General features: G+C 37.8%; 1 protein-coding gene and 2 long non-coding RNA genes across 17 annotated transcripts; 1 reads left to right on the plus strand and 2 right to left on the minus strand.

Moving 5' to 3' along the window:
- Positions 1–13,987: 13,987 nt before the first annotated feature.
- Positions 13,988–27,482, minus strand: LOC135788802 (uncharacterized). The gene is made up of 5 exons (XR_010547457.1): positions 27,468–27,482; positions 25,807–25,856; positions 23,118–23,390; positions 18,093–18,293; positions 13,988–15,469 (listed from the first exon to the last, which is right to left on the minus strand). It is a non-coding gene; the product is annotated as an uncharacterized lncRNA (long non-coding RNA).
- Positions 27,483–38,725: 11,243 nt separating this feature from the next.
- LOC135788801 (uncharacterized) lies at positions 38,726–41,182 on the minus strand. Its single transcript, XR_010547456.2, has 3 exons — positions 41,133–41,182; positions 39,699–39,863; positions 38,726–39,222 (listed from the first exon to the last, which is right to left on the minus strand). It is a non-coding gene; the product is annotated as an uncharacterized lncRNA (long non-coding RNA).
- A 594-nt stretch (positions 41,183–41,776) lies between these two features.
- Positions 41,777–102,921, plus strand: mef2d (myocyte enhancer factor 2d). Of its 15 annotated transcripts, none has more exons than XM_065245448.2 (14): positions 41,778–42,016; positions 71,424–71,834; positions 74,831–75,034; positions 81,145–81,279; positions 85,388–85,595; positions 86,307–86,363; positions 88,700–88,878; positions 89,597–89,626; positions 89,796–89,822; positions 91,201–91,315; positions 91,417–91,627; positions 93,755–93,823; positions 97,889–97,939; positions 98,714–102,921. In XM_065245448.2, exons 2-14 carry the CDS (start codon positions 71,781–71,783, stop codon positions 99,093–99,095), a joined length of 1,722 nt encoding a protein of 573 aa, XP_065101520.1. In that variant the 5' UTR covers positions 41,778–42,016; positions 71,424–71,780; the 3' UTR covers positions 99,096–102,921. The 15 variants fall into 15 exon arrangements, with proteins under 15 accessions (XP_065101529.1, XP_065101520.1, XP_065101518.1 ...); XM_065245446.2 differs by lacking the exon at positions 81,145–81,279 and adding an exon at positions 81,373–81,510; XM_065245449.2 differs by lacking the exon at positions 81,145–81,279 and adding an exon at positions 81,373–81,510 and having other exon boundaries at positions 89,597–89,617.
- The last annotated feature ends 6,456 nt before the right edge of the window (positions 102,922–109,377 follow it).

Here is a 109,377-nt window from a genome sequence, read left to right on the forward strand (position 1 = left end):
ACTGCACTTTGTGATATATATATAAAAAATATGCTGTGAGACGAGAACAAAATTATTTTAACAATATGTCAATAGTCTTTTGGTAAGAACACGCATGCGTGAATTCTGCATCGCGCACGAAGATAAACACCAACATCAAATCTCTCTGATTCCCATGCGTTTAATGCGTGAACACTTAATGGCGTCTACTATCACGACGGAAAGGGTTAACGAAATCTCCAGATGGTCTCCGTCGCGTAATTAGCACAGTTTCACTTTCGAGGATCAAACGGTGAAAAAAAAGTGGGGGTCTTATTTTGATAGCACGTTATTAGGAGCGCCTGGAGCTCGCAGGCATTCTTTGGCTCAGTGCGTGTTTTACAGAGACGTGAACCAGCGCCAAGGTCTTTTCCCAGGCCTCAGACAGGTGGACAGCTGCCGCGTGAATAGGCGCTAACACTGAAGTGCTTAATTGCGCTTTATAATCACCAAAATGAAGAATACTAACTGCACGTGATCGGCCATTTACATACTTGATTTGTTTGTTTTATTTGTAATGAATCTTTAACATTAGTTGCGCACTCGATATTAAAATCCACGTGGTTTATTCGCAGACTTAATTATTTGTGCAGTATGTTTTAATGGTGATTCTATACAGAATATTTGCGCGAGTTTTAAATATAAAACATTGCAATTAAGCCCCTGTTGTTTGCGAGTATTCCTGTAGCTCAACTGTGAGAGCATTCTTAGCAGCGTAATGGTTGTGTGATCGATTCCCATTGTTCGATTCCACACTTATTAAAAACATTAAAACATATAAATGAATACACCGTAAATAGTCTTTAATAAAATCATCTGCCAACTATGTAAAAAAAACAACAACAATTATGCATCTTCATGTCAGTAAACTCTATGTCCTGTCTCTCTCAGTGGGTCAGTGGGAGTGTGTGTTAAGTGGAAAGTGCTGTGTGAGCATTTAAAGCCTGTCTGTTTGGGGAGAGTGCTTGTTTTTAGCTCACATTAACAGGATTACAGGCAGGTGCTCAGGGGCAACGGTCCCTTTCAACTGTAGTCCTCCTTCCAAACAGCACAACGGGAAAAATTTGAGAGAGAGGTAATGGATTACAAATTCAATGACACTATTACGTTTATTTAACATTTCTTTCAAGAAAAGGGCATCTATTTAAGATGCAACAATAAGCATTTTATTTTATTGCACTAGGTAATGCATTGTGTTAACAGTACAAATGTCATTGGTTTGATCCAAAGGGATACACACAAGCACAGCAATGCTAAAATGTAAATATTGCATTGTTTTGAATACAAGGATCAGCCAAATGCATAAAATGTGAAAGCTGTATTTGACGTACACTTTTCAGAAGAATAGCTTAAATTCTACAATATTGGCTTTAATAAAGATGAATGGAAGCTGTTCTGGTGCGGAAGTCTCCTGTCAGCAAAGATTGGTGCTTATGTGAGATTTAGATATTCTCTGCTTTGGCAAGTGAAGGTGTTTTAATCTGAATGAAACTAGACTAGACTACAACAGAATCTGTCCCACACTGGAGCTTACACCTGCTTCCGCCACTGGCAGCAAAGTTCAAGAGGTTCATTAATTAAAAAGCAGAGCAAGAACGAAATGAACAACCAGTCAATCAGAACAACAAATTGTAAAAAGCAAAACACCGAGAAATAGTAATAATATCTACTTAGAAAATATCAAATATCGTTAAGCTTGCACAACTGAATTTAAATGTCATATTCCTGTGGTGATTAAGGGATTTTCGGTCTTACAAGCCCTCCCTCAGGGACCATTATATTCATAGAGACCAACAAAGGGACTGACAAAGTACTTTAGGGAAAGAGGATTGCCGGACACAGAGGGGAAAAAAGCCCTTTACCGACCCCCCTTGGCCAACCGCATCCACACTCATGCTTGACGTTGTAGGAGGCGTGAACCTGGTCAAAGGTCAGTCCAGGTCAAGTGGGGTGAGGCCATCATAGAGTCTTAATTGAGTTGGTGTCGTTGAATGAGGATGTGACAGTGAAGGGGTCATATCTGCTGATTGAGAGGGTCACTCAGGAGAAGTGTGCGTGCGTGTGTGGATTTGTCTTAGGCCACATAGACCATGATCAAGACAATGCCATAAAACACTGGTCAGAAATCCCGGACAAAATCCATTTCCTAAAAAAGTCAAACTTTGATATAGTCTGACCAGTTTATTAGTGTACCTGTAGTTGAACTAGTACAGCATTACAATAGCATATTAAAGTGTACTGAATTTGTCCCATTTCCAAATAAACTCCAAATGTTAATTTTTTTCACACTGGTTTGTAAAGACATTGTAAGATATTGAATTCACTTAGAAGATTCATTATCCATTTCAGGTTCAATATCAGGCAACAAAGATAGAGCGACTTCAAAATCGAGAAAGATGTTCAATTATTCAGCTTGGGAAGATTCACGTGGGTTTGGACGGTGCTGTGCGTTTTGCAATAAGGATTAATTCTTTCCTATTTACTTCTCTCCCCTACATCCCTTAAGCAAATTCACTCAATGCTGTTTTATCAGATGCCAATTTGCATGAGGGGAACAAGCAACACTTGCAGCTGCACCACACATATAGGCATATTCATAAAACCTTATGTTTAAACCCCCAGGGACAAACACACAAAAATTAAATATACCCCTTTAACATATAATACTTTCAAATCATGGACAAAGAGTGACACACACCAGCAAATCACGGATATATAAATCAATTCATTCGCTGTCTCTTTCTCACACACATGCCATGGTACGCACCCCCCCTGCATCTTCTCATCGTAATTAAAACAGGAGGTGTCTCCACAATGCCCTTTTGTCTTAGTGTAGTGTGCTGAAAGAAAGGAGTCCAGTAGCTGCATATTAATAAGGCTGGGTGTCCCCGGATGGGCTTCACGAGAAGAGGAAATGAAAAACACTGGCACTATTTTTCCTCCTCCTACGCTCGTGGAAGGATACATCATGTGCCAAATCACCTCCGGCCACATGGGCTGCCAGTGGGGAAATGAGCACCATACATTGAGGGAATGAGTAAGATGTATTACTGGGCTGCTAGTGTGTGTGTTTGGGTTGCAGTGACTGGATGAGTGATTTACGGGCATCTTTTAGACACTAGGTGGCGTCACAGAGCTTGTATTTGTCGACAGTAGCTTCACTGCTTTGTTTGCTATATACAGTACACCACACATCTGAAGATTGCTTGAGATTGTATAGTCCTAGGTGCTGCGTCTGTTAAATAAAAATATACAAAGATTAAAAAAAGTAACTTTATAATGGATATTGTTCTGGAATACATTAAAAGGCAAATCAAATGATAAATTGGATTTTATAAGTGAATTTTTTTTTTTTTAGAAAGATCTTTAATATTGACAGAGTAAGGTCATGTCAAAGACTGAAATCAATGTGAAATCAATGAATACAATTATCATTAATGCTCATTAATTCGATTATGAGACTTAAGTCTGGATTTCACAAACAGGGTCACATATATGTATTTCTGGATAGGCATGTGATTTGTTTTCATAGACTAATAAAAATGACCTTGCTTTCTGCACCGATAACACACACAAACTTCCAGAAATGCTGTATAATAAGCAACAAGAACTGCATGTATTCAGTACAGCACACACATACAGTACACAAACATCCAACAATGCTGTGAAATTGTTTCTTTTCAGCTTGTAGACACATAAAGAGAACACAAACACTTGCAAGCATACCTCCAATGTTACCATGCACCTCACACACTCTCTCTCACACGCACGCACACATACACACTCTCTCACAAAGCTACTTCCTGAGGAGGCATTTTTAAGGCTGAGAGGTTGGATGTCTATGTTTGGCTCTCAGTTCTAAGCTCCCTGTGTGAGTGTGTGAGGGGCCTGTATATGAGCAAACTGCCGCCTACTCCGGCCATGACCCACAATCCCTCACAATGCCCCCATTCTCTGGACTGAAAGGCTCCATCAGCCGTAGAGGCCAGCGCTCTATAAGACGCCTCCCAGGATGGCATACAGAGAGGGGCATCGCTGCCAGGAAACCATGGGTCTGCCAGAAAGAGCCAGCAAAGGTGATGGCTAGAGAAAGAGAGAGCGGAGAGATGCTTGCCAAGAGATGCCAAGTGTTTTGTATATGCCAATGCTACTCAAAGCTCATTAGCCTGAGTCTTTGTGCCACACCGCTCTCTGCTGTGAAGGGTTGTCCAACTCGCTTTAGCCCAGACGGCAGCATCACATACCGGATTTCGGTAGATCAGTCTGGATGTGAAAGTTGGATCTGAAAGTCTTGTAGTTTCTCCAAAACACATTTTAAAATTCAAAGAATATATTCTTATGCTTATTTATGTGTAGACCTATCTAATAAAATTCTTTGTATCTAACTCTGATTGTGACTAATAAACTTTAACTGCAAATCATGTAATTAGAAACTAATACAAAATTTTAAAAACAATGAAAAATATCAAAATTTAATGTTTAGTACTTTTACTGTTTTAGTCTCATGGCTCCAAGGGGTCAAGACCGTTTTCTCTACCAGGCTCTAATAAAAAGTGTCCTGGTGAAATCTCTCTGTGAAAAGGCACAGGTCAGGGACCGTTACGGACATTGAAGGGGCAGGACAACCTGACAGGGGGTCATAGGGGGTCCAGGTGGGGCATTAATCTTGTAAAGGATTAATCTAATAATCTAGTGATCCAATGATGAATCAAACTGCAGAGCTGGGTCTGAATTGCTGCAGCTCCAATTAACTCCAAGGGAGGGAAAGGCTGATGGACAAGTCTATTATTGGCATCTGAGAGACACTGTGAAAACTGAAAGAAATCAAAGGAAAAGTGTTCTGGAGAATAACGCCCATGCGGTGTGAATACACAGAACATGCATGACTGCCTCAATTGTCCCCTTTAACGTTTTTCTCCCAATACCGCTAAGATATATCACAAACAATCTAATGGAAGGGTGGTCAGCCGTTTGCGTGTACTGTTTGTTCAATTTCAGGATAAAAGTGATGTTGAACAAAAGCTCTGAGATTCATATAAAATTATATTAAAATATTTATATGCATTTACATCACACAGTTCTTTTGTAAAAAAAATGTGCCAATTGAATACTGCTATTAAAAATGCTTTCTTTAACACCAAGCTAGGCATTGATGACAAAATCTAGTTGTTCATGACTTTTGCTTGCTCAGCTCAGAGACTAAAATTGGGGGAAATCCAGCTGGGTCTTTATTTGAATTTAATGAACCAATAATTGCTAAGCAGAGTTACTGGAGCTGGCTTAGCAATATAAAAACCCTTTGGTTTATATTTTACATTTTCATTAAAATTAATAATAGATTTTAAAATGACACACTTATTAGTAAAAATAATAAGAAATTATTTCTTAAGATTAATTCAATAGACCAATAGAACATAATCAGTTTTCTTTTGTGAATAAGAGTTCCTACAATTGTAAAACTGACCGTATAGCATTGTATTGCTGACATTGACCTGTTGTTAAGACTTGAGAGCAGGCCATCAGCCCATAGACCCATATTTTAGAGGAGAGGACCCTGAACTCTGACCCTCAGCTAATTGGAGGCTTGACCCTGTTAGGCTAGGACAAGCAGGTCACAAGGATAGTGGGGCGTGTTAAGGGAGGGATATGCCCCAGGGGCATACCCTAGGGACGCCTGCTTATGTTTAACATCTACCTTATGACTGATTAAGGATATATCCATCCCACTGTGAGGTTAAACCAACATTCATATATCAGTTTATTCATTGCTTCCCCAAAGTCGCTCACGAATAGGTCTGCTTAATCTAAAACCACCAGATTTTGATTATGATCAGAATTGGATTATGAAACAATAAATCTGTTAGAAATGTATTTCTTGTAGAATAGTGCTAAACCTCCCCACATAAAAAATACAGTAGTGTATTATAGTATTAACTATAGGAACTAGTACATTGTAAAATACGATAAAATGTAATTATTGATAAACTATTTTGCATTATAAACTATTATAAATAGTAAATTGATAAATGCCATTAAATGGTGTAGTTTACTTTATAAAACTTTAATAAAGATAATATTTATTAAGAATTTTACAGTTTAGGCTACTGCAGCATTTTTTCATGCATGTCCTATATTTTGTCTGTGTTTGTGTCAGAGTTTGCTGTTAAAACCTTCTGAAAAAGTGAATATTTAAGCTTGAGTGTTCATGATCCTGTGATGTTTATTGGCAGAGGCACGCTATAATCCCTAATCTTATTATTTTGGCCTAACACTCTTTGCTCACAGCTACTACTGAGTAACTCATTCTTTTTTAAACAGTGTAAAGAAACAACAAGATGCCAGCTGTTTATATGAGCGTACAATCTGTGAAATAAGGATGACTCCTTATAAAATAATATTAATTAATATTAATAAGGTGACGTTTGCATCAGTAGCACTTGCTGTAAGCAGGAAAAGGAGCGCGAGGCATATTTGATTTGCCCTTAAGGCTACTCATTGGTTGAGTTCATTGCAAAAGCGAAAGCTTTGCTGGGTCTTTACTCTGTGCTCGTAGCCAAATTAGACATTTTTACAGTATATGAATTAGACAAATAAGGCATATAGGCAAATTCGGATATTTCTAAAAGTCAGTCATAATGGTTGCTACGCGCCCCTGGCTGTTTGTTTATGGGTTCCCACGATTCCAATTGCCTAGTCTCATCCCTTTATCAGTTGTCATTTCTTATTAGCCACCCTTTAGCTGACGAGTACCCAGAAAACGTGTAAACCCACGCGTTCTGGATCGTACCGTAATGTTTCCCTTTAAGAAGCATATCTACATCCCTCCTTATGAAAAATATTTCAAGTCAAAAAGTGTTCAGGCGTAGCCTATACTGTTCATCATGTTTTATATGTTTATTTAAGCATCTATATAATTTTCTATTGACAAATATTTTTAACAAAAAAGAGAAAGATGCTATTTAACAGTCACGTTTTATGAAAATTTAGCTATCATCAAATTTATTTAAAAGGTAATAGCACAGATGAATTTCCTGACATTTTAAAAACTAAATGGAGTAGCCTACAAAAAATTATAGCTGCCTCTTGGTTGCATTCAAACATTAAATGCTTAAATGCTTAATTTTTGCTTTGGAAATATTATTTATTGTTTATAGTATAGAATACAAAACATTACTTTAGAATTTGTAACTCCACAGCTTAGGTAATTTAAATATTTAAGGGCGCATAAATAAATATGATTTTAACACATAATAAATATTGACTGTAGCCTACCATCCAACCTCAACGAATAGGCTATAATAACGAAAAAAGTGTGTTTTTGCGTTTTAATTACTCAGAAATGAGTTTGCATTCCTCTCCCTTTCGGAATCTTTCATTTGTCTTTAGAAAATCACTGGTTTTGTTTCGGTTACTCTGATTGGTTGGAACCAATATCAGCGGGACGGTGAATGATCTCATTGCCTTCATTTATTATTTTCCGGTTTCTAATTGGGTCCTGCAGTGTATGGTATACACGCAGTCCACGTGAAGAGCCGCACTAAACAAAAGGCGCATACTTCGATGCGAGGGAAACTGTGAGAACTGGTAGGCTGTGTTTTAATCCCGTTGACCTTGTGTGTTGTTATTGAGGCTGACGTCACATAATTCCTCAGTGTAAAGAAATTAAGGACTCTAACACGCGCACTAATGAGGGCGCCCCTCTTTCTTTCTTTCTAAATACAGGCGTGATGGAGGTTCACACTATAAACTTACAATGATGTCTGAATTCCGAAATCGAAGAAAACAGGGTGAAATACACCATAAACAAAAAAATATGTCTGGGTCAAAAATACGGACATTTTATAGGTTCATTTTTAAACCAAATGTTGGCTTTGTTTTGGCTTAGTTTACAAAACCAAACAACAGAAAGCATTTTTTTTTTTAGATTGCAATTTTAAACTTATATTTAAACTTAAGACTTACTACCCTAAGTTATTTAAGAAAACAAGGGAGCTATTCAGTTTATGAAGACAAACCTGTTCAATCACTCATTTTACATGTAAGATATTCTTACAGCATTGAAAAGAATAAGAATAACCTTCAACTCAGAGACCACATAAAGTTGGTTATATAAGAGTCAGGTGGGATTCGTGGACCAGACACATTTTCACGGATTGTCACGTCAACTAAAGCATCAAAAACGGCTTAAAATTGATTGTGGGATGTCTCATGAAAATAATTATGCGTTTAGCAGCTGTAATTAAGCTTGTGCTAAAACATTTCTTACACGTTTAAAAAAAGCACATATGATTCACAAAGGGAATAAGAAAAATGTGAGACATTAGACATGTGTGGCATTTCCTCGTCCAAACAGTTTCTTAGCTATTACAGCTTAATTACCATACAGTTTAGACTAATGGGTTTCCATTTTCATCGAGTTGGCACCAAGTCAGCAAGAATTCTACATTCACTATCATTATTAGATAATGATTATGCGTTGGCCTGCAATGACAGGTTGGCTAGTGCACACAATAAATAAAATAAGCCTATTGATCTTTATTGGTTATGTGGAGTGTCTTGGCATATATATGTCCTTGATGTATTTGCTTGTGTCTATAAACTTTATACATGTGTATCTGTAAAATAGCTGCTGTGGTCAGTTGTGTAAACGTTGCTTTTCTCTTTTGTACATGAAACTAGAAAAGAGAGTAAATTGATATTTTTCTTTAATTTAAAATATATGCATTTGAGCTTAATATTGTCTGTGATTCATAGCCATTGGATTATGGTCTCAATAATCTTTTATTCGTGTCTAGACGTCTTGGCTTTCTCACATTCTTTAATGTCTCTTAGCCTGTCACTGTTACTCCCCACCAGGCTAAACAATATTTCACTTTTGTCCATCCTTGAACCATCACATACCATCAGTCACCACCCACTTCCCAGAATTTTCATGGAGGACTGAACCCAGTGCCATCGGGGAGCCCCGGAGCTCCATGTCAGACAGAGCTGGGGTGCGCAATTATGCTAATTAGCATGAGAAAGCCACCCATCTTAGTGCACTTGTTTGACCTTTCACCCCTACCCATTGTGCTTCCCAGACAGAAAACTGGTGTGTATACAGACCGACACATAGTCGTGTTGTTCGCTGTCTACACTGGGTATGCATCCGTCTGAAAAACGGACACCATCGGACGTTAGTGTAAACTGAATGCTGCTACAAATAGTGCTCATGTACGCATAACCACATTACAGGTAAAGCCAAATCTCAGTCACTGCTTGCGCTTAAATTGTTGCGTACATAAGTCAATCCCAGTCCCGCCCACTGAGATAACACGTGCACATATGCACAAGGGGCAACACGCTCCCACACTCTTTCCCAGACAGTCTGGAGAACTCCATCTCATTTGCTTTTCTTCTGCTCTCCTCTCTGTCTGCGTCCTCTTTTCACTTCTGCGCTTTAATTAAGGGTTCCAGCCTCCTAAAAGTGTCACTGTGGAGTGGAGTTAGTGCTCGGGCCTTGTATGTTCCTGTCTGTGTTCCGCTTAATCCCAAGACCATATGTGATATATTAGAGACACCATTAAGAGCCACTCAGACTGATTCACAGGACCAAACTGGCATCCTGTGTTTATGGCATCATGGTAGAAAAAAACATTTCATATCAAATGTCACGTCAATCAATGTTAATGAACATAGCGTCATATCATTACATATCATGGGTGGCCTTTGTGAGAATACATCTGAAGGGTGGCATCTCCAACACAATTGTAATTTGAGGTGGCTAATTTGTATGTTTTCTACGATTTGGTTGGCATCTCTTATGAAAAGGCTTTTAATGCTATAGTCTGACTATATTACTTAAATACCTTTACTAATACCTGTGTTTCTTGGTAAATATTAATCTTGTGTCACCCAAGTGTAATTTTCCAATTCTGTTATCCCTTATTATGATTTCTGATTCCCTCTCAAACATCTATAATTGAAGATGTTTTATTTCTATGATGGAAGCACTGCTGAACTTAAAAATTAATTCATTTTTACGCTCATTCTGTTGGTTTTGACTGAGTTTGAGCAGTCACTGTTTAATCAGTAGATTTAGGTTTAATTCAAGTCCCTAAAGGATTATGACCATAGCTTCTCTCTGTGGTTGGAGCCATTTACTGTTTTGCAAAACCACTGCGAAGATGCTGAGGAAAAGATTCCCAACAGATGCTTTCTAGTTTCAATGCTCTAGGGCGCGGCATCCGTGGAAATTAAAGATATTTCAAACTATTTGAACAAATAACTAATAATCTTTATTCATAGTCACAGTTAGAATTACATTTAAAAAGTGAAAGTTGGATTTACTTAAAAAACAATTTAATGGTAACACTTAAAATGTTAACGTTTTTATCAACTTATATTTTCTTACTTTAATTTAAAATTTTATGGTGATTAAACTTTTAAGAATTACTTCAATTAGTAACACCTAAAAATTTAAGCATTTCCCACTTTAATTTTTCACTTGAAGTGGGAAAAAAATTCAGGTGTTATACCACTTAAAGAATTTTTTTAAGTTAATCAGTACTATGTATTAATATGCACCCTTTAGTACAAAGTGTACTTTTTGGGTACCACCCGAGTTACAACTTTTGTACACTGAAAAAAAAATATTAATTCAATTTATTCTTTTTTTAAGGTAAGTGGTTGAAATCAATTTATTTAAGCTACATTTAAACAAAAGTTTTTTTGTTTTGTTTATTTTTCTATTTTTTTTTGCGACCACTTACCTTAAAAAATTGAGTAAATTGAATCAATAATTTTTTCAGTGTACCTTGTCTTTATAAAGTAATGGTGGTAATGTTATTTATAATTTTTTATAAATATTGTAAAAAAATGGATTTTTATAGGCTGTACTAAAGGTCGGGTGGTCTTGGGTCCTTGAAAGGTTATCGGGGGGTGGCTGCACAGATATTCTGAAGGTAAAGTTTAATGACTGTGGTGGTGTGCTGAGTGTGTCATAAGATCTAACTGGGCATTGTTTTGGACTTGACTTGACTGACAACTTAAAGGGTTCATGCATGACTTTGGTTTCAACCTGAAGAGGTCATATGACCTGTGACCAGCACTTCTGCACAAGCTCACAGATTGACACATGCATTTACCTCTCACAGTTTTCTTATTCTCTGTTCCCAACACAAACTTGCACTGACAAGCAAGTCTTATTGTTTCTTGCCTTCACATTGACATTTCTCTGGGCACCATCCTACACAGAGAAGAAAACCTTGCATCTGTTTGCACTGGAGATGCCTGCCCATCAGTATAATACCTGCACAGCTGCTATCACCTTTTGAAACATTGTTGCATTGGTTAATCTAAATGTTTAAAACTGGATTCATTACTTGAATGTCCTACTTGGTCCAGAATATATGTACACAATATGCTTTTTCTTTAGTTCCTTTTATAGGATGCTGGATGAAGCATGCACATGTGTGAGTGGGGGCACGAATGTGCACCCTCATCTGCATGTTTGTGTTTGTCTGCATATATTTGTGTTCCTATGCGTGTATGTGATTGCAAGTGTTGTTCTCTGCTGCAGACCTCTCTCCTCTCTGAGTCAGTGCCATCAGTTGCTAAGGCAACCAGGAGGCAGCATGAAAGCTAGAGAGAGGTGGAGCATGGCACAAAGCCGACTCACAGCAGCTGTGGAACAGCACTGGGACGCTGTGCACGTTCTCCGGGTGTGTGTGAGACACTGGACCAGTGTGTGTGTGTGTGGTCCTGTTTATCACCACATAATAATACACTTAATCATATTTAGAAGAACAACATCTCTTCCTTCAAAATCCTTTGTGTGTTAAAATAGGCAGCGTACACCATGTTCACGTGTATAGGTGTACATAAATAGGGCTACATACAGCGATTAATGTTTTTTAAATTTGTGCAGTGAGCCCATATTGTTTAAAAACTACAGGCATCCTTCTGACTGTTTCTTTTATCTGTTAGTGACAGCTGACAGACCTGTATGTATGATGTGATTTGGCTTTGTGTTTATGTTGATATAATTATATTTCTAACTATGTTACGGTACAACTTGCAGGCTAAATCACAATAACACATAAATTAATATTAACTCATTTTAGCTATTGTACTGTATTCAGTATGTACACATATGTTGTGTTGGCATCACGCTGGAAAAAGCGTCAGTTTGTTTATGTGAACGTGTGTTTGTCTGTGTTAAGCCTCATTTAAATTTCCAGACAGTGAGAATGGCCTTGAACTTGACCTCAGGTCTTTTCTCTTGTTCCTCTCCTCCTTCTCACCCTTAAATCCTCATTGTTGAGTTGTCTACATTGACTCCTCTCTCTGGTCCTTCTTCATTCACACCAGCATGGCGGGCTGTGGTGACCTTGCCCTACTGCGTACGCCCACTGGGGCCGCTCGCTTTCCCATGAGGTAAATCCAGGGTGCAAATTCCTTTCCCACATCCTCCATCTTACATTTACTTTCTTTTGTTTTAGCGAGTGACTTCTGCAGCTTTGTGGCTTGAACAGGATTTGCAAAGCAGGCAGACGACGAGTCAGACGTAGACGAGGGCTAAAGTGGAGCTGTCAAAGATACAATGAAACGGTGATTCATGGGGATTTAAGTTACGCATGATAAATGATATCATGGTAATAATTAACTCTGCTTTCCCAGGTTTTATCACAATGACCAAATTGTTTAATTGTAATTGTAATTGTCTGATCGTGAGTTTTAATCTTGACTCATGGAAAGAGGCCATTTTTTTTCAGGAATGGAAACATTGAATGTTATTGTCAGAATAGGTACTTTCTATTGTAGGTCACAAATCACAACTTTTATATATTGATTGATTGATTTATTTATATTCAGGGTCCTTCCTAAAGTTCTTTATACAGTATACAAGTACTTGGTCTTTATTGTTAGTAGACAGACAGTAATGCTCTTGACTGGATCTGCATGAAGTCATGCAACTCCTTAATAAATTAAAAACCTTTCATCCGATGCATGCTGATGTGTTAATCTAATGTAAAATTTGTGTGATATGATCAAAATACAAAAAATTTTTATTTTACACTCTTAATAACAATGCTAAACAATGCTATAAAAGAACCATTTTTGGGTGTATGGTTTCATTAAAGACACCAAGAAATTAAGAGGAAAAACTGTAATTTGTTTTGGAATATTGTGGTATTTTTTTTGCAAATGACTTATCTGTGAGCTTCATTATTAAAAAAAAAAAATGCATGTGCCCTCATAATCTTTAATCAAAAACGCAAATCTCCTCCCCTACTCAAAACGATCTCTTTTTACTTCCGGTCATATGGTATGGCAGGTGGGTGGGGTCTAGGAAAAGATTGCAGCCATTAGCAATTAGCAACACCACCCAACTTCAAAAGATCCAATCAGATCTCGATGCACAAATTCAAGTCCAGCCCTGCCTTATTTCATTTCAGAAGCCGGTTTCACTTGGATATACGTCACCATGGAAAAAAATTACAATCGCTACTTCCGTTTCATGGCGACTTTAAGAACCTTTAACGTTAGCAGAACCTTTCTGTGTCACAAAAGGAATGGCTCTTGTACAACTCTTTTAAAGGGGACATATCATGAAAATCTGACTTTTTCCATGTTTAAGTGCTATAATTGGATCCCCAGTGCTTCTATCAACCTAGAAAATGTTTAAAAGAACAACCCACCATCTTAGTTTTGGTAAACCATTCTCTGCAAGCATGTGAATAAATAGGTCATTGAAATTTGGCTCCTCTTGTGATGTCAGAAGGGGATAAAACCAACCCTTAATCTGCACTAGATTAAGATTTATTTTACATCTTAAAAAAGTCTTGTGAAATGTCCCCTTTAACTGAAATGTTCTTTGGGGAACCAAAAATGGTTGTACTATCATTGTAAAGAACCTTTTATAGAACCTTTATTTTTAAGAGCGTATAGGCAGTTCAACAATTTGTATAGACCATAACGCATAGGCTTGTTTTCAAAGTAAACTTTTATTAATATCCATAACAGGACATCATGAAAAAGGCACATGTGGTACTACAGAAAAGTCAAATCAAAGTCAAAACTTGCACATTTATCTGAAATATGAAGAAAAACTTAAAGGAGCATACAGAGTTCAAATTAATTGTTTTTTTATGAATATTGTTAATACGACTATAACCATTTGAATATCATAACTAACTACAACATTACAAAAGAAATGAAACAATTGCATAGTATAAAGCCCCATTTGTTCATTGTCTTTGCATTTGATTTGTCAAATTTAAACAGATCTATTTTGCTAAATTGATATTGCTAAAATGCAAAAAAAAGTTTCATAAATTGTTCAGTAATAGATTGTACAATACAATTTTCAAATACAATTGCATAAAATATAACAAATTCTTAATACATTTGCATAGTCATTTAATTTTTTATCCATAATTGATTGTAACAAAAATACAGAGAGACAGAGCATTTAATCCCTTTAAATTGATTTTTAGTCCTAAAAATGAACAAAATAAAAAATCTAAAGGATGCTGAATTCAGTTTTAGTGGGAATGAAGTAAACAAGCATCTCAATCCAGATTTAATATGCTTTGAATAATGAAAAAAGTACAGTCCAGTAGTAAATCTTAAACAACAGCTCTGATCTGCCTTCTCTTTCAGGTGATTGCAAAACCAACGCAATTGCATAGAAATTAAAGACAACAGCTCTCTGTCCAATAAGTGTGCGACACAACACACTGAGCTGTTCAATGAGAGTGCAGTATCCTTCACCGCTGCCGTGGGTCTCCCATTCATACATCCAACATAAATCTACAGAGCCTCACACATTATTTCTAATAATTGATGTTAGTAATTAGTAATCAGGAGATAAAGATTACGGCCAGTTTCTAAAACAGATACCATTTTTCTTAATAGTTAAAAACTATTGTACTAAAAGATAGGAAAATATGATTATCTGACTTTGTAAAGTGCGCTATGCTAAAGATTGTACTCATAACAGTCTACTGAGACAAACTTGATCAGAAGGGGTAAAATTAATTTCAAAGACTAATAGCTTATATAACATAAACCTTGAACCTATTTTAAAAAAGTATACCGAAATGGTTGTTTTCTTACAAAACATTTCTTACATTCACGGAATAATTACTTGATTAAAACCTCCACTCATTGAATTAAAATACAAATGAATAATTGAATGAGTACATTAACAAAGACCCATCTCAATGATACACACACACTCAAAACTACTTCATTCAAACAACACACGGCCCCTTTAATAGTCAATGCTATTTTTGCTAATTGCTACATTTTCTATCAATTGCTAAGATTAAAAAAATAAAGTGCTGTTTACATCTAATGTTGGGGCACATGCATAGTAAAGACGTGTGGCTCCACACTGCTACTGTACGTAAACCATCATCCTCCATTTACTGGATTTCATGACCTTCAGCTCCACTCAAGAAACCTGTAAATAAACAAAAGAAACAGAGAATGCATTTAATTTTTCCAAGTTCAAGTGCATCCAATAAAAGCAATTTTAAGCACATTTTCATTCTTGAGGTTAGCTTAGACTGGCTGTTACATTCAAACAACAAACAATAAACCACAGCAAATGATTACTAAATAGAAATGAGCTGAACTGAGTGTTTTTGTATTGTAGTAACACTGGACTGTTTTTGAAATGTTTGCAGAAAACAAACACCTCAGACCAGCATGACTCATGCAGACTGCAGCAGGCACCAGGTTAAGAGATTGAGGCCGAAGGTGATGGAAACTGCGGTTGGTACAAGTGGCCCCGAAGGAAAGAGGAGGCATGTGACCCTTCCTAAGCCTGCAAAACTCCAAATCTCAGACAAGCAACTCGAGGTGTGCAGGTGATTAGGAACACAAGCAGGGGAGAGCTAACCGGTCACATCCACTACATCCACTGTATTCATTTCTATTTAAATTTATTACTATAGCAATGCTCACAATTTTGAATTGCATCAAAGCAGCTTTACAGTAAATCCAAAGAGTACAGGCAAAAAAAAAAAAAAAAACGTATGAAATATATATGAAGAGAGCTCAGATGCAAAACCCTCCAAGTGCGTCTGACATGTATTCTTGTAAATTAGCATTTTTTTATCAAGCTCTTTATGGATTCTGCCAACAACACCGTATTTTTGAATGGCCTGAGGCTGGGATTAAGTGGATTTGAAGCAAAAGTATTTGTATTAAATGTATTGCGTTCCAAGAACATTTGGTTCATTTTGACGAATCATTTTGACGGAGGTCGTGTTTAGTGGCTTTTGCATAGTGTCATTCATGAGCCAATAGTAACTCTTTCTCTTAAAATGTCAGAAAATAAGAAAATTTAAGGTGAAGTTTCTATTCATAAGAACAGCAAACTAAATACAACAAAGACCCTGCATAACCAGATACAAATATAATAAGGAATACATTGGTTAGCATGTGTGTGTGGTGGTTGGCACTGTTATCTCTAAGCCAAACAAGACACAAAAACTATTTCTCTGCACCTCCCTCTCCTCCTTTCATTCTTTCTTTCGTGATTTCCCTCTCTCCCTCCGGTTGTCTTCTCTAAATGAATAATCATTGGAGTGTTACTGTGTCTCTGTCTCCCTCCTCCTGTCCGGCCTGAATAGACGACTGAATTGAGCAAACAGTCAGGCTGTCAGCTCAATAGGCAGTCTGACCATGAACTCAGAGTTCTTCCCAGGCACCCAGCATCATCGTCAGGAGGGGGATGGAGAGACGACGGGGAGGGGGGGAGGCAGACAGACACAGACTTGGGGGGCCCCAGTGCCCAGTTTTGGGGAAGCCTCACCGTGGTGGTTCCCAAGGCTGGTGCCTGCATGGAGAGGCGAGAGCAGCTGCTTAGAAAAGGGGAGCCTTGTGTATGTGTGTGTGTGTGTCGACAGGAGATTGTCTGCCCCTTTGCCCAAACCACAGCCACCTCTGAGCCACACACACACACACACACACATACACACTCTCAGACGCAAGCTGCTGCAAATTCCTTGTTTTTTAATCTAATGTGCTTTGCCTTTGTTTTTAGTGTGCATAATTTAGTGTGCAGGCTCTCTCAGCCAAACTCACCCGCAATTTGCCACCTGTTTGCCGAGTTGCATTTAAGAGTTTACGGTTTTCAAGCAAAATCGAGTGATCCAATTTCGAATTATGGTTGTATATCATCCATTAAAATAGTTCTTGATATTTCATAAAGCAGAATTGTGTGGTCAGAACATACACTGAAAATAGTATATTTCCTTAATATGTACTTTTCTAGACCTAAAATCCTCTATCTGTGCTCTACGACTTTCCTATAAAGCAGAGTCATGAGCAGGGTTGATAACATGGCAGTCCTCCACGGTATGTAGCTCACAGCATCGTCTGGACTTTCGGTGATGGGACTTGGAGAAAGGCAGTCATCTGAGAAGTTGCGGGACAATGGCCTGCATTGTTTACTTTGCTACCTCACTTAATCGGGCACAGCACTCTAATTGGTCTTTTGGTTAAGCGGTTTTTAAACTTATAGCTTCCTGGCCTCAATAACAGTGAATCACAGCAAGCTCACCACAGAGAACAATGCTGGACTTGTCTGAGCCGTGACTCCATAACATACAACGCAAGACCATCCTTACAGGGACTCCCCATAACGCTCCCCAATACTCAAAAAATAGGCACATTCGAACTCCTCTCTCCAGGGAAAAATAATATGATGACAATGGCTGAAAGCTGGATAAAGGTCTTGCTGTTCCTCTCAATAATGGCAGTGTGCCATCTTTGTGGCTGGCATGGTGTGGCGGCAGGACAACAGAATCCCCGATGGTGATCTATTCAACACTGATGCCCGCAGATGCAGCTCTGCCTCCGCCATTATGCTGGAGAATGATTTAATGCGAACGACTAAAAAACATCTCCCAGCCCCCTTTCACCGGCTAACACAACCTAAACGTGTGATATTCACAATTAACAAACGCATCTGCTGCAATAAACAACGCGGTAGAGCGGGGGGAGCAGGGGACACTGTGTAAAAGGAAATATAGCGTGGAGGGTGTGAGGCACGGAAAAGTGATGGTAGGTCATACCTGCTTATTTTTCACTTCCATTTAATGCCCGCATGCTCAAGATGGTGGCTTTGTGCGAACCGCATCTTGTGACGGGAGGAAGGGGGCAGGCGAGCGGCGAAGGGGAGGGGAGCAGCAACGCCAGCAGGACTCGGAGCCGCACAAGCAACTTGCCCTTCTTCATTTCCTTTCCCTGGCATCATGGAGAGCGTGATTGTCGGTCTGTTAGAGAGGAAAAATGGAAAGATAAAGGAAAGAAGGCATGAATGAAGTTTGTAGCTACATCAGCATGTGACAGCGTAAGCACAATCGGGCATGCGTGCACACACGCGCATGCACCTTTTCATGTCTGTTTTCATGGTAAAGTCTGCCCTGAGCATGCAAATGACTTTCATTATGCAAATGCATGCAAATCAGACCCAACCATCTGAGAATCAAGGCTGGGAAAAAATCTACACCAAGATGCTGAATGAAAGAGACAAACAGCGGAGAATAAATCCTTTTGGGTGACAGGAGGCGACTAACAGAAGTAAACGCTGTGTGGAGGAACAACGGTGTCCCGGAGAGCATGAAAATAGACATTTAAGAATACATTCTTTATGTTTCTTTACAGGGCTTTTTTACATCAACAAAAGCACAAACCTCAAAAACATATTTATGTATGTTAAAACTGTCCTTCTGTGTTAAAAGCATGTACAATTTAGTTAAAAATTCAAATGAAAGTGTTACCGCACAGAATGTTCTAGAAACCAAAAAACACTCATCGGGTCAAAGGACGGTAAAACGTAGTGAATCGGGTAGATTTGTGTGGTATGGTGTCTGTGCACGGTAAGGGACGGACTATGAAACCCTGTTAATCATCTAAGAAGCTCACAGGCTGGATTCTTTATTGTCTGGTGGACGCTCCCATACAGGGAAACAACGCAGCGTGACAAGCTAGCCTTTCCTGAGAGAAGTTTCCTCCATTGCTGCGAGGCAGCCGGCCGAGGTGGTCTTTGTTTTAAGGTGCCATTTTACAGGGTTTCTGGCCGAGAGAGGGCTGGAGTGTGAGAGAGTTGACTGAGGGAAATAAAGAGTGGGATTGGAGGGGTGGAGATCTGCTGAAAGGCAGCAAGCCTTCCCCTAATTGGCACTTGACATTTTTTTGCTGTGGCTGGATAAAGTGGACCCCTCTCAAGACCACTCCAAACGCTTGCTGGAAAAGTGCCTTATGCAAATACGGCAAATAGGAACCATTGTAAGGCCTCTGACATTAACAGCTAAGGTAACAATGGGACTGTGTGCTTTCATTGGGCATGTAGGTGTGCTGAAGAGAGAGCAGAACAATGTGGCAGAGACTGGACAGCATGTGAAAAGCCATCCAGATGAGGCTTCATTGAATAAAGAAAGTCATTTCGCCAGAGTGAGGACTAGTTTAGCGTGCCAAGCTTTCGACAAAATGGCCCATTAAAAATGGGACAATCAGGCAGATGTATCTGAATATTTGTTTTCTTTAACTGCTCCACATAATTTGTTTGATAGGAAACATTTAGGCCTAAATGGAGCTAAATAGTTGAAACGATGAAAGAACTTTAAAAAATTAATAGTTTAAAACAAAATTTTTAATGAATCCATTGGGAAGTGCATTTTTTAAAGATTATAGTATTTACTGGACAAAAAATGCGGTCTTAGTACAATCTCATAAATAGTGTAGGCTAGTGCAAATATATTACTACCCTTTAAAAAGGTCATGCTTTATATATATGTGATTTAGGTACAGATATTGATTCATTTGGTACCAATATGAGGGATTAATATGCACCCTTTAGGTACAAAGGTGTATTTTTACACCATCCCAGTGACAGCTTTTGTATCTTTTTTCTGTCAATTTGTATCTATTTTAAGAGGTGGCTAATTTATATATATTTGCATGATCTAATTTGGGGTTTAGGGGTGGTAGCTTTCTTATCTTTCGTTTAAATTCTTACTAATTCATACAAATCATCCACTTTGTAAAAAAGTTACAAATTACTATAAGACCAGGTTGTCCCGGTGGGAAAAATATATATTTAAAAAATTGAAATTATCCAGATGAATCTGTATGTATAGCCTTAAATATAATTTATGATTTAACATTTAACAAAAAGAGTTTTAGTTTTTATCTCCATTAAAGAGTTATCTCAACTGACTGTTACATCAGTTAAACAAAATGTCATATTCATCTTTTCATTTGCAGTCACAATAAACACAACCCCGTTTTTCAATTACCCATTCATTCCGTCAGACTACATTTAAATGTCTAAAAGATTATGGTGTGGTCTCCTTGTCGCCATAAAGCTTGTGTGATGAATCAGCCTTTCATGTGGCCAGGACAGCATTTGGCTACACCTGTTACCGCTGAGTGTATAATCCCCTTTGTGTGTGTGGGCCCATTGACTTCTCTAACAGTCTAAAGGGAATTCGCAGTTCTTTGGGGCAACGTTTTGGGCAGGAGGGGGTCAAAGAAACCAGCATCTATTCCTCAGTTTCCTCTCCAGCAGTGCAGCCATTTTGGGGCTCAGTTGGCGAGTTCCGTCTAAATAATGAGAAGCGTAGCCGGGGGCAGAAATCAGAGCGCTGCTCACCAAAAGCAGCATGGTTGATGTGACTGTAGAGCTGTCAAAAGATTGGTAAAGGAATCCATTGTCTCTGTGACAAGTGGACTGGCTCTATTGACAGTACAGTCGACGGGAGAGGGGAGGATGGCGATAAACGCCCAGTGCTTGTTTTTCTAGTCGACACTTTAAATACAAATCTGCTTTCATTTTTTTCTCACTTTCTAGTTTCTCTTGCCCCAACAGTTGGGCCAAACTAAGACCTTCACACATCTAACCTGAATGCTTTCTGCATCGTTCATGCCAACCTGTTAAGGTATGCCAGCCATTCAGGTGGGTTACCAAAATGTGTCAACAGTGGTTATATTTCACCTTGAAAATGAATACATGCACCTTGCATTGAGATTTTTCTATTTTTAGATGTTATTCCAGCGAACTTGCGTTGGAAGCATCATGCTTTACCAGTTAAGCTACAGAAACACTTTCATGCCAAGACTTACAGACATTTTGTAATTGAACTTTGTTGGCCAACTAGATGCTGTAACCGAACCAAAATGTGTAGACAGCATATTGTGCCAACACAAGATGCATTTTGAGAGTGCATTCATCTCTACCTGTTGTTGCCAAGCTTAGTAGTTTAAACTCAGATCATTCAACAGAAGTAGCTCAAATTTTGTGATGGAAGAAAAAACACAATCTACCCACTGCTGATGTAATAGCATGTGCATTATCACTCTTTAATCTATTTTCATTTACCAGGTTTAGACTCTCTTTGTCTTTTGCTCTCAGGGCTGTTTAATCCCTGCACCTGCAATGCAGCAGCCCTGTCTGGCTACTACATTAACACGGGGGAATGGCAGCACCACACTACATAAAGTATTTATCACATTTTTACCTTTTAAACCATTAACATTCACCAATTAAACAGATAATTGGGTTAATGATAAAGTCTCACTCATTTAGATTTATGCGGTGGTATGCATGGATTAATTCTTACATCTGTGATTCTCTATATAATTTAGGCTACAACTAATTTTGTTAAATAAATATAATTGTGCTAAAATTCTGTGCTCAGAAAACTTTTTTGCTCATTTTGAATAGCGCATATAAATATATATTCATATAAATTACTGCTTAACATGCCCAATGGTACAATGATTTGATTGGCTGATGTTCACCAAATAGTAAATGGTATTGTGATATGGGCTTGTTCATGTCTTTTGTCAGCAATGTGGTTCAGGTTCAGCTGCACCAAATCCACAGTGAGGAACAGATCTGTATTCAGGACCATCACAACAAGCTTTTCCATCTAGAAGCATCCATCCCAGCGCTGGCTCTAACTGAGGCCATTGACAACACAGCCAACTGTCACATCCAATCCAGCACCTCTCAGCAGAAACTTAACAAATCCTAACTCAGACAATCAGTGTTTTATTTTCAGTACTGGCCCAAGGTTCGAATGCATCCGAAGCTTAGAGCAGCAGCCAGATTTGCGTGGGAAAGCTTCGGCTCGTTAATTATTCAAATGCATGAGTTGCATTAAATGATGCTGGTTGGTTTTGAAAAGACAATGAGGTCTCAACTCGCCGACCTTGTTAAACAAAGGCAACGAATGAATGAGCTATGTGTGTTGCAGACTAATATGGAAAACCCTACGCGCATGGAGTGGGTTTTGGGTGTTAGTAGAGCCACCCGGGTGATCATCATGTGGCCACTGCATTAAGCTGCGACCTTCTGCACTGAGCTTTGAAATTTACAGATTAACTTACAGATTAAACATGATCTTGCTTGACCGACATACCACCGCACGACACTGATCCATATTTTTTGTTGAAATACAAAAAATTAGAAACTGGAAAACATTTTGCAGACAGGCGGAGTGGTTTATATGCAAGGCTGCGGGTCCTTTTCTCTACAAAACAGCCTGCATTCAATCATGTTGTACTGCTTATATTTGTTCTCCATAATTCTCATTCTGTGCATTATTTGTAATGAAAGTTGTTGCCTAGTGACACAAATGTTTATTTTTTCTGCTCCTCTTCATTTTTTCCTCAGCTCTTTGTGGTCATCAATCAAATATCCCATTTAGCTGTCTGATGTTAGCCAGATAACAATCGAGTGAACTAGCCAGCTGTTTCCCTGAGTAATACATTTTGTTGTGTAATGATGTTGTTTAAAAGACTCTGGAGTTGAGTTACAGCCTTACAATTTTGTTAATCTAATTTTTCATAAGCATATATGAACTCCATAGCAGGTTACTCGGAAATAACAGCAGACTATACAGAAATAACAGAAAGTACGCAATCCTTGGGTTGAATAAAATACCCTTTACAATCACATTAGCCGTATCCCACAGAGGAAACGCTATTTTTACATGCAATACAAGAAGAATAATTAAAGGATTGCTGCCTAATGTTTTATACATTCACAGCTTGTTTATGCAACAAAGGAACAAAGTAAAAATGCTGCTTACCTTCGCTATCAGAACTGATGGAGGCCATTTTGTAACTTGCTCTCACAAGAAGTTGCAGAGATTGAGGGGAAGATAGAGAGAGACTTAGGAAGGAAAAGAGAGTACAGCTCGTAGAGGGGTGATGCCTTTCAGGTGTGTAATGGGATTCTTGTTACTTTCGGTTATCTAGCTTTATGAAGAATGAATAACACTCATACAGCTAGATAACCAAAGATAACAGCCAACCCCTCCGGCCACCCATCCTCTTCCACCCAACCAGCGTTGAACTGGGACCTTAAAAAAAAGAAAGGCCTTATTAACTAAGTAATTAAGCCTGGAATTAAGTCAGCTTTATTTAGTTTAATACAATCTTTAATTAAATCTGATGTATATAGCATGATTCATTTATTAATGAATATGTGACTTGAAATGTGTAGCAACAGAAAGATAAAAAATAACACTTGTTACCAAAGCAGTAAGCTTTTGAAGAAGAGTATTGTTATACTGCAAAGTGATGCGCACCATGCACTTAAATCTTTTAGAACTGATTCTATATGGCATTCCCATGGTTTTCTATTAGTGTACTAATGCTTTCTAAACCACTTTAAATGCTGGCAGGTTATGCCCACGATTCCCTTTAAGTATTAAGAATAATTTCACCAGTCTGTATAGGCAGTTGAACCAGTCTGAGCTGGTTTTAGAGATGCAAGGGGTCCATTCACTGCTTGGTGTGTCTTGTCTTACATTGCAGACTGATCGTTCTCGCTGGGTGAGAGATGCTTTCAAATATATCCCGCAAAGGCTGTGATTTATTTTTAAATGAAAAAGACCCTGACTGTGCTGACAGAAAAAAATGAATAGGATAGTAGCATTGGCTGTTTTAGTTTTCCACAAATTTACCCTCAAGTCTCTGTTGTTTGTGTTTCAAAAAGCTAAGTGGCAAAATCATGAGGTCTCTCTCTCTCTCTCTTCTGCTCTCTTTCTCACGACTCTCAGTCAGTCTGATTTTATGCAAATAAAAGAGGAGCTGGTCCAATTAAAAGCCTTTGTGTGTGAGGAGCCCCTCCCCATACACTCTCAGAGGTGTTGCAATCAAAGAGAAGAAAGGGAGAGGGAGAGAGAGAGAGTGCGTGTCATCACTTATTACAGCCTTTCAAGCTGGTGAAAATGGCGACACAGGGGCGAGTTCAAACACTTTTATTTACTCTACACATGGCTCATCATCTAATTATTTTACTAACAGCACCAGCACATTGTTAACACGACAACATTTCCCCCACTCTCACTGTAAGTGGTTAGCAAACTAGTCTTTGTGACTGTAAATGTGAACGGGAATTATTCCTGTACTATCAGTCTTACAGTGCATTATTCACAGGTACTGTACACACAGCTTTACTAAATCATACTAATAGACGAGTTACAATTATGAACGCAAATTTAACTAGTATTATAAATAAAGATCATTACGTTTGGATTATACACTAAAAATGAGGATAATATTTGTATGTGAATCTAAATTACATCAACTTTTTATTTGAATGTATTATTATTAGTAGTAGTTGTAGTAGTATTAATATTATTATTATTTTAATAACTCTGGTAAGATAATTAAATTGCCTGCATTCACATCTCTGTATAAATAAGTTTTTCGTATTTGCTTCAACAAAGGCAGAAGATGGGCCTAATCTCTAATATATTTAAATTATTTTTATATCACAAAAAAAGAATTAAACAAGATGCTTTAATTTAAAGATACAATGACCATTCAAAATGTTAAATACTAATAAGCGTAATGAGAATTAAAACTATAGCCTTAATATATAATTGCATCTTGGACTTTTAAATCTGTATTTTAAAGAAATAATGTGTCGATCTGAAATCGTGGTGTAAAAGAGCCCATAACTGCAACATGGAAAATGCAATAAATGTTTTATCGATTGTTTTACGACGGATTTCTTCATTAACTAAGAAGTTGCTGGGTTTGCAAGTAAAACAATACCATTTGCAGGGAAAATATGCTGGCCAAGCTTTAGTCAATTGTTTTGAAACGTAAGCTAACTCGTTTGCAAATACATTTCCTACATTAAATTAATAGATTTAGATAAAAATACAGATAAAAAATTGAGCACCGATTCCCTGTGTTCACAATAAACCTCGATGTAAAAAATATGTAAAGTAATAAGAAACGGAAACATAGGCCTGTGCTTTTAGATTGTGTGATTTTTTTGTTGAAAATGTAAAAGGTTTTCCAAAAAAGTTTCACATGTCTGTATGTTTACGGTCAAATATCCGAAAATATATTTTTCTAAGACTTATAGTTGATAGTGCTTCAAAATCATAAAATTTTTTCGACTTTTGCCAATCAGGCTCCTATTAACATATATAAGTGCTTATTCTCACCAACGTCGTAATAGTTTTACATTGAAGTTAAACAAATTGAAACAATGAGAAAATCTGTACCTAAAATAAAGCATGTTGTAAAAAAAAATACATCGTGTTTTTAAACCAAATTCATTATCAATTTGTAATGCAGTCCAATGCGCTCAAATACTTTCGCTATATGAATAAAGGGAAGTTATCTGCTATTCTTGATGTGGGTGCGCGCATTGTGTGTGCATTGTACTGCAAAATATGTATCTAATATAGAATTGTTACGTATACATTACAATCAACACTGAATATTGAACTAAGAATATATCATTAATAGTACCTTGTTATTACATGTCCCCTTGCAAAATCTCTCTCTCTCAAAGGGAGGTCCTGTATGGGTAAAAAGAGAGGACAGCATAAGAAAAACGAAATTGTAATGCTTGTTTGAATGTTAATCTTTAAAAAAATACAAAAGCACACCTTTTAGATTAAAGGTTTAAACAGGACTATAGCCTACTATTGTTTTGTTAAGTGCAAGATATGGGCCACACCTCAAAGATTATGATTTTAAAGTACTCAAGGAAAATTATATCATATTATTTTAGACAACTTCTATATTTAACAGTTCTCTTTTTACATGAGCATATAGACATCAACAGATAGAGGTGATCAGAAGTGTCAGAGTTTGGGATTTTAAATGTACATCCTTTGCTCAAATAGGCTATTGCCTAATCTAACTGCTTTGTAATATTAAGTAATATTGTGCCTTTGGAGGGACATTCATACCCGTATCTGAATTACATTTTCTGCTTTAAAAAAAATAGATTGTTCAAAATAAATCACAAAATGGTTTAGTGCCAGATACACCTATATTGAGAGTGTCGGTCAGGTTTGCGCATTCACTGGCAATCTGAAAGAAACGCGCGTGTGAGAGGCACGTGGCAAGCAGATTTTCGGCCTTGTGATAAATCTGAACGCCGGCCATAAGGATTAGACGTCATGCGCACATGCCTTCCTCTCATACACATTATACAATAGGCTACACATTACAAAACAAAAAACTCATTTTAAACAATTATTGTGTCTGTAGGCTACCTACCTACATGTCTGTACTGAAATGTTTAACAAAAACACATTTTTCCATCACATGCTCTGATTTTTTTTCAGTTAGTTATGCTGGTGATGTTTTATTCTGTGACTGAATTGGGAGAGACACTGTCACTGTAAGTTTTTACTATTTCACATTTATTTAAGAAACTCGCTTGTTTTCTTTAAAAGCATTTAATACAAACATTAAGCACACTGGTGTAAGTTCATTTCCTAGGAAAAAATCTACCTTGTTCTATTGCTCACAAATGAAGTCTTAAAAGACATGAAAAAAAAACGCCATTTTAAAAATAATATTTGTTGTGTTACAAGACTTGACTTGTACCCCACCACTAATTTTAAAAATGACACTCCACATGACAAAAACATGTAATATAGCCTACTTTAGTATTTACTACAGTAAAATGTATTCAAATTCAAAAAATAGTGTTTTTAAATGCTAACATTGTTAATATACAGTATTTATTAGTTCACTATATATAACAGAATGCAATAGTAGCCTATATTAACAAAGTGTAGTAATTACTAGGCCACTATATTTAATACAATTTGCTATAGCCTAGTAAATACTACATTATTAAAGATTATATTAGTCTATACATTTAAATGTATTACTAAAATGGAGTCCTTCGTATCTATTCGTATCTAATAAAATGTAATAATTTAGGATATGATACGATAACGTATTCGTTTTCTTGAGTCAATAAAAGATGCACACGACTCGTGCGCCCTGACCACATCTAACAGCAGAGCTAAATCCTAAGGACCGCTAACAAACGCAACCTGTTCTGGTACCCCCTTCTGTCAATTCCCGTTTTACCACTAAAACACAATGGCAGAATTCTACAGTGCACCGTAAGAAATTTCTAGAGTAAAATGTAAGCTTATACTCACTCTCATCCACGAGCATCGGGGATCTTTAGGACGGATTGCAATGATCAATGTGCGCGTGCAAGCTGAGTGCGCTCCTGAATATTGTCTCGCGCTCTGGTCCTCTGCTTCATGGCTGCGGCTCCGCGTGACGTTGCACTGGCCCCATCCATTCAGCTTCTCTGAATCGGGCTGCACGCCGTTTTTTCACCCATATTTCCCATTGAGATGCCCCATCTCCTCCCCTACGGAGAGGGAAATGAGCTGCTCGTTGTCCCCCCTCCTATCATTCCGCGTATGAAACGCTTGTGGGCCTGAAACTGCAAACCAAAAAACATATAGCATCGTTTAGGCCCTCCCCTTATGACACGTTGCAGTTACATTTGTCCCCACCTTCTTGAATTAGCAATGCCATGTTGCTTAAATTAACAAAGAAGCATTTTAATTCACGGTCTTTTGTTAGAATTTTTAATAGTCATAATATTGTGTTCTTGCACTGTAGCCTACTTGTCTTTGAATGCCTCGAAAAACTAGAATAACAAACCTTATGAAGGAGCACAAGGGGCTAAAATAATCCATGTCGTTAAATAGCTATAAGGCAATTTTATTTAAATTTTGAGAGTATGTGCTAAAGGTTCACATTGGCTATGTGCATCATATATATGTTTCTGTATCTGACTCTGCAAAGGCCTATATTAGTCAGTGGTTAATTGAAATAATTGTCTTTTGTAGGGTAACCAAGAACACGTTGACTTCTTAGAGACTCTTAACTGTAACCCAGAGTATAAAATCAAGTGCACTCGCTCCCGACAACCCTTTGTCTTTGCCTTTTCTCTGCAAGTGTCTAGGAATGTGACCACTGGGTGAAACCGTGCAAATCAGCTTTCACCGTCAGGACCGAAAGTAGACCCCAGACAAGGGGACAGAAAGGGGTCTCGGTCGGTTGATTATCATAAGAATCAGATAGCTGGGGATAAAAATCTCCTTTGAATAAATTACTGGTTCAATAGGAGGCGCGACTGCCAAATAGACAACTCTGTCAGAATCCGTGTGAGTCTTGTTTTTTCTCTGTCAGTCGGCGGTGTTGTGTTTTCTAAAAACTTTCGTACGGTTGTAACGTAAACTCTGTTTCAAACTCCCTCGATTTACACCGGTTGTCGTGCTTTCTTGGGATCTCGATAGCACGCGGAAACTCCCAAGGCACAAGGGGCACGCAGGCCTCGAGCTCTTGGTGAAAGCCAACCCGTTGCGAAGTAATGAGTTGAGATAATGCGCCAAAAGCATCGCGTCCGCCAAAGATGCTGTGAGAATCAGACAGAGACTGTTCAGTGATGGCACGTCCCAGGGTCATTGTCAATTATCGAGCAACAACGTGTTTCTGCTAGCCTATGCTTCAACACGTCTCAGTCATTTCCCAGGGGATTCAACAACATGTTTCACTCGCTATACTCTCTTAAAAAATAAACACATGCTGTTTTTAAGACCTCCAGTATTAGAATGTTGTGTGAGTAATTAAAGGCACGCGCTGGTTAAACTCAAGACAGAAGGGAAATGTTATGAACTTCCAAAACTTTGATTCTGTTGCATAACCTCTTTCAAGTGGCTTAGTGTAATTATGAAGATGCTTTTAAATAAGACGAATTATTAAAATATTAGTGTGTGTCTCTTCCTGTAGTTTAATTGTCAGACAAAGCTTTTTGGAGCACAAATAAGGATGTGGGTTCGAATCCCTTGAACACATGAGCCTGTTGATAAAAAAAATATTGACTGAGTAGCCATGTGAAAATGTGAATAAATGTGTGTGTGTACAGGTCTGGCTATATTTGTGAATGCAACATTGCTCACAAGACACCAATGGACATCATTACATCTTGTGCTCCAGAAGTCAGGCCCCCAGATTTATTTCTCATAAAAAAATGTGTTTCCAAAAAGGTGTTTGACAACTCAGAACCAAAGTTTTTAGTCATAAAAGTGTGTTCACAACTCCCAAGGCGATTATGTGCAGTAAAGCACATGACAAGGATTGCATTGCATGGGCTGATTTATTCAGATCTTTGCATATCGCCTATAAAAAGTGAGCCCAGAAACAAAAGGAACACACTCTGCCTTGTCATAGTTTACACAAGTGCTATTTAAGTGTCTTATATGTATCGAGTGTAAATGCTCTAGAAGCTCAGTGTGCTTGTAAAAATGGGGTGTGCCTTTTTACCCGAGTAAAAAATTTAAAGTTAAGATGAAGTAAGATGATGCTAAAACACCCATAATAAAATGATTAAAAAATGCATAATTGTATTGTATTAATAAACTATATGCCTTCTTAGACTACTGATGCTATTTATCAGACCTGTACAAATTCTGGAAAGGTATAGTAACGTCCCATAACTGTCAGCAGTACTTTCACTCTATAAGATTTTGTTCCTGTGTGGAGAGCATTGATCGCTGCAGTCAGGAGCAGTGGCTGATTAACTTTATTGATGCATAGCCTACCTGTTCATTTATAACGAATTAGCTTAAAACCGAATAATGTCATATTCTTGGTTATTGTACATAATGAGAGGTGTTTTCTCGATGACAAATCCATAAACCTAGTCTATCTAAAAAATAAAAATGGCGTTCAGACATCTCCCACGTACCGCCTGACAGGGTTTGTAATTAACCCTGATTTGCATATGCAAATGACCTGGAATTCGTTAGACTACAAAATGGGGTTGAGTAAAAGAGTAGACAACTCAGATTAAATGCATGACTTTATGAGTGATATTGTCATTTTTGAGGATTTCATTGATGAGCAAATATTTTTCGATGCATCAGGTCAACACGAATGCACAATTAAAGTTCCATCATCACATTTCTCTCAACATTTATATGTATGTAATCTGTTGTCTGTAGGTTGGCAGTGGTGACATGCTTTATATCCCTCAGACCATATTGTAGGTGTTCTGTTTGCAGTGGGATAGTTAACTCTTACTTAACTGCATGCGTTCAGAGTCTAGTCTTTTACCACGTTGCTTCCTGCAGCACGAGTTTTAAATAATGAAATGAAGTCATGTCGCTTATTTGGCCAGATGTCAACTAATGCTGAATAAATGGTGCGTTTGTGAAATTTCTAATACAGACTTTGAGTAAACTACATAGAGGTAGAAATTGTTAATTTTCCTTAGTTTCATTTTTTAGAGGACTGATATATGCAATGCACTCGTTAATAATATTTTTAGTATACGAACATGCATAACTGTATTTTACTTAATTCATCCGTTATTGTAAATATATTTTATTTATTAATCTTCGTATTCTGTTTAGACGTTATAGTTGTACATTTATATGAAGAGAGTTTAAAATATATCATTTAAAAAAGCAAATGTAATTTGATTGTCTATAAATGCGCTTTAATTTGTTCTCCTGATGACACTTTCATTAAACTATCAAACATTGTTCACCTAAAGCAAATATGTTAGCCCAAAATTCCCGTGTTGTAATCAGTTATGAAGTATAGAGTGAAATAAATTCCTTTAGTCTTCAGATGACCTCTGGCATTACAGCAGCTAATTATACATCTATCTTATAGAAGAACGGCTGTTTATTCCTGTTTATTCCGCTTTTAAGAATTTCGTTTTGTTTTAATAGAAATAAACGAAAAAGTTTTCGCTATTAACGAAATAAAAATAAAAAATGCAAATTTGAACATCCGACCACTGAATTCGTGCCAGGCAGTGCCTGTGTGTTGGCACATGTGCTATTTGTGTGCGAGTGTTAATGTGTGTTTGTTTTAACCTATAATGCGTCCTTAAGTAACAAAATATTTTGAACCAACTTGATAACATGTTATATAAAATAATAATACTATTTTACTAACGTTTACACTAGGTTAACTGGCAGAAGTAGCTATTTAAATAATGCCTATAGTGTAGTAAAAAGCTAATAGTGTAGTTTTTTTTTAATATAGCAAATAGTTCAAAAGTGATAATCAATTCAAAGAATGTACTGTAAATATTTCAATGTAATCCGACGGTTAGATCTTAATTTTTATTTAGTACTGTTTTAATATGTCCACTTCAGCCCTATTTCATTGGGAAAGAGCTGTTATTTGTATAATCCCTCTTTTTTATTCGAACAAGAAAAAAGATCTTAAAAGAAAAGCACTGTCATTCGACAACAGGGGCGATCTTTCTCATTGAGCAGAACACATTGAGCCTTGGTAATATCAGCATGGTTCCCTTGTACCCACTTAAATAGCCTAAGTCCAAGATTCAATAAGAAAGAGTTAGGCTACAAAAATAATACACCCGCTAATGTGGTCAAACGTTGGTCAAAAACATATATTTGTTAAAACGTATGATGAAGCCTTTTAGTCTTACCGAATTACATTGATTTTGCCAGGCAAGAGATGTTCTCAGGGCAACATATTGTGTAGACCCAAGAACAACTTTTATTTTTGTAAATAAAACTTTAATTTGAATTCACCCCAAACCCTAACCATAACTGAACCCTAATATCAGAGGGAAATGATAAGTGATTTTAGTGACAATTGTCTAGCTATGAATATTGATTTTAAGCTTAAAGTTGAAACAAACTCTCAACTTATTTTTGAAATCTGATTGGTTAATCGACACATAACATAATATTGCCCTGAGGACATTAACCACTTGGCAAAATCAAGAGAACCCAGAGGCCATATTTTTTTCATATTTAACTAAGTGTTCTTATTTCAGTTTCGCATGTGATCATGATTAGCCGATCATTAACTTAGCCACCTATTCTATTCTATTCTATTCTATTCTATTCTATTCTATTCTATTCTATTCTATTCTATTCTATTCTGCGTTTGAAACAGTCTAGGGGCTAAACTGAAATGCATAGTTCCCCCCACCTTCACTCTAGTGTGGCGCTGTCCGTGATACAGTGCTGAAGTCACTCAGACTTTACACAAAACTGGTTTCGTCGCAAAAATGACAAGTAATCTAATCCCAATGACATGGTCTTGTGCAAAGAAATAACAATTTCCAGATTTTTGATGTATTAATGTATATTTTATTTTATTCGCTACTGACTTTCATGTCGAATTTTGGTACAATGTGGTTTCCGGAAACGTTGGTCCCCAGAGACCTATTACAAACGTACCAACTGTCCACAAGTAAACATAAAGCCATTGTCTAAATTATATAAATGGATTATAGACTTTGGGCATAGTGAAACAAATGTACACTACAACCATAAAAATATATTTCTTGCTGTAAAAAAAACATAAAGACTCCATATTCTGTATTAACTGTGCATTTCCAGCGCGTGCATTGCCTGATCTTTCGGGCTACACACTTGCTCTGTTGTTCGTCTTATTTTTTTTTCAAATGCTGGCCAAAATCTACGCCAGTAGCCTACACACAAGTGTTGCGCGGAATGTAAATGAATACTAGGAAATACCTCAGTCATGCAGAGATGAACACATCTAAAACGAAGTGAACGCCTCCTTATAAATTCTTCCAGATTACCATAGTAAAGTGTGATCATTGTTGTAGCCCTCTCTGTAGTCTACTCTTCTCTGTGGGTTAGCAAATATAATACTCACATATCACATTATAGTCACATAAATTATATTCGTACCGGGTGCACAATGTTTCTTTGGCAGACTTTATTGCCAATGTCGCAATTACTTATATATTAAACAAAAATAAGGTATTTCATAATATAAACAGGAAATACATCATATTATCTTTTATTTTCTTAAAAAAATATTTAGCAAAAATATTTGCCTCGGGACTACTGGCAACGACTGCTTATTAAATTATGAGATATTACTGTTATATGTTAAGATCATAAATAAAATCAGAGAATCTCTGTCCAGGTGCGTCACATAGCCTATGTAGCCTAGTAACCAGTTTCACGCAATGGCAACATTTCTATTATTTTTGTAATACACTGTAAAAATTATTTGCTGCATTAATAACAAGTAATTTCAACTTGCTATTATTTATCGTGACAAGAGATGACTTTTTCAACTATTGTATACGTTATAACAACTCATCTCTAGTCAAGATAAATAATAGTAATTTGAAATGACTTGTAAATCTGAGTTGATTCAACAAAAAATTAAGGCAGCAAATAATATTTTACAGTGTAATATTTATCTTAAAGTTATTGGCAAACATTTATAAGCCGGTTAACCTATGTGGAAGAGGTGTGAAAATATAGCCAATAAATCAATCTCTATTTTAATGTATATTAACGAAATATTTTATAAGAATATAATATGCATTAAAGTAAATAGGCTATAAAGTGTTACAAAAACAATTTTTATAAAATAATTGAGGTACTCTAAGTTTCAATAACAGTGTCATTTGGCAAAGAGGAAAAATTAATGTCTGATAAATAAATCTGATAAAACGACCTAAAATAATTAATCATCTATAATATTTTCTTTGCAGAAACAAATCAGCTGGCCTGCCAACCCATTCTATACAAACGTATTGGCTCGTTAGGCTCTATATCAATACATGGACCATGCCTCTAATGTATACAGTAGAATAATCTAAATATAACAGCTTATAATATTTCCAGTTAAGGCTTTACTTTAACGAAGGCAATCATTTTAAGGTAATCTGTCCATCATAAATAAACTCAAATAAATAATACCCACAAAGAATAAAACATTCATTTAAAACAACAAGGAAAAAACGAAAGCCCATATTTGCAATACAAAATGACTTTGTCTATTTTAAATTTGATTTAGGTAAGCTTCATGAGAACAGGCCTGGGTGCTAGTTTAAATTTCACTCTCCTAAGGGAGATTGTAGCCTACATAAACATAAACTGCTCATTTGCATGCTCTATCCCACGGTGGAAATTACAATGAAGCATAATTAATATGCGCATAAATTAAGACTGAGAGAGGGTTCTAGATTCCGCGCGCAGGCGGTCCTCTTTAAGAAGAAAGAAGGGGGCTCTGTTGGCCCAGGAACAAGCTGACTGTTCACACGCTAAATTTCAGTAGGAGGGGGCAACAAACCCGCCTTCCCATGCCGCTGCTGGCCCAGGCCCACACAATAACCGCGCAAGAGAAGCAAAGATTAGTCAAACAGATTTGAGTTATTTCTTCCTTTTATTCACAAAAAGCCCGGATTACTTACCAGGTTCTCCACCCCCAGCAATACGACTTAATAGACGCTTTATGAAGTTTTCACTTACCTACGTGACAACTAAAGATCACATCAATCATTTGCTATCAACAAAGAAAATGATGAAAAAATGTGCAGACATTTTTTGGGGATATGACATATGAATGTCATCCTTGTTCAGTTTTTCAATTACTCAGTGGCCTCTAAGGCATTGGGATCAAATCACCTGGAAATCTCAATTTATGGGATTAGGCTCATGAAGTACATATCTGGACTCTTTTGAGTGTTTGTCTCTTATTGTTTCAATAGTGTCTGTTCGCAAGGAAGTTAAGCTGTAGTCGAGAAATAAATAGCATTTTAGAGAGAGATATGCTAGACTCATTAACACCAATTATTTCACTGCAACTGATGTGACTTAATTGATAATGGTAAAAATAATAATAACAGGAAAAATATATTTATGGTCTAATTTAATAGGCCCTAATGTATTAGGAAAATTTAAGGAGCGCCCATTTGCGTTCCAAAGTATAATCACTGAGTCTTGATTGCCATCTGGTGGTTAATCATGGTTCATGCTCTACACTCTAAAAAAACAAACGGTGCTATATAGCACCAAAACAATTGCTTTGGATCGTAACGATAGAAGAACCATTTTATTGCCATATAGCACCGGTGAAGAACCAGTGAAGCACCAGTGAAGCACCAGTGAAGCACCAGTGTAGAACCATATAGGGGCCATATAGCACCACATATGGTTCTACATAGCACTATATGGTTCTACACAGGTGCTTCACTGGTGCTTCACTGGTTCTTCACCGGTGCTATATGGCACTAAAAATGGTTCTTCTATCGTTACGATCCAAAGCAACTGTTTTGGTGCTATATAGCACCGTTTGTTTTTTAGAGTGTACTGATAGGCTAATTGTTCGTTGTTTCGGAATAAACAAAGTCAGTATTTTTAATATGGTTGTTGCGATATCAAAATAATTAAGAATTATAACTAATAGTAAGTGATATTGTTGTAAACTATGCTTACAATATCTTCTAGGGAATACTAAACGAGTTACCGGTTTACTTATAGGCCTACTTCTGTATCATGAATGTATATATGACCAAAATGACAGGCATTATTGTTTAAAATTTAAACCCAGGTAGTACATTTGCTCAAATGTAATAGGTAGGCTACATTAAATTTTCTGCAACGTTGTCTGCACAAAAAAATCTGAGGATACAATCACTGACCTGTAATACAGACAGAAAACCACAGGGGCGCTACTGGAATGAACATTTAAAAATTGTAGTATGTACTATACTTCAACTTAAAGTGGAAGTTTACACAAATTGTTAGAAATCTGTACAAATTTCTTTGTTGTGATGAACACAAAGGAAGATATTTTGAGAAATGTTTGTAACCAAACCATCTGTGGACCCAATTTACTTCCATAGTATTCTTTTTTCCTACTATGGAAGTCAGTGGGGTCCACAATTTTTGGGTGAACTATCCCTTTAATAATCGGCATTGCAAACTATTATTTTGTAGAATTTTAGAAAATAAGTTCCAATCAAAGGACTTTAAAATGACACCTCCAAAAAGCTTCATGATGAATACCACATTTATACATATTAAGGTTCTTGCGCACAACATAATGGCAGGGCACCGTGAGACCCCCTTGTGTAGGGTCATCCCCCTTTCACCCAAAAGAAAATTGATGACACAAATACCTTCTATGATGTTTGATTACACAGAATATTATAATAAATGTTATATTTTATAAAATAATATTAAACTGTGCATGTTGCACTTATATGTCAATGTCTGCTTAATGTCATCTTAAAATCGATCATTAGTTTTAGGTTAAAAAAGTAATGAATCACATTGTCAACATTGTATTTAAAGGTGTAATGATTTTAGCGGCATCTAGCGGTGAGATTGCAAATTGCAACCAGCCAATCAGCGGGACACAGTGAAGACGTTTCTGACTTATTAAAATAAATATAGAACCAGCTAAATATAAATTTTATTTTAGAAAAAATGACACGTTGATGTAGATTAAACTAATAAATCACATTAATCAACGCAACATACACAGAATAATATGAATACAAAAATAACACATTTAACAAACTTTTTTCTGCCAAATACACACTTTTATTTAACAAAGGGTTTAAATGTTAATTTTACAATATCCAGCTGTTATATTCAGCTGTTGAACACGCGAAAAAGATACTTGGGATAGCTGTGAAGGATCCATTCGTTATATCCTTCACAGCCTTGAGAAAGAAGGAAGCATTCTGAGGTCACATTTTAAGCAGCCTTCGAATTGGGACGGCCTTACTGACCTTCAGTCGTGTTACTGTTACACAATCAGTTTTAGAATGCATCCTTTTAGTGGTCACAGCCTTCGAATTGGGACACAAATTGATTGAGACAATATAGGGAGAAATGCACTCTGTAAAACAGTTTGCCCATTTAAGGCTACAGTAGAAACATGACTGCGACTTCTATATGTAAGGCAGGGGTAGGGAACCCTGGTCCTGGAGGGCCACGGTCCTGCAGAGTTTTGTTCCAACCCTAATTAAACACACCTGAAAAATCCAATTAAAGTCTTCAGGGTTACTTGGAAATGAAATTCAGGTGTGTTTGATTAGGGTTGGAACTAAACTCTGAAGGACAGCGGCCCTCCAGGACCCAGGGTTCCCCACTCCTGATGTAAGGAGACTGGTGGGATATGTAGATAAAAACAGCTCATTCTAAGGTCACATAAACTACATTTCAGATCTTTATAAACAACTGATAATACAGTTATGTACAATATATTCCATTTCTGTCAAGAGATACTCCTAAAAGTTACACATTGCACCTTTAAATTACTCACTAATCTGTCTGTAAACTGCATTACTTTTCATAATCCATGCCTTAACCACATTAACAATGATTTTTTTTCTTCAATTTTTGAATCTATTAAGATTACTTTAACCCTGGAGAACACACGGGTCAAATTTGGCCAATGTTGATTGCTGCTAATAAAAGGGTTCTTGGGTTCTCCAGGGTTAAATATTACCTGTAACAAGCTAAACATATACTTTCACATCAGTATTTTTATTACAATTTCTAGTACATTTCTAACTCATTTTTAAAGCAAACTCGCATATATTTAAATTTAAAATTCAACATTGTTTTTACAGAATTATGCACAGAATAATAATGAAGCGTAATCCCTCATTTTACTTTATTCAGGGAAAAAGTATTATTACTTAGTAATGTATTACAATCAACACTCCTGGTCATTGTACCTTTAGTTAAGCCTCTTTAGACTAAAGAACATGATTGAGAACATATATAATTAATACCTATAACCTACAGTTGACTGCAAAAGTCATGCCACCATATGCTGCCCATACAAATTTGGTCAATGTTATGTTGAATAGTAATTTGCACTTATCTTTAAGCTGTAGCTGTTTATCTACCTGCTGGGTTGTTTTAACCCAATTGCTGGGTTATTGTCAATCATCCATGTTGTAACAACCCAGCAGTTGGGTTAAAATAACCCATCAGTTGGGTCATTTTAACCCGGCAGTGTGTTCTGTCCAATAGTGACCCAGCCCTGGGTTAAAAACAACCCAGCATTTTTTAGAGTGTGTAACTCTAAAAATAGCTGGGTTATTTTTAACCCATAATGGGTAAATAATGGACAGAACACATGCTGGGTTAAAATGACCCCATGTTGGGTTAAAAATAACCCAATGTTAGGTTGTTGTCATGTAACCATGGGGTATAATAACCCAGTAGTTGGGTTAAAACAACCCAGCATTGGGTCATTTTTTACCCAGTGGTGTGATCTGTCCAATATTTACCCATTATGGGTCATAAATAACCCAGTCATTTTTAGAGTGTGGTGATATTAATTTGAGTAGGAGTTTTTGATTCACATTCCTGTAAACATTTTCCTAAAATGTTTATTAATTTCAGTAAAATGTATCTATTAATTTTAATTTAGTTTTATTTTCCCAGTTAAATGGTCAGTTCGCCCCCAGATGGTGCAACTTTCCCACCGACTTCAACTTACATCTAACCTGGGGCAAGTTGAGTCTCATTATAAAAAGCCATAATTATTTGAGCCCTTTGTCATAGATGCATTCAAATAATTTACATTGACAGGAAACACCCTGAAATTAACTTAAATATCTTTATTGTTTTTCTGACTCATTTTTCCATTTTATCATTCATTTAATCTGGACCACATATGGCTCATCTTACCACGTTCTTCTAATACTCATTTATATTTTATGCATATAAAAATGTGAAGATACATTTTCAATAAGAAGTAAATTAAAGCATTGTTGCAATTGAAGTCACATTGTATCCTACATAAAGTGTAACAAAGTTTTGGTGTAATTTTGAAAGTAATTTCTACGATTACCTAAAAACATTTGTAAATACACTACAGTTTTAATTAACTTCTTAAATTACGATACATCTAAAAAAAAAAACTATGAACGATGAATCTTTATCGATGCTTGACACGTAGCACAGATTTTTTGCTGTTATCTTCGTGTGTCCACTAGAGGGCGGAACGTCACAAGCCACACTCTACCTACTATAATTTCACAGTAGCATGGCAAAGGCCTTAACTCAGGGATAGTCCATTTCAAAACAGGAGACCACTGTCCTACAGAGATTTAAAAATCTAAGAATTACAGTAAATAAATACACATTTTTAAATATATGAATAACAAGAATTTTGAGAATTTGTGGCTTAAACTAAAACAAACAACTCTAGCTAATGTTACTATCTGGACATAGTAAAAATTTTCTTAAAGAATACTTAATAAAAGAAATGTTGGCATAAGTTTACAGTTTATAAATATAAAAAGTAACATTTGAGATTTGTCCAACAAGTCACTTATGTATAGCTTTATGTCCAACACTACTTTTAATTATGAAAACACAATTAAATTACATTTGTTTATATCATTGGCTTGTTATGTAGCATTATAACACAGCACAGTCTTTTTTTTACCTTACATTGGTGATTTAGCCGTGTAAACATTTGGCCTATCATTTTAGAATCCTAATTTTTGATTTAGTTCTTGGCTAAGCTTTTTACTTTCTGAATTCCTGACTTTGCCTGATTGCCATACTTACAGCGGCTCATTGTGGGGTATGTTTGATGGAGACAGGAGGGTTTGTTGGCTTTGTTGCCATAGATACTGAGGGTTGCTAGGCAGCAGACAGGATGCTACGGAAGCCAAGTGCAGAAGATCAGCGGGTCACTGCAGAGAGGAAAATGTTCACCCACACACCTTTCATCTGGATTAATACATTCAGAAATAAAGAAAAAGACAAAGTGATGGGAGACATAATCAGACGAAGTGATACATAGAGAAAAATGGAGACAAATACATACAAACAATCAATATCTTTGTGTGCATCTCTGTGTAAAAGAAAGAATGAAGGCAAGAGAGGAGGACATTGAGAATCTGTAAAATGTCATTTCCAGGCCTTTACAGTTCTGATGGGAAACACATACTAGCAGGCAGGAACTGCAGGCCTGTGACAACTATTAACCTTGACACATCACCTCTGATCTGTCGAAAAAATTACCCCAACCTATAACTCTAACAGCCCATACTGAGCTCAGAATCAGATCCAGATCTACCACTTTATACATTAACTGGAAAACATTTATAGGAGTGTGAGTATTTTATGAGGCATTACGCTGAGCATGCAAATCAAATATTAGTACATCCAGAGAAATTTAAAACTTTTGTTATTCACACCATACAATGTTCCTACTCTCTCATAACTGTCTGTTGTGGTCAGTCTTTAATTGATCCCAGATGAGAGGGCTTGTCTATGTCATCATGAAAGCACTGCAGCCCCACTTTCACAATCGTTTGTGTCTCCAGTGAAGGTTTTGTGGCTGCATGGCATTTTGTTTATCACACAGGCTGCATGCAGTACGCAAGTGATCTGAGAGAGGGCAACAGGGTGTCCATCTGTTTGTAAAAAATGCTCTTCCACAAAACCCCAGAGCATAAGCTCCTTACATAAGAAATAAAACAGAGTAATCTCTCTCTAGCACAGGTAAGAATGTTTACAAATATACATTCCTTTAACTCATTTTATTATTAAAGCAAATATTTAACATACCAGAGTTTAGTACTAAAGCAACTAGGCATTGTTTTTAGTTTATTAAAGACATATTTGATGGAGTTTCTTTATCAGCCACTTCCCAGTTGCTATTACAAAGTTGTATTTAAGACCTGCAAAAACCCAGAAGGACAGTTTTTTTAATCACACTCATTGCATATTACTTGATTGCTATGCAAGTTTATAAGAGCTTCTCCCTATATAAACTGCGTGTATAACCGTATACTGTATAAAAAGGCCGACTAAAGAGTTTTGTTTTGAGTCCTGTGACTTTAAGTGTTCCTCCGTAGCGGTGACGCAAGCAGCTGTATGTCGCAAAAGCATTCTCATTATTTAATCCTTTAATATTGATGATGATGATGATAATATATTCAAAACCCGGGAAACTACTTTCACTTAAAATAGCAAGCCAATGTGTAAACTCACTGCACGCCGACATTTTCATTTTTGGTCTGCATCACTCCCATTCCCCCTGTAAACAGTGTAGTCTTCCACGAAACATAGGTCTTTCCACTTTTATATTGGATTCTCGACATTTCTTGTATTTTGGATATCCGGGTCAGATAATATTTATATACTTATTTGTTTTAAATAATATTCTTTAAACATTTAAATGTCATGTAAATGTGTGGTTAAATTGATACATGATCTTAATATAACGCAGCTCTTAGATTGTTTTACGAATTGCAAGCTTTGAGAAACGATATACTGGCTGACGTAACCTATTAAACTGTGTACAACTGATACATGTTTTTATTATAGTTACGATTATAATTACGATTGCAGCATTACGCTGAATGCTGTTTTACGAGAATATTGTAAATATACAATCTAAAAAGTAATTTTAACATTACCGGTCTAAAAGGTGAAAACAGAAAATGATTTCTCTTTTCTCAGAATGGAATTTTTTTTAGATGGGAAGGCGGATGAATACGTAAGCCGCTTCAGTATGATCTCTTCCTACTGCACATAAGCCCCGCCCACCAGTTCTGCTTCCATAAGCAGCAGTCCGCATACCTGTAATCCGATTGGGTAAAATTTACAAAGCTCATTCCTGATTGGTCACTTATCTGTCCATCATAATGCATCGCCAGACATGGTGGATAGGACACTTTGTACATGAACGTTTTTGACTGTACGGGCTAAATAATAATCCTAAACAGGAGTTAAGGATTCCACATATTATTGCTAACAATTTATCGGTATTTTTTATTTTCTTGCCTGGTTTAGTTTTTATTGTTCTTGTTTCACGTGTACGGGCAATAAGAATCCTGGTGTTTATCGCACAGATGTGGATCTAGCTGCTCCGGGTAAGTCGTTCAAATCGTCCAGTTGTAGATTTTAAGAGCGCCGATTGATTCTCCCTCGCATCACAAAATTGTCTTTAAAAATCCTCTGATCTCAAAATCTATGATTTTTATATTTGATACACACACAAACACCGTCGCAAGAGTTGTTATATGCGCATTTTAATTGCATCAGAGGAGGCAAGACTCGCGTCTGAAATGGAAGCTTGAGACATGGAGGTTCAGACTAGGGGTTTAATAACCAATTCTAGAGAAGGATTCAAGACCTTTACACCCCCATCCGATTACTGTACGTTACCTTCCTATAAATATTTTTGCTGATATACTGCCATATCGAGCTGATATGAATGGTATTCGTTGTTGTGACGGGCTGTCAGATTTAGTCGCTGTCTGAAATGTCAACGTGATTTTGATGCAGTCGCACAGATTATAGCTCATTAAACAGTACAATATTTGTATTATATGTTATGTGGTGTAACTTATATGTTATTTACTGACGCGGTGATTTTGATGGACGACAATAAATGTTTGTTTTTTGAGTGGACTGAATTTTTTACCATTGAAGCCACAACACACTAAAGTTTGGTTGCTCCTACTCTCAGACTATAAACAAGTTTGGTTTAACCTACGCAGTTCTGCGACACCACCCTCTTTCTATGTTATGCAACAACGTGTTTTTTGGTGTATCTGTGCTCTTTAGAACTTAATTATTATAGTTAACGAATACTTAAAACTGATGTTCGTTTTTCTTCCAGTGCTTTTGGGAGAAGTAAGTTAACGTCAGTGAACGTGTCTTCTCAGTCTGCTTTAAAGTAAAGTTTACAAAGTACGAAATGACCTCGTCCTAGTCCTACAAGCCTTAGTGTATGGTTTGTTTTGTGACAGCAGTGTTTTAGCTGCCATTATGGGCAAAATGTCATAATGGGTTGACTGTCTGGGTCATGCAGACAGGTACTGTGGTGTCGTGATTCTCTGCAGGGTGTCGTTTCTGTCTTTAGTGACTCAATGCTTATCTACTTCCACCTGGGGATAACTAAATAAAGTAAATAAAGACGTCCCAGATAGCCTAGTTATATATTATGTTCTTAAAGTATGTGCTTTATTGTTATGGGAAAATACATACATTTTAGTGCGTTGCAAGAGAGTAGGCAAGTACTGACATACTAACATGTAACAGAAGTGACCATTGTTACCTAGATGCATGCAATATCAAAATGTAACTCCTGCTGCAGGTTTTATTCATTCTTTAATTCTAATTGCACTACGTTATTTCATTTGTTAATTAAATGAAGCATCCTTTTTGCAATGAATCATGGATAATATCAGCCCTAAGAGCTGCGTTTAAGTCCTCAGTTGTGTCCCAGATGACGTACTATATACTAGTATGCACTTAAATTATGCACTATACTCTTTACTATAATTTTATAAGAGTAGTATCGTCTCTAATGGAACACTTAACTGTTTTATACTAACCGGAGGTATAAGTAGCTTTACAGATAAGGGCATATGATGTCAAAAGCATAACACAATTCAAGTGAATAAAATTACATTTGTACATTGTAATTTTGATTTCAGTGTTACCCGTTTAACCCAACATGACCTAAGTCAGACTGAAGCACAGGTGAACTTCTCTCCCATCGCAGCTGATAGCCTGGCCTTTAGCTCAGCAAACTTGCGAGCGTCGATTGCATTAAGAGTCCAGCATTTCACTCTCTTAATTTTTCACAATGAGTGCACTTTTTATTTTTAGGAAATTTCAAGGTTATCACACTATTAATACTACAAAATTATATAGAGTAGTCCATAAGTATGTAAATTGGAATGCACTTTAGTCTTTTATGCTCTTCTTACCTCGCTAACTTCCCTTCGTCTCCTTGTCTCAGATTACACATCATTGCTTACGTTGCACAAGTGCCCACTAGTGGCAGGACACTTCTAATGGGTTTAAATGGTATGTCCTAAACCCTTCTTCACTTTGAATCTGCTATGGAGCCTGCAGTGCTGCTAGTTGCTGTTGTGACGTCACAATCGTGTTTTCTGAAACAAGCACGAAACCCCAGTATTTGAGTTTTATTTTCATCATAAGCTGTTTTTCATGAAGGTTATAATGACATCTCCCATAAAGCTTTGAAGAAAATGAAAAGATATTGATCATATCACATATATCACATATCGCCGTCCATCTCAAAATTACCAAGATACTGTATGAATTTTGGTCAGTATCGCCCAGGCCTAAGAGTAGAGGAGAGAGCAGGGCACAACCTAACGCTTTTTGGCTTTGGCTCTATCATTCATAAAATATTATGTTATGTTAGATTGATACATTTTTTACACAATCAACACACACATCTCTGCTACAAATGAACACTTAAAGTATGTTTGTGGGACCTACCGTTATTGTACAATTACACCGAAAGTGACAGGAGTGCAAATGTTAAAACTTGTCCCATAGGTGGGGTTAATTGTAACAAACAGAGGGTTTGTTGTAACACCTGCTAGAAAATTTAATGTAAACACATATAATTCAATAAAATTCTGTCTATATACTAAAGGTTGATATTGTTTATATATCTGCCTATAATAGATAGATATTCACAAATTCATACATCCACGATCCTTCATCTAACCATCCTTGTATTATGCATCAATACATATTAATAGATTTTCCCCTGATATTGTATTAACAGTTATCATTTCGATTAATAGTATTTACATTGTTTTCATTTTATTATCATTGTATACAGAAGGCTTAGCTGTAACACTGTGTAACAACTAACCCTGCTGTGTAAAAATGTTACTAGGAGTTGCTGACATGTTTTGAAATGGTGTTATGTTTTGTAACAAGACAGTTATTAAAATAATATAAGGTTAGATTTGGTGACTTACACACCCAACTCAGCAATCGATAAAAACATAAGACACTTATTAACTTTTATGCCTCCAAAACACCCTTTGTTCAATATCTTAACCAAAACACATCAAAACTTTTCACAAATTCACAGCAGATCATCTTCTGACAATAAGAGAAAATGACTAAAAGGACAGATTGCTCGGCCCTGTATAAATATGTAAAGTAGCTGCGTTACAATTAACCCTGCGTTAGTTTGTGCAGAGTTGTGAGTAGATTCGCTCCCTCCATCAAAATTGAGGGGTCGAGGGTCTGTCCAAAAAACTTTCCTTTCACATGACAAATTTAAACACACTTAAAACTGACTGCGGGGATTTCCCTGAAGGGAAGTGCTTAGGGAAGTTTACGATTGCATGTCTAAAAATGGAGTCGAATGCAGCAAATGTGTGCATGGATCTGCATAGCAAAATTTCAGTGGAAATCGTAGACAATCTGTGTACGTTAAGGATACTCATTTCAACATTCTCATTTTGTAAACTAATTAGGATTGATACCATGCAAATTAATTGAGACAAAGGGACAAGTAAATCAAACCCTGGCTTTTTAATATGCCTCAATGAAGTTAATAACACAAATAACGGTAAACAGTCCTGTTTGCTTTGTGAAAAACTGCTGCTTGCTAATGGATACATTAAGAGTTTGATTATGCCCTGTTGATGTGGTTTACAAAATGTTTTTGTTTTGACTGATATAAACACTGAGATCCATTAAAACAAGGCAGGATAATAGAATCGAGATAACAGCTTTGCTTAACGCTGCAGCTGATGCTGACGTCATGTAAAACAAATATTCATTTGCAGTCTCTTGACTACCTGTAGTGATGTGTTCAACACCACGGGTAAAAAATAATGACCAATCATCACATGCAAAAAAAACTTCTAGTTCCTGTAAAAGCAGGGTTTGTATGAATTGTTTTTTACATAGTGTGATAAGGGAAAGACATATATAATTGCACATATTAACCTCTGGTTATGCATTTTTTTTTTTTTTCACTTTAACAATGTCTGTGGCCTTCGGTCACTCTGCAAGCATTTATATAAAAATGCTCATGCTTGCTGTGGACTTTATCCAACTTACCAGCTGTGGGGCCAATGTTTTTCTTAAATAACCTTTTTTGCAGAGGTTGATGTGCTCTGATTACTCTCATAGGTTTCTTTCTGTTCATGAAATGTTCATTAGGTCTGTATGAAAGAAAGAGAGTGTGGGTGCGAGAACCCTTTTCACTATGGACAACTGTCATATGACATACAGTACATTGTCAATTTTTCACCACATTATACAAGAGCGCATGTAAGTTTTAGAGATTCTTCCAATGTTAGGGATATGTTTTTCTTTAATCGTTACATTTTCTTGATCGGTGGCTTCTGATATAAATATAAATTTGAATAACTCTCATGTACTCCAACTATATTTAAAAACGGACATGCTTTTGTTTCATTCTTTTCCTTTGTTTCTATTTCATATAAAGCGCTATATAACTAAAACTCAATTGAATTGTGTTGATATTGGCCAATATCTGACTGAATAGATCCACTAAGCTTATAGTGGTAGTGATTAAATTTAATATCATGGGGAAGACTTTCCCTGTCCTTTCCACTTTGCTTCAGTGTCTGTTCTGGCTGTGCTGCTGGTAGAGTAGGGTGAAGTGAAGGGCTGAGGATCCTCACACAGACCTCCCTCCCCGTGTTAATCTCTCCTCCAGCAAGCTCTTAATTGAGCCATCATCAGCTGATCTTGGGGTTAAACATCAATTAAGGTAATGAGCAATGTAAAGTTCAGGGCAGAGATGAGATCAGGATGAGTTTAGGGGTTTTGACAAGCAATCAGAGATATAAAATGAGATTTTGACATGTTAGCTGGCATGTTTACTAAGAGTGCATTGTTATGTGAGGTTGAGGAAAGAAATGTGTTTCAAAATGCTTCAAGCATTGCGTCAGTGCATCAGTATTTTTTAATTTTCTCCCACAAAAGATTAACCAAAGATGGCGACAGTTAATATTAACAGTCATTACCGCATCAGTAACAAGAATTATACGCTAACCCCTACTCTATAATGAATTGTAATCTACCTTCAAATATGAAAGATATGCATGAAAGTTTCATGACATTTAAGATTGAATGAAAGTAATAATCTTCGACTTATTAGTGTGTATATAATAGTGATACAATAGTGTGTTAAATATTACATAATGCAATAAGTTGTATTCTTCCAACTTAGCCTACTTTATAATGTCATCAAAGGCATTTGTTTGTTTTAGGATGAAGGCATTCTCCCAAATTAAAATTGATCTAGGGAAACGCAAACTATGAATCTTTAATCTTCTCAAGAGCTCATACCAGCATCCATCTCTTACAGATTGCATGAATCTGCCAGATTGACTGGGAATCTGTAAGACTACTGAACTCGTGTTAGCTGGTAAGGTCTAGTGAACATAAATAGTTTACCCAAAAATGAAAATGAATCCGTATTTTACTTGCCCTTAAGCCATACTAGGTGTCCATTGTGACATTTAACAACCATATAAATTAGTTTTTGATGGCACTATCCAATGCCATTATAAAGCCATTGGTTTGGATAGTTTAAGTGCCCCATAACCCACAAAGCCATGCTAGGTGTTTATGACATTCTTCTTTCATCCAAACACAGTCAGAGTTGTATTAAATAAATAATATAGGTAAGGTCTTTCCAGCTTATAATGGCATAGGATAGTGCTTCAGTTTTAAACGCTCAGTGTGATCAGAAGTCACGCGGAAGCGTGGTTCAAAAGGAGAGACGTCAATTGCGTGACCACTCACCGTCATCTGCCTTGATTAAAACCTTTTGTAGCGTGCAGCAGGGTTACGTGAATGTCTGAGCTGCACACCCGACAGATCAAACAATATTGCGCACCAAACCACAGAATTAACATTACGATGGGCTCCAGTGTTAAAGGTCCCGTTTTTCCTGATCCCATTTTTCAAACTTTAGTTCATTTGTAATGTTGCAGTTAGAGCATAAATAATACCTGCAAAATTATAAAGCTCAATGCCAAACTATATATTTTCTCTAATTTCCTATTCAAAGCCTACAGCAAACGGCCAGTTTGGACTACAGCCCTCTACTTCCTGGTTGAATGACATCAAAATAAGAGTTTCTGGCTAAATTCCGCCCACAGGAATATGTCAGTCGCCAGCTAAGCTCAAACGGCTCTGTTTAAGCTAAGCTGCTATCGAAACACAACACTATAAAAGCTACACAATCAGAACTCATTACGTATTTCTGAAGGATGGACTTCATAGAACAAGGAAGACATCCGCCCGTTTTTAGGACAGTGAAAACAGCGCTATAGAAATAAGTAAATTGTATGAAAAATACTTCGTCTTTTTACACATGAAACATGAACATAGGTAATATAGCGCACTGTGAACACAATCATAGCTTCAAAAACACTGAAAAAAACGTGACCTTTAAGAGGCACTTTACTTCCTATTGTCCTCAAAATAATCACATCCTAATGACAAAAGTGTGCCCAGGCTTGGATCACTCATGTACAGTGTGAGTGCATGCTGAAGGGGGAGAAGGGAGGGGGGTCAATCACGCTGGGTTTGGTTACCTCTAATGTGAGTGTGTCCTAAGTAAAATATAGGTTAATTTTCATTTTGGGGTGGACTATTCCTTTAATGGTGTATAAAGTCCACCATTCATTCACACGTATTGGTTTAAAAGAGCACAATTTATCCTTTAACTCAGAAGAGATACTTTTATGTCTGCACGTTAACTCTTTCACCGCCAGCGTTTTTAAAAAAAGTTGCCAGCCAGCGCCAGCGTTTTTCATGATTTTCACCAAAGTTTAATGCCTTCCAGAAAATGTTCTCCTTTAAATAAATAAACATACAATATACCAAATGAAAGAACAGACCCTCTGCTTTCAAACAAAAAAAAACGTTTCATCCTACCTTTAGTGGTTCTTTTGCAATCAGCTTTTGAATATGGGTAGGTTTTTGCAAAAACACCATATTTTAAGCAAAAAGCAAAAATAATTCCATATTTGTGACGGACTTTTCATAGAGATTCCATTCAGAACGATCTTTAAAACAGACACGGACATGCAGCAGCTTGCCATAGGGCAATACTTCCGGTTTTAAAAAGTTGCGGAAGGGCGCCACCTGGTGGATAATAGCGGTATTGCGGAAAGACGGAAAATCTCGTCATTGGCGGGGAAGCGTTTTCTCTTAATTGACGAGATATCTCGTCAATGGCGGGGAAAGAGTTAATATGCTTTTGGACTGATATTTTCTAGTTCTGTTTTAAAAGTTGTAGTGCATATTTTTAGCTTTGTGTATGCTTAAAAATATTTTGAACATGAAACAGAATCATTTTTGTAGTTGTACAGAGATGTGAATAATCATCATGTGTATGTCAGGTAAATGTCTTTGAGTCATTTTTTTCTGCAGGAAACCACTTGGATCATTAAGTAAATTGCTGCCTTGACGTTTGGTTAACTCTTGGATACTTGATTTATGAATGCAAGTGTCATAAAGCACAACCCAGAGATTTTTTTATGCATGGACGTTGTCACTTAGTGCCTATGATAGAGATTCTCCAAATCATGAATCAGACATATTTGGATCAGCTCAAAATCTTTCATTATATCGTCAGAAGTACAAAGTAACAAAAAAAATCCCTTCCAGCTATAAAAATATGTGTTGGCCTCATTCTGGATATGCTATTCAAATGGGAGTGAATGAGGAACTGCAAAATCAAATTTTGTTCATTTTTAGAGATTCCATAAAAAAGTCTTAAATAGTACTTAAAACTGAAGAAAATTGCTAGCAAACTTTTTCTAAGTAAATATTTCACATGCATTTTTACAGTGAGTGTACATCACTGTTATGAACCTTTTATTTCCCTCTAGTTTAAGGTGTAGGGATTTAGGGTAGAACTTAATTTCTTGTCAGGGTATTGTTCCAGGACCAACATTGAAATTTGGTACTAGGGCTGCATGATTAATCAAAAAAAGATTCCAGGCTGCATATGTCATCAAGCCTGGTTTATTTAAGATAGTTGAGCATTACATTCACAAGTCATAAACGTACTAAAACAATTTATGATTAACTAACAATAATACTCAACTTTATAATTGTTAATATTCCGAATAATACTTGATGAGGTATACAGTTTAGAAATGCCACCTCTGGAGGCTGCAGCCTTCAGATTAACTTCTTACACCCTGAAGCTATTTTGGGGATTTTCGCCTGGATTTGGCCTACCCAATTTCAAAAGCATCCCATACCCACATGCAGAGGTTTACATACAAAAGTTTGGTATCATTTTACAGGTAACCCTTTGAAATTACATAAAACACTGTTAAAAGTGCTCAACATGGTTGTATGTGATATCAGTCCTCTAATAAACACAAAAATAAATAGGCGCTTTTTGATGTTTTTTTCTAAAGTTTTTATTTGAAAGTATATAACTCTGGCCCTGGGTATCTCAGGTCCCTGCAGACAGTTTTGTTTGATTCCAGCAATTGTCAGCTTACAGAGGAAAAAGGAATTTTTTCTCTATCATAGTATATGCAAAAGTTATTTTACTCCAACTGATGGGAGGAATAATACGCTTATGGTGTACAATTTCTGCCAAAAAACATTTGAAGTGTCCCCATAACCACATACAGTGGAATAAATGCAATTTCTTTATATCATTTTAAAGAAAACCCTTTGAAGTTACATAAAAAGCTGCTGTTTGTGACAAATATTGTTATTTATGTTGTTTTTCATATGATGAAACACCAAATTGTCTTTTTTTATGTTGTAAACACTGTCTTTGATAGTGTATAACTCTGGTTCTGTGTGCTCTAGCAGACTGCAGACAGTTCTGGTTGTTACCAGCAGCAGACAGTAAACACCCAAAAAAAAGAATGAACTCTTTAGCATGTCGCATTCAAAAGTTATTCTTATTTTACTAAAGGGTGTGAAAATACATTTTTCATATAAATATTATTTTTTTGTTTTGCACATATAATAAATAGCAAGGGATTATATATGCACACTACCAAAGAAAATGCTGTGAATGGACTCATTTTTTAGAGTAGGACCTAAAATAAAAGATGGTGTATCATTTGTGGCTATATGTGCTATCTGAGGCAGTTCACACTCAAGTTTCACATATGTTTACAAAAGACCATTTTTTACCTTATTATTCATTCGATGATTGTTGGACATGTGTTGATATTAGAACAAAAATAACGCTGTAGCCTTATTCCTGAGAGTGAGAGCTTTCATTTGATATAAGACTTGCCCATGTTTGTCATTTTTGAAAAATATGAAATATGTAAATATTAAATGATATAATAAAATATTGGGGGGGTGATAGTGTAAATTAAGTGTAAATAACTTTCTTACAGTAAAAGATGTGTCAAAGTGATGCATATCTGCAGAAAGTAGAGACTCTAGGCTTTCAAACAGTATCTCATATGTGTTACTGGGGTCCATGACGGAGCATCAAAGATTAAAAGAATATTTTATATTAAGTCAAAATACGAAATTCTGGACCCGGGACAGGGTCCTCAGGGTTGAAGAGGTTTTAAGAAACGGCCACTGTATCACCGCTACAAGTTGCCCATCAGAAAGGGTTTTTAGCACATACATTGTAACATGCTTCTCCCTGATTCCTCAATGTTGATCGTTTAGTGTTTTAAAGGTTCAGATTTTTAAAGTTGGCCAGTTTGAGTGTATAAAAGCACATGTCAGGTGCTATATATTCTCTTTTTATTTATTTATGTCAACATTGTTTATGTTTAACAGCTAACACATTTTAAATTACTCATCTTAAAGGTTCTAAAATAAGCAAAAGAGCCTTTAAGACACTTCATTATAACTGAAAGTCCTGTGTAGCACATTTTTACTTTTAAATGTTTTTGTTGAAAAAAATAAGAGTTGTGTGAGAGAATCGTGATCTCATTTCCCATGGAGATAAATCATGATTCACATTTTAGCAAGAATCATGCATCCCTATTTGGTACCCAAACATGCGTTACTCAAAGCGAAATCAGAAGATGTGATATTTTGATTCAGCTTTTTGTCAATGTCAATTTTTTTGTGCGTTTTCATAAGAACGAAGTAGAGTACTCGCTACAGTATTCATTTCAAGTCTTGTCTGGTATAACCTGTGCAGACCCGGCACAGATATTTCCCTTGGGAACAGTCACACGAAGTAATTTACTGCAACCTTGTACCTGATTCTGCAGGGTGATGTAGAAGTCAACAGAGAATTGGAGCCTAATGATCTGAATCCCACATTTATGTAAAGACACAATTAACAGGAACTACTGCCAGCTATTGGGCTACCAATGAGCCTATCAAAAGATTACCTGCTTGTTCAGCCTTAACTTGCACATACACTTGCATTCATAACAGTCAGTAAAACAAATGTACACTGAAAAAAAACTGCAGTTTTTGTATATTTTTAAACTAATCTAATTAAAGACACAGATTGATGTAGCAGGTAGCAACATATAAAAATACTGGTTCATTCCTGGTTAAAGGATTTTCAATTTCTTCATATTGTTTGTAGGTCTTTGCTTTTACAGCTAATGGCATGTGTATTGCAGCACATTAGGGCTGGGAGATGTAACTGTACTGTAATATTTCGATATCTTGGCGACCAACTACTATTGTGTCTTTTATTAAAATACCACATGTAAATGCTGCTAGAGGTGATGAAAGAGATTGGTTGTGCTATCACCCTTTGTCCTCTTTCACACCTTGTAAATTGTAGCGTTTTTTTATTTATTTTGTTTTGTATCCACTTTCTGAAAACCAAACCATACCCATATTACAGATTTTTCATTATTTTGGAACTAATTTATCATCCGCTAGCGTCTCTTTCCTCACCTGTGTTGGTTGTTGTTGCCATTTTAATAATGATGAGTTTTTGCACTGTTCTGATGGTGTAGTGGTAGCGCAGATTGATACTTTTTCGCAACCTTGAGTGACCAAGAGACATTCTTGCCTAGTTGTTCCACCCCCAAGCCAACGGGTCATCATTGATATCAGTTGCCTCCTCTTGCAAATAACGCACTGATGCTGCATTCACGTGCTATGGAAAGATGGTATTTTCAATTTGTGAACTGGTATTTACCAGTGTGTTGTGTTTAAGTGCTTTTGTTGTTGTACTGTATCACATGAGTAAATTGCCTGATCGCTCATTACTAGGAGGCTCCTATTGACTGCTAGCTAGCATCTGCCATAACCATGCCATACCATAACAGTATTTTAAAAAGTAACAATGACACAATGACACAAAAAAAAGTACGAGTTGTCAATGACACAACATTGTATAGGCTACAAAATCTATGCGCTAATAGTAGCAAAAAAAGTTTAGTAGTGTACAATGCTTATATACGACTCTTCATTTGCTCTCCGCCATTTTGAAATGGTCAAAGGTTCTCTCATCTCGGCAACTCGGGCGTCAAAATATTCTGTGGGTTGCCCAGTGGAAAATACCACATGAGGGGGTGTTTGTGTGCATTTTCCATGTCGGTTTTTGGTATTTACCATAATTACCATAACACGTGAAGGCGGAATAACTCTAAAGGGGATCGCACACCGGCCGCACAGCTCAGCGCCGTTCTTAAAAAATCGAACACATTGTTTTCTATAAGTATACACACACCGGCGCCGCCAGGTGGCGCCTGTCCGCGCCGCCCAGCTTTGACTCAGGAAGGCGCCACACAGCGCCACTCACATAGTTTAACATAAATAACATCATATTTGTCCCAAATCATTAACGATTAACATTGGCTGCTAATGTATATTTTGCATTTTGAAGTAGATTCTATCTGACGAAGCTTGCGCAATTTAATGTGCACTTCCGGTTTACGATACCTCCAAGTTGTCCTAGACGCGAGGCTGGATGCACGGCTGGTGTGTGACCCCCTTAAGTCTTCCGGCCATTTACGTTAACCCGAACTTGACGACATCTTGATGGGTGAGATTGTACTTTATATTTTTCTTAGTTTGTGACATGCACAGTGAGTTGTGCGATGGTTATGACAGTAAAACTTACTATAGTATACGTATTGTATATAGTTTATATTATTCAGTATAACGTCCAGCCTTACAGCACATATTGAACATTTTTAAATCTGCAGAACTACCTTTGACATTGACATGGAGTGGTATTAGAGACATTTTTCCTTTCATGAACTGGGGCCAAAAGTACCTTAACCATCCTCAGTCAGTCATGTTGTGTTCTATTACCTCCATTACACTTATCCTGTGCAGACGGCACAATGGCACAACCTGGCGTTGCCTGTGTTGGAGAATGAACAGGCTAAAGGGGTTACAATGTCGTGAGAGCAATGGTTGGCCATCACTCTAACACAGCTGAAACAGCAAGCGCTGGAGCCAAGTGCTGAAACCATACACCCCTGCATCTCTCATTTAGCTACTTTTCTCTTGTTATTACTTCATCTTTTGATCTGATTTATTGCAGATCCTTTGCTCTTTTTCACCTTTTGCAGTTCACTTTATTCTGCAGTTTTACCAGCCACTGTCTCCGTCTCGCTCTCGGGGCGCCACGGTTCTATGGCAGTACAGCTGCGTTTCTTGTCTAAAGCCATCTGCACGCATTGTCTCCTTTGCTCTTGCAGCTCAGTATGGCCGATCTCCGCCATGTTTTAATGGGAGATTGCTGCCTGGCCTCTTCTCATCACAGAGATGCAGGCAGCAGTATGGAGAGCTGGGAAATGTTCCAGAGAGGGAGGAGGGACCGGGGGAAAAAATCCCCTTTCTCCTTTCAGTGTGACACACTTTGTGTGTGAGTGTTTACTCATGTGAGCAGGCGGCATGCTTGTGTCAGATGGAGCTCTGAAAGCAATCGCGCACTCAGAACAACAACGGCTGAACAACCAATCAGATTTGTGCACGGGCGATTTGTTTATAAAAGTGTTTAAAATATTGCATCATGTTATTGTTTAGTTACGTTTACACACTGTGGATTTAATTGATTTACTTAAACGTCTGTTTTTCTTTGGTTTTCCCCCTTCTTATCCCTTACACGTGAACAATTATGCATCACGACTTGCCTTAGGTGAGGATTTTGTGAATCTCAACCACTATGTGTTTTCTCCAGGGATTAAAGTCAATGTTTATATTATTCAAATTCTACATAAGCAAACACTCGTGCTGTCCATCCTGAGGGCAGATGTTTGCTTTAGCTTTTTTCATCTTCGACTCTTATAGTCTTCATCAAATCCTTAAAGCAGTTAAAGATGAAAACAGTGATCATTAAGATTTTTCACTTATGTAAGGAATAATTGACGACGGAATGTGGATTTATTTTTAATGCACACCCAAGGTTCACATATTTTTTTATAATTTAAAGGACTGGAGTCAATTTTTAAATAGTAAACTTTTTAAAATGTTTAAACTTATTTTGATCTTCAACTTTAGACATTTTTCCCTTTCTTGGAACAAAAAGTATCATTTATATTATTTGTTAACAAAGTGAACAAGTCCTATATACCTGCATTGTCACAAAATTAAACAAAATAACTGGGGTCTAATTTATAAAACTGTGTAGGATCCCTACTAAAATTGTACTTGTGCCTGAAGGCCCAAAATGGTGTTATTTATAAATCGCAGATCACCTGCAACTGTGCAACGTGAATCACCCTGATATGCCGCATTTTTTAAACCATAAATAATCAATGCAACGAGCACCTCATGAATGCTGATCCTTATATAAGTGCAATTGTTTGTTTGTAGCTGGTATGCGACCCGCCAATAAATCCATGCTATTGACGTTATCCTCCAGCAGTGATATGATATCAAGCAACAGTACGCACGGGGGTCACCGCAAAATATATATGTTTACAGAAATTAGAGTCATACACCTTGCCAAATTCACAGAATGAATTTGTGGTATCCTCCACCCCAGGTAAAATATCAAGACGAAAATGTAATAGGGGGACACATGTTTCTTCATGCCTGTTTTGTTGTGAACACCATTATAGTTAGGACTTATAACGTATAAGTAGGCTAACGATTGTGCGAGAGCTTAATGACTATATTTCCAGGCTTTGACATTTGACGATAAATGCTCTGTATTTAGGAAACTATTTTGTTATTATTATTGCAGTTATCTAATGGTAGGGTATTCGACGCTATTTTGTATTCCATGCATTCAGGCCATCTTCACCTCCTGCACTCCTGTAGTGGACAGTGTGATGGTGAGACGGTGGTAATTAAATATTTTGAATTAATCTTGATTTAAATCATATCTTCAAACATATCCACGTTTATAGGTGAGACCCCTGGATTACTTTGTGGTTCATTGCTATTAGGGATGCACCGATGCAATACTTGGGATTGGTACCATGCAGGGCTGATCTGGACCTTTTTGCTGGATCAGGTATCGGACTAAAACATAACAAAAGCTCACTTATATTAAATAAAACTTGTATTAACAAATGTTCTCTTGTATCTGTTATTGTCCTGTTAATCATCACACTTATACTGTTATCATGTGATATCCCCTCTCCCCGATGCACACCACAGCTCACACTCATCTTTTAGCCGCGTCACCTGACTTTATAACGCCACACCTCGCCCTGTATGAAGCAGATGCGCATCTGTTGTCCAAAACCAATGGTGGTGTAAAAGCGTAGTTGTCAATGATATTCATAGGTTTTTTGTATTTATCTGTTTACAGTAAGGTTTGTAAGCTATTGTCATGTAGTACAGAAACATTGAAACAATTAATACATGCAAAATTAGTTGGAAAGTCTAATTTATGAGTGAGAAATGATCCCTACTTTCCCTCCTGTTAGTGAAAATTGCTAAAAAAGGTCAAGAGAAAACTTTTAGACACACATGTTTACTGTTTATGTTCTTGATTAATAAGTCACAGGGCCAAATTTGATTAACCAGGCAGAAACACTGTTTGTACAAGGGATAGTTCACCTGAAGATGAACTTTTGTTCTTATTTAATAGCCCTCATGGCATTATACACATTTACTTGTTTGTAAAACTGATAATACTAATGAATACTAATGGAAAACACCACCGTTTTTCAATATTTTACTATGTTTTTACCTCAGCTTTTTTTCAATGCGTGCACTTTAAATCTTTGTAAAGCGCCTCCTGTACAGCCCTATTCATTCCTATGGCTCAAACAGGGATGAATTTAGATGCCACCAACAATTCCATGTTTTGTATTTAAAGTTACATGAAGAGTTACACGAGTAAGTATGGTGGCACAAAATAAAACTTTTGTTTGGAGCCATAGGAATGAATGGGGCTAGGCTAAATGTTAACACATTTAAGAAGCGCTGTACAAAGATTAAAAGTGCTTGCATTAAAAAAAGACAGATATGTATTAATTCATCTAAACTGAGGTAAGAACATAGTAAAATATAGAAAAACGGTGGTGTTTTCCTTTTTAAGGAATGATTTTCTTATAAATTAGGGACTCGGACTGTCATATCGCTTTTTAAGCTGAAGCTAGAGCCGCTGCTCGGCCAGAGGGAGGCACTCACTTAAATCCGGCTCATGTTTCCACCAAAAAGAGAGTTGTACCCTTTACATCACCAACAGTGTGACTGGAATCACTTGTTGTCTCTTGCAGAAGTTACACAACACACAGCAAACATGGTGTCATACGCAGTAAATGCCCAGTCACTGATGGCTTTTTAAAATTGTGCTTTTTACTGTAGTTTGAGCTTTGCCTGCTGATGTCACAGGTTTTTTTATTTAAGACCAGCAAGTTTTGAGGGGTGTTTTTTTTTTTCAGGAATAGCGCCGTCTTGTTTTAAAATTGTTCATTGAATTTAGTACCAGCCCCAGTCACTACCATTCTGTTTAGCATTTCCTTTTGAGCATTCGGTGACATCACAGAATTCTTGCATTTTGGGTGAACTGTGTCTTTAAACCACACCACACATCAGTTCTGATCTTCTCAAATTATTCTAAAATTTAGGTTAAGATTTAGATCTGTATGAGATGTGATGAAAGCCTGATGTTTCAAGACCCATGTGACATTTGGGTTGCTGCAAATTTAGCAGAAACACTCGCTGAGGCAGCCAGAGGAAGATGACAGAATAAGAAAGGAAGACAGAGGGGCCGATATCATAAAATCTGCGGTGGAGGAAGGGTTATCACAGTTCCTGTGAGACATGAACAGGTGTGACTGTGTGTGTGTTTCGAAGTGTAAAAGCTATAGGATGAGAACAAGGGGTGTGTGTGTGGTGGAGGGTGTTGTGGGGGTGCATTAGGTTAAGGAGGTTCTGCCCGTCCCACCTGTAGTCTGTCAGCTGTTGGCTGTTGAAACGTCAGCTGTTTCTAAAAAGTGTGTATGTGAGGGAGAGACTGATCTCCTACAAGTGTAGCCTTGAGTAGGAAGAAAAGGGGAGCTAAGGATGGTTTATGTTGGTTTGTGTGTGGGCCGCTCTGACCATATTAAATACCTTTTGAGATTTTGTTTATTTAACACCAGAGGCCCATCGCTACTCGCCCCCCACAGCAACAGTTGCTTGGGCTTGAGGAACCTGCCATCCAATCAAAATCGTTGCACAGAGGGGACGTCACCTCTCACTGACAGCTGAGGACTTTTTGTCTTGCGCATTAATGGCCCGGATGTTTAGATCCTATGTCCTTGGTTGGTCTATGATCAGCACATGCAGAATTCAGAGTCTATGTTGTAAGGAGACAAGGTGCTCTCGCCAAAGCTAGACCTAAATGACCCGATTTGTTTATAGTAACATTTACTTTTCTTAAACAAGGTTTAGCATAGTTTTAGAAGCCTTTGGTATGTAACTTTTAGGGATGTCCCGATTCGATATTCTGGATCAGTATTGGGGCCGATCCAGGATTTCTGGCTGAATCAGATATTGGATCCAGGACCGATCCAATTCTGATAAGGTGCATTACCCGTGATTGTACTGACAAGCTATTAAAAGCACAACGTATTGTAAAAACACCATAAATGTTTTTATGCACTATATTCAAAGTCTTCTTAAAGGTCCCGTTCTTTCTGTGTTTTTGAAACTTTGTTTAGGTTTACAGTGCGCAATATAACGTGTTCATTTTTGACATGTAAAAAATGCAGTATTTTTCACAATTTATCTGTATACCACTGCTTTCAGTTTCTTAAAAACGGGCTGATGTCTTCTTTGTTCTATGAAGTCCCTCCTTCAGAAATACGTAACAAGTTCTGATTGTGTAGTTTGTTTAGTGTGTTGTTATTCGACAGCAGTTTAGCTTAGCAGAGCCGTTTGAGATTAGCTGGCGACTGACGTATTCCTGTGGGTGGAGTTTAGTCGAAAACTCTAAAATTGACATCATTCAACTGGGAAATAGAGGGTTGTAGTCCAAACCGGGCTGTTCGCTGTAGACTTTGAAAGGGGAATTCTGTTAAAAAAAAATAACTACACTAACTAAAGTTTGAAAAATGGGATCAGGAACAATGTGACCTTTAATACACCCGATAGCTTCATGTGAAGGAACAAACGCACATTTAAAGATATTTCAATTCACGGAAACTCACAGCTGGGTTAATTTACTCGCAACTGGGTTAATACACTGGTGAAGCAGAGGGATGAAATGTGTTATTCACACACGCGCACACTCACGATAACTGTAAGCTATTTTGAAGATCTGATCTGAAGGTTTAAAGTCATAAAGTTCGATCAAGTGCAAAATTCCCAAAATAACCATATACACACTAACACTTTTTTACTATGACAGTTTTATGCAATTAAGGAAAATATATTTAGCATTCTTATCTGATCAATGTACCTATTATATGTTCTCCTAAACACTGCCTATATGTTCTTGTAAGTCATTTTAAATTGATTGGTTTTTACATTTAAAATGATACTAGATGTAGCAGAAAGCACTATACACATTTAACATTTTAAATGTGTGTGCGTGCAATTTTAAATTGTTGAAGAAAATTCCAGTAGTATCAGATCAGCAGGTGTGGGTATCGGCTGCAGGGTTTCCCGCAGAAAATGTTTTAGTTAAGGTGGTAGGGTTGGGCGGGGCTGAGGGCGTGGCAATCAAATGGGCGGGGCATTTGCGTCATAATGAAAATTAAAATATTTTAATAAAATAAATAAATCAAATATTTCTTTTTAAAACACTCAAAACTTAATTTTGAAGAAACTATGACAAAAAATGAGAACATACTAGATTATTAATGAATTAAATGTTTTTACCTCTAACAGGAATAGCCGCGGTAATGAAGTGAAACTAAAGGGTTAATAAACACAAACTAAAGCAGATGTTGTAGAACGATGATAGATAGTGCAAAAATGGTAAAAACAGATTATTTCCCACTATTAATTACATTATCTTAAAGGAGTGTAACTACTGTAAAATGTAAATAATGGACATAAATAAAGTGAGCAAGAGCGCTCAACAATTATATCTAATCAACAGGCACGTGAATCCCTAGCAGGTTGCTCAAACAACAAAATCACCAGCTAACTTACTTTAAAATTGCAAGAACTGTAGACTTATACAATAACAGGCTTGAATAAACCCAAAACATAAGTCTACTTACAGTTCTCACGGACACGTGTTTTATCAACTGGCTATCCTCCAGACATGACGGAGCACGTCTTATCTAATTTCGGCCGTGTGGTGCGCGTGCACGCTCGCGGTGTGTAGCGCGTCTGCGCTATTCTATGAGATGTTTTATCAACTGGCTAGTTATCCTCCAGACAGTGACGGTCCGGACCAAGTCTTTCTCATTTCGGTCCTGTGGTGCGCGTCCCCGCTCGCGGTTTGATGCGAGTACGCTCAATTCTCCGAGATGCACTTGACGGCCTTTTGTGCAGCAATTTTTTTTTGGACGGTTTAGTTAAGGTGGTAGGGTTTCCAAGCTTAGGCGGGCCGCCTAAACTGAAATATGCTGCTTGAAACCCTGGGCTGATACTCAGAATTCTGATATCAGATCGGGAAAAAAAATTGTATCGGATATCCCTAGTTGTGGGGTTAAAGCCCATTGAACACGCATACTAATTTATAGCTTAAATGCACTGTAACTCACTTTGGATAAAAGCGTGTGTCAACTGCATAAATAATTAAAGGTAAATAATTCTTATAAAAATCAAGCTTAGGATTTGAAGAGTGTCGTGTGTTATTCGTGACTCTGAGGATATGACTTCAGATGGTGGCATGTCTATTCAAGTGGCAGCTGAAGAGGCTTAGGCTTAGACAAACAGGTTGTGTTGTCTGTTAGGACTCATCTAGCTCTTCTTGACCCTTAGCCTTTAGCTGTGACAGTCAGTCTAGGCGGAAAAATACCATGTTTCTCTGAATTACAGACTGTTGAGATGACAAAACGGAACATTAGGAAGCAAGTTCGTTTTTTGACTTTCTGCTCATTTCTTGTATGAACGTCAACACATCTGTTACTGGTAAGGGAACCCTTTTATGACATTGCTTTTCTCAGAAAAGGGATATGAAAAGTTGTAATGATCAACTAATATTGTGCTTCCACTGTCAATTTATTTTTTGCCTACACATTTTAAATCCCCCAATTTAACCCTCTTATTTTTTTGCTAATACTGTTTTTGATTCATTTGAAGATCCACAAAGAGGAAACGTTCTTCAGTCATATCCTCTGTTGTGTAAAATGTTTATTCGTATACTAAGACGGGTCTAAAACCTTTTTGTGAGCAAGGGCTACCACAATGGATAAAACAATCTGGAGGGCTACTTTTTGAAATAGTCTACTCAAAAGTCAAAACTTTTTTGTTTTGCTTGTTGATTTTATTTGATTTTACTTGTTGATGTGTTTTAGTATTGTTTAAAATGTTAACATACATTAACTAAGCCAAGCTAATATAAAAAATATGTAATAAATAAATATTACAATTGAGACCGTAGGCACCATGTTGGAGATCCCTGTACTAAGACATAAAAAATTTGTTTACATTGGAGTCTTAAACATAAGAGAGTTAAGTTAAAGAATGCATTGTGTTTTTAATGTAAAACGTGTCTTCAATTTTATTTTTTCAAAACCGTGTTAAATATTTTTTTTACTGTCTTCATCTTTTCTGGAGCACATTATGAGAAATATTGCACTCCTCTCCATTGGCTTTGAGTCATGTGCCCAACAAAGACACTTTCAGCAGAGCTGTGACCACTTTAAACATTGAATATGCAAAGGTATGTGTTTAATGTGTGTGGTTGTGATGGCCTACATAACCTGAATATGTGGTTACAGTCTTGTTGTTTGTGTGGTTACATTCTTGATCTTCTTTAAGAAAGAGTAAAGGAAACAGGATTTCAGTAGACAAATGACCAGTCAATGTTGTTTGTTGTTTTAGCAATTGTGTCCTCTAGATTTTGGTCCGTGTGTGTTATGTTTAAGATGTTTGTATGTTTTTTCTCGCTCCTGGCAGATTTCCTGCGTGATATAGCATAGGGGGGTTGGACCCCCAGCCTCTCCTCCCCTAACCACTAGATTTACCCATATAAGTTATTCTTTGCAAGAACCATGCATCATGTCTCCAGACCTCCCTGCTTAACCCACAGCAATCTGGATGCCAGAACGTGATATGTGCGCAAAATGTCCCTCCCATTAGAAACTTATTGACATTGCTGTATTACAGACCCATGGCTTGTGCGTTCCCACACCCCCCAAAAGCCCTTCAGAGTTTTTGATGTCAGGAAAGGGCAAAGCTTGAGACTTGTTCCTGTGGAAGTGATTATTCTTTTGAAAATACAACAAAATAAGATGGAAATTTGAGAATAAGAGATTATTGCTACACTCAAAAGTCTTTCATCTCCATATGTAGAGATGCACACAGGTTTTTGGGAAAGATCTGGCGTAGGCAGTGCGTGAAGAGCATACCATACAGAAGCATCGGGCCCAAAAAGTCAAATTTCCTACAGCTGTGACAGCAAAGCCATCACATGAGTGTGTTGGAACAAAAGGTGTGTGGGCAGCTGCCATTACATTTAACACACACATGTACAGGATAGAGAACAGAGGATCTGACATACTGACAAGCGTCTCGATCTTGACACCCATCCACCCTCTCAATTACTTCCAAAGACACTGATGGATTGAAGGCAGTTGCTAAAGGCATATTAGGGCAAAGGGTGAGGGGGGTCTGAGAGGAGGGCTGGGGGTTTGAGCACGGCATTAGAGGCTCATAGCTGATCTGCTCTCCGCTTTTAGTCAAGCTCAGTTCATGGGGCGAGCTGGACGGTAACCTGCTTGGATTTTACTTGATTGGGTCACTGTAAGGAAACTTTGGATACACAAAATCACATCACCTAAACATCGCATGAGAGGCTTTTTGTTCCTCTTAGGTTATAAACGGTAAGATAACAAATTCTAAGTTGTTTTATTCAATGTATGTTTTCAAGGTAATATTCATGTTACATACTGCTTAATGACGACAACAACACTTTATGATTTGTATCTTGATAATTCTTAAACTTTACACATTTTGATACTTTATTTTTAGTTTCTCAACCCTTGAAGTAACACTTACACAAATATACAGTTATAGCCCCAAAATCATTTTACTAGTTTGTTTTCAGATTTGTTTGTTCGGTAAACGTCATGAAGGGATCAGGTTGACAAGAACAATATGTTGCCTTGAGGGTATTTCCGAGCGTTGAAGAGTGGTGTTATGTGACAGGACCATGTGCTGTACTGCATGACAGCTTCACTTCACACACAGCGCAGTACATCTCTATCTGCTCCTCTCGATCTCTTCTGGGGGCTTTTCTTTCTTTTGCTGTCATTGTATGCTTTGTTTTAAGGGGTTCGGATGTACTTCTTACTGTTTGAATGTAAATGTAGTTTTTTTACTGTCTTGGCCGTTTCCTCCTAATAACACATTTTGTGTTTAGAAAGTCAGTGTAGATAGTGATAGTGTTTTCCCTTTTTCATTAGCTAAAATCTTATTTATCCATGTAAATATTTATCCAGATCCATGTAATTAATGTAGCATTCAAGTCTTCAGATCTAAAGTCAATAACTAATTGAAAATATTGGGTTTTTGATTGAATCAATGGTATTAGTTAAGTCAATGGTACATTGGTCTGTAGATCTGAGGGAAGCTGTTAAATCCGTCTTCTGTTCTTTAAACCTGAGGGAAGTGGTAGTGTTGTAGTCAAGACCACCTAAACCGAGACCAAGTCATGACCAAGACAGGCCGAGACAAGACCAAGACTTTAAAGGGTCGAGACCAAGTCAAGACCAAGACAGGCCGAGACCAAGTCAAGACCAAGACCAGTGCAAGTCACTGCGTTAAAACACTTACGATAAAACGTGGAACATGCATATGATTAGGCACCACTTGTCTGTGTGTGTGTTTGTGTGTGTGTGTGTGTGTGTGTGTGCGTGTGCGTGTGCGTGCCATCAGAGAAGTTGATAAAATAATCAAAGGCATTGTAGATATGTGGGAATTTATCTTTGTCTATAAACAAATAAATGTGAACAAACACTAAAGAGCTAAAAATCTACTTTAACATTTATTCTGAACTGTCTCTACATGGCTTGCCATCCACTTAACACAGTGCAGGTGTTTTTAGTAATAAAATAAGAAAAATTGTCATTGGGAGAAACTTAAAGGAACAGTATGTAAGAAATGTATATCAATGAATCATAAAATGGTCCTGAAATGTCACTAGACATTAAGAAATCATTTTCATTTCAAATACTTAAATCACTGACAACAGTGGTCTGGCCAGGATATTGTCATTTAAAAAGTGGAGTTGCAGCCCTCAACTGATGTTTATGTTGTCATTTTGTGTATTGGCCACCAGTTTTGTGATTGCAGTACCAGTTTTAGCCACAAGTTTTGTGATTGCAGTACCAGTTTTGGCCAAAATCCTACATACTGTTCCTTTAAACAATGCCAACATATATGCAAACCTAAATAAACTGCATAAAATTTATGATAAAAAAATAAATTCATGATGTGCCATCAGTTGTGGTCTTGACTGGTCTTGAAATAAAATTCTGCGTCCTCTTTGTCTGAGACCGAGACGAGACCGAGTAAAAATGCAGTCGATTCCAAGACGAGACCAAGAACTTTAAAAAGTGGTCTTGAGACCGGTTTAGTGGACAAAAAATAGGATTTGAGATTTGGTTTAAAGTAATATTGTTTGTACAATGCTTTTTGGGGAAAAAAATGCTTCAGTATTAACAGGACAGCAAGACTTTTTGTGTATGTGTTCAAATGCAGTCATCGAATTAAGAGTATTTTGGTCACTTAACACATTTTACCCAGTTTGTAAAATGTTAATGCATCAGGCCTCATAAGTAAACTTAACTCCACCCAAATGGTTCGCATCATTATATAAAAGTTTACAAAAATGTCTAGAACTTGAATTATGTTACTATCTGACATTAGTGTTGTCATAGGCATGCAATTTTTTTGCAAATAGCATGGGAAAATAGCTTTACATTTTTTTTTCTTCGGAAGACACATTATAAAAATATTTTTTTCTTCATATATAAATACATTTGATTATTCGATCAAGATTCATGTAGTGATCAGGTGTTAATAAACCCAAAGCGTTTTGGTTGCTTGGTTAGCTCTGTCCTTTTATCGACCTTGTCTATAAAAAATGATTTGTCTTCCTTGTTATGGCTTTTCTACACAGATTACGATTTGATACATCACTGAACCAACCAGCTTGTCTTTTGTTTGGTTAAAAAATATGTTGTTTTGTTATGTAACCAACACCCATTGACAAAACATGGAACACTGATGACGAACCTCTCGCGGACACACCCTCCTTTTCACCTGACATGTGATGTCAATTTCGTTGCGCCACAGGGGAAGGTGTGTTCGTCCGGAGAACCTTTAGTGTCAGTGTGGTCTGATCTGGGTCGTAGGGAGTGAGCTGGGTAAGAGTCAAGGATTCAGCTGCCCCTAGAACACCATGTTAGCCTGTAGTGTTGGTATTTGCAGACTCATGCACTAAAGTGTTTCATAGCAGGATGCGCTCTGGTCTGTTTGGTCACGTGATGCTGTTGTAAACTTACAAGTCTGACCACATTGTCCACGCTGATGCTGAAAAGATAAACTGGTGTAAACAACAGCCTACAACACTGCGCACACCAGACAAAAGTCACTTCTGGTCCTTGACTGCTTTGTTTGTCAAACAAGTTATTAATGACATAAATACTAGATGATTCGTATAGTCTACACACCAAAAAGTGAATTAACCTTGTTTGGGTTAAAGTGGTAACCCTAACATTGTAGTTTGATTGCAGAAGGGATGATACTGACGGTAGCGGCGTGTTTCACAAGCTGAAGTCCACGGATCCATTACACCCCTCCCCCTAAAATGCTGTCCTAGCAGTGCAGTACCCACCACCCTCCCCCACTTTAGGGATTGGATTACACTTGTGGTTTGGCAGACATTTCGCCACCTTGCTCCCTGCTTTTGGAAGAAGTCCAGTGACGGCACTCAACAGCTCTAGCGTATCAACAGTATATGCTGCGTATTGAACAAACTGCTGTGTTGAAAAACAGAAATCGTAGTGCGCTGCGGTCAGCAGCCGAGTAGCCATATTGGACAGGGTGAGTTCCTGCGCGTGGGGAGTTTGAGTCAACAGGCTGGAAATATCCTGCAGTTGGTGCTGGCAGTACAACCCCAAGGTTGGAGTAAATCGCTGGAGAGTCTCACAGGGCTCGACGAGCACAATTTTTGCCCTAGTTTAGCCACTGCTCATGTTTTAAATCGCACAGCTTTAAAACAAGCCAAAAGCATTAGGGTGTCTCCTCAAAACACCTTTTCCCTGCTGTCAGGGCTTTGTAGTGCCGTGTTGGACCAGCCAAGCTTGTTTTTATTTGTCTTGTTTGTGACTGAGTCACATCTTGTTTACTCGATAAGCTTGTGCGGATTTCCTTTCACTTTGTTGTGGAAATGGGTTAAAAATCAACAGCATTTACTCATGTTTTACCTGGATGGATTTCTGAGTATAAATCATATTCAGTGAGAAACCAATGTAAGACTTAATTTGATCCATTGGGAATCGGTTGGATGAAAAGTGGTCTCTGTATGACAGGTGGTTGCAAGGGAGGAGTTAAAAAACAAGGGAGCTCTTTAATGTCAGCCAAACATAAATTGTGAATAGCAACCATCGGCTCAATCCACCGCTCACCCCTTCCTTTCGAAACACATAGAGAAGCTACGGTAGCTGCCACATAACATGGTGTCGAAACACGCTCTGTAGAGCTGTTTGTCTGTTTAGGGTTACTCTAGAAACATGGCAACTTTAATGTAAGTGGACCTGCGGTGTATGTAGATTAAACAGCTCACTCTAAAGTATTAAAAACAAATCAGTTCATTATGTAAGGTCTTTATACACCACTAATAATGTAGTTATGTATATTATATTGCATTTCTCTCAATGGATCCTCAAAAAAATTACACACTGCACCTTTAAAGGCAGTATGCCTTTTGGTCAACTTTCATATCCATTATACTTTTCATTTAATCATAATATACCTTGTTGAAGTTGCTGACCAGCACTTTGCTGCTTCACTTGCAAGTGGTGACACCTCTGGTGTTAGGTTGCTTTTTGTCACACCAAAATACTTAAATACGTGAATGGTTGACATAAAACTGCTTTTTGTCCCGGGTGGTGACCTCCTGCTTTGAGCTGGGAAGGTGATGGATTTCTCAGCATAGCTTTGGCCCCAATCCAGAATGGCACAGTCCCTTATCTCTGAGCCTCAGGCCACTCTGCCTCTAGTTAAAGGTTGGGATAACAAAACTGGACTCTCTCACACACACCCCGCAGAACAGATATGCTTTCACATACATGCGCAGAATGCCATATGCCCACACATGGATGAGGGCAATGTGAGCGTATCCCATAGGAACTCTGGTACTTCAGAGTCCTGACTTAAAGTGCTGCGTCCTGACTGTGTGGGTCCGAGTTGCTTAAAGGCAGATGTTACAAAAAAGTAGAACGAAAAAAACAAGAGAATTATTCAATATTGTCAGAGGTCACTAACATTTTATTGTTCACCAGCTTTTAATTAGCAGTGTGAGTCATGTGAAAGTTTATTTGTGTGTTTGCAGACCGGTGTAAATATGTTTTGCTTGTGCTGCACGCTTGAGCATGGTTCCGCAGGATTTCCTTTGTGGCATGAGCAAAGCCGCAACTCAAAATTATAGCACCTTTTACCCCATTTGTAAGTGACAGCTGCGTTTCAAAACAGCTCACCTTTGTGCACTGAGGGCAAGGAGAATGTCTTCTGCTGACACGTGTGTGACACAGATGTATGTAAGCTTGTGATTTTGGCTTTTTCTGCCTTTTAAATGTAAGCACAAATGTATACTTTAGAAGTTTTGTTTTGTTGTTTCGTTAATAAATAGGTTAAGCGCATGGTTTGTATTTAATGATATTTCAGAGGAACATAATCATCAGTCAAAGATCAGTCATGAAAGACAGAGTCATTAAATATTGTCTGAATATATATGTGTGCTTTTATGTATGTCCTAGCATTATGGTGGTAAGCTCGGTTTATCTTTTTTACAGATTTATAGATTTACTTTAGTTAAACAATCTTTAAACATCTGCGTTCCCTGTTTTTAATAAACTTGAACAGTGTCTTAAGCGCTCTGTGTTCGCAAAGAAGTGCATTTTAAGGACACTTTCCATGTCCCTGGTGAAGCGACTGAGATCAGAGATGGGAATTGGCCTCTCTTACCGCTCACAGGGTGAAAGGTCACACTCTGACTCTCATCGCAGATAAAGAAGCCTTTTCATGTGTTGGCCCCTTAGACCAAAACACACGAACGCTGCATTGCTTTGAACTCATGCCTGCGTTTCTATCGGCCAGTTACGGAAACCTTTCCTGTCGACACATCCTCTCCAATAGGAGAGCACATAGATTCATATGCACGCACACACAGCTTCACATTTTGGTGTGAAAGAATCTTTTTTATCTTTAAATGCCAGAAGAAATAAATGAATACGGTGGAGATTATTTTTTTTGTTTTGTTAATAAATAGTCTCTGCAGTTGACCAAAGGTTTCATGAGTTTCACTAAAGTAGATTCAGGTTTCGTGTAGTTAAGCACAAGCGTCAGAATTGCTCTGAAACTAAAGATCTTTTAACCATGAAGATCAGTCATTATGCCCTCATGTGTAAAGGCTTTTGTTTCTTGAATTAAATCTACGCGGAGCTTGTCTTGAAAGAACTAAAGAATACCTGATGCAACAAAAAAGATATTATTTCACCTGCGACTGCTGCATGTGTGTTTACTTTAGCAGGTTTTGTTCGGCAGGAACAAAGCTGAAAAGCCTTTTTAGTTGTGAGGATGTGACGAGTGGTGTGCGATAATGGCAAAACAATTCAATGCCGATTATATCTGTGGTTTTGTTGATAACTAAGACAGCCAAAAGTTTGCATCCTTTAAAAATTCTTACAACATGCAGGTAGGATTAATTTCAATAGGTTAAGGGTTAATGTTGATGTTACTAATGAAAATAAAAGACTTAAAACATATTCAAGGTCTTTATTATTTAAAACAGAAGTATTCACGTAAAAACATTACAAAACACTGCTCTACCAGTAACCCATGCAGCATACAAAGAATCTAAAATATGACATAAGTCAGCAAATGTAAACTTCTGTCAACTGCAGCACAAGAAGTGAAGCACGGCGTCACATAATGGCGTATCGCTTTAAAATAACAAGTTCCTCTATTATACAACACTTTTTCTTTCTTGCTTGCTTTCTTGCTTTCCGTTCGTTCGTTCTTGCTTTCTTTTCCTTTCTTTTTCTTTCTTTTTTGCTTTCTAGGCTTTCCTGAATAGTAGGACTTGGACTGTTTTGGGGGTGTGTTTGCATTCAATCTGGATGTATATATAGAACGCTGTTTTAAGACCTTGGTTGTTTTTCATTCGAAGGCTGTGATAATAATAGCATGTTTTAAAATTATCCTGCCCCACATGACAGCTTGCCGGCAATAAATTCATTCATGCAGATTTTCATTCAAATGCTCTATTCTGTTTTTTGTTTAAAACACTTAATAACCACATATAAAACATAAAATTTTCAGTGTAGATTTTGATAGGATGAGCTGTTGCAGTTATAATAATGAATTGGGATTACCAGGTGAAATAATTACTGTGCTCATTTTTAATAAAGGAAACAAGATATTCATTCACATTCATGTATGAAATGTATTATTATTATAATAGCGTTTCAGCGACAACAACATACATAAAACCTTTTGTGGTCCAAACTTGTCTTCCGGTAGACATCCGCATAGAATCAATATACGCGTGCACGTGAGACAGAGGGAAGCGCAGCTGCTTATGATGCTGGATTTATTTCAGATGCTATGAGTCCAAGACACGCGCATTAAGTTCATGTGCATTAATGTGCGTGTAAGAAGGAATCCTCTCTCTACAAGCTCTCGCGTTAAGTGAAGCCCACAAACCCCCATGCGAGTTGTGCAATGTGCATGTTAATGTTAAACTATAATAATAATAATAATAATAAATAATGGCATATCATTTTTGTCTTAAAAAAAATATGTAAAAATCGAGAATCGGATCGAATTGTGGCCTTAGAATTGAAAATGTAATCGAATCGAGGATTTGGAGAATCGTGACATTTCTAACACTGACTGAGCTAACGTTACTATGTAAAATTAATATAAACAATGTTAGATGCTTAAATTCTTGTCTGTCTACCAAACTTCTCTTTCTACAGTGGTACAAAACTGTATGCTTGCCGTCTCCCCTCGTTTTTAGGAAACTTTTTTATACAGAGGTTAGTTTAGCCCTTAGCCGGACCGATAAACAAACACAGACCGGAAGTTAGCTTCTGGTCAGGCGTGTAAGTGTGACAACGTGCATGCGTCCGATGAAACCATTTATAAAACCAATATGGTTTTGCAGGACGATGGTAACTTTAACAGGTGCTTCCTCTGCAGATGAAGACACCCTGCCAGCGATATCATTGTTAGGGGGTTGTCAATGTGAACACACAATCGGGCTCCTGAGCTGTCAGACTGCAGAATCTGGTTCTGTTTCTGTACGCAGCTTCTTTATTAGCTCCTCTAAGCCAGTAAAAACCACAAAATATGTTCGTACTCCAAACAATGGTTATTCTCTTCATCATTTACTTATCTCTGTGTTTTTCCATATACCCACATTATTTTGTAGAACAGAAAATGTAGGTTTGGAGTGACTTGTGTGCGTGACTGCTGCATGACAGAACATTTATTTTTGGGTTTAATACACCTCAAGCACTGCAGGCTAGAAATGAACCTTTTTATTGACTTAAAATGAGGATGAGGGATAGATTGTGGGAGTATTTGACAGGCTCACCGATAATTGCTTCATAACAGTAATTTAATTCTTTATTTAATCCTATTTAAGATTTGATGTTCCTATTAAATGACTGAAGCAGGTGGAGGTAAATGTGATTGAAATTCTGTCGCTGCAATCTGCCGTCACATCAGTTTTGGTTCTGAGTTCTGTCTCTTTTTTTTCTTTTACAGACTTCATCACCAGACCATCATCATCATCATCACCAGATTTTTTGGGGGGTGTTTGGATAGCAGAGCAGACACCTGTTGGATGATTTGCACCCTGAGCAGACCATGATCTGACGGCCCTACCAGGAGGCCATAGTCTGTCTTTCTTTCCTTCCTCCTTTCTTTCATCAGTGGAGGAAGACGGGTGTGCCCAGCTGCCTTAGACAGGTGGCATAAGGAGAGAGAGAGAGACTCTCTCACACACACACATCTTCATACACTAAGGCGACTAGTCGCTGTTTGTGGTCCTGTCAGTCTAAATTTTGATCAAACCACACCCCCAACCCTGCCCCCACCCCTGCTCGGCCAATCACAGCAGCAATGGGGAGAAAAAAGATTCAGATTCAGCGAATTACAGATGAGCGCAACAGACAGGTGAGTACACAGGCAGTCTTGTTAGTTAAAATTGGTTTCCAATGCATATTGGTAAATCATTTATTTTTTAAGCTTTTTAAATCTAAATCTTGCTAAACATGGACCAGAGAGGCTTGGATAGTGTAAGTTAATTTTCCTGTAATTGGTTATGAGTCTTAACGTCTGTAATCTAGGCAGTGTAAAGCAAAAAATAATTGAAACCATGCATCTTCATTGCATTAAAGTGTTTCTTTTACAACATTTCAGCTTTAACCAATGCTGTGATGCTGTAAAAATGCACATTTCTGTCGTCACCAAAATGAAACACTCCATCTTTGACCAAGTGATTGCCACATCTAAGAGATGTGGGTAAATGACTCCATGGTTAATTTGATCTCTCCTCAGATCACCCCATACTATAAATGTGCCAATCGGCAAAACAATTTTAGCTGTTTGTAGTCTTTTCATCCATGTTTAAGACATTATGGAACCAAATGAGGGCCGTGTGAAATGTTTTTGTGGACACAGCAGCGGTCTGAAGTTGTGCTGATAGGTGTACTCACTTTTTAAATTGACCAGGTGTTCATACTTAGCCTTAGCTTGCCGTGCTGTATCAGCGCTTTCTTTTTCTCTCTCAGGTGTGCCTGACTAACCATATTTCGAACAAAGTTACAAAAAGTATATTGTGTAGTTTGTCTGACCTAGATTTGGTCTAATCCTGCACCAAAAATCACAAAAAAATCCTGCAAAAAATATGCATAATTTCCATTTGAGCGATCTGACTTGGCGCATCGTGTCTATTTGATTCTATTTTGACAAACGTGTTTCAAGTATTAAAGGATTAGTTCACCCCAAAAATGAAATTTTTGATTATCTATTCACCTCCATTTCATCCATGATGTTTGTTGTTCTTTCTTAAATTATATCCTGACTCCTTCTTTTGTTTTAGTGATCAACTTTTCAGCTTTTAAAATGCATCTATCCATCATTAAAATAATCCATTTATAACCAGTGTTGTGGGTTACACAATACAAGTGACGTGTGCATTACGTAATAATATTACTTTTCTGTAGTAACAAGTAACGCATTACTTTATACAGTGTACAAATTAATATTTGAGTTACTTTTATAAAAAAGTAATGTTAGTTACTTTTCAGTTCGATAAAAAAATTATGTACTTAATTAAACTGAACGTAGTCACGTAGAATACTGCACTCTATGCGTGTGCGCCTGAACGGGAACAGAAATGAAGATTGCAGGCCAGAGCTTGACATTTTTGTGATGAAATATGCAATTTCTAAATGCAGAACTTCTTAATCATAAAAAACACCTGCAAGGCCTTAAAGAGATCAAGCCTCAGCCAAGAAAAAGTAACCCAAAAGTAACTTTAAAGTAATGTAAGTATTACTTTCCATAAAGTAACTAAGTAAAGCAATTAAAACTTTTTTGGGGAGTAACTTAATGCATTACTTTTAAAAATAACTTACCCCAACACAGTGGATTAATAAATGTCTCAAGCGTAATTACAGATTTGTGATATTTTGAGCTTTTAGCGATAGTTACGACATGTAATATAAACAGACAATAACAGCTATAGATTGAAATATGGCGGCATGTGAAATCGCATTGATTTGCATGTCGTCATATGAGTTGTGACCAAGGGGCTCTATCGTGAAGCCAACATGGAAGTGATTTAAACTGCAATTCATTGACTGGCCGCTAGAGGCGCCACAATGGAGTCAGTCGCATAGACCCTCCATGATAAAATGGCCAACTTTACTTTACAGCAGAAATAAATGTTTACAGCCTGGTACAAAAAAAGGGTTTTTGGTCTTTAGCCAATTTTGCCTTTCATGACAACTGGGAGGGAGGTGATTGTTTTTTTTAAAACTCATCGTTTAAATTATATCAAGCCTTAAAGTTCGGCATAATTAAGGGCGTGCATAACCTACGGGTGACTGCACAGACATTACATCCATATTTTTTACAGTCTATGGATGTAACGACATGAGACACACAAGAACCAATGAAAAACAATGCAAAGTTTTTATTTTGAGGGTGAGCTAATCAGCATTGTGAAAAGGGAATGCAAATGGCAGAAGAAAGAACGAGCTCAAAATGTGCCTTCAATTACAAAACTCGCAGAGCAGATGCACAGATAGAAGAGGTGTGAAAGAACAGACAAATCCAGAACCACCAAAGAGAGATGACAGCAGGTGAGAGAGTGCGGCCGAGTCCGTGTATGCAGTAAAGGTCAGTAGGTAAGCATCGGGACCTGAGGTTAATTGGATTGAGAGAGAGGAATGGAGAGAAGTCAGGTCGCTGCATCTACCTCCTCTCAACATTCTTCACCGTAATAAAGTTGTCCTCCTGTTGCCATTGGTTACCTGTCCTTTCTATTTTTGATGGCAATTATGTTGCCTGTGTTTATCCTGGTGTGGAGCATATGGGAACATCAGCTCACTTATTGTTGAGGTGGAGAATATTCTTTCACCTAATGGATAAGGGCTTTCATATGGAGCGATGCAGTCGTTGTCCACTAAGGTTAAAGAGTCTTGGGTTTTAAAAGAAAAGTTTTTTGCTGTGTGTGAACGAGGACTGTCTTCAGACTGCATTTGTGGTAGCAGAGAGCATAAGGATGACGAAAAGCCATGTTGTTTACAGAAGAAAAGTGCCAATAGAAAAGTTTGAGAAGCAGAATCGGCTTTCAGTTGATCTCAGGTCAGGTTGAATGCTGTGCAATGATTTATACAATTATATATAATTAAAGAAGATAGAAGATGAATAGGAGTCTCTTGAATAGGACTATACTTGTGTTTCATTTCAGCTGCATTTACTTTTAATAAATTCTTGTTTAAAGATAATAGCCAGTAGAGTTTAGTTAACTAACATAGTCGGTTGCAGGTGGTATTATGGGAAAAGGGCATACTTGATCATTTTTGGCCTCCAAAACCATAATTTTTATCTCAAATCACTCTGTTTCTCTTATCCAAACTCATCTTTCTTTCTCTTCACAGGTGACCTTCACCAAACGGAAGTTTGGTTTGATGAAGAAAGCCTATGAGCTGAGTGTGTTGTGTGACTGCGAGATTGCCCTCATTATTTTCAATCACTCAAACAAGCTCTTCCAGTATGCCAGCACTGACATGGACAAAGTGCTGCTCAAATACACCGAGTACAATGAGCCTCACGAAAGCAGGACCAATGCCGACATCATTGAGGTAACACAAGACATGCCAACTCACAACAATTCACAAGACAACAAATGTGGGGAGTGAATTTTGTTTTGTTTGGTGGTTTTGCTGCTTTGTTTGGTTGGTTTTTTTTCTACTTCCTTCCTTTTGTGAACCTAATTTGGTTATGAAAAGGTCTAGTGGCATAGCAAATGGTATAATGATGATAATACCATTGTACTTTTAATATGATAATCCTTTACCATGGTATATATCATGGTGTTTACATTACTCCATAGTACTTCTAATTTGACCTAATATCTAAAAAGGAATACCATGGTACCTTCCTGTTATTGACAGCATAAGTCCACTATAGTTCAAATTTGATTAGGAAATGCCAACACTATGCATATAGTTGGAAATAAAGCATATGTGCGAAAAAGTATGTGTCTGTAAAGCCACCTGAAGGGTGGTTCTGAGGCTCAGGGGTCTCTATTGCTACTGGCTGACTGCCTGGACAATGGTGGGATGGGAGAGGTAGGGACAGCTGTACCCTCTACCTCCTCCCGCCTTTGGCCAGAGAGAGAAAGTGGCTTACACACGGTGCTTATCCGGTGTCCGTCCCGTCCAATAAGGCAATACGGTGTGTGTGAATTCTTGTTGTGAGGAACAAAATGTCATTTTTTCCCAGAAGAGGTGCTTGAATTTGTAAGTTATAACTTTTAGTCTTTAATCAGAAGCACGCTTTATGCACCACAGCATAAAATTATCTTTATATACAATATTTTTTCTTATGTCTAGGAAAAAGTACTTTAAAGCATCATTTTAAATCATATTAACACCTGTTTTTAGGAGAATATGTATTGAATTTTGTTGTTTTTTAAGCACATAAAATTCTGTAATTTCTAAGCTTAAAAAAATTAACAATTTGCCACCGGGGTAAAATATATATTTTCCTACACAGTTTTTCTTTTAACATACATTAATCTTGTTTCAGGATACTTGGGTATTTTACTGGAACGGTACTGTTTAAGAAAAATAAAGTATAGTAAGACAAGTATGTTGTAGATTGCAGATAAAGAGCATTTGTTAGGTGAGATGGTAATTTCCACACAGTTTAAAATGTCATCAGAGGGTGAAGGCTTGTGTGGTGTCAGATGAGTGTGTGATAGTAACTAAAGTGTGTATGTGTGTTTGCAGAAGCCCCCAGTGGTATATGCACATGTTTCCTGTTTAGTGCAGCTGCAGAAATCTCTTAAAAAAATGTGTGTGTATATGTGCATGCACTGTGGTGAGGGCGTTGGGCTGCTATGGGCCACATCAGCTCAGGCCTGACTGGGCTAGTGTGTGTGTGTGTGTGTGTGTGTGTGTGTGTGTGTGTGTGTGTGTGTGTGTGTGTGTGAAGGCTCTCTCATGTAATATTGAGAGGCAGCGTGACAGCAGAAGCAGACCTGCTGCTTGGTTCCCAGTGCTTGGCCTGATAAAAAATCAAGTTCTTAGGGGCAGTACCATTCTCAGTTGACTTCCTGTACTTTATACCCAATAAAAAACCCATCCTCTCTCCTCCACCCCTCAATAAAGGTCATGCAGGTCATGAAATACAGGAGTAGGAATTTTTTTATTTGCTGCTTTGACTTTCTGTATCTCCCAAGCAAATAACAGAATGTTAAAAACCCAGTGCGCCCCTTATGAAGGCTACATTTTTCTCATACGCTTTTTCAGACATCAAGTCTATTCCTAAAGGTAGAGAGCTTAATTATGCTGCCTCCTAAATATTATATCCAATGTCTAAAGTAGCATCAAATGCATCCTTTGTAGAAAAAACATCGCATGAGGTTTGTTCAGTATTTTTTTAATGCTAATAAGTATAACGCACTTCTGGTGCATGGTGCCTCTATAATATATAATATGACACAATCATTTATCAGATAATCTTGTGAATGAGAAGCATGATTTATGTTGCTGCCTTTGTGAAATGTATCAAATAAGTCACTTACTGTGGTACCAAGGATGTTAGGATGCTGTCTATAAAGGCAGCTCACTGGGTTTCGGAAGGTTTTGTCTATCAGAAAGAAACAAACAAGAAAAGAAAAAGATAAGTGACAGAGATTCGCTGTGTATAAATTTATTATAAAGTGCCAGCACACACGTTCACCCAGAGAAAAACCCTCATACACCCTACAGATTGCTTTACGCACACGCATATTCAGGCAGGCATGCTTTCACACTGATGCATGACTGAACAGACGCATATGTACGCACACAGCCTCTCTTCCTCTCTCTTGCTGTGTATCTCTCTCTTTCTCATCTCTTAGCTTCCCCCGTGTTGCACGTGCTTTGTGAGTGTGTGTGTTATTGTATGGGGGCTGCCTGCTTCTTCTGCCAGAGCTTGTTAATCTGCTTGACTGCAGATCCCAATCAGGAGAGAGACTCGGAGAAAGAGAGACTTAGAGAGGGAGGGGAGAATGAAAGAGAGATGAAGAGTGGGTGTTAAAGGATGAAGATCCTGTAGATATGAAGGGAGAGAGGCTGGTATTAAGAGGACATGCTTAGAGGAGACAGATGAGGTTTGATGCAAACCTATCAATGGATATGATCGGGTTATTACTACATTATTTCCCGCATGGGTTTCTGTTACAGTAATTGTTTCAAGTAACAGTTCACCTAAAAATGCTACTTTATGTTATCATTTACTAACCCTCATGTTATAAACCGGTTTGCTTACATTTTTTTCTGTGAAATATAAAAAGAGACGCTTCGAAGAACCTTTGCACTTCTCTTTACTATACAACCATGTCTGTTAAAGGTGCAGTGTGTAAATTCTAGTGGCATCTAGTGGTGAGGTTGCAAATTGCAACCAATGGCTCTGTCCACGGCATACCACCCACTTTTGTCAGCATAGAAAAGCTACGGCAGCCGCCACAGGACAAACATTTCATGGTTGGAGACAACTTAGTAAAAAAGTTTGTCCGTTAAGAGCTTCTGTTAGAAGCATGGCGGTACAAAATGGTGACTTCCATGTAAGGGGACCCTCTGTGTATGTAGATAAAAACGACTCATTTTAAGGTAATAAAAACATAAAAGTTAATTATGTAAGGTCTTTATACACCACTGATAATATATTTATGTATATTATATTGCATTTCTGTCAAGAGATCTTTCAAAAAGTTACACACTGTACCTTTAAATTTTAAAATTTACATAATTAAAAAATTTGTTAAATCGTACTTTGTATGCTATATTGCAAGACGTCTGAGATCTTACATTGGCTTTGAGGAGGAATAGATCAAACTTTTGTAAAAAAAAAAAAAAAAAATAGGTACATTGTAAAGACTTGTAAAGGTACACCATGAAGGCATTAGGTTAAGGGTAAGTAAATGCTCCAATTCGTTAGCATAAATTGCCCCTTTTTCTAACTTCGAGTACCAGGCCATGACCCTGCCCACTTCTCTCTGTGTGCTCCCTTCGGCATAGTCCACGTCAGCCAGATTCCACTGATTCCCCATGTGTAATCTAAACTTTGTTGACCTTAAGTAGCCCCTGTACACGCAGACCAGCAGGACGAGCTGTCCCACCATGAGAGCCCAGATTAAAACCTCTGGGAATACTTAGCATTTATAAACCACAGAAGCCTCACTTCTAAAGCCCGATCACACGGACAGCGACTTTACCGCTGGAGGAATGTCAGGTTGCTGTACATGAAGATGTTTGCAGTTCCTGCAATGAATGCAATAATGGGCTGCACAACTGCTTATACGCTAGCTTTTGAAAATCTGATCACGAGTTATATGTATTGGTGGTAAAAGTAAGATGTTATTCTGTTTTGACAAGGTATCCATTTCCTCTGCAGGCAAAAGCGTCTATGTGTAAATTGTAGCAGTGCATAGTACATCTTATCACAAGCAAGATGGATGTTCATTCGCGCAGAACGCTGACAATTTCTGACACCGTTTTTTTATGGATTTTTATTATATTCTAGCACGCAGGTAGAGAGAAATCATACTGAAGAGAAATCATTCACAGTAACATTAAACTTCTGCCTACACTTGATTTCAGGATCTCACAGTAGACGACTCACATCTTTACTTATAACATCACTCCTCATTTGCATAAAGTTAAACTTTACTCGACTTTGACCCGTAGCTGTCATTAATGCAGGTTATTATCAATTGGCTTAAAAAGCACTACTTTCAAATGGATATTGAGCTGGAAAATCGAACTAAAGTACTTATAGTATCAGCAGTTTATTTCAAGTGGGACCGGTGCTGTTAGATTTGCACGATCGAATAAGTGTGATCTCTCCACCTTTCTCTCTATAAGAGATGAGAAAGCTGTGTGCTGGACTCCAGCTAAAACCTTCTCCTCAATATTGTGTTGATGTACTCCTGCTTATTCTCTCAGAACCGCCTCCACTGTGGGCTGAGCCGTGGGCTATCAGCCCAGATCAACTGCTAAAATGACTCCATTAGCCTCATGTATGAGTTATAGTCAGGCTGGCTTGATAATGGCAGACATGCAGCCTTTAAAGGAGGAATTGGGACATAGGGAGGGTTCAAAGGGGCCACTAATCTGTCACATGAGCGTATCTAGACGCTAGCGTGTGTATCAGGCAAAGCGGAAGCTATAAGCGTGTTCTCGAGGGATGGCTGGGGGGGTTGCAGCCATCTACGCTTTGCAGCCATCTATGCTTTGCAGCCATCTACGCTTTGCAGCCATCTATGCTTTGCGCGCTACAAATGGGAGGTGGGATGTTCAGCCTATGTGGACATCAGCACACGCTTGAGCATCCTTCTACAGTCTCAAAAGAGAATGAGAGGAAGATTATTTGCATATTACCGATATTTTAATTAGCATTGATCAATATTGGCAGATTCTTTAAGTTTTACTTAAGCCCCTCCCTGAACACTTGGTCTATTGGAGGTGGGAGTTTTAAGGAGGATTTGAGAAGGTGAAATCAAGGACAGAAAGGTGGAGAACGAAGGAAAGAAATACAAGATGTGAGAATTTGTGATAAGCAACCAATAAGCATTACGAAACAACAAGAAATGAGATAAAACACATATGAAAGTTGAAGGTCGAGGGGTGAAACCGGTGACATAATGTGAAGGCAGGAAAGGGAAGCTAAAGAGGAGGATTGTGCAGGAAGAGGGAAGGCGGTAGAAGGGGGTGGGGCCGCACAGAAGGAGGTTAGCCAATCAGATGCAACAGAGCTCTGCAGGGGAATCTTCCCTTGGCAACACAAACAAGCACCCACCCCATAACGGAGAGACAGCAGGCAGAGAAATACAGGGACAGGTGAACAGATGGAGCAGACAAGCCGATCAGCTGACCCTGTCCTTACTGTGTGCATGTGTTTAAAAGGGAGAGTGTCTAGGGAGCTCGTTCAAATGCTTAGATGTCATTTCTTTTTTTTTGTTATTTCATCACATTGTTATAATAATCTGTACTGGTGTTCGCTGATACAGAAATCTCTGTTTCTGTTGCTCCAAGATAGGGTTTATTGAAATTTTAAGCCCAAATGTCACATTTTGGCTTGTATTGCGAGGCTGTCAGCAACAGATTTTTAGTTTTTGCCTTGGATGATAAAAAAATCATGTAAACTTGAATGAAATGAGGAACTGAAAGCAGACCCTGGGATAGGGCGGAAAGTTTTGCAAACCCAAGCAGCATTTTATTCCAAGAAAAGCAAAACATTTTCTTAAATCAGATGAACCAATCAAACAGTGTTAGTTGCAGATCAGTTTGCTTCGTGCTGTGTTTCATTTGCAGATCTTTAATGTCACTGTGACCTCTTTGAGAAGGGCGAGAGCAGTGTGAAAAACAGTTTTCTGTTCAGCTTTGAGACTCCCAACAAAGCTACTTAGAGAAAAGCTTGTTTAGAAAATCTTTTCCAAAGCTGTTTTCAAGCTGAAACAGACTCCCTTCAACTTATTTCCAACCCACGGTTGTTTGTAGGCTGTGCATTCATTGTATTCCTATTCGCTGTATAAAATGAATGTAGCCTTTTCACCCCCATATGAAACATTTTGCTGAAACGTATCTGTGTATACTGCACGTCGCACATGACAGTGTAGGTTTATTAATCAGTGTTGCATTGACATTTGTGTTACCAAGTGTGAAAAGTGCTTCTTTCCTTTTCTTCTCCTGAACGCTTTAAGACATTGAGAAAGAAAGGCTTTAACGGTTGCAACAGTCCGGAGCCGGACGGGGACGATTCGATCGACCAGAGTCCGTTGCAAGAGGACAAGTACCGCAAGAGCGACGAGCTGGATATCCTCTTCAAACGCTACGGAGTGAGTATTCACCTTTACGTTGTCATTCTAACCTCCTTCCTTCTTTCTTTCCCCTCTGTTTTCTCTCCCGTCCTGTGTTGGAAATAAACGAAGGCTCTGAACAAGAAAGAGCACCGGGATTCAGAGAGTCCGGACCCCGAGGAGCCGTTCTCCCTCACGCCTCGCACAGAGGAGAAGTACAAAAAGATAGACGAAGAGTTTGATAAAATGATGCAGAGCTATAGACTTTCAGTGAGTACCCGTGTGAAGGGGCCTGCTGTCGGCCCGGCAACCAACTCACACAGCCTGCTATCGGCCCGGCAACCAACTCACAGAGCACCCAGCAACCATCTCTCACCCCCTTCCTGTCCCCACCACCCCAAAATCCCCTCTGAATGTGTGTGATTGGGCAAGGCGAGGGCAGTTAGAGGTGGTGACGTGTGGGCAGTTGATCCTCAGAAACCAGTTTTCGAAACGCTATGGCCGATTTCGTTCTGCGTGCCGTTGCTTTGTGTTTTCCATGACGACTGATCGCATTTGCCAGGAATAGACTTCTGACTCATCTGGGTCTCGTTTCAGGCGTCGGTGAAGATGATTTTCATTAAGGCGCTGTCAGAAATGCTTTATGCATGAGCCCTGCATGAGGAATCACTTCTCAGGAGGTAGAGAAACAGGAACATGTAGCTCACTATCTCTGCGTATCGTGGGCCAAAGTTTGATATAGCGTTAACATCATTTCACTTCTGTTGTAAACACGAGTTAACATGATGTGGGAAGCAGAGATTGGTCACAATTATGCATTTGGCAGATGCTTTAATCCAAAATGACTTGAAGTGCATTCATACTATTAGATATGAGTTCTCTGGGAATCAAACCTGTGACCTCGATGTCGCAAGCTTTTTGCTTTATCATTTTATTAGTACAGTAGTTAGCATTTAATTTTTTTGAAATAGAAATTGGTCGTTTCATCTTGTTGCTCTTTAAGGATTAGTCTAAAAAAATCTAGATAATTTACTCACCACCATGTCATCAAAAATGTTGATGTCTTCATTTGTTCAGTCAAGAAGAAATTATGTTTCTGAGGAAAACATTCCAGGATTTAAATGGACTTAACAGTTTTAATGCAGTTTAAAATATTTTTTGGCAAGAAAAGATAAAAATATGCACTTTTAAACCACAACTTCTCATCTTCCTCCGGTCCTGTGACGCGCCAGCGCAAACCTCACGTAATTGCGTAATGACGTCGAAAGGTCACGTGTTACTTATATCAAACATTTGGGGAGCATTTTAAATAATAAACTGACACAAAGACATTAATTAGTATCATTCCACATACAACAACGTCGGAACGGTCCTCTTTCTCCCCACTTGTAAACACTGGGGCGTAGTTTCGCCTAAGTCATCCGTGACCTCTTGACGTGATGACGTATTACGTGAGGTCGCACTGGCGTGTTGGGGTCCATTAAAGTCCATTAAAATGAGAAAAATCCTGGAATGTTTTCCTTAAAAACATAATTTCTTTTCGACTAAACAAAGAAAGACATCAACATTTTGGATTACATGGTGGTGAGTGAATTATCTGGATTTTTTTTAAGAAAATGGACTAATCCTTTAACATATTCTCAATTATTTACTGTTGAGTTCTTAAAATATCAAAGATTGCATGCCAGTTTTTAATTTAGTTTGATTATATTTATAGTATTATAAAACTGTGTTACAATTAATATTAAACTATAAATAATGGCGTGTGCATTATAACATATTACGTTTTGCTGTGGGAGCAAGGTCGGTCATACTGTAGGATTGTAAAGTGAATAGTTTCTTTGAAAATTGTATTGGTTTTTGCTGATGTCTGCTATTTTATATCAACCCAAAAGCTTTTTCTTAAATATACAAAAAAAAGTTTTGTGGTTTGATAAAGGGCCTGTTTTCCTCTCACACCTTTCCTACACTTAACCTGACTGTCTGATCACGGGCCATAGCACCGAGGCATATCCCATCTCTTTCTTTTTCTGCCCCATAATCCCAGCATAAGTGCCTGGGGAAGCAAAGCTAAAGCCTAATCTTTCTCACTGGGGACAACCAGCACCATGTGCACTACAGTGTCCACTTAACAGACCAGAAAATGATTAGTTTTAATGAGTTTGAAGATATTTCACTGTCTTCACTGCAAAAACATTACTTTCTTACTTAGTATTTTTGTCTTGCTTTTAGTAAAAATATCTTTAAATTCTTAAATTAAGATGTATTTTCTTGATGAGCCAATGACCTAGGAATATTAGTCTGGTTTTTAGACAAAAAATATAAACTTTAAGTAAATTAGTGCTTTAAAAAAATCTGCCAATGGAATAAGTAAAATTTCTTGAAATTGAAAAAGTTTACTTTTTTCTTAAACACTTAATTCAAGAAATTGTTTCTTATTCCATTAGCAGATTTGTTTTGCTTGTTTTAAGCACTAATTAACTTAAAGTTTATATTTTTTGTCTAAAAACTAGATAAATTTTCCTAGATCATTTTGCTCATCAAGAAAATACATCTTAATTTAAGAATTGGTTGATATTTTTACTGAAAATAAGACATAAATACTATGTAAGAAAGTCATTTTTTGCTGTGTTATTTGGCTGTGCTTACAAGCTAAATTGTTTAGGAACATTTTCCTGAAAGATGAAAACCTACTGAATTAAATATATAAATAATGTTTTTTGCATCAACTTGGATCAAAATACCAAACAATTATATTTCCATCTTTTGTAAAAAAAAGTAATAAAATTTTAGCTTAATCTAGTCAACGTTGACCTTGATAGATCATTCCGTGTGTACAGTACGTTTCAATCAGGACCATCTCACGCATTCGCGAAATAATTTAGCTTCAGTTAATAATGCACATTAACCAAGAACATGAGCTATCAATACAGACAATAATTGTCCCTAACTAGCCTTTCATACAAGCTTTTCAGAATAACACATCAGATTTCTTTTAATCGTTTATATGTTGTAAGAGGTGCCGTGTAAATGCAGATTCACATTGCTGTGCCCCATTTTTAAAACCAGCAGCCCACCAATCACTAATATCCATCCCATATCCCCTTAACCCCCACTGTTTACCCTGCCTGGCCTGAGTGCAGTGCTGTTACCTACTGTAGTTGCTGGCTCAGCCAATAGTATGCTGTGCTACATGGATTACTAATGAATATTAGCTCAAGTTTAAAATCAAATTGGTTTTCCCAGTCAGAAACCTACTGTGTATTGAATGAAACACCTTATAATGCATCAGTACAGAGCGTAATTTGTATTTATACCTGATTGTAGCTTTAAAAAGCTTTTCGTAGTAGCTCTAGTAAAGTATTACCTTTGGGGTTCTCAAGTTTTACCAGTGCGTTGAGCTTCTCTTTCGAAATGACAATTAACCTCACGTTGTGCTGGTATAACAACACTGTGTGAGGCCAAACCCCCACAGAGTTTAGGGACTATAATCTGTGCACTTGAAATGAAATTTTTCTGCTAAAAAATAGAGAGAGATGAGTAGAGAAGGACAGAAGAACAGCCCGATTCTATCAAACTGGGTCTCACTCAGAACACAGGAGGCCTAGTATGGCCCACATTCTAATTTTAGAGGCCCTGGTTTTGCTGAGGATCATGGGAAATTGGGTCTCCGTCAGAGCATCTGGACAGTTTGAGTCCACAGACTGCAGAAACTGGCTAATTGCGCAGAAGAATAAAGATGGGCTGACTCAGGAGTTGTCACGGCCACATGCTCCTTGTTTAAAACACCCAAGCCTTTCCCTACATTGCGGGTTATTCCCTAGGGTGACAATTTCCTAATTGCAGTTATGACTAAAGGCAACTATACTAAAGGTATTATTTTGACCCAGATTGTTCCTTTATTTCCAGCCTGGATTATTCACACTTCTAAAATCATCTGTATTCATTTTATAATAGTGTCACATTTAACTCTGCACCTTGACGTGCTTCACGTGCTATGCTTTGGATATGTTTGCACAAGTCACTGCATGCTATTAAAACAGTGTGTTTCGTATTGCACCGGGCATTTGTGTATGAGCGGATGTTGTCTTAATGCACACGTGCCGTGACATCACTAACTGGTTCTTTTCTATCTGTGCTTTCTCAGTCCACAGTGCCGCCGCCCACTTTTTCCATGCCAGTCACAGTTCCGGTTTCCAATCAGAGCCCTCTGCCATTCAGCAATCCCAGCAGTCTCGTCACCACTTCCTTCGTCACCTCCACTCTCACAGACCCGCGACTGCTGTCGCCACAGCAACCGCAGCACCAGAGGAACACGGTGTCTCCAGGTCTGCCACAGAGACCTGCAAGTGCAGGTGAGAGAGAAAATTCCTGAGCAAGTCATTGGGAACCGGGTACCAGTTAGCACAACAGGAAAGAGGAGGAGGTAGTAACTCGTAATGCGAATTTGCCGTTATAATGTCACCCTGCGGGTGTTGGATTACCCAGAGCAGCTGTCTCTGAGACACGCCACTGAAATATGCATCGCTCTGAATCAGTGTGGTTGTCCAACCTTTATGCTTTGAAGTGGTTGCATAGTGTACTGATCATTTTATTACTGCATGTCTACTGAAAAATGGCTACAAACTTTACACAGGGGCAGAATTTAAGTCTAAACAGGTTCTGATGTAAACCACTTTCAGAGATTAACAGTAATGCTGTGTAACGCATCAGCACTTCTTTAAATCAACTTAACACTAACAAATCTCACTCAAATTTAAGCATATCACTGACATAGAGTGAATCATGTAGACATCTGAAACCCTCCCCAGTAAAATTTCAACACAAGTGGTAACTGGAGCTGGGTTCAAGGCACATGTTCACAGCAGTTGTCAACGACAATCTGTTTTGACTGACTTCTTAAAATACCAGATCTTAATATGGCGCATATAATTATATTTGGACCAGAATATAACTATTTTTTGCTCAGTTCAAGATTAGCATTCGACTTGTGCACTGAATTTAGCTTCTGTAATCCACACTTGAAGATTTCAGCCTCGCTTTAAGCTATTCTGTCCTTTATCCAGGTGCTCTGCTGGGAGGTGACCTCAACAATTCAAACGGAGCGTGCCCGAGCCCTGTGGGTAAGTCTTTTTTCACAAGCTAGTAACACACCTTGATTTTCACCAAACATTCTGAATAATGCATTAGCCCGAGTCAAACTGGCTAAAATCGAAGCGCTCACAAAAGACCTGCCGAGTGCTGCAAGGTTATGTCAGTCTCGTCTGATAAGATCTGATCTGATTTTGTATGATTCTCAGAATGGCAATAGCATCACGAAGGGTTTACAGACCCAAGAATCTGAAAGAGAGTGATCAGAGAGGCTCGGTCTTACTTGCTTACAGAGCTGTCGGACATCCACTGTAAATGTACACACCTGTTAGCTTGTGACAGCTGAGGTTCACACTGTCCTCTCCAAACATGCTTATAAACAATCTCATGGGACCATCGGGCATGAGCGACATAAATGTTATGGGTCAACAGCATCCATGTCAGTTTTCCTACTCTGCCCTTTCATTTCTTCTTCTTTGCCTTTTATCTTTCCTATTCCACAAGCCTTACATATTTAAGTTCCTTATATTTCACTCACTCATGGATACTTGGCATAAACTACAACGGACTGCTCGCCATCTCTCCCTTTCTGTCACACAACCATGTGTCCTCCCAGCCAATCTCTGACAGTCCCTGACAGCTGAAGGTTCAGCCTGTGATCTTCAGGGTGCCCATGGGTATCATGGATAGTTTAAAAAGGAATAGTTAACCTCGAAATGAACATTCTTGCTCTCTGTGTCACAGCCCTTTTTTATGGTATATTCATACCAAGGTATGGTTTTAATAGAAAATGAGAAAATAATACAGATTTGAAATGATAGCCCCTGTCCAGTGAATCCATATGTGTATATTTGAATGAATAGAGTAAATAAATTTTTTCCCAGGAAACTTGGGAAAAGCTTTTACGAAACTCCTTGTGGCTGCCCGTAACACCCCTTACTTCTCGTTCTCTCTCTCATCGTCCATTGCACCTCCCTTCCCTCCATTCTCAGCTGTTGCTCAGGGAATGTCAGCATTGACGTCACATAGCATTCCTACCATTCCCATGAGAGAGCGAGAGAGAGAGAGAGAGAGAGAGAGAGCAATGGAAAGAGATGGAAAGAAAAAAGCAGTCAGGCTTTTGAAGTGAGGATTTATAGAGACCAGAGTCATCCTACCTAGACTCACACACACATATGTACTATCGCAACATAAACAAAACTCAGTCGCATATACATATCAGCTATATTTACCAGCATGTCCTCAGACACAAGCATGTATAACATAAACAGACATGTTTATACACATGTTTCCTTCCAACACGCCCTCCAGTAATCAGACTGAACTTAAAGCTACATTTCCCGGGGCAGAGAACAGCTGAGCATGTGTCTTCTGTCCTGCCAAAGAATCACACTCCCTTTGCCATCTCTTTCCATTCAGTGCTGCTTACGCGGCCGTTGCTCGCACATACCCGGCCCTTGGCTTTGTACGCAGTTGTTGTTGCCTTGTAACAGGAGCTCGGATGGGGTAAAATATCAAAAAGCAAGGCTCTTTTTTTTTTTCGAAAATGATGTTTTATAGTCCCATTAATTTTTTTATTTTAGTATATCAATTCAGATTTTGAAATGTGGACGTACATCACGTTCTAGCAGAATAAAAGTAAAAATAGCATTTCTAAAAATATTTGTTCTATAAATATCCAGGATATTTTTGTTTGCCTGAGACATCAGCACGTTGCCATAGCGGTGGCGAGTGACGTCTGTGTTGTGCTGAGAGAACAGTGTTATTGAATTCCAGAATGTGGGAAAACATTGGGAAAGTCCCTTCTCTCTCGCTCTCTTTATTTTGGCCATTCTCTAAAACATAGATCACACACATAAACAAGTTGTCTTCCTTTCAAAACAGTGCTTTTTACTTTCACTCAAGCAAGCATTGTGAGCACTGCAACGTTATACGCAAAACGGAGCAAAAATATTTCAATAACAAAGCTTGGGAAACATTCGAGGAACAGGATGAACTTGTGTTTGTGCGTCTGCTTGCGTGCATGCGTGCGCACGAATCACGTTTCCTCTAAAACAGGAATGCTGTTCTCCAAGCTTCAAAACCAGTCACAGTCACTATAATCCTCCAATTACAACATAATAGAGTTGTAATCCCACAAAACACAGGATTTGATTAGCAAGTGTTAGAAAACACATCTGCCAGTGTGAGGGAGACGTTAATAGGATTATTTTCCCTGGTGGGCAATTATTGGGCAAAAATATAATTGCGGTTATGTGTCTGAATTTGTGATGGTGTTTATACTGTTTGTGTGTTTACCTGGTCTCTGATGAAGTAGGCAACTCTCTGTTGATATCTTTCTCTTTGACATTTCTCCCTCTTTCTTTAGCCAATGGTTACGTCAGTGCCAGGGCCTCCCCAGGACTCCTTTCCGTCTCCAACGGCAACAGCGTGGGGAAAGGGGTTCCGGCCAAGTCTGCCTCTCCGCCTAGCACTCAGATGGTGAATAGCCGTAGGCCGGACCTTCGGGTCATCACCTCCCAGAGCAGCAAGGGCCTCATGCAGCTGGTGAGGACTTCCACATTACACTACAGTAGCCTGACTAGGCCAAAACACCATTTCGGTGTCAATATCAATGTTTGGCTGAGGTTTGTAAGGTTGCTTTTTTTAAAACTCTGCATCTGTTCATACGTGGACATTCGCAAAGCACCTCAGGGGAGGATGAGTTTTTGGCTGCATTCAGAATGAGTCCTATGAGTCCTGTCAGCGTGATTTTACACAGGAGCTTCTCACATGGGATGCTTACGAGAGGAAGGCAAATAAAGCTGTCAGATAATCTGATTCATGCATGTCGTTTCTTCTCTCTCTGTGTGTGTGCGTGCGTGCGTGTGTGACCTCATTTACACCTTGCATTCAGATCCATCTCTGGAGTCTGTGAACGCTGCTAAATAAAGGTGTAAATGACGTGTGAGGTGTTTTTTGACCGCATCCCATTTGTAGTGGAAATGCTAATCCGTCCTAACAGATGTTAGTACAAACTCAACCTCCTGGTCAATATATACATTAGAAATAGTTTTAAACTAGTCAGAAGTAAAATAACATGCAAAAGCACACTGAAGCAGTATGCAATGTATGTAGTCATGAAATCAGATACTTTCTTTTCGGCATCTGATCACAAGTTATAGGAGACACATGTCGCTGACCAGGCTTCAATGGTGTACCGTAAGTGTCGGCTGAGGGGTCTGGGTGAGTTGTAATGTCTGTTTTCTTGTTTTTGGCCTCACAGACAGATGAAGAACTGGAGTTGGTGAGTGAGGTGAATACAGCTCAGTTCTATTGAGTGTTGTGCTGTGAACAATTTGACAAAGTTTAGCGAATGTTTGTTATACATTTAACGGATGCTGTGCCGTGAATGTCGCATTCTTTTGTAGTGAAGGTAATTTTTTTTTTTGCTTGATTTCTCATTAAACACGTTGCATTTACAGTGTGTGCCACAATTACAACTCATTCTGGTAACACCATTCGCCTATATTACAGATCCTTTTTCATGCATGCTATTATTCAGCCGATCAAACTCTTCATTGTGGTTTATATGTGTTATTCATTATTGGATGAAGTGCAAAATTGCACAGTGTTTTTGATACGTGAAATAATTGGTAGTCAGTGAATTGGAGTTAAAAGCGTGCTTTTATTTCCAGTGTCTGCTTGATTATTGTGTGCAGTATTAAATTAATGCGCACACAGCCGCTCACAAGGCAGAACAAACACTCACACTCTCAAGGCGAAATGCATATATGCATGGCTTGATCTCATGAGTCAGACACACTGGATCAAACAGAGCACTGTAGCAGAAGATCTCACTCCACAGATCAATGTGTCTGTCTCTCTCATTCGTCTTGCTAGATGTTTCACATCTTTGTATTTTCTCGAAGGATTGTTGTCGAATGATACATAATGTATAGTGCATGTACATTTTTGGGGATTTCAGGGTGGGGATGCATCTTCGGATTCGAATTTGTGTGTGCATGCCAACGCATTGCAAACCAATGTCTAATAACTGCTGAATCATAGGGGTCAGTTGCCTGAAGTAGTGACTTTTAAAACGTTTCTTTACATGCATTAGGAGGTTTGAACTACAGAAGAGTCAAGTTTTAAATAGGAAAAATATTGAAACTCTTTGGTTATTTTGTCACGTGATGCTAATGGTCTAATCAGATTCAATGAATTTTGCTAAGCTATGCTAAAGGTTCTAGCGCCAGACCCGGAGATCAGCTGAATGGATTCCAAAACAGTAAAAATCAAATGTTTAACTCTAGGGGAGCTGGAAAATTAGCATGTTTTCAAAAAAAGTGGAATGTCCCTTTAAAACTAGATTCATTGACTTGAGAAGATAATACTTGTTTTTCAGATAATACATCTTTTACTCTGAAGTAGTATCAAAATGTTTTCAAGGCAAGATATAAGAGTAAACAATAACAGATTTTTCATAACTATCCCATTACTTTTTCATTTCCCATTGGCATTCTTTTGTGTTTAAGCATAAAACTAATAAAATTTAGTTTAGGCTTGGAAAATATGTTTTATTCCATGGAATAAGAAAAAGAATAATTCAAGATATAATATAGTCTCTAAAAACTTAAAATTCAGCTTTTTGGGGTTAAATGTTTTTGTTTTAAATCTTTACATATTTCCGTGAAAAATACTTCAAGATTTGTTTGTGTTGTTTATATAGACTTTGAGATGCTTTTGTTCAGCTTTTATTTGGCTCTAAAAGGTCCCATCTAAGTCTTATTATAAACAAGAATTCAGGGATGTTAATCTGGGCTTGGTGTCCATTGTTTCCTTTTAAGGACAGTTAACTAATGTCTCTCTCTCTTTATAATTTTCCAGAATGCTCAGCGGTTATGCACTTCTCAAGTGACCCAGCCTCTTACCACACCGGTGGTTTCCGTGGCAACACCGAGCCTCCTGACTCCATTCTCCATGCCAACCGCCTACAACACAGGTGAAAGTGACGTCATAAGTCAGAAGCCGAAACACAGATGATTAAGAAATTTATAAAATTCACGAAGCGTGCATTAAATGTTCTGCTTGTTTTTTATGCAGACTACCAGCTAACAAGTGCAGATCTCACAGCCCTCCAGGCCTTTACGCCGTCGGGTGCACTGTTGCCAGGCAACATGACCACTTGGCAACAGCAGCAGCCATCAGTATCCCAGCAACAACAGCAGCAGCCATCCGTATCCCAGCAACAGCCTCAGCAGCAGCAGCAACAACAACAACAGCAGATAACTCTGGCCTCCCTCAGTAACCTTGTGTACGTATTGCCTATTTTACAAAGTCCCCCTCTCTCCTTCTCACACATACTCATACCTGCACATGATTCTTCACTAACCACATGTCCATGGTGTGAGCCCACATGCACCACATCTACTTCCTTTTTCTGTCTGCAGTCTAGAGATATCTTTCAGTTTAATAAGCTCTATTTTTTCAGATGAAACCGATATATTAAATCTTTGTCTATATTGAAGGTTGTCATTTTGTTTCAGTATTAAAATCTCCTCTCATAGCTTGATTTGAATCTTAAAGGAGTAGTCCACTTTATAGATGGGGCCCATTGACTTACCATAGTATTTTTTTTCCTACTATAAAAAGTCAATGGACCCCATCTTTAAAGTGGACTACTCCTTTAAAAAGTAATTTATAGTTCGATTGTCCTGAAAAATTAGCAATACTAATATTAGTGATTCATTTAAGAGTACCAACCGGGTGTGCAGGTTGTTTGATGACGGTAGTTACTTTTATAGGAAAACAACACAGTTTTTCAATATTTTACTATGTTCTTTCCTCAACTTAGACAAATTAATACACGCCTATCTTTTTTAATTGCGAGCACTTAATCTTTGTACAGCGGGTTGTGAATGTGTTAGCATTTAGCCTAGCCCCATTCATTCCTTAGGATCCAAATTTAGAATTTAAAAGCCACCAAAAACTTCCATGTTTTCCCTATTTAAAGACTGTTACACGAGTAGTTACAAGAGTAAGTATGGTGGCACCAAATTAAATGTGGCAATTTTTAAAGCAGAAAAAAAGAGAACTATATTGAATGGCGGGAGAGCACTTAGTTTGCAACTTGCACTTGCAGACCTCGGCACACAGTAACATCATCACCCCTGACTACTCCCCCTCTCGTCAGACTTTCGTCAATATTACTGCGCCCAAGGATTGCTGCAAAGTAAGTGCTCTTCCGCCTTACGATATAGTTCTCATTTTTATCCGCTTAAAAAATCGTCACTTTTTATTTTGTGCCACCATACTTACTTGTGTATCTACTCATAACAGTCTTTAAATAGGGGAAATATGGAAGTGTTTGGTGGTTTTTAAATTCATCCCTGTTTGGATCCTAAGGAATGAATGGGGCTAGGCTAAATGCTAACGCCTTCACAACGTGCTGTACAAAGACTAAGTGCACGCATTGAAAAAAATATAGGTATGTATATTTGTCTAAGTTGAGGAAAGAACATAGTAAAATATTGAAAAACTATGGTGTTTTACTTTAACTTAATATCTGACTGGATAAAATTCACCATTAGGCTGACGTGAAGTTCACAATCAGCAATATCCCAAACTTTCAGCTGAAGTTGTAGTATCAGATGCAGGACAGTCATTGGCAGCTGCCTACTTAGTCGCCTTCCTAGACAGCATTTTTGAGCATTGTAAGCATATTTGTGTCTGTGATGGTGGGCAAAAATATTGTCTAGGCTGGAAACTCACTAGGTAGGAATTTTACAGTAACAAGTGTCGAACCTTAATAAGACCTTAATCTTGTTGCTCTTTATGTCTCGCTATAGTGTTTTATCAGCTTCGTGATTCAGTCTAGTCCTCCCGGTTGTAGTTTTTCCTTTTTTTTTAGGTTTTAAATTTAGTACACGACTAAACATCTGAGTGTCTGCCCTGCCCCTTTCTTTTTTTACACTGGCGTTCATTATTAGTGTAAACTAAACCCATACTACTATGCAAATTTTGTGTTACTTTTTCATTGTCTTCAGTGGACAGCGATAAACCAGGTGTCTTTTATAAACAGTCACACACATTATTAAACAAAAGTAATGACCGCAGCACGCAACCTCCCTCAGAGATTGACCTAAATAACTCTCTCTCGTGTCTCACACACAGGCGTTTTCTTCTCTATCTCTCCCATTCTCTTTTCCCCTCCCATTTGCTCCCGATGGGGTACGAATATTGAGCTATACTAGTCTGGCTTTAATGCCTGCTAACAGCAGGGTTAGCACTGTGCTACGCCCTCATTAGCGTGACTGTTTGATGGGGTTTTAGGTTGAGGGGGGATCTCATGTTAATGCTATGTAAGGATTTGCTGATGTCTGGAGCAGGTCTAACCTGCCATGTGTGTTGTGTATTTGTGCTTTTTCTCATTTGTTTACAGCATGTGGGGCTCAGACAAACAGAACGGAGAGATGGCTCACTGCATCTCTGGTCTGGCCGCTAATCTCAGGTGAATAGAGCCCTGTGGGCGCTCCTTGTCAGCCTATCAAACTGTAGACTCTCTGTGTTAGCCAGTCATATTCTGTGGGTGCTCTGTGTCATCCTATTATGCACTGGTGTCCCGTCTATCACCTGCCACGGCCTAGTTGTCATGGTTACCGCCTCGGACCGGGCACGAAAGTCAGTGCATTCGTCGCCTCACAGTTGACCATCTCATTAGTAGAGTGTCTATTCGTTCATTCCAAATTTAGCATCAGTTCGTGGGTTTTTTGTCTCTATATATAGTCCGTGTTTTTTGTCCAGTGTCCTGTGGTTGACGTAAACCGATTTAAAAGAGCTTTTATTGTTTTCTAATAAATGTGGAACATTAGCACCGCAGAAACTAAGCTAACGTAGAAATCAGAATTGGGAAAGTAGGACAGACATCACAGTCACGTCCTCCCAAGTGGGTCAGGACTCTCCGGGTTTCATCCGTCCATGTGTAACCTTTTACCTGGCCACACGTTTATCACACCAGCCCGTCCTGCTATGAATCACCTCTACCATCACATATTATATAATTCAGGCTGTTTTTCACAGCAGAAGGTCACAATGCTGTTTTTACTGAGATATTTCTTTGCACACTTAAAGGAATAGTCTACCCTTTTGCCATATTAAACTATGTCATTACCTCAACCTAGACAAATTAATACATACCTATCTTTTTTCAATGCGTGCACTGTACAGCACGTTGTGAATGTGTTAGCATTTAGCCTAGCCCCATTCATTCCTATGGTTCCAAAAAAAGTTTTATTTTGTGGCACCATACTTACTGGTATAACTTCTCATGTAACAGTCTTTAAATAGGGAAAACACGGAAGTGTTTGGTGGCTCCCTGTTTGGTACCATAGGAATGAATGGGTCTAGGCTAAATGCTAACACATTCACGATGCGCTGTACAGTGCATGCATTGAAAAAAGATAGATATGTATTAATTCGTCTAAGTTGAGGTAATAACATAGTTTAATATGGCAAAAGGGTAGACTATTCCTTTAAATGTTGCTTATCCATTACACAGTTACTCTGCTATAGTTATTTATTATATTTACAGATATGATTTCATGACGTTTTATGTATTGCCCATTGCTATCTATGGCAATTGAGCTGGCCTGTATTGGTGCCATTAATATGTGCACAAAAATATAAATGTGTTGATATAATTAACATAAATGTAATTATACAAATATATATTTTTTTATTTTACTAAGCCTTTGCTAAGCACTGCCCTAAAATAAGCAATCATACCTTAGTAGCTTTTATCATCCATTTTTTTCAGATTTGTCTATGGATAGGTCTATGGAAGCCATGTGTCCTCAGATATTTTAATCATTTCTGTGAAACTGTGGTCAAAACTATAGTAAAATGTTGTTGCTGTGGCATTATAGAAATGAAAGAATGTGCAACAATTTTAATAATTATTTACATATTGATTTAGGCCAGAATACAGATGATAATAACTAAAGAGTTCATACTGTATGTTGTACAAAGTATTTCTTTTCCTTCTGAGTACATATAACAATCATGCTATCATTAATCACTATTACGTGAGACTTTTTATATACTCATGTAAAAACTTATATCATTATATACATGCATAATTGAAAACACTGGATGTTCTGTAGGCCTTATTCTTGTTAAAGTGAGCAATAGAGGTGCAGAGTTTAGCAAAGACTGGTTATAAGCTTTTCTTTTCATAGCTTATCCCCAATAATATACTATGGGGTGGTTTCCCGGAGAGGGATTAGACTAGTCCTAGACTAAAATAAATGTAAGAGCTGTGCAAACTGAAAACAACTTCCGCTGACATATCTTAAAATACATCAGTACCCTTTGTTTTGCCTTAAGCTAATGTTTTTAGTAAGGCATGTTTGTTAAAACTAGTTATATTTCCTAATTAAACTAAGGCCTTGTACTGTCTTAAGCTAATTCCTGTCTGGGAAACCACCCCTACATCACTTTCCATTTTGCAATAAAAACAAGTTGTATTTTCTTTTATAATTCAGCCTTGCTGTCTTTATCAGTAAAACTGCCATTTCGTTTTTGCACCTCAAGAGGGCACAGGCGCGCAGTTTTAATAATTCCATATTAAGTGAACTCTCTACTCTCAGCATTAATCTGTACTAATACTTGTTTATTGAATCTGTTAATGTATAGACACTATTTTTATGCTTACAATATATGCTACATTCCCAGCATCAGCCACAGAGAGGATTTCATTGATTAGTAATACTGACACCTCGTATCACTTTGGCTTTATCTGCATGTTGGCACCAGCTGCTGCGTTCTCTACACGTATACAGTGAAATGAATTTCCTTCTCATTATGCCTGGAGAACCTGTCATTATGTCTCGCTGTGGCTCGGCTCCCTGTTACTTCTAATAAAAATGCTAATGGCGCAGTGAGAGCTCCCCGCTGTTTTCTGTTCACGTGTCATAAAGTCATGTCCTGTTGCGTTGTGCCTTTGTAAGTGTTATGGCCACAGTAGGTCAAGCTTTTTTTGACCAGGCTGGGTGCTTTAGAAAGAGTAAAGATTCACTTTTTCTGTTATGTATGTATGAGTGTGATTATAATTATTTGGGAGTAAAATTAGGCTTTTAAAAAGAGTTAATATGGCCAATATCACCTGTCTGCTTTAATTTTATTAATTAAGTATTTATCATGAATATGTATTATATCAAGAATTCAGTTTCAGTGACATCATTGATTTTCAGGCCCACAACCAGATTTATCAGAATTTAATTTGTCAAAAGTTGCTTGTCCACACTTTAAAGGGCCACTTTGTAGATTTTTAGCGGCATCTAGCGGTGAGACTGTGAATTGCAACCAACGGTTCAGTCCACAGCTCAGCGCTTTCTTTCAAAGAGAAGCTACGGTAGCCACCACAGGACAAACATTTCTTTGTTTGAGACAACTTATTTACGAAACGCACTCCATAGAAGACTTTGTCCATTTATGGCGGGGGTCCAATCCTGATCCTGGAGGGCCGGTGTCTCTGCAGAGTTTTCTCTTACCCTAATCAAACACACCTGATCCAGCTATTCAATGTAATACTAGGCAGACTGTAAACTTTTGGGCAGGTGTGTTGAGGGAAGTTTCATCTAAACTCTATAGGACACCAGCCCTTCAGGACCGAGTTGGACATCCATGGTTTAGGGCTACTGTAAAAACATGGTGACGTGAAATAGCGACTTCCAGACTGTAAAAAATTCTTAGCTGCCTTAATTTTTTTGTTTATCAACTCAGATTTGCAAATAATTTTAACTTACTATTATTTATCTTGACTAGAGATGAGTTGTTATTACTTGAAATATGTCTACATTGACTACATGTTATAAGTTGTAGCAGCTCATCTCTTGTTAAGATAAATAATAGTAAGTTGAAATGACTTGTAAATTTGAGTTGATTAAACAAAAAATTAAGGCACAAGGGAATTTTACAGTGCATGTAAGGGGACACGTGGTGTTTGTAGATAAAAATGACTCATTCTAAAGTAATAAAAACAATACAGTTAATTTTGTACCGTCTTAATACACCACTGATAATATAGTTATGTACATTATATTGCATTTATGTCAAGAGATCCTTCTATGTCTAAAAGCGATTTTTAAATGTCTAATTGAGAGTTTTCCATTTTCAAATTTATCAGAACATATGTGTACATACACTGTCAGAATAAAGGTACAAAAGCTGTCACTGGGAAGGACCCAATACGTACCCTTGGGGTACTAATATCCAGCCTTTAGCTACAAAGGTGTACTTAATGCCCCAGTGCCTGCTTTTGTACTTTTCTTTCTGAGAGAGTAGCTTCAGCCTTTTGGACCTCACTGTTTATGTAGGCTTTAGTTGTTTTTGTCAACTACATTTTGTTTCCAAATACTGCCCCACCTGTACACCTGCTGAAGAGCCCTTGAATATTTGTCTGTCTCTGTTAGTTCATCTGTTGTAGATGAGTCTTGTACGTGTACGTGTATATGTTTGAGATATGATGTTTATTACTGTAGACGCTAGAGTGGGATGCCTGTCTCTTTCTCTGCAGTGTGACCTCTCAGGGCAGCTTACTGTTGGGCAGGGAGGAAGGGATCAGCTGGTACTGTATCTAGCTTCTCCTCTCTCTGTCTGTCTCTGTTCGTTGTTTTTATATGCGATAATGGCGCTTATCCCTTGCTCGCTCACTCCCTCCCTTCCTCTTGCTATCTCTCTCTCTCTCTTGTTCCTCTCTAGCTCTCTCTATCAGTCTCTGGCTGTTTGGCTGTGAGAAGCTGAGCTTTGTCTTTGTCACTGATTTGCTGAGATGGCCTTTCTTACTGTTTTGCATTAGAACATACTGAAACAGCACCTGCATTGCCATCAATCAACCTGTACAAGTTCACAAGACCTAACTCTCTTTGTCACTCTGTCCTGTCCATTTCTTTTTCTTATCTTTTCTTCCTTTTCCTTTTCCTTTTCCATTTACATTCATTCATTCTTCCATCATTGTAAATCAATAGCTTTGACTAATTACAACATAAATAGTACGTTAAAACAAACTGTAAGATTTTTGCTGACTTAACACACATACGAACACACACATACACACTGCAACTTGAGGTTATGTGGCATGTTGTGTTGTGTTAAAGGAGACTGGTAAAGTCCTGACTGCATGGCGAACAGGATCAAATAAAGTGACATTCACAACTGGCTTTATGTCTGGCTTCTGTGTGTTTTATAGCCTGCCTAGCTTTGTCGTACTTATTTTTTGTATTTAAAACGTGGCTGTTCAAAGTGTGCGGAAAAACATGGCATAGATCTGCGTAAAATAGCTGTTTGTGTTTTGTACGAAGTCTATGATGTTAATTCTCGCTCTTCTCTCTTTTCGCTGTAGGCCGGTAGGAACGATCCCTCACGGAGCAAGTCTGACGGTAAACACAGACCCCCACGTCAGCATCAAATTGGAGCCGGTGTCTCCTAACCGGGATCGCAGCACACCCAATTCTACTGCCGGTGCGGTGGGGGGCCTCACCGTGACCCAATACCCTGCGACGCTGCGTCTGGAGCCCACCGGGCGCTCTCCGGTGGACAGCATCAGCAGCAACGGCAGCTCTTATGATGGCAGCGATCGGGATGATGGCGGCCAGCCACGCCCTCCCGATTTCAACTCGGGCGGTCTGGGTCTCCTCCGAGCCTCCGGAGATCAGTCAGCCCAATCGGAGCAGCAAGAGTCAGCCAACGTCAAACGCATGAGACTAGAACCCTGGGTCACATAAACACAGAGGGAGACAGAGAGAGAAATTGACTGTCTCTCAAACACATACACACACACAAACAAAAACACAACACACCCCTAGTGGTTCTCAAATCTCAGTCCGCACTTAGACACATGCATGCGCCTGTATTTCTCTCTGTCTCTCTCTCTCTCTTCCTGTCTTTCTCTCTGTCTCACTCTCAGACACACTCATATTTATTGATGTGTGTAGATATTTATATAAAATATGCATATGTGTTCACACACACACACACGCTAGATCCTTATACACAGAGTTGCCAATCCAGGTGTAAACATGTTCACGAGACTGAAGTAAAGGACCAGACAGAAGGGCTTCTGGTCATGTCTATGGTTTTCTCCCCCTACCCAGTTCACAATTATGGCACAGGATTTTAAAGGCCTTACTGCCAACCCACTTCAATCTCTAATGGTTTTCTCTGTGATCATGGTTTTGCAGCACGAAACCATACAACAACTGCTTGTGGTTATGTTGTATGGGCGAGAGCCTGTCAATCTGTTTTTCAGATCTTGTTTTTTTATTGATTTGTTTTTGTTTTGTTCATTTCCTTTTTTTGTAGAAATTGCTGATTTTTCTTTCTCTCTTTAGCATTTCGTTTTGACGTTTTCATCGCGCTCGAACAGCTGCCTTTAGAATCGTTCATTTTGTAACGATGTTGAGTATTTACTAAATGCGCAAAAAGTTGCGTAGTGTGTTTGTGTGTGTCAACTGTGAGACAGAGGTGATCATTCATTTGATCGCTTAACAGAACTCAAGTCAAACTTCACTCATATGTTTATTTTATATCTTCTGTTATATCACACCGGTCCTCTCGGGCACACGCGCTCGCGTGCGTGTGTCTATCAGCGGAGCTGAGGTTCAGATGAGAACACCGCTCCATGTCCTCGATGTTTTGATGATGTGGCATCACTGATGGAAATGTAGCTCTCGCTGCCGTGTTTGTTTTCAACGCGCAGTGTTTTATGAGGCGTGTGGCCTTTTATTAATGATGGTTTATGAGAGCAGCGGTCTGGCACATTATGCTATATTTATTGTTTGTCAGAGAAAAATCTGTGCTGTTTAAAGAGGACATAAAATATGTAGATAAAGCCTGAGTTGTTTTGAACTCAGGGTGACGTGTTTTGAGGTAATGTATGTGTATATACAACATTTCTCTCAGTGTTTCAGTAAAAGTTTATGTATAGCGAAAAGGTTGGTGTCAGACACGCAACCTAACAGAAGCAAGACACTTTTAAACCACAGCTGATGGAGTCTGGTTGTTTAAGCCCTTGTAGCGCTGTGTGTGTATATGTGCGGGTGTGTGTGTGTGTGTGATGAGAGAGTACTAGAGGAGGTGAGATGTACATAGCGATGTATGTTCACATATACTCTGCTGGATTTTTCCGAAGCAGCGCTGTAATCTCAGTGAAACCGTCTCTGTTAACCTCTACCTGTAAATAAACTGTACCGCGTTGTAAGTTAGCAAGGTGGAGAGGCAGTAGAAGGGAGGATTTGACTGTTTCTAGCGTGACTCTTTTCTGCAATTTTTATTCTGATGGCGCGCACTTTAAAACGTTTCCCCCTCGTCCGCTCGCACACCGTCAAAACACACAATTTTCCAGAGAGGAATTTCAGGACTGCTCCTGGATTATTGACACATCTCCTTCCTCATGTTGTCATTCACACTATCAGTCCACTTTGATTGGTTATCCGCTTGTTTCCATGGCCCCATTCCCTGACACAAAATTTCCTGAGAAATTCCTAGTCAGCTTGGAAGGATATAGAAGCCTCCCTGACTTACAAGACGTTTAATAGCATTCAGGGAAGGATGGTAGTTAATTTTGTGAGAACAATGGGGATTATATTGCACTTCACGTGTTTAACCGTAGACAGTAATGAAATAAAAACGTCACGTTTTGTTAAAAAAATTATAATAATAATGGAATTGTTGTATTGAAATCTAGATTAGGCTTTACAGGTGTTGCAAATGTGACAATTGTGTACACAAATTGTTTTCTGTGTATTCTTGAAGTGACTAAGATGAAGGATGTTTTTGTGGCAACTTTGGAAATTAAAATTAGGTAGCACAGTTGAATTTTGTGAGGAAAGTCCACAGAAGTGAAATGGGGTTCAAATACGTTGTATTTTCCTTTAATCGCCCTAAAACTGACTTTAAAGTGTTTTGAAATTACGTTGGTTTTTCAGCTGTAATAAGTGAATCTTTCTTCACACCAAAGTGAGACGTAACTTTCCGTCATTGGCTTCTCTACCTCACCACCTCCTCTCCTTTCATAATTCAGTACATTTCTCTCTCTTTCTCCTTTTTTCACTCCCTCACAGAGGAAGACAGAAGCCATTTCATTTCACCTAAACAGGTGACCCACATTTATTATTTTAGGTTACACACACGCACACACAAACACACAGACAATGGATACAGTACCAATATGGAAGTCCGTAAGAGAGTTCGAGTCGGAGTGAGAACATCCACCTTTAATGGCTTCACTGATGTTTGCTTTAGATCTGGACACCACAGAACTTCGTATTCACCTCCCTTGGATGTAATCTAGAACGCTGTCGATACAGAGCAAGCCTGCGACGCGCCTCTGTTGATTAAAAAGACTGTTGTGCCCTGAGCTTTTGAACAAATGCAGTAATTCAAAGTACGTTTAAGGAAGCAGCCTAATACTTGAAGCTGTTGACTGTAAAGCAATGCACCTGAGCCGGCGGGCGCTGATATGTTAGGCCAAGCCGGTGTGTCAGGGTGCTGAGTTGCTGAGTTGATTTAAGGCTAAGACGACGTTCGAAAGCTCTCACAAGGACCTCACACGATAACATTAGGAATCGAAATAATCAAAGAAAAGACAATCGTCCAGTGAATTGTTAACTTTGGCCCCGTATTCCCTTTGTATGATGTCTAGAATCTCTCGCATACTTTTTCTCGTGTTAATTTGTGCTGGTGACAGTTTTAATGTCTGTTTTTATTCTAATTATTATGATAATTATCATTACCATAATGGCTATCATCACAGATGGTAATTATGATAAGTTTAAAGAGACAGTTTTTATTTTCTGCGGTTTTTGTGTAGGTTAGGCATCCTGTTTTAATTTTATTTTATTTTATTATGTATGAATATTATATAAATATATATATTATATTTTTGGTTTTCATTCTTTTTTGTTTCATTTTTCTTCAAAGGGGTGTTACTAATATTGCACGATTTATTAAGTAAAACGAAACAGTTGTAGTAATATTAGTACTTCTTGCTGATTGAGGGAAGCGATAAAGCAGGTTGGATAGAATGACCAGTTCTATGCTGCAATTTTTAGTCAATTGTACAATAGTATCTACACATAGTTAAGGTGGGACACCCACACGTTTAATTTATTCTGATCAGACACAATGCATGGGCGTCAGACAAGCAAAGAATGAGTCAAATTATAAATGAACTGAAATGTAATTTCAATAAGAATATACAACACAAAACTAGAATAGAAATTGAAGAAAAAAGTTTAAAAAAAGAAAAATTATAGCTAATATATTGTGTTCGGCTAGTCTGCTTTGAGTTTTGTTGTAAAAAAAATAAAAAGACAAAAAATTCAAAAATATTCTGTTGTTTTCGGAGAATGATATACAATTTGTGTATATTTTCATAAACAAAGTATGCACTGATATGTTATTACAAATTCTATACTGCTTTTACAAAAGAGTGTTTGTTATTGTACCAAAGTATCCATTGTCCTTTATGACCCTCCCCTTTTGCGTATGTTTTATTGTATTTTATATATTAAATAGACAAGTTGACCTACACAGAAGTACGAGTCTGTCTATTATTCAGTGCTTCTGAGTGGATGAGGCTTTTCATTTAGATCTACTTGTTGAATTTTACATCTTAACAGCCTTAACTTTAAAGTTGTTTCCATTATTACCACTAGATGTCAGCCTTGTACATGTCTTTAATGACGCACCATAAGACGTCACTAGCGAATCAATATCGCTTAAATCAATTTGTAATTTAATACACAATAATGCAATTTGCATGCTTTTTAAGGATACAAATTTCAACTTTTAAATGAAAAAATACTGTTATATACTTTAATATTTACTAAGTATATTATAGTAACTTTATATTTTGTTTATTTATACTATAATGTTCGGTAGTATTATCTAAAGTGAATTGATAAACTGCAGCAAAATGCTATAGTATACTTTAATATTTACTGTGGTGAGGATTAAAACACTATTTAGAAGTATATCTTTAAATTTTACAGTTTACTACAGCTATTTTTATGTGGTGTGATTGGTTTTCTCTCATAGACACTTTTAGATATAACCACAAATACTTCAGCTACAGATCACCATGACTGATTCAGGCGCAATGAATGTCCATGTGCTTTTGGTGTTGGTCACATTGAATGGCTTTTGTTTTAACTTCATTATGTTCATCTGACCACAGCATCAGCTGAGATTGTCAGTTGCCTTGTCTAGTGCAATCTGTCTGTAACAGCGCACCACTCAATGTCTGTTTGAATGACAAAGTCCAGCTATTTTCATAACGCACGTAGACACATGATAGATCATTCCTATATGCCACACCCTTGTCAGCTTTGACAATATTTTAATGTTGAGAAATTATCATCTGTTTGAAAGAAAATCATAAAACAGCTTTATTATTCAATTAGTTGAAGTGTTTAAAAGTCTTCAAATGAAAACTGTAGAAATATCATACAGTATATGCCATTTGCAGTTAAACTATAGCCACCACAGACATACACAAATTAGTTATGGTTTTATTACAGTATTTATATGCCTTGAAAATCAGGATATTTGTTATAAAATATAGTTTTACAAATGGCATCTGCTAAAATACAGTTTTACTAGAATAAAACCATGGTTAATTTTCTTAAGGGTTGGATGCATGTAACCTGGCAATATGCTTTCTCAATGTAATAACAGCAAAACTACCACTATAGTGTTGTAAAAGCAGAATTGCATTTGCATTAAAATGTGGAAGTTACAGGAATTAATGATCTGGGTCATGCATTTAGGAAAATGAACCATAATTTTACTACAGTTATCATAGTTTGCAATATGAAAAATATTTTAGCATTTACTATAGAAAATTTGTTGGGAGAGAAAAGGACAATCGTTAACTTATAAATGAACATGTACTTGGTTGTTTCAAACTAAAATAAATAAAATATTACATATAAACACCCTCCCCAGCCTGTAATATACAATACAGTGACATTCAAAATAACTTTACAATACGTTACAATACATTGGATTAAGGAATATAATTAATTTTGAGGTAACATAAGAAAGGGTCCCAAATGTTGTGAAATTGTCCAAAGATGCCTTTTAAAAGATATCTGGTTCGTTCCAAGTGCAGAGTAGATATCAGTTCCTCAAGCCATAGTTTGATCGTGGGGGGATTAACCTTTTTTCAGAGCAATAATAACAATTTCTTTGCTGTTATCAAACAATACGTAAGAAATTTATGTTGAGCACTGTTCAATGATCATGTATAATTAGAATGTCCTAATACAATGAGCACAGGGTCCGGAGCAAAGTTTACATTAAGAATATCTGAAAGCACTTTAAATACCTCACACCAGAATCTCTGTAATTTATGACAGAAAATAAAACTATGAGCCAGATTAGCTTCAGGGTTTGTTCCTTTTTGACCCAACCATGGGTTAAATATAATCCAGCATTTTTTATAGTGTGCTATATTATAGCAATAACTACACTTTGTTAATGTATTGTATGTTGTAGTATTAAATAGTGAATTGGTAAACTAGTGAATACTGTAGTAAACTTTAGTATACTTGAATTTAATACCCTTTATATTGAAATCTTACACTTTTATCTAAAGCGACTCATAGTGCATTAAAAGGTATAGAGTTTTTATCAATATGTGTGTTCACTGAGTTTGAACTATGACCTTTTGCATTGTTAACGCAATGCTCTACCACTAAGCTATTTACTTCAGTTAACTATAGTAAATTATTAGGTATACTACAGTTTTCATATCAAAATACAGTATATCATGTGTGTGAACTATGGTATTGTTTTTGTAGTAAAACCATAATCGCTATTAATTATGGTTTGATTACAGTAACCATAATTTACTATGATCTTTAAAATAAAACCCAAATGGTTATCAATCTACCAAAAAACATTTTGCCTTAATAAAATCATGGTTAATTTTCCAAAGGTTGTCCTTCCTCGTTTTCAAAGCACTCAAGTCAATCAATAGCAAATCAATAATAGAGACAGATGGTACTGTAAAGGGGTCATCACTCATCCTTTGTACACTTTCAAAGCTTATTAGGATTTATTTGTGGGGTGCAGGTCTCGGGATTCGGCAGTCATTCACTCAAATAGCCCATGTGGTTAAGATGCAGGAATGGGATCAGATTAAAATATCAGCTTTTGCTATTTCAAGAGCGTCAGTCACTTCAATCAGCTGTTAATAAAGAAAGGTTGCGAGCTGTTGCATCAGGAGTGATCATGTGGCATTGGAAACAGGTGTTGTAGCATCTGACTGCTCCAGCTGCTGGTCTGCCTCACTTTTGTTTTAGCTCTCAAAGGATCCTGTAAATCCCTATTCGTAAGTCAAGTGACTAGGGTTAGACCAAGAATAGAAGATTGGAAAATCCTTTAGAAAAATTGTGGAAATCTTGGAGATAATCCAATCAAGCTGAACCCTGGATTTGAAAAAGAAAATCAATCTTTTTGTTACTTTATTCTTTCTTTATTTTAAACTTCTCTTAAACTTTCATTTATTTTATCATTCACATACTTTTACAAGGTGGTTCTCATGCTGCATATTTAGTTTTTTTTCTTGGGTTTTTGTCTGAAATATCTGCATTGTCCCCTAACACCCCCACCAGTGTCAGCAGAAAAGGGCTGCATGCATACAGAGGGAAATGAGGAGGTGATGTCATCTATTATTTATTGTTCCTTATTCTTTCTCTCGTATAGCGTGGCCTCTTTCTTTCAGATGTGTATTGTGTGGTTAAGCCATTAATCTCATACGACTTCTGTGAAACATTGTCATAAAGATAGACAGAATTGTGATTTATTGCAAACTAAAATTGTTGTATTATCTAGATTTAAAATAATCATAATGCAGAGTTAAAGAAAACCATGTAATATTGTACAGATTATGCTTTTGCAAATTAAAGTCCCTGTAAAGTCAATCTTAAACACATTGTAATTGTTAGAAATACTGCTCAAAAATGCACCAAAGACTGTAAAATGTGGACTACTCAATTGCAAAAATAAGCTGTTGAACATTTTTTAACTACTTCTGAGTTCAGGATTTTTTAGGCGGGCCTAAAACGGTGGCTCGATGATGTACTTGAACCACTGAGCATGGCCCCGCCCCAACAAAATCATGAACAGCCATTAAGGTTGTAGCGGTTTTTGAAAGTTGAGAGAAGAGATGTAAGCTTTTCCTCCGAGTGGGCGTGGTTTCAGTGCCTACAGTGGACACACCCCCACGTCTTGAACGCTGAGAATAGAGACAGAGCGCAACGAAAACCACGCCCACCGGGGGGAACAATATATCCATCTCCATTGAATATGTATTTCGAGAGGCTGCCTCCTTGTCATTTCTGGCTTATAACAAAAAGCAAAATAATGCCCAAAAGCTGCTGTGTGACAGAATGTACAGCTAACAAGCCAAAAAAAAAAACAGAAATAACGTTTTTGGGTCATTCTATGAAAATGGTGGCTTTTTGAACATTTTGAACTTTTTAAAAATGGAATTTTTTTTTTTATACCAAAACTTATAGTCAGATAATAGTTAACCTCTTAACATTATATATCAACTTAAATGACAGCTTAATGTATTTTTATATTTTTACTACATTACATTAAAAAATTGTGCTACATTACATTAAAAAATCTTGTGCTGCTTTTTTTGTCACTGATGTTACCTATATTTTAGGTGACAATTCAGGCTTCCCAGCATGTATTTTGACTATTTTATTTGCATACATAATCAAAGACAGAAAAAGTTAATGTAATATTAAGAAATTGTCTTGATTAGTAATAATTTACTTTAAACAGGCATTCGTAAAGTTCTATTGTGTGACCTTTTTCTATTTCTACCATTGTGTTTTTTGTTGTAACATTAGAAATAATTGAGGTCAGGGCCGGCGCTAGCTATAGGTAGAGTAGGCAAATGCCTAGGGCCTCAAGCTTGGAGGGGGGCCTCCATAACTGCTAAATCCATGTGAGCTAGTCCGACAGCATTAAATACAGTTTTAAGGTGAGTTCGACTTTATGCGTCGCCGCCGCCTTAAGAACCGCAGGCGTTTGACATCAAAGTAACGTGAGAACGATTGATAAGCAAACTCCTCTGTATGATTTCTCAATTCGCTCTCACGGTGCTTTGATATTATCCACCTGTCGGTTCTGGCAGCGCCTCATGCAGTTAAAGAAGCCGAGATGAACAGCATTCAAATCTCTGCAGCTGACCCACTTTGAGTGACGCTGAAAGCGGCTATCATGTCCTTTTCCTGCTTAGCAAAAGCGGGATGCAAAGACAGTTCAGCGCATGATGCAGGTATTTTAAAATAATGCATTTAAAAAATAATCTTAGCTTTGTTCCGTTTATCAACATAATTTCAGGACAGATCAAACTTGCCCGCTGTTGACTCTGTTTAGACATTTTGAATGCGTGTGCACGATAGCATCGCGTGGGGAGCTGACTATCAAAAAAAGTCAAGTTAAAAAAGTTTGTATTTAAAGTCAAACAGCAAACAATACTGGCGTTATTATGGATATTTAAGGTATAAAAAGCTATTGAAAAACATATGAATATATCCATAGTCTAATAGATAACTTTATACTGTATATTGGTTCAGTAAGGGGCTGATCACACAAAACGCGTTTGGCAGTTGTAGGCGCCTTTTTTAATGATATTCTATGGGCAGGGAACGTTTGCGCTTTCGTTTTTTGCCGCCGGCCGCAGCACGCGCTTTTGAAGGAGCGCTGAGCGGAAAAGCGCCCAACGTCATTCGCGTCTTTCCATTGTCCAATCGAATGAGGGGAGAGGCAGGCCTTTCGTTGTGGTGACGGAGGTTTACAGTTGCTTTGATTTCTTACAGGGTAGAAAAACACTTTCTCAGATTATTCTGAAAATTAGAGGGGTGTGAGGGGCCTCCAACATAAATTTTGCCTAGGGCCTCCAAATATCTAGAACCGGCCCTGATTGAGGTTGAGTGATCAAAACTGAATGATGATATCCTTAAAATGCTTACTTATGAAAGCAGCAACAGTAACACCAGTGACGGTAACACCAGTGACAAATCTGCAGACACAATGGCATATCTAAGATTGTTGTGGCCACAGTAGCTCAAACCACACTTCTTAAATTGTTAATAAATCACTTAATCATGCAATTTGACAAATTATATTAATAAAATTTCCTTTCCCCTTACTATAAACTGTAGTAACACCAGTGACACATCTTAAGTCCTCGCATGAAATTATCAAATTATTTATCAAATTGCTAAAAGATGAGGAGAGAGTGCACACTCACTATGTGCTCTTCAAAACAGCCATGCCTACAATGAATGTTTGACCCAGGAAGAAGTTGGCAAGGATGTTGATTTTTTTTTAAAGTGGTGGTTTTATAAATTGTAACACCAGTGACATGAAATTGAGGGACAGGTAAATTATTTATAATATTTAGTTGATATTTTTGTTTTTTAAGTAGTCTACTAAATAACTGTACTACTTCCCTTTGTATTATGACATTTAAAGGGGGAGAATAATATAGTTTTTAACTCAAAATATGTCACTAAACCACGACTCCTGACCCGAGGGACAAACCAATTTCATGGTACTGACCGTGTTCTACAATATATTAAAAAAATGGTTTGCAATATAACTATCTTACATATGTTTTATTAATAATAAAACACTTCAATTAAAACAAAAAACATATATTTTGTGTCATTATCTGACAATTTTAAGTGTTTTTTCTGGTGTTTGGGGCTGGGACAAGAATGCCACCATTTTCATAGAATGACACTTTTATAAGCTGTCGACCCCAAAGAACGAGCGTTTAAAGACACAAACGTGAATACAAGCAACTTCATAATACTGCTATTATTAGAACTACGCCCACTGAAGGGAAACATAGTCTGTGACTTTAAACGCTTGTTTTTTGGGGTCGACAGCTTATAAAAACACATTTCTGGGCTTGTTAGTTGTACACCTTGTCACACGGCAGCTTTTAAGCATTATTCTGTTTTTGTCATA

This window comes from Paramisgurnus dabryanus, chromosome 13 (genome assembly GCF_030506205.2).
Source record: "Paramisgurnus dabryanus chromosome 13, PD_genome_1.1, whole genome shotgun sequence".
In the NCBI taxonomy this organism is placed as follows: domain Eukaryota; kingdom Metazoa; phylum Chordata; class Actinopteri; order Cypriniformes; family Cobitidae; genus Paramisgurnus; species Paramisgurnus dabryanus.

Coding starts and splice junctions, on each gene's coding strand:
- mef2d (XM_065245446.2), top strand. CDS start 71,781: ATGGGGAGAAAAAAGATTCAGATTCAGCGAATTACAGATGAGCGCAAC. Junction 71,835..74,830: donor CAGATGAGCGCAACAGACAG/GTGAGTACACAG, acceptor TTCTCTTCACAG/GTGACCTTCACCAAACGGAA. Junction 81,511..85,387: donor TGCAGAGCTATAGACTTTCA/GTGAGTACCCGT, acceptor GTGCTTTCTCAG/TCCACAGTGCCGCCGCCCAC.